Source organism: Lemur catta, chromosome 3, assembly GCF_020740605.2.
Source record: "Lemur catta isolate mLemCat1 chromosome 3, mLemCat1.pri, whole genome shotgun sequence".
Lineage (NCBI taxonomy): Eukaryota > Metazoa > Chordata > Mammalia > Primates > Lemuridae > Lemur > Lemur catta.
In genome coordinates, this window is record NC_059130.1 from 103,010,568 (window position 1) to 103,153,556 (window position 142,989).

Below are 142,989 nucleotides of genomic sequence, written 5' to 3' on the forward strand. Positions count from 1 at the left end.
ACATGTGATCATGCAGTCTCCCAGGGCTCTTGCAGAGATAAGGCTTCCTTTTGCATGGGAAGTACTCAGTAGTTTGCTTGTGCTAGTGAGGGTGTAGTCAGAAGACCTGACTCCTGCCACTTACTCTGTGTCACTGCTGGGGACAACTACTGCTTGGTCTACTCAGCACCAATCTCATCCCTACCATCTTTCTGAAAATTCTTTTTTCCCATAGTCCCATTCTAGTCATACAGGTTGTTTTTTTTTCTTATTTTCTTTTTTTTTTTTTTTTTTATTTCAGCTCATCATGGAGGTACATAAGTTTAGGTCATATACATTGTCCATGTCCTGCCCATCCCCCTGAGTCAGAGTCCCAAGCGCGTCTGTTCTCATTCTCCAGACAGTGCACCTGGCACTCATCATGTAGTCATGCCTCCCTCCCCCCCACCTCCCCGGGTCTGCACCTTCAAGCATGACCATTCCCCAGAGGGTGCGCAACGCACTCGTCATGTAGGCATACACCCATCCCCTCCCCGCACCCCCCATCCCAGTCTGATATCCAATTGGTATCCTTCCCTTTTTTTCTTATTTTCCAGTTGTGCCTTTGAGTTATCATTCATAGTATAGCTTTACACACTAGGCTTAAAAGACTCATGCTTTTGTTTTAGTATTGCACTTCTTAAACCCAGCTATCACAACACATCATAAACCAACCATCCTCTTTGGTGAGATATTTTCATGTCTGCTTATGAAACTGCACAGCTATCAGCTTGCTGAGTGTAATAAAAATTTGAAAATGGACAGAAAATTGATGTCAGCACTGAGCTAACACTGGAGAATTCTTGCCTCTGGATGACTTCTTATGTGCGATAACAAGTGTCTTTATTCTGTAAGTCACTTGTAGTTAGGTTTTCTATAATTTGCAACTGAAAGCATTCATATTTAAACACATGTCAGTATCTATCCATCTATCCCACCTATTTCCAGAGAAAATTAGTCTTACTTTATAATAAAAGACAAGGGAAAAACCAATACAAGGGTAAACAAGTAATGAAGGAACACTTATGTTTCTGGCACCATGGCATGCTAAATATCCTGAATGACCCTCCTGATAAAAAGAGCTGGAATTATTTTAAATCCATATTTTTAAATGAATCAGTTGAATATATCAGCTTACATTTAAGTCAAAAGAAACCAACAAAAAAGTATAAATAAGTAAAATATATAGTATCCCAGAAGATAATACTGTATAAAGAAAAATAATTCAGGGAAGAGGGAGGGAGGAGGAGTGCCAGATGGAGTAAATGGTCAAGGTGAGCCTCATTGAAATGGTGACATTTGAGAAAAGACTTGAAGGTGATGAGAGCAAAAGCCATAAGAATATCTGAGGGAAGAATGAATCAGGTAGAGGAAACAGCCAGTGCAAACAGCCTACAGTGTGAACATGTTAAGAAAGCACAAGGAATAACAAAGACAGTATGACTGGAATTGAATGAGTGAAGAGGAGAAGAGAAGAAGATGAGGTCATAGTAGTAATGGATATAGAATTCAAGTATTTTCTTTCAGCAATTTGAGGGTATCATTCATTCCATTGTCTTCTGGCTTCCATGGTTTCTGTGGAGAAGTCTGTTGCCAGTCTTATTGTAGATTATTTGAAGATAATATATTAATATCTCTTTTTCCACTGGCTACTTTTAAGATTTTCTCTTTGTCTTTGGTTTTCAAAGTTTTACTATTATGTACCTGAGTATGGTTTTCTTTGCATTCATTCTGTCTAGCATTCATGCATGCATCTTATGTCTTTATGTCTTTATTCAGTTTTGGAAATTCCCAACTATCATCTCTTTAAATATTGCATCTGCCCTATTTGCTGTTTCCTTTCACTCTGAGATTCCAATTACACATAATTTAGACATTTCCACTGTGTTTCATATGTCTCTTACATTGTTTTTGTATTTTCGCACCCGTTAGGCTCTCCCTACTTAGGTCTAGACATTTTCTTTTGGCCTATTTCCAGCCAATTAATTTTCTCTCCAGTAGTGTCCAATCTTCTGTCAAACCATTTATTGAGTTCTTAATTTCAATTGTTATATTTTTAGTTCTAGAATTTATTTTTGATAATTTTCATAGTTTCCAATTCTATGCTGAAATTTTCCATCTTTTCATTTAATTTTATCATATTAATTATTGCTATTTAAAATTCTGATAATGTCAATATCTAGATCTCCTGTGGATCTGTTTCTGTTATATATTTTTTCTGTTGATATTTTGGTCAGTTGATATCTCTTTGCATATTTGGTAAATTTTGATTAAATTTTGACATTGTGTATGAAAAATGTGGAGATAGTTTGAAACTCTGGGTCAAGAGAGGATATAACTTTTACTTTTGACAGGTAGTAAAGGCAGATCACCTTAATGCAATCAGAGACTGAGCTGATCCAAAGCTGGTCTTTAGTTTTTGTGATGGTTAGTCTATTTCTGATTCACCCAAAATTACAAACTGAAAAGTGCTATGAAGGAGGCAAACAGGTGATAGAACAGGGGTAATTTGCAAAGGGAGTGAGAAGTGGATGCTGCTAGGGTACTCAAGGAAGGCCTCTATAAAAGGTGCCCCTTGAGGCCCAACCTGGATGATGATAAGAAAACAGCCATGTGAAGATGTAGATTCTTCTAAACAGGATAAGCAGCAAATACAAGTACCCTGAAGCAGAAATGAGCTTGGCAGCTTTATGGAATAGAAAGAAGGTGGGATGACATTACAGGGTAGAGAAGAGCTACCTATTAGAAGCCCTGACAAAGAGAATGGATTTCATTTCAAGTGTGGTGGGAAATTACTGAAGAATTTTACATAAGAGAGTGACATAATCTGGTTAATGTTTTTGGAAGGTCACTTTGGCTGCTATGTGGAGAAATACTTATGGAGAAACAAAACTTGAAGGAGCAAGACCAGTGATAAGGCTATTTGCAGTAATCCAGATGAGAGGTGATGGTGGCCTGGATTAGGGTGCAGTGCAAATGAAGAAAGATAGATGGAGATGAGATATATTTTGGATCCTCTGCAGGATTCACAGAGCTTGTTGCTAGGTTAGATATGGGGTTGGTGTGGAGACAAAAGGACTTGAGCAATTGGGTGGATGGTGGAGCCACATATGAAGATGAAGAAGTACAGGGAAAGCATAGGTTTTTGAGATAAAAGTCAAGAGTTCCATTTTGAAGCCATTTAAATGCTATACAAGCAGCATTAATTTGGTGTCTTTGGTTGCAAGTGTCAAATTGGCTTAAGCAAAAATGGGAAATTTTGGGCTGACACTCTTGGGAAATACAAGCTCATGGAAAGCTGGATCCAGGCACTGTAACTGGGTCATCAGAACACAGGCACTATCTTGCTCTTCTTTCTGTCTCCCCCTCCCTCTCCTCCTCCTCCCTCTTTTTTGTTCCTCTTCCTTCTTTGCTGGGACGATTTGATCCTGAAGTGACTACAGCCATACGCCACACGTGGAGAAAACTGTCTATAGTAGGAGAAATGGCAGCCTTCCCACAGCCTATCCACTGAATCCACTGTCTCACCATTCATGCTGTGTGAGATTATCTATCTGTCTATCCCCCTAGAAACAGAGTGGACACCTTAAAGTTAACGCCCAGGTCTTAGTCCCTCTGAACTTAGTCCCTCTGAGCTTAGTGAAATGAAAAGTAAATTAGCTTTGGAATTAGCCAGTACCTGGCTCTGAAATTTAGTGGCTGCCTGGGCTTGGATAAGTTACTTAACCTCTCTGAGACTTATGCTACTCATCTATAAACTAGCGATTAAAAATATATAATTGGATGGGTTATGAGAATTTAATTATAAGATCTTGATGAGAAATGCCTGGTACAGTTTAGGTGCTCTATGCTTACATAAGTGAAGACATAACGAAGGCTGGAGCAGCCTGGAGGGTGTGATCTTGGAGAAATGGGCAGGGAGGTGAGAAGCTGGGCTGGAGCCTGGCGGCTGGGAGGAAAAGCCAGTTTGGGGCAGCGGCAGGGGTGCCTGACAGTCGCTGTGCAGGCCCTTGGCCTCAGCCCAACCTGCCTGGTGGGGGCTCTCCCCAGGACCCCACCCACAGCCAGGACAGGTCCTGGCCCGCACCTCACTCCTCCGCCAAGCCTCACACATTCCAGCGGGATTGATAAGATTCCGGGTGCCACACCCGCCCCACCGCCCACTGCCTACCTCAGGCTGGATAGGAGGGGTGGCTTCTCCTTCCACACGGCGGCCCCTAGCCCACTCCCCCACCCCCCCAGCCCCCCCTACCCCCCAGCACCACTCCTCTGTTCCTGTTTCACAGAACAGCATAGCTCTCGGGAAACCCAAAGAGCCTTGTCACCCTCCTGCTGACCTTTGCCTTGTCAGCCCCCCCACCATATTCCCCACCAAGCACCAACCAGTTTCATTCCTTTCCTCCCCATGAAGCCCACAATCTAAAAAGAACTTGCTCAGAATTCACAGCAATTACAAAACCAAGGCTGGGGTGACCTAATGATGGGTGAATGTACTCTCCTCTGGGCTCCTCCACCTTGCTTATTACTCCAGGGACACTGGGTGCCTGGGACCCCACACTGGAAACTGCTAATCTTGCTGGACAGAGGAGGAAATCCAGGACCAGAGAGCAAAAGGGACTTGCCCGAGCCATAGTCAGGCCTGGCTGAGCAGTGGAAGGTGCTGCGGGCCAGACTCCTAAGGCCTGGCCTCCCACCTGTCCGGAACCTGCCTTGAGGACAAGTCTGCTCCAGGTGGCACCTCCACACCCACAGGGGCACCTTCTGGTCAGTGCAGGACACAGCCCACCATGACAGTGGAGGTGAAGAGACAAGGAGGGATGTCCTCAGCCTCTGGGGCCAGCAGGATCCACCCTGACTCCCTGACTCCTCTGTGTGACCTGCGGCAAGTGGCTTAACCTCTCTGAGCTTCTGTGTCCTCATCTTAAAATAGAGATCAATCATAAGGTGAGTGAGGGTCAGATGAAATAATGCTTTAAGAGACCTTAGCAGAAGGCAGCATATAGTAAGCAATCTACAAACAGAGCTGTTATTGCCATCATTATTAATATAAACAAAGGAATAAAAGTCTATAATCCTGCCTTAGCCCTGGGACCAGGTTGGAGATTGAGGGAAACTCAGGAACAGCCCCCATATCATTGAGTCCTCAGGCCTCACCACCTCTTCCCTGCCCACCTCTCCTCCCTGCAAAGCCTGGGCCCAGCCCCCCTTTCCCGCTCCCCTGCTCTCTCCCTCTGCTGACTCTGATGAGTCACCCACCCCCAGGGCATAGTTGTGCCCATCAGAAACCCATTTTTCCAGTTTCCCTTCCTGAGCCAGGGGCCCCCTGGGTCATGCCTTGCTCCCAGAATGAGGGAGAGGTGGGGGGCCTTGAGCTGGACGAGGGGAACTAGGGGGAGTTGGAGGAGCAAGGAAGAAGATGGGAGAGGAATTAAGGAAGAGGCAGCCCCCTCCCTTGGCCCGAATTAGTCTAGAGCAGCTCTGATCCCTGGGCGGGGATGGGCCCAGGTTTTGCGGGGGTGAGGGGTGGGGAAGAGGAGAGAGGTCACGCTAGAGCCATGATTTCCCATTGCTGGGAAGTCCCTCCAGGCCCCGAGACTCAGCACAAGGCAAGCAGAACTCATCTCTGCGGCTCCCCTGGCCGTCCACCCAGTCCTTCCGGTAGAAAACCTGGGAGTGCCCACCCCCTTCCCCCACTTCTGCCCGGCACGTCTCCTCCATCGCCAGGTCTGGCCTTTTCTGCCTGGGAACGGCATCTCTCCCACTGGTCCCTGCTGTCCCCGCTGTCCTGGTTTAGGTCCTCATCAGCCCTCCCCCTCCTCGCTGGTTTCTTTCCCAGCAGGCTCCTTCCCTACAAACCCAAAGGGAATCTTCCTTACACAAGGAACTAATCAAACAAGGGGGTGGCCTTGGGAGGGGGCAACCCCAGCTGCGACAGCAGTAACTGTCTTCTCTCTGCTCAGCCAACGAGCGAATGGGGAGCGGAGGTTGGGGAGTGGGCTGGGGGGCCCCAGCGCGGGGCTAACACGCTCTGAACAACTACCACATTCCTCAGTGCACTTTACCTTTACCACCTGGCGAAGGTGGCTACCCCTGGACCCATTTTGCAGAAGGACAAAGCAAGGGGTGGGGAGGTCATGAAGGCCACACCCAACCTACAGCCAAGAGGTGGCAGAGTTGGATTCTGACTCCAGTCTGGCTTTAGAGCCTGATTTGTCCTCACTGTCCGGAGATATCTCTGGAGATTGAGCGGAACTAATCTGTGTGGTGGGCCCTTAAAGGTCAGGGGACTAAGTGGTTTCCTGAGAAGCTCTCTGGAAGGAAGCCGTGTGTGCGTGTGCGTGTGCGTGTGTGTGTGTGTCCAGCTCCTGGACAGTCCTGAGCATCCGGCCTGAAAGCGAATCTTGCCCACTGCTGCCCTCCGCTGACCAGAGGGAGAACTGCTCCAGTCTCTTGGGAATCCGACCTCACAGGGGACCACATTGCCCAACTTCAGGGACCCTGAGAATCCAGATGGTCTAAGGTCAGATCCCTAATATACAAAGAGCTCTTAAAAAACAATAAGAAACAAACAAAGGTAGCCAATAGAAAAATAGGCAAAGGACACAAATAGGCCATTTCACAAAAGAAAGCATCCAACAGTCAATAAGCAGATGATCAATTTCACTAATAAACAAAAAAAGGACAATAAAAATAATGAGAGGACATGTTCACATATTAGATTACAAATTGATAATGTCTTCTTTCACAAAGTGTGTTGAGAAATAGGCACTCCTGTATCGTTGGTAGAAGTGAGAATTGGTTATTCACCTGTCCTAGCCCTGGAGCCTTTCTGGATGGCAATATCAAAAATTTTAATATTCACGTTTTTGACCCAACAATTCCACATCTGGAAATTTATCCTGAAAATGCAAAAGGATATATATTTAAAGATGTTCATTGCAGCAGTGCTTGTGGTCCATCTATTTACAGAGAAAAATAGGGGGTCACTAAAAATAAAGGGGTGACTGGAGTCTGCCCATGTTCATGCTGATGACATGGACACATTTATGTAAATCGTATTGTTGTATGTGACTATGTCATTGAAATAAATTTTTGAAAATAACAAGATAAATATATTTTTTACATAGATGCCCACGACATACTGAGTGAAAACCTTGGATTGCACCATGGTTAAAATACTACGATCCAGTTTACTCCAATTGTGTGTGTGTGTGTGTGTGTGTGTGTGTGTGTGTGTGTGTGTGTGTATGAACATAAGGAGTTATCTGCAAGACTGTTACCAAAATTGTAATGGCCTTTGTATAATGGGATTTCACTTGAATTTGACTTTCTCCTCTATACTTTTAAATTTTTAACAATGAGCCCATATTTTTATAATGACAACAATAAAGCTATTATCATTTTGAGAAAAGAAAGCAAGCAGAGGGTCTTGCTTCCCCAGGTGGTGGAGCCCAGCGGTGGGTGGGATAGGAGGTGGCCGTGCTAGGAGGGTGTGCTGGTAGGTTGGGACACTAAGGTGGGGTGTGGAGACCTGGGGCTGGATCTGCTGACCCAGTGTGACATTGTCTGGAGAGAGTCCTGGGTGGTCAGAGAGGAAAGGGCCTAATGGTCTAGTGCCTTCCCTTTGAGGCAGGAGTGATAGATTAGATGACCCAGAAAGGGCAAGGGACTTGTCCAAGGTTGCACAGCAAGCTAGCGCTAAATTGGGCACCAGAATCCAGGCCTTCAGACCCCAAGCCAGGGCTCTTTCCTCACTGCTCTCACGTCATAGGGTGGATCTGAAAGTCAGAATTAGGTCCCTGTTAAACAGCACATTTCCACTGACATGGTGCTGCCACCGATTGCTGTGAGAACAGTTCCCTCCAGCTCAGTCTCCTCGTCTCTGAGCCAGGAAGTCACAGCTCCCTGGAAACATCTTTGTACCACACGGCCTGTCCTGACACTGAGCAGGAAGCTGGGTTGTAGAGGGATGGATGGTGGCCTCCTCTCTCCTTCCCCATGGCCTTCCCTCTGCCTTCCTCACCCATCTCCCAGCCCCAAACCACATTCCCGCCAACAGCGTTCTCTCTTCTCCATTCCCTCACCAGCACTTGCTATCTCTTGTCTTTTTGATAATAGCCGTCCTAACAGCTGTGAAGTGATATCTCATTGTGGTTTTGATTGCATTTCCCCGATGACTAGTGATGTTGAATACCTTTTCATATACCTGTTGGCCATTTTAATGTCTTATTTGAAGAGATGTCTATTCAGTCCTTTGCCCATTTTTAAATTAGATTATTTGTTTTCTTTCTGTTGAGTTGTTTGAGTTGTCTCTATTCAGTTGTCTGCACGCCCAGGTTCATTGCAGCATTATTCACAATAGCCAAGATATGAAAACAACTGAAATGTCCACTAATGGATGAATAGATAAAGATACTGTGCTACATATATACGATGGAATATTATTCAGGCTTTCTTTAAAAAAAAAAACAAAAATGAGATGCTGACATCTACCGGAATATGGAAGAACCTGGAGGACATTGTGCTGAGTGAAATAAGCCAGGCACAGAAAGAAAAATACTGTATAATCTCACTTATATGTAGAATCTGTAAAAAAAAAAAAAAGTGGGAAGGAGTCAAACACACAGAGATAGAGAATAAAACAGTAGCTGGGAAGAAGGAGTAAATGGGGACATGTATGTCAAAGGATACGTCGCAGATGTGTAGGATGAACAAGTCTTGGGATGTAGGATCTAATGTACAACATTAGGACTATTGTTAATAATATTGGATTGTATTTGGAATTTTTGTTATAAGAGTAGATTTTATGTGCTCTTGCCACAAAAGGGGAGGGTAGCTGTGAGATGACGACTGTGTTAATTTGCTTGACTGTAGTAACTATTGCACTATGTGTACATATATCAAAACAGCATGTTATACACCTTAAATATATAGATAAAATTTTTTAAAAATAAATTACCTTTATAAGGTTGGGGGACGTCCATATTATTCCTAGCACACTGAGAGTGTTAATCAGGATTGGAAGTTGGCTTTTTTGAAATGTTTTCTTCCCTGTCTATTAAGACAATCATATGGCTTTTCTTTCTCAGTCTGTTAATACAGTGAATTACATTGATTGCTTTTGGATGCTTATACCAACCTTACATTCCTGGGGTGTGTTATCCTTTTGGCCATGATGTAGCATCTTCTTTATGTATTGTTGAATTTAATTTGCTAACCTTATAGAAGGAATTGGGAAGCATTCCTTCCTCTTCAATTTTATGGAAGATTTTATATGGAATGATATTACTTCCTTCTTACATGTTTGGAATAATTCCTCAGTGAAGCCTTCTAGACCTGGAGTTTTCTCTGTGGAAAGGATTTTAAATACAATTCAATGTATGTAACATTTGTAGGGCTATTCAGGTTATCTGTTTCTTCTTGAATGAACTTTGGCAGTTTATATATTTTAAGGAACTTGTCCATTTCATTTAAGTTATCAAACTTAGTGGCACAAAGTTGCTCATACCACTACTTTATTATCCTTTTTTTTTTTTTTTTTTTTGAGACAGAGTCTCACTCTGTTGCCCTGTCTAGAGTAGTGCCGTGGTGTCAGCCTAGCTCACAGCAACCTCAAACTCCTGGGCTTAAGCGATCCTACTGCCTCAGCCTCCCGAGTAGCTGGGACTACAGGCATGCGCCACCATGCCCGGCTAATTTTTTCTATATATATGTTTAGTCGTCCAGATAATTTTTTTATTTCTATTTTTAGTAGAGACGGGGTCTCACTCAGGCTGGTCTCAAACTCCTGACCTCGAGCGATCCACTCGCCTCGGCCTCCCAGAGGGCTAGGATTACAGGCGTGGGCCACTGCGCCTGGCCTATCCTTTTGATATATATAGAATCTGTAGTGATGTCACCTCTTTCATTCCTGGTATTGATAATTTGTATATTCTCTCTTTCTTCCCTGATCAGTCTAGACAGGGATTTGTCAATTTTATTGGTCTTCTCTGTTAACCAGCTTTTGTTGTCATTGATTTTACATGTTACTTTTGTTTTCTATTTCACTGAATTTTGCTTTCATCTTTATTATTTCTTTTTACTGATTACATTTAATTTTCTCTTTTTTCTTGTTTCTTAAGGGGAAAGCTGAGGCCCTTGGTTGACATCTTTCTTCTTTTCTAACCTAAGTATTTAGTGCTCTGACTTTCTCTCTATGTACTATGTTAGCAGCATCCTACAAATTTTAATATGTGTGTTACCATTTTAATTCCATTCAAAATACTTTTAATTTGTAGGCCAGGCATGGTGGCTCACGCCTGTAATCCTAGCACTCTGGGAGGCCAAGGCGGGCGGATTGTTTGAGCTCAGGAGTTCGAGACCAGCCTGAGCAAGAGTGAGACCCCGTCTCTACTAAAAATAGAAAGAAATTATATGGACAGCTAAAAATATATATAGAGAAAAAATTAGCCGGGCATGGTGGCACATGCCTGTAGTCCCAGCTACTCGGGAGGCTGAGGCAGAAGGATTGCTTGAGCCCAGGAGTTTGAGGTTGCTGTGAGCTAGGCTGACGCCACGGCACTCACTCTAGCCGGGCAACAGAGTGAGACTCTGTCTCAAAAAAAAAAAAAAATACTTTTAATTTGTGTCTTTTGATTTGTTCTTTAGCCCATGGGTTGTTTAGAGGTATGTTATTTAGTTTCCAATTATTTGGAGATCTTCCAGAGATCTTTCTGTTATTGACTTTTAATTTCATTTCATTTTTGTCAGAAAATATTTATTGTATAGGAATTGAGTGTGTTTAAATTTACTGATGCTTATTTCATGGCCCAGAATATGACCTGTCTTGGTAAATATTCTGTGTTCGCTGTAGTTAATGTATATTGTGCTGATGTTGGATGAAGTGTTCTATAAATGTCTATCAGGTCAAGTTGGCTATCAGATCAATTATTCAAGTCTTTTATATCTTTACTGATTTGTGCCTGCTTTTTCTATCTACTTTTGATAGAAGAGTGTTGAAATCTCCTACTAAAATTGTGAATTTGTCTCTTTCTTCTTGCAGTTCTATCAATTTGTGCTTCATGCATGTATTAGTTTGCTAGGACTGCCATAACAAAGTATGGCTTAAACAACAGAAATTAATTTCCTTGCAGTTCTGGAGGCTAGGAATCCAAGATGAAGGTATCAGCAGGATTGGTTTCTTCTGAGGCCTCTCTCCTTGGCTTATAGATGGCCTTCCTCATCCTGTGTCATCACATGATCTTCCTTCTGTACACTTTCCATGTCCAAATTTTCTCTTATAAGGACACAGTCATTAGATTAGGGCCCACCCTAATTTAACCTAATTATCTCTTTAAAGACCTTATCTCCAAATACAGTCAAGTCATATTTTGAGGTACCAGGGTTAGGACTTTATCATATGAATTTTGACAGGACACAGTTCAGCCCAAAACAATGTATTTCAAAGCTCTCTTATGAGTTGTAGAAATGTTTTGGATTTCTATGTCCTCCCAATTAATTGACCCCTTTATCATTATGAAGTAATTCTTTATCCCTAATAATATTCTTTGCTCCAAAATCTACTTTATTTTGATTGGCTATAATATGATATATATTTTTCCATCCCTTTATTTTTAACCTATTTGTGTCTTAATAAAGTGTGTTTTTTTAATAAATGGCATATAGCTGTGCCTTGCATTTTTATTCAATCTGAAAATCTCTGCTTTTTAATTGGGGTATTTAAACCTTTTACATTTAATGTGATCATTGGTATTGTTGGGTTTAAATTTTGCTATTTGATTTCTACTTGTCCTATTTTGTTTTTATTCCCTTCTTTTTTCTCTTTTTCTGCCTTCTTTGGATTATTTTCTATGATATTTTATCTCTTTTGTTGACTTATTGGCTAACAATTTGTTGTATTATTCTAGTAGTTGCTTTAGCATTCATAGTTTACATCTTTAACTTATTACAGCTGCTGTAGTTTCAATGTTTGTGTCCCCTCCAACATTCATGTTGAAGCTTCATCTCCAGTGGAACAGTATTAAAGAGTGGGGCCTTTGGGGGTGATTAGGCCATGATGACTCCACCCTCAAGGATGGAATACATGCCTTATAAAAGGAATTGAAGGGAGACAGTTAGCCCTTCCACCTAGTCTGCATTTGTCCCCTCTGGAGGATGTAGCAATAAGTCACCATCTTGGAAGTAGAGAGTGAGCTTTCACTAGACATTGAATCTGCCAGTGCCTTGATCTTGGACTTTCTGGCCTCGAGAACTGTGACAAATAAATTTCTTTTGTTTAGAAATTGCCCAATGGCCGGGCGCGGTGGCTCACACTTGTAATCCTAGCACTCTGGGAAGCCGAGGCGGGCGGATCGTTTGAGCTCAGGAGTTCGAGACCAGCCTGAGCAGGAGCGAGACCCCGTCTCTACTAAAAATAGAAAGAAATTATCTGTCCAACTAAAATATATATAGAAAAAATTAGCTGGGCATGGTGCCACATGCTTGTAGTCCCAGCTACCCGGGAGGCTGAGGCAGTAGGATCGCTTAAGCCCAGGAGTTTGAGGTTGCTGTGAGCTAGGCTGATGCCACGGCACTCACTCTAGCCCGGGCAACAAAGCGAGACTCTGTCTCAAAAAAAAAAAAAAGAAAAGAAAAGAAATTGCCCGATCTAAGGTAATTTTCATAGCAGCAGGAATGGACTAAGACAACAGCCTACCTGCAAGTAATAGTATACCACTTCTCATACAGTATAAGAACCTTATAACAGCACAGCTCCACTTAGCCCTTCCTGGCCTTTGTGTTATTGTTGTCAGATATTATGCTTCTACTTATGTTACAACCCTACATTAACAATACATTGTTAGTGTTTTTTCTTCAGTTTATTATTGTTTTTAAGGATTTAAATAATTAGAAAAAGAATCATTATTTTTACCCATATATTTGTCATTTCCAGTGCTTTTCATTTCTTTGTGTAGGTCCAGATTTCCATTTGGTACAATTTTCTTTCTGTTTGAATAAATTCCTTTAATCTTTCTTGTAAATATGAGTCTTCTGCCAATGAAATCTTTCAGCTTTCATATGTCTGGAAAAGTCTTTGTTTCACCTTCATTTTTGAAATATATTTTCAATGGGTATAGAATTCTAGGTTGACAGATTTTTTTTTTCTTTCCGTGCTTTAAAGATGTTCCACTGTCTTCTAGCTTGCATTGTTTATAATAAAAAAAATCTGCTGTCATTTTTTGTTCCTCTGTATGTAATGTGTCTTATTCCTCTGGCTGCTTTTAAAATGTTCTCATTATCACTTGTTTTAAGCAATTTGATTGTGATGTGCCTTGGTGTATTTTTCTTTATGGTTCTTGTGTTTGTAGTTTGTTGAGTTTCTTGGATCTGTGAGTTTATATTTTTATCAGATTTGGAAAATTTTCAGACATTTCTTCGAATTTTTTTTCTGTTCTTCCCCCTCTTCTCTCCTTTAGGGACTCCAAATACACATACATTAGGCTGCTTTAATTATCCCATGACTCATTAATGTTCTTCTTGTTTTAGTCTTTTTTTCTGTGTTTTATTTTAGATAGTTTCTATTGCTAGTATCTCTTAAGTTCACAAATCTATTCTTCTACAGTGTCAAAACTGCCATTTTTCACCTTAAATATTGTGATTTTCATTTCTAAATATTTGATTTAGGTCTTTTTTATACCTTCCATACTTTATTTAACGTGTTTATTCTTTCTTCTAGCTTCTTGAAAATGTGAAATTTAGTTATAATAGGTGTTTTAATGTTTTTTCCTCCTAATTCTATCATGTGCCATTTCTGTCAGTTTTGATTGATTGATTTTTCTCTTCCTTATAAATAGGTTTTTTTTTTTTTTTTTTTTTTTTTTTGCTTCTTTACTTGCCTGGTGATTTTTTACTGGATGCCAGACATTGTAAATTTTACCTTTTAAGTCCTAGATATTTTTTGTATTTCTATGAATATTCTTCAGCTTTGTTTTGAATGCAATTAAGTTACTTGGAAATAATTTGATCTTTCTAGGTCTTATTTTAAGATCTTTGGCAGGACAAGAGTGGCATTTAGTCTAGAGTTAGTGTTCCCTATTATTGAGGCAAAGCCCTTCTGAATGCTCTACCCAATATCCCAAGAATTCTGAAATTTTTCCACGGTGGCTGGTGGTAAGGGCATTATTCTTGGCTATGTGTGAACTCTGAGAATTTTTTTCTCTAATGTTTTTGGGAGGTTCTTTCCTCAGGCTTGGGTCATTTCCTCATGTTGATCAGCACTCAGTACTATGAAGCTCTCCACCCCTCTGGCACTCGGCCCTGCAAACTGTAGCTTCCTTGGCCTTCTTGGACTTCCAGCTCTGTCTCCTCATATCAGAAAAACCTCTAGGCTCTGTCTGTATTCCCCCTCTCTGCACTGTGGCCCAGAAATTTTCTCTAGGCAGTAAGCCAGGGCAATTACAGAGCTCACCTTGCTTGTTTCCCATCTCTCAGAGATCACTACCCTTTGTTGCGTGATGTCCAGTACCATGGGAACCATTGTTTCATATACAGTCATGCACTGTATAATGACGTTTCAGTCAATGATGGACTACATATGTGACAGTGGTCCCATAAGATTATAATGGAACTGAAAATTCCTATCCCCTAGTGGTATTATAGTCATCATAACATCACAGTGCAACACATTACTCATATATTTGTAGTGATGCTAGGGTAAACAAACCTATTACTACTATGCTGCCAGTTGTATAAAATCATAGCACACACAATTATGTACAGTACATAATAATTGAAATGATAATAAACAACTATGTTACTGGTTTATGTATTTAGTATACTATAACTTTTGTCATTATTTTAGGGTATATTCCTTCTACTTATAAAAATAAGTTAATTATAAAACAGCCTCATGTAGGTATTCCAGAGAAGGCATTGTTATCATAGGAGATGACAGCTTCAGGCATGTTCTTGCCCCTGAGGATCTTCCAGGGGCACAAGATGTGGAGGTGGAACACAGTGATATTGATGATCCTGATCCTGTGTAAGCCTAGGCTATCCTGTGTGTTTGTACTTTAGTTTGTACTAAAAAAAAAAGTTTAAAAAGTAAAAAAATAATAATTAGTTACAGTAAGCTAAAGTTAATTTATTATTAAGGAAAGAAAAATATTTTTAATAAATTTAGTGTAGCCTAGGTGCATAGTGTTTATAAAGTCCACAGTAGTGTACAGTAATGTCCTAGGTCTTCACATTCTCTCACCACTCACTCACTGACTCTCCCAGAGCCACTTTCAGTCCTGCAAGCTCTATTCATGGGAAGTGCCCTCTAAAGGTGTACTACTTTTTATCTTTTATGCCATATTTTTACTAGACCTTTTCTATGTTTGGATATCTTTAGATACACAAATACATACCATTGTGTTACAATTTCCCACAGTATTCAGTATACTAACATGCTGTATAGCTTTGTAGTCTAGGGGCAATAGAATATTACCATTTAGCCTAGGTGTATAGTAGGCTATACCATCTAGGTTTGTGTAAGTACAATCGATGACAGTCTCACAATGACGAATCACCTGACAATGTGTTTCTCGGGATGCATCCTTATTGTTCAAAATAATACATAAGGGCTGTATTTTGTTCAGTTTTGTTGTTGTTGTTGTTTTTGCTCCAGGTGGGAGGGTAAATCTGGTTCTCATTATTCCACTTTGACTGGGAGAGAATTTCTTTCCTTCTGTGTTTAATTTTCTTCTTGCTAAAGTTGATCCTTCATAAATCTTTGAACAAAAATCTGAAATTAGTAAAATCTCTGTCAGAGTATATCCGAAAATATCTCTATTTTACATTCATCCTTAAATGCTGGTTAGCTGAATGTAGAATTCTATTAATAATTGTTTTTATGATTACTTTGAAGTTATTAGTCCATTGGCATCTATTGTTGCCGATGAGAAATTGGCTTCAGGCAGAATACCATTCATTTGTGGATAATGTTTTATTTTTGACAGCTTTTCAGATTTTTTAAAATCTTAATTGTCTTTCAATTTCTCTTAAAGATGTCTAGGAATAGAATTTTTTATCCTACTCAGACCTCAGTATGCCTTTTCATTTTAGGAACTCATTTTTCTTCACTTACAGAAAATTCTCCACCATAATTTCTTCAAAGGATGCCTCTGTTTTCTCCTTGTGAAACTACTAATCTACTACTAAACTACTAATCTAATATAAATGTAACTTCTCATTTTCTCTTCCATGATTTTTAATTTCTTTTTCATATTTTCCATTCTTCTATAATATTAACTATAACACTAAATCCTGAGCACTTACTATATGCCAAGAACTATACACTCATTAAATCCTCATAGCAACACCATGAGGTAGGTACTAATATATCTCCATTTTATAGGTGAGAACATTGAGATACAGGTTTAAAAACATGCTGAATCCTTACTGCTAGTAAGTAGCGGAGTTGAGATTTAATGTCAGGTGTGTGGCTTCAGAGCCCTTTCACTACACTAATATTCTACACTGTCTATCATAATTTCATCTTTGTGCTGCATTCTGGGTGATTTCCTCAGATTCATTTCAGTATACTAATTCTCTCTCCAGCTGTGTCTAATCTACTCTTTGAAATATCTACTGAGGGGTTTTATTTTGGTTTTGTGGGGTTTTTTTGTTTGTTTGGTTTTTGGTTTTTGAGACAGGGTCTCCCTCTGCCACCCAGGCTGGAGTACAGTGGCTGGATCATAGCTCATTGTAACCTCGACCTCCTAGGATTCTCCTGCTTCAGCTTCCCCAGTAGCTGGGACTATAGGCGTTCACCACTATGCCTAGTTAATTTATTTATTTGTTTATTTATTTATTTATTTATTTATTTATTTATTTATTTATTTATTTATTTATTTATTTATTTATTTATTTATTTATTTATTTATTGGTAGAGACAGTGTCTGCCTATGTTGCTCAGGCTGGTTGTGAACTCCTGAACTCAAGGAATCCTCCCACCTCAACCTCCCAATGTGCTTGCTGTAAGCCACTGCATCCCACCGTATTGAGTTTTTAATAGTTTTTAGAGTTTTCATTTCTACTGTTTCTATTTGGTTCTTTTTTCGTAAGCTCTTCTTCCTGCCTTATGTCTTCTACTCCCAATTTTATCTCTTTTAAACATACTTACATTAATGTCTTTCAGAATATACTATAATCCTAATTTTTTGGCATGTGCACCACCCAGATCTCCCTTCAAGAAGGAGCTTCCTATTCAGCTACAAGGAGTGCAGTTAGCTGACAACCTCAAGCTGTTAGTTCCTTTAGGATCTGCCTCAGCTTTTGAATTAAGGCCACACCTTTTCTTGGGAGTCCCTAAGCGATAACGGAATATGGCAAGAGTACTAGCATCTTACCATTTCTGCACAACATGGGACTCCTCTAACAAGCAGTATTTGTCCTATAGTTCCCCTTTGGGTTGGCCAAGACTCTGTCAGAGCTGCATCCTGTCTGAGGCTCTCCCTGTCCAAACTTGCTTCTTCTCCATTTTATCTTTTACAGACATTACACCTCAATAAACACCTTGCACTCCTAATTCCATCTCTGCATTTACTTTCTGGAAGACTCAACTAACACAGCATGTGAATTATCCAAGTTGTTTCATCTTGTGACTTTCTCTCTTAGCAATTGTTCTCCTCTCGCACTTTGCTGTATTTTTACTATGAGATTGTCTTCAGCTGGAGTTGTTTTCTATAGACTTCCCTCATGCCCTGCATTGCAGAGGAGTACCATGGGTAGTGTCATAAGATGCTCCATTAGTTTAACCAGTTCCAAGACAAATTTTATGTCAATTTCTTGACTAGGGTCCCCCCTCCCAACCACTACTACCACCATTTCACAGTTAATGCAAACTTAATCCTCACACCCACACGAATGCAGGCTGTGATTACAATCGCTCCCAGGTAACTGTCTACAGCTTTTGAGCTCAGCTACATATTTTTAAATATATTTGTTATATTTTCTCTAGCATTTTTATTTATTTAGAGAAGAGAAGAGACTTCTGTTCTTCTTATAGTACCTCATACTCACTGAAAGTAAACCCAGAAAACTGTATTAAATTTGTATATTCATTTTTTTTGTTAACTGCATTTACACATAATTTGTTTCCTTGGTCATCCCACCTATTTTTAACTTTTTATTTTGAAATAATTATAAATTTGTAGGAAGTTGCAGAAAAGTCCCTTATATGCTTCACACAGTTTCCCCACTCAGGAATCTGCATTTTAAACAAGTAAGCAGATGACGCAGATGTAGATGCAGGTTGTTACAGATGCTATCAATTTCCCATCCACAGCTCTTGGACCTTTCTTGTCCACTGTTAGCATCCACCCTGAACCAAGGACTCTCAGTGTTGGTACATAAATATCCCAGTTCCCTCGCCCCACAGATGAGTTGTTTCTGAGGCATGTTTTGCAGCATTTCCCAGAGTTCCCTGCTGAATCAAGCTTTAATAACCAACTGTGCTACCTGGCTATATAGGACACTTTTATTGGTTGCCTTCTTTTCCTATATCAATTCCTACTTCCCTTATCACTTCCTACTTCCCTACCAATGATCACTTCCCAAGTAAGCTCATTTAACTGAAATCTTTGTCTTGGGATCTGCTTCTGGACTCCTAAGCTAAGACCAGAAGTGGTCTTAGAAAGCAGATCCTTAGGGTGGATTCTAGATTTAGATAACTTGCCAGCCAATGGCAACAGGATCCCATTGTCGGTGGCCCTTACCATGTTGTAGAAGCCTCATGATAAGGACTCTTATCTATGGTGAATCGGGGGCTAGGATACAGGTATAGGGGGATACAACCATTTCTGAAGTCTACCCAGCATCTGAGAGACATGGAGGAAATGGTAGTTAAAGAACTGGTGGGATCTGTTGGCCATGGTGAAGAAGCGTTGTTAGGGTGAGGCTCACAGGAGCAGGAGCCCGACAGGAAGTCAATAGGAGGAAGTGAGTCCCCCGTTCCTGTCTCAGCCTGGGCGACTCCCCCCGCACTCCTCAGTGGCAGCGGGTAACAGGCAGCATTTGGCAGTGCTGGAATGTGAATCTCTGAGCCCCAGCTCCAGCACTACACAACGTGGTGTAGAAGGGTGGGTGTGATGCTAAGATGCCTTAAACGGCAACAGTTTAATGAATGACAGGAAAAACAGCTAACAATAAACTATGTAGAAATGCATAAACTGCTAGAACTGGCGAAGGCAGTCAAAGGTTCAAAGAAGAAATTTATTGCCTAAAACCGAAAGGCCACCAGCTGAGTGTGTCTCCAGTATGCTCCCTTCACGGGAGCAATAGGGAATGAGCTCATGAGGGGGGCACTGGTGTCACTGAGCACCTCAGTGGTGGCTGTCCTTTCTAAGCTATGTCATAGGCGAAGCTGCTATGGAACGGGACTCCCTAGTGTGTGTTAATGGTGACAATAAGATTCCAGAACAGCAGAGGCCAGGTAGCAGCACTTCATCATCAGAGGCAAGGTGGATGGAATTACCACGGTGGGCAACAAGTCAACCAACGGCCCTTACCCAAAGGGATCTGTGGGGTGGCCACTAGACCCCGGAGTTCCTAAGGGCGAGATCAGTGGGCAACCAACAAGGGTATTGTTGACAAACATAATCAAAACAGATCAAGAGTATGTGATCCGAAGACCGCTGTGAGCCTTCACAATGAAAAATCACTATCCTTTACCCATCTTCCATGCTTAAGCTGGTCCTCAGACCCAGGGGCCATTGTTTAAAGGAAAGACTGGGTTCTTTGAGGAAGGGGCCCACAATGCCGCAGATGTATATACAGAATTAATTCCCCCAATCTTACCCCAAAGGGACCTATAGCCATTTAACCAGAGTAACTGTACACTAGAGAATGAAAATATCCAGATATTTCTATGGTTTGGGGTTACAGGATCTGGACTGACACCAGTACCAGGGAATCCAAAATGCCACTATGACCCTCCAGTTAAAGTAGGGGATACAGAGGCAAGATGACAAATGGAGGCTTTGCAGTGGGTCCCCCATTTCACAGTGGGTCTCAGGGGTCTGCATACCCACCTGTGACCATGTCTCTATCCCTGAGTACTTAATTGGGATTAATATACTCAGCAGGTGGTAGAAACCTCACGGTAGTTTCTTAATCTTTAAAGAAAGATCCATAATGATAGGAATGCCAAGTGGAATGGTCTCAAATTGCACATACACCGCCAAACAAGAGAGTAAATTAGAAGAAATTCTGCACTCTGTGGTGAATGTCAGAGATTAGCACCACCCTCAAAGATTTAAAGAATGCAGGGGTGGTGGTCCCCATGGTATCCCTATTTTATTCACCACACTGGCCAATGCAAAAATTAAAATAAAAAAAAAGATAGATCATGGTGTGTGATTGTATACTACCATAAACCTAACCAAGTGATAGCTTCAGTTGCAACTTCCGTGCCCGATGTGGTATCTTTACTAAAATTCACCAAAATAACCTCTGGCACTTGGTATGCAACACTTGTCTGACAAATACATTTTCTTTTTTCCCCAGTCATTTTCAGGAGGGATGTTCGGAGCAGTTTGCATTTACTTGGAACAGATAGCAGTATACACTTGTGGTCTTGCCTCAGGGCTGCTACCTTTCCTACTCTGTCGCAGGGTAGTTCCTGCCATTCCTCAGAACATCATACTGGTTGTGTATGTAGATGATATGTTAATCAGACCTGAGGAAGAAGAAGGGGCAGGTGACCTGGACGCCCCTAAGACAGATGGGTGACAGGGTGAGAGATGAACAGATTCAGGTGTCTGACCCAACAGTTAAGGTTTTAGGGTTCAGGGACCTAGGACATGCAAAGACATACCCCCCAAAGTAATGGACAAAGTAATTGTGCCTTGCAGCTCTTACTACCACAGAAGAGCCGCTCAGTAGACCTCTTTGGATTTTGGAGACGGCATACCTCTCATGTGAGAATACTCCTCCAATGCATTGATTCTGGGGATGCTGCTCCAAGCTATTATATTTATCAGATGCCATGTGATAGAAGTGTTCATAGTAGATGAAGACGCAGATGGAAACTTTGGCAGGCCCCAGTAGGAGCGTTTAGTGCAGACTCCTAGGATTCTGGAGTAAGGGCATGTGCAGCAAGGAACTACTCAATATGTGACAACCAATGCCTGGCATGCTACTGGGTTCTAATAGATACTGAGCAATTGACCACGGGATATCAACTGACCATGTGGCCAGAGCCATGTAAGTTATGTACTATCAGATCTACCAAGCTATAAAGTAGGGCAGGTGCAACAGCAATCCATTGCAGATTGGAAATAGAACATTCAGGATTAGAGCTGAGCAGGACCAGAGGTCGCAGATAAATTACAGAAGCAAGCCCAGACCCCCCGGGTTGGCACCTCTGTTTGCACTGGAGCCTCTCCCTCAGCTCGCACCTTTGAACTCGGGGGTCCTTGTGACCAGATGACAGAGGAGGAAAGAACTTGGGTCTGGTGTGTGGACAGGTTGACACAATAGGTTGGTAGAAAACAAAATCCACTCCTGCTGCAGTGCAGCCGCACTCAGGGGCTCCTGAAGGGTAGTGGTAAGGGGACTTTTTCCCAGGGCCAGAACTTCAAGCAGTATGTTGAGTCATCAACTTGGTGCAGAAAGAGAGGCGACCGAGGTTAGGACTCCAGGGCAGTGGTGAACGGTTTGGCTAATTGCTCAGGGACCTGCAAAGAATAAGACGAAAATATTGCAGTAGATAAGATCTGGGGAAGAAGCATGTGGATTGATCTTTGACAGAAGACACAAAATATGTGGATCTCTGTCTTGCTTCATTGTCTACCAGACAGTGCCCCTTGCAGAGGAGGCACTGAACAACCAGGGTAACTACCAGTGGAAATGAGTTTACCTCGCTCCTCAGCCACCCCACGGCACACACAGTGGACCTGCGAATGGAGTAGCCATGGTGGCACGGATGGAACCATGCATGCCCCAACAGCATGGGCTCCCTCTCACCAAGGCTGACCTAGGGATTACTACTACAAGTGTCCAATCCGTCAGAGCAGAGACTGAGGCTGAACTCTTAATATCATATCATCCCTCAAGGAGAGCACCCAGCCACATGGCGCCAGGTTGATTACATTGGCCACAACCACCCTGGAGGGTCCATGATTCCTCCATAACTTCATGGGACTGATAACAGCTTTTCCTTTTCTGTCCACAGTGTCCTAGCTAGCACCAGTATCGAAGAGTTCCCAGAGTGTATGATTTGTCCTTTTGAGATCCCCCATAACGTGACCATGGAGGAAGTGCACACAGGACCATGCTATTCACTGGTTCTGCTATGTGCCATATCGCCCAGAAAGTACCATCCTGAGAAAATGTTGGAATAACCACTTGAAGGCATAGTTACAGCATCAGCTTGAAGACGGGGTTGAGATGCCGTCCTTAAATGTATTTATATACCTTGAGCCACTAGCCATTATTATGTGCTGTGTGCCTGATAGGCAGGATATGCAGGTCTGGGCACCAGGAAGTGAGTGGCCACTCTCCCCTTCATTCCTGCTGGCCCGCTCGGTAGATGCATGCTTCCTTCCCCCAGCTTCATGCTCTGTAGACTGGAGATCCTAGTTCCCAGGGGTTAGGGGGAGAACATTCTTACCAGAGGGCATAATAATGGTTTTACTAAACCTAACATTATATCTTCCCCCTGGCAATGCTGGGCTCCTCATGCCAGTAGAGCAGCAGGCAAAGAAAAGGATTCCTGGACTGGCAGGAGTAAGTGGCCCCTGCCAGCCCAGGCGAGGGGTGTCTAGAGTGGGTGGCAGAGAGGGAAGATGACGAGATTCAGTTACTGCTCAGGACCACCTACAGCAGGGGGGCCTGAGGCTCGTTCCTCGACTCCTCTTATCTTCTCCTTCCTCCTCCCCCTCCTCTTTCTCTTCTATTAATAAATTGTGGCTTTCTACCAACTGAAGAAGCAATGACAGAACATGAAACTTAATGCAGGTGCAAGTTTGTCTGAGCAGGTACGAGGGCTGGTGTGTCTTGCAGGGAAACTGCGCAGTATCCCTGCAGTCAGATATAACAGATGCTGCCAGTGCCCTGCCTGTGTCCCTCGAAACTGTCAGTGTGTTCCCAAGACTTCTGACTACCAGCATCTGTATCGTGCTTGAGGGATCATTTCCCCAGAAATATAGACATTGACTGCACACATGCATTCACAAGTGCCAGGGAATTAAACACCACTGGGGAGCAGCCTCAGCACTCAAAGCTGGAGTACACATACCCCAGCTCCCCTGCCCTGTGGGCAGGATACTTCTGAGGCACGTGCTTTGTACCATTTCTCAGAGTTTCTGTGCAAGATAAATGTTCGATTGCCCCTGTAATAATCACGCACACTTACGGGGCTGCCTTTTCTTCTCTATGTCACTTTCTCACTTCCCTGTTAGTGTCACTTGTACTCCCCAAATAAACTATTTTTTCGCTCCATTCCTTATCTCAAAGTCAGCTCTCAAAGTTAGCACCCATGCTAAGACACATGTGGTTCAAGACTGTGCTTTGAGAAGCACTGATTTAGAGAACGAACTCATTTCTATTTTTGAAAAATCTCTCTCTCTCTGTCTCCCCACTCCTCCTTTCTTCCCCTTCCTTCCTCCTCTCCCCACCAACTCTGAGTGTTCATGTGTGTGCGTGCATGCGCATATATAATATGTGAAAAACATCTTTAAGGATATAATCCAAGTATTAGTGACATTTCTTTCTGGGTGGTAGAATCATGAATATTTCAAATTTCTTCTTAGTTTTCTCCTCTCCTTTGTTTTTCTACAGCAGCAACTGTGTATCAGAAACTATTTTTAATTGGCAATTAGGAGATTATTAGTGAGCTCAGTGGAGTGATCGGGGCCAGAGCCAGGCTGCGGTGGGTTGACGATGGCAGGGGACGCTGTGCAGACGCCTCTCTAGAGAAGCTGGGCCAGAGAAAGGCAAGAAATGTGGTGGCAGCTGAAGGTGGGAACTGTAGAGCATCATGCTGAAAGAAACTTGAACATGTTTATAGGCCACGGAAAAGCAGCCAACGACGAAGAAGGAGACAAAAACCCAGAGTCAAGAGGGGGATAATTGAAGGTGTCAGGGCCTAGAGGAGGCCCAAGGGGATTAGACCTGGGCCCAGGTGGAGGAATCAGTTTCGAGCAGAAGGCAGGCTTCATCCTCTGGGACCAGGGGGCAGGGGGTGAGGATGAAGAAAGTTAGAAATGCGTTTACTCCATCCATGTGTTTATTTTACACTCTGCCTCATTTCTCAGAGGACTCAAGGCTTTTCTCTACATAAATTGACAGGTTGAAGGGACTGGAGGTTGAGAAGTCCCCTGGAGAGGCTCTGCTTTCTCCATGGAGGGAGGCAAGGTCCCTCCCTCCAGATGGAGCAGGAGTGCCTCTGGGGGGTTAGAGGAGTCAGGCAGGGATTTGGAATGGCGGGAAGCTCCGAGAGGGGGAGCCCAGCTGGACCATTTAGAAAGTCTCCTGAATGGGGCCGACCACCCAAATATGGCCCAGCTCCAGGCTGCACAACTGTGGGAGCTTCTCCAGCAGCTGGAGGTGGAGAAGCCGGTGTTGCTACTTGCTCTGGCTTTAGGTAAGTCACTTCCCCACTCTGAGCTGCAGATTCCTCATCTGCCAATGGGGAGAGAAATGTCAAGTCTGGGGGCTGTTGTGAGGATCAAATAAAATAATGAACATGAAGCACCCAGCACAGGGGAGCTCCCTAAACAATGTTTGTTCCCCTGCCCTCTGCCTTCAAGTGGGCTTGAGTGAATATAACCTAGATGGAAAGGGATGTGGGTGTTGGTACTTTGTATCGGCCAATACTGGTACAACTGGGTTTTTTTTGGTTTTTTTTTTTGAGACAGGGTCTTGCTTTGTCACCGCAGCTGGTGTGCAGTTACACAATCATAGCTCCCTGCAGCCTTGAACTTCTGGGATCAGGTGATCTTCTTGCCTCAGCCTCCTGAGTAGCTGGGTCTACAAGTATGTGCCAGCATGCCTGGCTAATTTTTAAGTTTTTTGTAGAGACACAGTCTCACTATGTTGCCTAGGCTGGTCTTAAACTCCTGGCCTCAGGCAATCCTCCTGACTTAGCCTCCCAAAGTGCTGGTATTACAAGTGTGAGCCACTGCACCTGGCCTGTTACAACAATTCTAAATATGGTTGACTATGATTATTCAGAGTAGTTATTATGTCCTATAAAGTCACTGCAAAAACTGAATTAGCAAATACTGAATCATTGCCTCTAGAGAAAATACAACGTCAGGTTCCTGTGAGTCTCTGGACACATTTTCAACAATTGATCAATATACAACCTTGTTTTATATGTGTTTCTGTGTAAAGACACCTAACTATACACACATACACACACACACACACACACACACGTAGTTGATTCATTAACATTGAATCATGGCCAATGGTACAGTAACTCACGTGTGAACGAAACTTATCTAACACACATATTTTCTCCCTAAGGCACATTATAGCCTCCTTGCACTTAGGAACACTAGATAGCACTTCAGCACAATGCTTGGGGGTCTTTTTAAATAGCAAAATCACCAACAGAAAGCACAAAAGTAAGAAAAATGTGGCCCTAAATAGGTCACTAAAAGGATACTTGTTTACACTATTAGAGCTGAAACAGGAAGGCAGAGTGTCACCTTGTTCAACCTCAGCTGGGAACATACATGTGGGCAACTCAAAATCTTCACCTCTCTGTGTAAACATATGTCCACAATAACTGCAGACGTACCTCAAGTATTGCTTTGAGGGTTACAAATAAATTTTAGAAGGAGGTAAATTTGCAAATATGGAATCCAGGAATAATGAGGATCGACTGTATCTTTATTTTTTCTGATTGCAAAATTAATATAATAAACACAGCTATCTGAAGTAAAAGTTAATGTCCCCCCATAATCCCACCCCATAGATGAACACAGTTGGAATTGCTACCTAGTTCTACAGAACTTATGTTATACAAATGATGCCTACGTACATGTGGAAGTCTGTGCGTGCCTGTGTCTGTGTGTGTTTGGGTCTTTCTTTCTTTCTCTTTCACTCAACAATAGTTCTTGGATAGCTTTCCAAAAAAAATTCCTAAATGTTATTTTTTAGAATATGAATGGAAGCAGGTGGCATACACTGCAGTCAGAATCTCTAAGTCTCAGTTTACACCCCTCAACTGCATCAGGTGGGAAAACAGATGCAGAGAGAACAATGACTTACCAAACTTAAATATAACCAACAGTTTTTTTTTTTTTTGAGACAGAGTCTCACTTTGTTGCCCGGGCTAGAGTGAGTGCCGTGGCGTCAGCCTAGCTCACAGCAACCTCAAACTCCTGGGCTTAAGTGATCCTACTGCCTCAGCCTCCCGAGTAGCTGGGACTACAGGCATGCGCCACCATGCCCGGCTAATTTTTTCTATATATATTTTTAGTTGTCCAGATAATTTTTTTTTATTTCTATTTTTAGTAGAGACGGGGTCTCGCTCAGGCTGGTCTCGAATTCCTGACCTCGAGCGATTCACCCGCCTCGGCCTCCCAGAGGGCTAGGATTACAGGCGTGAGCCACCATGCCCGGCCTAACCAACAGTTTTTGTGTTCTGTATCTTAACTGAGATGCAGTAAGGTCAGGGGAAGAACAGCTCTAAGGGTGAAAAAACTAAAAAGTGGAAAATATTGTGAAAGATAAAAGAGACCGTGACTTTCAGCCAGAGAAAACCATATTCAATACCCTTTGGAGGTGATTGGAGCTAGATATTGAGAGGAATTTATCTACTGAAAGGATTTAGACAATAGCATAAAAGTACCAGAACCTCTTCCAAAAACAACTGTTAAATAGCATGAGGAAGACTAAGCTGCTGCAACAAAGAGACCAAAATTACAATGGTTTATAGAAAGTAAGTTTATTTCTCATTCTCTAGACCACGCTGGTGGGTGGCTCTACTCCGTGTGTCATTCAGGAACCCAGGTTCCTTCCATATCTTTGCTCTGTCAGCCCTTCTGAAGCATTATTAAAGCTGGGTCCCTGGCACACCTGTGTTCCAACTCAAGGAAAGAGGAAATGGAGCATGGAAGAGCAAAAGCCCAATGCCTTAAGGTCTATTTCTATTTTCTTACTATGGAAAGAACTTAGTCACAGAGCCTCACTCAGCTGCAAGAGCACCTGGGATGTGCAGTCTCTAGTGACCAGCCATTCTTCCAACTGCTATTCTATTACTATAGAACAGGAGGATGGATTTTGGTGGACATCTAGCAATTTCCACCACATCTCCTTTTTCTGAGCTTCAATATGTTCCTCTATAACATAATATATACTAGTTAAGATTGCTTTGAGATTCATATCCAATAATACACATGAGAGTGCTTAGTAAACCCTACTGTGCCAGTAGGACGTTCTCATTGTGTTTTCCTCCAGACCACCAGCTCCTGGGGAGCAAGCAGCATAGTTTATTCCATCCCTTCACACAGGCCTGCCCAGAGTCAATATCAGCAAATACATGTTGAATAATAAAGCCACTGTTTCATTTGTCATCAAGCCTTCTTTTGTTTCATTTCAAATGCTTCAATAATTTACACTCTGCCCTGTTTTTGCCTCCAAAATTGGGGTGCATGTCAATGTATCAGCTGGGATTCTTTGGGTTGTCAGGCGACAGTACACTACTCTTATATTAAACTTGCTTAGGCAGTAGGATGAACCATCTCACGTGTCCTAAAGCCCAGGCTGTTTGTCAGAGTAAAAGCTGCTCTTCCCTAGGACTCTCTTGATCCCTCCCTACCTCATGTATTGGCAGTATCTTCAGACTGGGAGCAAGATGGCTACTGCAATTTCAAGCATTGCCACCAAACATATCCCAGAAAAAGGAGCAAACTATTTATGAAAGTAAAGAGATGGTTCCAGAAGACCCCTCTCTGCCATAGGCTTCCCTCTGGTTTTTCAAGCCAGAGGTTCCCCAAATCATCATTGGCAAGAGGAATTCAACCACTGGGATAGATATAGACCAAACAGGACTTACTCCTGGAGGTGGGCTGGGGTCACCCTTTCCATGGTCACACAGGGAAGGGAGACACATAAACAAAATCAGGGCTCTGATCACAAGGGCAAGTCGAGGAATGGCTGTTGCATGAGCAACCAATATTTTTCTGGCAGTGATGCACACACTGGGCCAGGTGAGGGTGTGATAGAGGACACATTAAAAGCAAAGAACTAAACTTAGAGCTGTTTCTTAAATTGTATGTCAGTAAAGTTTAACTCCAGTGAAAACATTTCTGGAGGGTGCAAAAACTGGGGAGCCACCCTCAAAGCCTCCTCTCCCTCACCCCCATATCCATCACCAAATTTCATAATGTCTGTGCTTGTAATACCCTGGCCTTCTCTCCTTACCCACTGTCATTGCCTCAGTTCAGGTCTTGCCTCCTGCAGGCACAATGGCAACAGCCACCTCATTGGTGCCCAGTCTTTCCTTCCTCCTGCAATCCACATCTTTGCTGCTATCACTCAGCTACACACCTTTATTGTGTACTGAGCACCGTGCTTATGCAGAAGTCCCCTCCTGGACATTGGAAAGGGTTCTTCACCTTGCTGATGGTATAACATAACAAGCATCTCTGAGACTTACTGAAAACCAAATCGGACCAGCTCATTCCCCTGCTTGAAAGCCCAACACCTTCAAGAAATTCTTTACTATGACGCTCATCCCCCTCCACCTCATCCAAGCCCCTTCCGCACCATGCCCACAACCGTACAGAATTACTTGCACTCCCCTCAATGTGCCCAGCCCTTTCACGCCTCTGTGCTTTTGCACATGCTCCCCCCTCTGCCTAGAAATCCCTTATCCCCTCTCCATCTGGCACACAAGGCAAGGTCTCTTATTACCTTCTCTCTCCCTCCCTCTCCTGCTCTACGCCCCCCTTACACATGCACACACACAAATACAGCACTCCAGAAATATGTGCCGAATGGAGGGAACCCCCTGGGTCATACTTCTCCCCCAAGCTCTCCTTAAGTAAGGGACGAGGAAATGGGACCCTAGGGTTTAGGAGCGCGAGGTCCTTGAACGTGCTCTAAGCAAGCAGGGCATTTCTCTGTGCAATAATTGTATTCTATGCCGATTACACGACATATTCTTATTTGTTTTAATACAAAATATTATTTTTCCTAAACCTTCAAATTGATGATCCAGATAGATGGTCCTAGTTTATTCGTTGTCCTTTCAAATTATCTGCTGTTCCCTCTCTGTCCCGCCGCGGGGATCCTAAGCAAGACCTGGATGCTGTTCGGAGACCGGGAGAAACAGCTGGGTTTCGCTTCCCCGGGAGCAGGAGAACGGTGGGGGCGGGGCGGGGGTCAATAGGCTGGAGGCCCCGCCCCACCCCCCGCCCGCTGCGGGGGCGGAGTCGCTTGGGTCCCGCCTAGGGGGCGGGGAGGGACCCACAGCCGCCGGCAGCTCGGATTCGGCTGGTTCCGGGTTGAGAGGCTGAGCTGGACCCGAGCTGTGGCTGCTGAACCCGCCAGGGTAAGGGGCCGCGCCGGGCCAGGGTTGGAGCGGGGATCGGCAGCTGAGCGCGCTGGCACCCCGCCTCTTCTCTGCCGGGCACAGCTGCGGTGCGGCTTGGCCTGGCTTCGCCCTCCCCCAGAATTCCCCATCCCAGCTTCTCCCCCTCCCCCCCACCGCCCCCATCCCGGGATTTCGACCCCCTCAGGGCCTCCGGCCCCTCTGGATCCCCCTCTCCCAGCTCCCATCCCTTCGGACTGTCCCGCCCCCTAGAACCTCCTAGCCTGGAGCCCCTAGCCTCCGGCACCCATCGCTCTGGGTTACCCGTCACCTCGAGACTGCCCTCCTGAGCTCTCATCCCGGGTAACTGCTATCCTGCGCCCCTTCCTCTCATTACCTTTCCTCTCATTACCCTCCTCCCTGCAGCACCCCATTCCTTCTCCGCTAGCTCCGATCCTGCCTGTGCGGGCCTCGTCCCCTCGCCCGTGGCTCGGTGCTGCCCCCGACAGCGCCGCGCTCTCAGCCGCCCCTGCCTCGCAGGCCCCCTCTCCGCCGCCCCTGGCGCCATGGCGTGCAGCCTCAAGGACGAGCTGCTCTGCTCCATCTGCCTGAGCATCTACCAGGACCCCGTGAGCCTGGGTTGCGAGCACTACTTCTGCCGCCGCTGCATCACCGAGCACTGGGTGCGGCAGGAGGCTCAGGGCGCCCGCGACTGCCCCGAGTGCCGGCGCACGTTCGCCGAGCCCGCGCTCGCGCCCAGCCTCAAGCTGGCCAACATCGTGGAGCGCTACAGCGCCTTCCCGCTGGACGCCATCCTCAGCGCGCGCCGCGCCGCGCGACCCTGCCAGGCGCACGACAAGGTCAAGCTCTTCTGCCTCACGGACCGCGCGCTGCTCTGCTTCTTCTGCGACGAGCCCGCGCTGCACGAGCAGCACCAGGTCACCGGCATCGACGATGCCTTCGAGGAGCTGCAGGTGTGCTGCCGGGCCGGCCCGGGGCGGGGGCGGGGACGGCGGGGGGTGGGGTCAGGGCTGGACCGCGGGCAGGGCCCAGTCAGAACCGGCACGGGGCGGGGCGCCGGCAGGGTCAGGGCCCTATCAGAATTAATATGGGGCGGGGACGGGGCGGGGCCGCGCCGAGGGGCGGGGTCTTGGGCGGGGCCTCGGGCGGTGCGTACCCGGCGGTGTCTGAGATAGACCTGGCGCGGGGGCCGCTCTGTGGCTGGGGAGAGGGCGAGGGTGGGGCTGGGACGGCAGGGACTAGGGAGAGCAGAACCGGACCAGGTACTGGGCTGGGGCAGGGTTGTGAATGGAGCCCAGTCAGAGGTGGGCAAAGGCCGGGCCACTGTCAGGGGGCGGCGCCGCCAGGATGGGTTTGTGCTGAACCGAGTAGCTGAGCTCCAGCCGGCTGGGGGACCCCCGATGGGGCGGGGCCTCGATCAGCTATGCTTCAGGACCTAGGGGGAGTACGGGGCTAGACTGTGCTGGGCAGATGAAAATTAAGGGAAGAGTCTAAATTAGGGTAGCAAACTGCTGAGAGGGCCTGTTAGGATGCCAAGGGTTAGGCCAAGGTGTATGAGGGGTTGAGGCTGGGACCAAGTCCGGATACTGTAAAGACCATTTTGGATTTAAACCAGAGTAGGGGCCAGGTTGAGAGTGGCGCCAGGAGTTGAAGATTCAAGATTTGGAGAATAAGTCCCAGAAGTGAGGTGATTCAAGAAGGGGGGGGTAGACCTCTAGGAGTCTCCAGGGGCTTTTGATGACCTCCTTGGCTCTGTCACCCACGTCAGGACCTTTGAAGACTAAGTGAAACAATACACGTAAAGAAACCTGAGCATGGTTGCTCTAATTGGTCTCCCTTAAACCGTCTCCTCTTCACTGACAAACTCCTACTCAACTCACAAAGCCCTGCTCAAATGCCTCTCTGAAGACTTCCCCAAGTTCCACTGGCCAAAAAAATAGCATTAGAGCTTCAATTCCCCAAATGCCCTGTATTAATAAGTATGATGTTTTAAAAAGTGTTCGAAGAGTAGCTATATTTAGGAAATTTAGGAAATATGGTATATTTCCTACATGGGCCCCTTTGGAGGATTTTCCGTGTGCGTTTGCATATTAAAGCCTTGGAGAAATTTTATAGCAAAGAAATCCATTTAACTGTGTTTAATAATATGGTTCCCAAGATTATTTAGGTCTAGAATCCTTTTCTTAAGCTAAACCATTTAAATCCAGCAGCCCCACATTCCTGGCCTTGGGATACCAGCCTAGCACACACTTCTCCAAGGCCAGGGATAGTCTCTTATTTCTCTTATCTATGGCCCCAAAGCCTGGCAGAAGGCCTGGCCCACAGTACACACCAGTAAAGGCTGAATGAATGAAAGACTAACTCAAGCCTAAGCTGGCCCAGACTGTGGAGGGTTCAGAAGCAGAAGGTTTTGGGCTAAACATTTTATGAAAATGGAGTGGGATAACTTGGGAGATAATGAGTCCTCTGGCCCTCAAAATATTTAAGCAGGAGCTAAATAACTACTTCTACCTGTATTGGGGGGGTCCCAACCCCTCCATATGTGAGCCCCTGTGAGTTGACCTGCACCCAGCAGTTGCCCATGGGCCCCAGGAGAAATAGCCCATGTTCACCATTGCCCCCTCCCCATCTCTTTCATCCTGAAAACATGACTGACCCTCTTCCTGTCCAGCTGTCTGAGGATGGAGGCCCCATCAGAGGGTGAGTAAGGCCCTGGGCCTCTGGGAGCTTGCATGTGGCCGGCATTGGCCCTCCACCCCCAGAGCCCTCTGTGCTAGGCACTGCTGGTGTCCCCATCTCCCCGTCTGTGAAGTCACATGAACAGGGAGGAGGAGCGAACCTTTGACAGGACTGGGTACCAGTTGTGAGAGTTTGAAGGGACTGTCGGAAAGCATCTATCCAACTTCTTCATTAGATAGATGTGGAAACTGAGGTCTGGAGAGGTGATGTGACTTACCCAAAGCCACACTGGCAGACAGTGAGAGGGCCACAGCTGGAAGGCACAGCCTGAGCCAGATCCCTCCCTGTCACTCACCCTCTCTCCACCCTGACTTTCTAGCCTCGGCTTCAGAGCCTTTGTTCTTCCTGCAAACCAGGAAATCTGAATTATTGTACTTTGAGCTTTTACACTCCATTCTGTGACCAGGGGAATGTAGGAGAAATTCAACATATATTTTCCACAAACATTATTGAACCACTTTCATTTTTGGGTGAAAAGAAAAACAGGACTGCCACTTGTTTACTCTGTAGCATACTGTCCTGGGTCAGACCCACTTGGGTTCCAAACCTGTGTTAGGCACTATCTGTGTACCTTGGCGAGTCACTTCATATAAACTTTGATGCTCAGTCTGTGAAATGGGGTCAGGATGCTTCCTTCCTACCAGGAATTGCATGAGGCTAACCTGGGATGAACCTGCTATTTGAGGTCCTGGACACACAGTAAGGGCTGAAACCGTATGCATTCCCATCCTTTCTCCTACTTGTCAGAGCTCATGTGCCCAGATGGGTGAATGCCCAGCCTCGCCTCTCTGTCCTGAGAAGGAAGGCCTTGCTTTGGTGTTACCCATGGGCTTGGCAAGGTGGTGGCAGAGAAACCCGCCACCCACCTGGAGAGGATGTGCTCCTGGGTGAGGTTCAAGCCACCTTCCATCCCCCCCTGCCTCTCCCTCCTTGTGGGAAAGTGGGCTCGTTAGCTATTTATGCCCTGGGCACGAGGCTGAGCCCACCCCTCACAGCCCCTCCTCCCCCAGCAGCTGGTGGCTGCTGGACCTCCCCTGGGGAATTACTGACTCAGAGCTGGCAGGGCCTTGGAGATCATCTGGTGTAGCGTTCACTTGACAGATGGGGAAATAGTGGAGGGGAGGGAGGGAGGGGACTTGCCTAAGGCCTCAAAGCCAGAGGAGGCCGGGCCTGCGCTCAGCCTGAGTCCCCTGACACCCTACCTAGCAGTTGGCCTGGAGCTTTTACATTTATTATAAATCCCTGAGGCAGAGAGCAGAAAGATCAAAAGCTCTGGCTCTGTACTCAGGTAGCTCCAATCCTGGCTCTACCATTTACTGGACATGTGACCTTAGGAAAGTTACTTACTTACCATCTCTGAGCCTTGGGTCTTTCATTGATAGCGTGGAAGTAATGAGTTTAGGATTAAACAAGATGTTGTTTACGAGAATGTAGTACTGCACTTGGCACATAGGAACACTCAACAACAAATGACAGCTATAGTGTGTTACATCATGCTCGGCACTGTTGACATTTGGTGCTGGATAATTGTTTGTTGTGCAGGGCTGGCCTATGCACTGTAGGAAGTTTAGCAGCATCCCTGGCCTCTACCTACTAAATACCAGTAGCAAACACCACCGCCCCCCTCCCCCAGTTATGACAACCAAAAATGTCTCTAAACATTGACAAATGCCTCCGGGGGTGAAAATCACCGATGACTGAGAACCCTTACCTAGAGAAATCCTACCAACTTTCAAATCCTATTCAACTCCTCTGTGAAGCCTTCCCCAACCTGCCAAGCAGAATTGCTTTGTACTCCAGATTCCATTTCAGAGGTCAGATTTGTGTCCTTGGTCATGTCATTTCACGTCTCTAAGCTTCCAAGTGCTCTTCTATAACATGGGATAATAGGACATTCCTGGGAAGATGTTGTAAGGGTTAGGGATACTCTATCAGATGCACCTACCACTGTGCCTGGCACAATAGGCACGAAATGTTTAGGTATATTTATTTATTCGGGTTACAAAATTAACACAAGAAGCAGACCTGTATAACGTAAAAGCTAAATCCCCCCATAATCCTACCCCATGGATAAACATGGCTGGAATCACTATATACTTCTAAAGAATTTTTACGTAAGGTGCATATGCGCATGACTGTGTGTGTGTGTGTGTGTGTGTGTGTGTGTGTTGGTGTCTTCCTCCCCCAACCCCCACTGCTGAGTGCCTGGACCACTGAGCAAAGGGGAGCGAGGGGACCCCATCTCCAAAGAGTTTGGGGCTTCTCAGCCAAAACTCATTGATCCTTAGCTCAATGCCTGGGTCTATGCTAAGAGCTTTTCTTGTATTACCTCGTTCAGTTTTTGTAGCATCCTGTCAGGCAGGTACTATTATTTATTCCATTTACAGATGAAGAAACAGAGGCTGGAGGAATTAAGTGACTTGTTTAGTCACCAAGCTGGTAAATGGCAGGGCCTGATTTTGAAGCCAGTCTGACTGGACCACATGCAGCCCCTGAGCACTGGGTAACTGTCTCCCGCCCACCCTGCCTGTCTTTGTTTTGAGAGCACTGGGCACAGGGCTAGGCTTGGGACGAGGTCTGTCCATGCCAGCTGACACCCTGAGGGCAGGTGGCTGGCCTGTCATCGTGGTCAGGCGTGTCATCCGGCTCTCTGGCCATCTCAGGATCCTAACCCCCAGAGAGGGGATCCAGTTCAGTCTCAGCCACCCCCTCCGTGACTCCTGGGAGCGTTGGAGCCTTTCCCAAGGCCTCCTTCACACCAGCAAAGACAGCAGTGGATCAGCCTTGGACGGGAGCCCTGGCAAGCGGGGTGTGGGGATCCAGAGACGCCACCTAAGGAGAGAGCAGGGATAGGGGACTGGGTTCAAATCTTGGCTCTGGCTTCTTCCAGCAGAGGGGAAGGCATTGCCTTCTCTGTGCCCTGGTACCCAGTCTGGGAAGTGGAAGAGCGAGCAGGGCTGCCCACCTCATGTGTAAGGAGGGAGAGAGTCACTGCCTATCTGAGGAAATGGCAGATGTGAAGGCACTTTATGTCGAACCGTGGACAGCAGGGTTATCTGTGGCCTGGGGAAGCAGCCTCTGCTGTTACTTTTCCCAGGAGAGGGCAGGATTTATGTGCAAATAGCAGCCTCTGCGGGGGCGAGGCTGGCTGCGGGTCAAACCCGGGGCTGGCTGCTGGCATGTCCACTTCCCTTGTCATAGGGGCACTGGGACACTTTGGTGTAGCACAGGCCACAGTGTAGAAACTCAGGACTGAGGTTGGGAGCCCCAAGATGTTTATTTTATAGAAAAAAAAAAGATCTGGTAGGGACTGCTGACGACAGAATGATGACTCTAAAAATAATAGCCAAAGTTTGGGGGCACAAAGTAAGTTATTGGGCACTTACCACATGCCAGGTGCTGTATTATGGGCATTTAACCCTCACAGGAGCCCTTTCTCTTTTCCGTACTCCCTGGATGGAACTGGGATCAGCACCATTCCACAGATGAAGACATTGTAGCTGAGAGATTCAGGAACTTTCCCAAGGTCACACTGCAAGTAGGAAGAAGAGCTGGGATCCAAACTGGTCTTTCTGACTCAGAATTCACCCTCCTTTCCATGCTCTAACTGTCTCAGGTCCATCCAAATGCGGAGGGACCTCAGAAACCATCTGGCCAACCCTCTCCTCACATTACGGTTGGGAAACCGGCTTGCCAAAAGTTAGACCAGAGCTCAGCCCTCCTGACTCAGTCCAGTGGTGTTTTCACAGCATCATTTACCTTCCCGTCCTTGACCTCTGCTTGGACACTCAGGGTGGATATGGAGGGTTTGGGGGTGGGTTCCTTCCTGGATTCAGAGATTCATTCAGTCATTTCTTTGGTCTATACTCCTGCTGTGGCTACCGAGGGCCAGCCCCGTGTGAGCCCAGGAAAGACCCACATGAGACCTGGCCCTGCCATGGTCCTGGGAAACAGGCCGTACACTGGCAGGTTGCTGTCACTGAGGCTTGCCCTGTTGAGCTGAGTCCTGAAGGACGTGCTGAGTGCTTCAGGCCAGGGAGCAGAGGAGAAGACATGGTTATGAGCAGTGGGAATAAAAACGTGTGCAGCCTCCATGGCCTGGTGCAGACTATGCCAGGAACAGGGTTCAGTGCTTGGGTAGGCAGGCACTCGCTCTCTCTTGCTCTCTCTCTCTCATTTATTCCTGCTAGCATCCCTATGAGGTGGGTCTTATTGCCCCATTTTACCAACAAGGAAACTGAGGTTCAGAATCTATGCCTAAGATCACAGAGCCACTAAGCATCAGTGAAGCTGGAACTTGAACTCAGGTTATCTGAGTCTGACCGGGGACAGGCATGGGCGTGAATACACATTCAGGTGGTTTGTTGTGGCTGGAGGGGAGGGTAAGGGGCTGGGAGGTAACAGTGGGAAAGTGAGGCTGGGCCAGCTCAGGAAGGGCCTCGAACGCTCATGCATGCACACACACACACACACACACACACACACGCATGCACGCACGTGTGCACCCTGGGAGCTTGGGCTTGATCCTGAAGATGCTGGGAGTCCAGAAGGGTTTGAGCAGACGAGTGGTCAGATCTGCTGAGTCAGATGGACCGGGCACCCCGGGGCAGTGTGAAGGGTGGGCTGTTGGGAGAGGCTGGAGGCAGGGAGTAGCCAGGGGTTGCCAGAGACTGTGGGGCTCAGAAGTGCACAGTGAGGGTTGGGGCTCAAAGATACAGAAGAATTTGGGGCTGTCGGGAGGAGGAGGAGCATCTGGGTTCTAAGCATAGACGCAGGATTGAGGGAAGGGCAAGTTCAGTTTGCCATGCCAAGATTTTGGGCATCCTTGGGCCAGAGGGGGAAAGAGAGGGCAGTACTGGGTGTGGAGAAGAGGAGAGGCTTGAGCACCTACTGGGTGCCAGCAGCACACTGGGCCCTGGCCTAGGTGCCATCTCATTTAGCCCTCACCACAACCCTGTGAAGGGGCTCTTATCCCCCTTTTACGATAAAGCTCATGGAGGGGGCCCTAAGAGGGGAAGAAGTGATTTGCCCAAGGTCATGGAGTCAGAATTTGAACTCAGGCTTCTCTGACTCCAGAGTTTGTCTCCATCAGGATAAGAAGGGTCCCTGAAGCCAGAATGAAGGTGGCTTTCCACAGCAGCGTTGTCCCCTGGGCTGGGAAGAGGGGTAACCTCGAAGGAGGGGAAGTCTGGCCTTGGGGTCCTGGCCTCTTCAAGGCAACAGGAACCCCAGAGCCTGGCAGCTGATGTATCTGCATCCTTGTATGCTCAGGGCCGCACCAGCCCTGACTCCTTTCAGCAGTAGGGGCAGAGGGTTGTGGCTCTGCCCTCTGAGGTGTGTCCTCCCCAGTCCCGTCATCCTGCCTTGCCCCGGCTCTGATGGGGCCCTGCAGAGTTCAGTTCTCCCATGCTGACATTCAAGGCCTCCTCCGACACCCACCCCTGCCCCAGCTAGCCCCGACTGGCCTTTCCAGCTTGTGACCCCACCCACCTGTCACATGCCTGGCTGCGGCCATCCCCGACTGCCCCCACTTCCTGCACACACCAGGTGTGCCTCTGCCTGACTAGTTCTCCCCACCTGCAATGCCCTGGCCGCCCCTGGAGACTCGCAGGAGCCCTGCCCATCCTCTTCCCTGGCGCTTCCGTCAGAAATAAACTCTGTCCTTGAAGCTGCCCGGTTCTGAGTCCCTATTTCACGAATAATTACTATGGTGATAATGACAACAACTAAGGTGGATTGAGCTCACCCTGTGCATCATGTCAGGTCATGAATAAAGTCATTTAATCCTCACAGCAGCCCTATGGGGCAAGTGCTGTTGTAGCCTCACTTTACAGATTGGAAACTGAGGCAGAGAGAGGGTGTCACAAACACAGCCAGGTGGTGACAGCGGCACTGGATCCTAGGCAGGCCCTCCATGTTTATCCTGTTCTCCCTTGTATTCTGCCTATTTGAGTCTCTGCCCCTTTGACTAACTGCAAACTCTTCGAGGGCAAGGACTGTGTCTACAGCCCCGGAGTGGCCAGCACAAGGCCTGACCCTCAGGGAGTGCTCAGAAATCATTGCTGTGTTGAACTGAACAGGAGGCAGAGAGGTGTTTGGAGTCACTGAGAGCCTCACCTCCGCCGCTTACTAGCTGTGTGACCTTAGGCAAGCTGCCTAACCTCTCTGAGCCTCAGTCTCTCCCTGTGAGATGGAGGCAATAAAGACACTATCTTGTGGATTGCTGTGAGAATGAGGTGACCAGATGCCTGGGACATTCAAACCCAAACCACACCCAGCCCCTCTGGTCCTGAGCCTCTGCCGTCATCAGTGTCCTTCCTCGGGGTTAGCTCTGTTACTTGGGAGTTTATCAACGGGTTCCTGTTTCCTGTCTGACCTCTCTCTGCTGGGAATAAAATTTCCAGTTTGTTCTCCTCCGTCAAGCGGTGTGGCTGTGGGCCAGCAGGTCCCTTTCCTTGGGCCTGTGTTCCCTATTCTGGCAATTCAAGGGCTTGGACCAGATGGTCCCTCTGGCCCTGTCTTGCTCTGGCCATCTGAGGAGGTGGAGGCAGGGGACACCTGGACATAGTGAGGGGTGAGGACCTGAAGAAGTGACTAGGGAGCCTCACATAGGACGTGGTGACCACTCCATCTCCCAAGCACCCAGTGTGTGCCAGGCTCTGTGCCCTGCGAGGCCAAACCTAACCCTGGGAGGGACGATTACCCCCACTCACAGACGAGAGACTGGGCATGGAGAGGCTAGGTGACATCACAGGGTCACACAGCTAGTGGGTGGCAGAGCCAGCCTGTCTGACCCCAGGCCTGGAAGGAGACAAGTGTGGAGGGGGAATGACACAGAGCTCAGGCCGCCTCCCAAGTCCTGCCTTGTGAGTTCTAGGGTTTGGTTTGCCTAAGTTAGCTGTTCCCTCGGACTCTGCACCTAGCCCACCTAGGGGGAGCTGCGTGCCCGGGGCCCTGTCTCCCCTCCACCCTTTCAGAGGTGAGCTCTGACACAGCCCAGCCTCTTCTCTGGGCACGGTCATCCCACAAACTCTTACAGAGGCTGCTGTGCCCGGCCCTGCCCTCAGTACTGAGAGTGTGAAACTCTCCCTCACTGTCCCTGCCCTCAAGGGCCCACAGTCTAGCAGGGGAGACTGACAGATAAACCTTGCAATTAAAATGCAGTGTGTGTCACCAGGGTGCAAGTGTGGGGCACTGTGCACACAGAGGAGTATCTGATGACAGCGTGGGGAGTTTGGGATATGGATTCCCAGTGGAGGTGACATTCGATCTGGGTCTTAAGAGATGCGTAGGAGTCCAACAAGTGGGGAAGAACGTGTGGGTGAGCATTCTGGCCAGAGGGCACAGCACAAGCAGAGGCCCGGAGGAGAGCGCTGCAAGATGCTTAGAGCAGTGCCGTCCACCAGAACTCTCTGGGGTAATGCAGAGTTCTGCATCTGCCCTGTCCGACACAGTAGCCACTAGGCGCATGTGGCTATCAAGCACTTGAAATGTGGCCAGTGCAACCAAGGAGCTGAATTTTCAATTTTATTTAATTTTAATTAATTGTAATTTAAATATCCATATGTGACTGATGGCTCCCGTATTAGTACAAGTCTGGACACAGAGCCTGGCACACACTGGATGCTCGGGAGATGGAGCGGTCACCGTGTCCCATGTGAGGCTCCCCAGTCACTTCTTTAGGTCCTCACCCCTCACTATGTCCAGGCATCCCCCACCCTGGCCTCCTCAGGCAGGACTGGAGGGGAAGCTTGGGGCCAGTGGTGAAGAGCCTTGAATGCCGCCCTAAGGTTGTGTGCCTTTCTTCCTGGACAACGTGGAAATCCTGCAGGCAGGGTGTGAGGGGCGGAGCCTTTGCTCTTTAGAATGCTCACTGCAGCTGCCATGTGGGGCACTAGGAGCAGCAGGAGAGCACAGAGGCTTGCGGGGAGGAGGGAGCCTGGGGCCGCAGTCCAGAAAAGAAGTGATGAACCAGGGGCAGTGGGTGTAGAGAGGAGAGAAAAAATTCCAGAGCAAACCTGATGACTGGGCGGGCTGGTTTGGGGGCAGTGGGCGTCCAGGATGACTCCCAGGTTTCTGGCTTGGATGGCAGTGGGGGGTTGGGGGTGCACTTCACCAAGACGGGAAACATGGGAGGAGAAGCAGATTTGGGGTCCCCTAACACTACCCCAGTATTCACTGTGATATAAGTGTCTGTGTCTCTGTCTCCCCAACTCATGTGCACCTTGTGGCATCACGGGTTGGAACTTGTCCCTCATCCCTCTCCCCATGCCTGACAGCACACCACGCAGGGCCCAGCACATGTTTGTGGAATGGGCCAGTAAGTGTTCCGTTGCTCCCAGGGTCCAGGAGGAAGGAGCAAGCTAGCTGTTCTTGTTCTCTGACTCCAAAATCAGAGAGGAATTTTTCCAAGTCCCTTGGGTGCCCTGAGCAATGTGAGGAACGTGGCCTCCAGGGCAATTTCTCAGAAGCGCTGAAGAGCTGCCTGGGTGGCTGGGTCCTATGTAGAGCCACAGGGACCACCAAGGGGGAGAATTCTAGCACTGGCCCATCTCCTCAAACATCTGCATCTCAGCCACACTGTGTCCCAAGCTGCACGGCCCCAGGCCTGTCGGGAGGACGTGAGGAGTGATTCTTCTGCACTTGTAGGCAAAGAGATTCATCTGCTGCAAGGACTCAGCGGCACGTGAATCCATTAGGAATGACTTTCAGCTGTCAGTAACATCTGACTAAAGTAGCTGAAATTAGATGGGGGTGCGTTTCTCTCCCATGTAAAGCAAGTCTATAGGAAAGGACGCCAGGCGGGATGCGCTAGAGCCGGCGGCACCAGCTCAGAGAGCTGACTGCGCACATTTCTTCCCAACTCTGTGTCCGGTTACCTTATAGTAAGAGCTTGAAATCTACCTTGCATTTACACCACGTAAATTGGCAATTGACACTTATAGGGGCTTTTTTCCCCTCCAGAGAGCCATCTTCCTAGCATGTCACTGAGTCTAGTGAAGGTGTGGCAGCCCCACAGTCATCTGGGACCCAGGTTCCTCTGCCTTCTGCTCTTCTGGTTTCAGCTTGTGCCTTCCGTCTTCACAGTTGTTTCATGGCCTGAGGTGGCTGCTGGAGTTCCAGCCATTGTGTCTGTGCAACTCTCTACTCGCAAAACAAGCTGCTCCCATTTTTCTATCTTCCGCTGTTTTCATGGCTGGCTCTTCTCATCCTTCAGCTGTCATCTCTGGTGTCACCTCCTCAGAGAAGCCTTCCCTGACCACCCTACTGAAAGCCCCTACCCCCCCCAATCCCACACTGCTTTATTTTCTCTAGGGCACACACCATATTGGTAATTATCTCACTCTTTTATTATTTTCCTTGTTTGTTGTCTGTTTTCCCCACTAGACTAGTCCCTATGGGCAGGGACTGTGTCCATCTTGGTCTCTGCTGTATCCCAGTGCCTCAATAATGCCCGTACGTAGTAACTGCTCAATAAATATTTGTTCACTGACTAAGCAATAGTAAGCCAAGATAATTTTGTTTTCTGCATTCTTCCCTTAGCATGTCATCATGCCTATTTTCCCATGTTGTTACCTGGTCTGTCAAATTAATTGAACTAGACATTTTCTGAGGACCCTCCCTGGTCTGACCAGCTGAGTGAGTGGGAGGAAGGGGAATGTGAACAGGTAAGTCAGCCTCCCGGGCACCACTCACAGCCCTGGCTGACTGAGGAACTCAGAGGCTATTTCCAGGAAATTAATGCACATGGCAGGCTTCTTGCTTCCTTGAGCCCCGTCTCAGTGCCAGGCTGGGTGCCAGGCATAAGAGAGGGAGCAGTGAGGGCTGCCCTGGAAGACTCATAGGCTAATATGGGGATGGAAGAGGGACAGACAGGAGAACTAGCTGTGATCCCATGGGCTAGATTCCCCGTAAGTGCCGGCAGTTGGGCCCTGTGCTGGGAGCACCCACCTCCACCTCCCATTGGTCATCTGCCGGGGCCCTGTTCTAGACACTGGGGATACAGCCGGGAACACGCCAGACAAGATTCCTGCCCTCGTGAAACTCACATGCTAGGGAGGGAGACTCGCCATAACTACAGGCCCGTAAGCGAGTCAGGTCATTTCCGACAGCGGAAGGTGCTATGAAGATCATGAACCACGGTGTGTGACAGGGTGTAAGGAGGTGCCGCTGTACCTGGGGTGCTCAGGCAAGACTCTTCAGGGAAGTGGCATCTGAGCTGATGAGCTAATGATACAAAGGCGTCGCTGTGAGAAACTCTTGAGAGTGGAGGGTGCCAGCCGGAGGAGATGGCAAGTGCAAAGTCTTAAGGCTGGAACAAGCTCAGCATGGTGGAGGGACAGGGAGAAGGCCACTCCGGCTGGGTGGGAGTGAGGGGGGAGGATGCAGGAGACAGAGGTGGGCCTAGGGTGAGGGAGGCCGAGATTGAAGCAGGTGCCGAAAACTCAGTAGTAGAGATGAGTAGTATTTGATGCAATATTTCTTAAATCAAAATTAATGCAAAAAATCCGTGATGAATAAAATATGAAAATTTTATCAAGATCACTAGCGGTGCCCTGCGAAACCATACTGGAACCTGAGACAAAGGGAAAAACCAATCAGTATACTGATCCTGCTTTTATGTAAAATGTTGTTCACCAGGGCTGTCACCGTCGTATCGCCTGGCGTCATGATGGTCTCCAGAGCCAGGCTTTACCCTTCCGTGCATAGCTGTGTGCTTTGGGGCCAGTTCCTTGACCTCCCTGTACCTTTCTCTCCATCGGAAAGTGGGGATAATAATAGTGCCTCCCTTAGGGTGACTAAGAGGCTCCAATTAATTCACGCGAGCAGAGCGCTCCAGCACGTTGGCGGTTATCTGCAGCGATGGACTGGGTACAGTCTCAGATGGCATCGGAGGATTCTAAGCAGGGAGCCAGCGGCCAAGTGGGGGCCGGTAGGGGGTGTATGTGGAGGGTGATGGTGACAGGGAGACCGGAAGCTCCTGGGATGACCAGAGAGGAGGCTGTTGCGAAGATCCAGATGAAAGATGGGCACCGGCCCTGGGGGTACTTAGGAGACAGACCCTACAGGACTCGGTGGTGGCTGCAGTGTGACGGGAGGCAAGCGCTGGGGGGCGGGGGACAGAGGCAGGATAACCCCCGCCCCCCGCAGCAGTCAGGGCCAGGCTCCTCGTCACCACGGGATGCCTGGGCCAGGTGTGGCCCGCGCCCCATCCCGGCGCCGTGTGTGTTTCAGAGGGAGCTGAAGGAGCAGCTTCAGGCCCTTCAGGACAGCGAGCGGGAGCACACGGAGGCGCTGCAGCTGCTCAAGCGACAGCTGGCGGAGACCAAGGTGAGGCTGGCCCGGGCGCGGGGGCGGGGCCGGCACGGATGGGGCGGGGCTTCGAGGGACCAGACCTGGCATGAGGGCGCAGGGCGGGGCCCAGGGTGGGGCTTCCGTGAAGGTAAACAGGCCGGGATCCACCCCAAGGGGACTGAAGGCAAGGATTTGGGTGGTGCCTGGGTTCAGGATGGGGCCATTTCTCCCTTCCCACTTTGTGTGGAAGTTAGGGTGGGACCAGAGACTCTCCAAAAACCCCTGGCGTCCTAAAGGGCTGGGAGAATGTACCCCGTCTCTTTTTCCCTAACGCCCCTTGTCAGAGGAGCCAACCCTGAGCATGTCCCATCGAAGCCCTTCTGACAGTTTGTGGCCCAGCCCTGGTATCATCACCACTTAGGCCTAGGCCATGACAATAGGGCCAGACCCTGCCATCGTTGACCTGAGAGGAAGGAAGGAGTGGCTTCTGTCGCCGCTAACCCACTGTGTGACTTTGGGTAAACTGCACACTTTCCTGGGCCCCTAGTCTTCCCGTCTTTACAGTGGGGACTGCCAGGCCCCACCCGGAACTTCAGGGCTGGCAGGAGTGTGCAGAGTCCACGCTGCACAGAGCAACTCTGTGCACGGCAAAGTCCAGGGCGACTCCACGCTGGCTCCACTGTCCGCAGGAGCTGGAGCAGAGCCTTAGGAATGCTCGGGGCTCCGGAGGTCATGCTGGGGCCTGGAGAGGCCACTGGAAACCCAGATCTGTGCCCCAGCTTGGCCACCAACCCGCTGTGGGGTCTCAGGAAGGTCATGACAAACATTTCTTCATAGAACATTCCAGAGTGCCTCTGGGCAGGACCCTCAGTGGGCGGCAAATGAGAAACAGTCACAGGACTCTGGCTTAATTGCTTCCCACAGCCTCAGTTTCCCCCTCCGCCTGGTGACTCTGTACCTCTCGGGTGATCAGAAGCAAATGGAAGCCTCTGTGTGGATGACAGGGGAATATTAGGGTCTGTTTCTCCTCCCCAGAAGCATTCTCTTCTCTCTCCACCCCCCATTGTTTTTCTCCACTGACCTCTTCCTCCCCCGCTTTCCTGTCCATCTGTCTGCCTCTGGGGGGTCCTGTGGGGCCACTTCCCCCTCCAGTTCCCCCAGCCCGGCTTCCTGTCTGGACTGGGGTGTTTATACAAGAAATGCCTATGGATGCTTTGGAGGTCATATTTCACCTGGTGCCTGACTCGGCTTTCTTGCGGCGCCTGCCCCTCCGATGGCCCGGCCTGAGGGCATTTCTGATCTCCCTCCTCGGGCCCTGTGTTTTCCTTGGTCAGCCCTGGTGAGGCATTCTTGGCAGGGTCTTTTTCTGAAAGGGCCCCAGCTCCTCCAGGCCCCAGGGTGTTCCAAGAGATGCGGTGGGCTGGGATGGGGGCTGCTTCCCCAGCCACGGCACCGAAGGGAGGTGGGCTCTGCCCTAGAAAGAACTAGAATAAACGGGCCACAGCAGTGGAGCAGAACCTTTCTTTGTGCCGAGGGCTGTGTTTCCCCATCATTGTCTAGCCGAACCCTACAGAATGTCACCTCCACGACAGCAGGACTCCCCAAAACCTGGCACAGTGTATGGTACACAATAAGTGCTTGTAGAACAAATGAATGAAAAGAAAAAAAAATCCTTTGGGAAAGGAAGTGTTGTTATCCCAATTTTATCAGCATGGAAACTGAGGCACCGAGAGGTCGAAGGACCAGCCTGAAGCCCCACAGCTAGTAAGTGGCAAATTGGGAGCTTAATATTCAGTTCTGTCAGAGCCCAGTGCATGTTTCAGCCTCGTGCTGGGATGTCCCCTGGAATATTCTCAGCAAGACAATGGCTTTGTGGTCAGCAAGCCAGGTAGGTCAGCAGGGCCCATTGGGAGTGTGCTTTGAGGCTCCTGGGATGGCTGTCCCTCTGATGTTCCACTTCTGAGCTGCCCTCTCCTGCCTCTCCCTCGTTCCCTACCCATCCTCTCTTGTCCTGGAGACACCGGACCCCCAGCCTGGACAGACGATGGAGCCTGCCCTCAGCTCTGTGCAGCAATCTTGGGCCAGGCCCTGGGACAGGCATCAGGGTGCAGGGCTGCGGAAGATGTCATTCCTACTCATCAGGCAGGGAAACATAAAATGTGGGAGAGTGTATTAAGAGTGTTTACAAAAGGCTCTGGGAACATCTAACTGCCCGGAAAAGTTAAAGAAGGAATCTCAGAAGAGGTGTTAATGGCTTTCAAGCTAGGTCTTGCAGGATGAGTAGGAGTTTGCGAGTTGAATAAAGGGTTTGGGTGAGGGGTCATTCTAGGCAGGTGGAATTGTGATGCAGTGGCACTAGGGAGGTAAGTTAGAATCATATTGAAAAAGGCTTTGAATGCCCAGCTGAGGCATTATCGTTTTACAGTCATCAAGGAGCCGAGGAAGGTTCCTAAACACGGATTGGCGGTGATCCAGCTTGCACTTTAGAAGGGTCACTCTGGCGGTGAGTTTGTTGGCAAAGACAGTTGATTTGTGGACTGAGTTGGAGGGACCTGTGGGACCCTAGGGGGACATGTTGGGGAGACAGTTGGAAAAATGGGTGTGGCGCTCAGGAGTCATGCAAGGCCCTCTGTGCAGCCTTGGCAGCCATCCTCAAGCAGTGGGAGTTGAAGATGGGGGAAGTGTGAAGGGTAAGAATAGGAGGAGCTGGCCTGGATGAGCCCCGAGGGACATGGGTGGCAGCGAGGCGGCAGGTGCAGAGATGGGACAAAAAGCAGAACTTTCAGTGAGTAGAGGGTGGCCAGTGGGCCATGCTGCTGCAGAGTGGTCTGGCTGGAACCAGAGGGGTGGCCATGGGGCCTGGGGGCCTTTGTAGGGCAGCTCCAGGTGGCGTGGGGAGGACAGACCCGTCTTCCCCATCAACAATGTGCCATTGCAGGAACCTCAGCCCTCCCCAGCTGAGGGGCTCGGGGAGGCCACCACAGCCTCTCCTCCACCCCCTCTTTGTCTGCCTGGCGTCCTGGGTGGGCATGCGCAGGGAGGCTGGCCCGCTGCCAGCAGTTCTTCCTGCAGGCCAGCAGCCGTGTCGGGGAGGGAACAGGCCCTAATTGAGCCTTTGTCAAGCCTCCCACAGAGCCCTGGGCACTGAACACAGTGGGGTTTCTGACTCCATGAACTCCCAGCCAGAATCCCACAAAGTGAAATTGCAGAGGCCGGCCCCACACGCTGCTGCAGCCTGGCCATGCTGCTGCACCCGGTGTCATCCTGACTGTCATCTTTACTGACACTGTTCCCTCTGCCTGTTCCCCCACCCCCAACTGACATCCTGCCCATCCCTCAGGCCCCAGCTCAGGAGCTATCTCTCAACAACTTCTAGAACATGCCTGCTAGAGTCGAACTCTTCAATCACCAGGCTCTTTCTCTGCCCTTCCGACTGTGTCACACATTTTATGAACATCGCCTATTTCGTCTTCACCACAATCCTGCAATGTCATCTTTGTTACCCCTTTCACAGATAAGAAAACTAAGGTTCATGGCTCTTACGCAAGTGAGTTTCCACAGCTAGAGACCCACAGCTAGAGTCTTTCCCCAGGCTGAGGGGCACCCAACCTGTGCCCTTCCCCACTCCACCCCTTCTAGGGCCTCACAGTCCATTGGGGACAAAGAGAATCATACAAGTCCACACTGACCTCCTCTGATCATGGCCCTAACACCATGTTCCTTAACCAGAGAGTCTTAGGGGTGACAGGACAGGGTAAGCGACCACCAAGTTTTGCCTAGCACGTTGCAGTTCATAAAGGTTTTTGACATCTGTGATCTCCTTGTCATCTTCCCTGGAGCCTCATGAATGATTTTTTTTAAATAAAGACTGAATTCAGCATCTTCTCCTGCCCCTACCCCTCACCCCAGCTTCCCCATCCCTCCTACCCCTGAGCCAGAAATCTGGGCATCCTCCTCAGCTCTTTTCTCCCTGCACCTCTGTAGCCAGTCAGCTGCCAGGCCAAAGAGGCTGCCCTCTAGATGTCTTTCAAACCGTGTCGCTCCCCATCGCGGCTGCTCCTCTGATTCAAGCCTCACCAGTCTCTCCTGGACCGTTTGTTCAGCCTGCTAAGAGACCTCATAGAACTATGTGCTGTCCCTGGCTGTGCCAGTCCCTCCAGACCCCCCGGTGCCTGTGCACGTGCCATTCCCCCACCATGTGTGCCCTTTCCCACCCTTTCCCCTCTGCGTGTCAAGGCTCTCAGTGTCCTCCTCTCACCCAGGGAGCACCCCATCAGCACCTTCCCCCCATAACCCCTGACGACTGTCCCCCCACAGTCTTCCACCAAGAGCCTGCGGACCACCATTGGCGAGGCCTTCGAGCGGCTGCACCGGCTGCTGCGCGAGCGGCAGAAGGCCATGCTGGAGGAGCTGGAGGCGGACACAGCCCGCACGCTGACCGACATCGAGCAGAAAGTCCAGCGCTACAGCCAGCAGCTGCGCAAGGTGCAGGAGGGGGCCCAGATCCTGCAGGAGCGGCTGGCTGAAACCGACCGGCACACCTTCCTGGCGGGGGTGGCCTCACTGTCCGAGCGGTGAGTGCTACCTGCCGGGGATCTTCCCCGGGTGGGTGTCCCCTCCCTGACCTTGCGGGGTGGTGGGAGCGGAGGCAGGTGGAGTCATTAGCAGAGAAGCCATTGGTTCAAACCTTCATCAAACATTTATGGGATGTCTGCTGTGTGCCAGAGCCTGGGCTAACGGCTTCGTGTATTTATATGTCATATATCATGTATATTACAGATCGTAAGTAATATTTAATAATATTTACAATCATGTAATATATTGTATATATTATAAATGTACGGTATATATTATTTATAATGTTGATATCACATGTTATTATATATATAAAAGCTTTATGTCACTGTAACCCTCTCAGTCCCTTGAGGGTAGTGACCACTGTCATCCCCATTTCACACATGCAGAAACTGAGACTCAGAAATGCTAGATCAGTTGGCCAAGGCCCCTCATCTGGTAAGTGGCGGGGCCAGGATTCAAGCCCAGGCTCTGTGGCCCCAAGGCCTCCCTTAGTAAGAATAACACTCAGTCATTGGTTTGTTGGTGATCCACGCTGACTGCTAACATCGTGAGTTTGGTGTTGACCTTAAGCCAAGCACTGTGCCAAGCTCTCTCTGTACATTATGCCACGTAATCCTCACAAGAAGCCCAGAAAGCTGGAGCTAGCGTAGCATTCGAAAGACGAGAAAACCGAGGGTCATGGCTAGAGAGGTCAGAGGTGGTGCAAGCAGGCACTTGAATCTGAGTCCCGCAGACTTCTCACTCATAACCTTGCCCTGTGTCAGCTGCCCTGAAGGTGACTCAAGGCCCAGGGCATGGGGCAGGAATCCAGTCCCCGGTGCAGCCCCCTCTCCTGCTCTCCTTCCAGGCTCAAGGGGAAAATCCATGAGACCAACCTCACCTACGAAGACTTCCCGACTTCCAAGTACACAGGCCCCCTGCAGTACACCATCTGGAAGTCCCTGTTCCAGGACATCCACCCAGGTAAGGCATGGATGGCCACGGGCCAGAGCTACGTGAGGCATGGCCCGGCCCAGCCCGGCCCCCTGCCCTAAACACAGCAGGGGCAGCGCGGGGAAGTGAGCAGAGTGCCTTGCTGAGCACCTGCTGTGTTCTGGGGTCTGTGCTGGGCACCTGCCCTGTCACTCAGCTCAGTGCATCCTCATAAAACTCCATGAGGTAAGTTCCATTACTATACCCACTCTTCAGATGAGGAGACTGAGGCCCAGGTGCTCCACGGACTCATTCTCCATATACAGTATATATAAGCACCTACCTTACACCAGGCACTATTCTGGGTGCTGGAGATACAGCAGGGAGCAAAACAGACAAAAAATCCCTGCCCTCATGGATCTTACATCCTCGGGTGTGAGAAAGAAAGTAAATAAAAGTAAACAAGTAAAGTCCATAGTGTATTAGATACTGAGACAGGATAAGGAAGGCAGCCAGGGGAGGTTGAGGTAGGACAGAGATTGAGATGGGGATCCAGTACGAAGGCCTCACTGAGAAGGAGGGTGCACCAGGTAGGTACCTGAGGTAAGAGTGTCCTGGCATGGCAACAGCATGTGCAAAGGCCCTGAGGCAGGAGCGTGTCTGGCATGTTTAAGGACCAGCAGGGAGGCCAGCGTGCCTGGAGTGGAAGGAGTGAGAAGGAAAGTGAGGGGAGGAGGTCAGAGGGGCAGCAGTGGCCAGACCGTAAGGGCCTGTAGGCTGTTGTGGGAACTTTGGATTTTATGCTGAGCGAGATGAGAGCCATTGGAGGGCTGGGGCAGTGAAATCACAGGAGCCGGCTTGGGTTTTTAGGGGCTCCCTCAGGCTAGTGGGCTGAGAATAGACTGAAGCGGGTGAAGGACGGAGTCTGGGAAACTGACTAGGAGACTACTGCGTTATCCAGGGAGAAGTGACAGGGGGCGGGGGGGGGGGCGGTGTGGAGCCAGAGGGTGGGCGTGGAGGAGGTGAGAAGGGGTCAGATTTAGGAGATGTTTTGAAGGGGTAGCCAATAGGATTTGCTAATGGCTTGGATCTCAGGTGTGAGAGAAAGAAGACAAGGAACGGGTACAAGAACACTGTCTGGGTGATGGGCACACTGATAGCCCTGACTCAAACGTTACAAAAGAGATCTGTATAACCAAAAATATTTGTACCCACGTAATATTTTGAAATAAAAATAATAATAATAATAATAATAAATATTTTTATAAAGAAGGAAGACATGAAAGATAGCAAGGATTTTGGCAGGGGTGACTAGAAGCCTGTAAGGTTTGTGATGCTGATTAGATATCTCAGTGCTGGTGTTTGACAAGTCAGCCGTGCAGGAGAAAGGTCAGGGCTGGTGTCCTTAGCATGTGGACAGTATTTAGTGAGCCTGGATGAGGTCGCCTAGGAAGGAGGGTAGATGGAAAAGAGAGAAAGCCACTCTTAACATGTGGAGCCTGGGGGCGCTCCCAGAAGTCAGGGACAGGAGGGGAACCTAGCCCAGGAGACTGAGAGGGAGCAATCAGGGCGGTAGGATGGCAACCTGGCCATGTCCTGGAAGCCACGTGGTGGACACGTGGAGGAGAGAGTGGTCATTGGTGGCAAAGGCTGCGCAGCCAGGCATGGGAGAGCTCAGAATGGGGCGTTCTCCGGGCGTAGCAATGTGGATGTCATTGGTAACCTTGAGAAGGGCTGTTTTGGTGGAGTCGTGGGATAAAAGCCTAGTTGGAGCCCTTTAGAGAGAGAGTGGAGATAGTGGGTAGAGGCTGCGCTTTCAAGGAATTTCATTTAAAGGGAAGGAGAGGGAATGTGGCAGCGGCTGTTTTTTTAAGATAGAAAAACATTTGTGGGATGATGGAAAGATCCAGTGGAGGGGCAGAGTTGGGGATGAAGGAGTGACAGCGTTGACTGCCGCCCACTGGTGGGACCTGCTACGCAGCTGAGGGCCAGCCTCTGCCGGGAACCCAGACAGGTGGAACAAGTAGGCGCCGTGGTGCGAACTTGGAATTCTCTTCTGACGGCTGCACCCTTCCCAGGGAGGTAGGAAGCGAGGTGATCAGCTGAGAAGGGGAGGAGGTGATGGGAGGTCTGCAGAGAGGAGAAGGTCCGAAACAGGTTTTTGGCAGAGTTAGCAGACCCTGGGACTGGGAGATCAATGCCTTCCCGAAATCACACAGCCCACAGGGCGGATTCAGGCTGACTGCAGCAGGGAACCTTGTGTGTTCCCGATGTGCTTTAGAGGAGAGACATGGATATAGAAGGGAATTCTCCCTGGGAGGTAGGCACTATTATTATAATCATTGTTTCTGATGAAGAAATTTGAGGTATAGAGCTGTTAGGAACTTGTCCGTGGTCACAGCCTGTAAATGGTACAGCCAGAATTTAAACCCCAATGTCAGATGACAGAGCCTGTGTCCTTACCTACTGAGCTAACTGGCCATTCTCTGGCCTTACACACACCAGGAAGGCAGCTGGGGAGAGCGGCTCAGAGAGGGTCACTGACGTCCTAAGGTCACACAGGAGCCAGTTCTTTCCACCTGTCTGGATTCATTCTTCTGCCCTACAAACATAAACAGTCCCTCGAGGCTCTTTCAGGAGTCAGGGGAGACAGACAGGCCACCAGATCCTGACAGTCTAGTGGGACAAGGGCTGTGACAAGGGACTTCCACGGTATATGGGAGCCCAGAGCGGGCAGGAGACGGGCCAGAGAAAGCACAGAGCAGACCATGTTTGAACTGAGCGCCAGGGTGGGAGATGAGGGATCCAGACAGTCCCCTGGGAACAGGATGATCCCGGCAGGTGGGGGGATTGTGCCCTCGGGGTAGGGATGGAGAGGGGCTGGGACAGCCACAGAGCTGGGGCTCCCCTGTGGGTGCCATCAGTTGTTACTGATTTCACAGAAGTGAAAGGACACCTCCTACTTCCCTTAAGCTTGGTCCTGTGCCCTCGTTGACAGAGGGGGCCGGAGTGGGGAGAAGGGCCCACTTTCCAGCAGACTGGGTGGTGGCTCTGGGCTGTCCTCCTGGGGTGGGGGTCTCTGTGTGCTCTCAGCCTTAGAGGGACTTCCGCACTGGGGCCCAGCAAGGTGAGGGCCATAATTCCAGGAGGCGAGAAGCACATCCGAGGCTCCTCTTCCCTGCCCAGCCACTGACCCAGGGGAGCCCCTTGAGCAGGGGTCTTCTCTGCCCCAGCTGCCACCTGCTCCATCCCTGTCACAGCTCAGACCAGACACCTGAGCCTGACATCCAAGGCCCTAGAAGATCTGGGCCTTGCCAACTTCTCATTTTCCCCTCAGTATCATACTCCGCTACAAAGAACCATCTTTAGGTCTTAAATGAGCCATATTCTCCCTCCTGCACACTTTTGCACATGCCTTTCCCTTTGCCTTGATCCCCATTACACAATCTTCAGCCTTTGATGGACAACTCTTACTCTCTTTCACTTAGTGTATAAACACCTCCTCTGAGAAGCCTTCCTGGGTTTCTCCAGGCAGCCCTGGGCTTTCCTGGTCTCACTGTTTTGTCATTGTCTGTGTGGCTGTCACTCTCACTGGCCTGCGAGCTTGGCGGGGTCAGGGGCCAGCTCTGATTCATCCCCAGCAGCCAGCATAGTAAATGTTGTTGATGAATGAAGAAAGAAATGAATGAGTCCCAGTTCTGCTGCTAGAATAGTGCCTAGCATAAAGCAGGCACTCAATAAATACTTGCTGAATGAAGGAACCTGCTGCACAGCCTTGGACAAGTCACTTCTTCCTCTGAGCCTCAGTTTCCTCCTCTGTAAAACAGGGATGCTGGGATCCCCTTCTCGACCCCCTCACAGGTGAGCAGATGGATGTGGGGACTTGCTACTTGCCCCAGAGTGGGGCTTCTCACCCTCAGCACTGTTGACACCAGAGGCTGGAAGATTCCTTGCCGTAGGCACCGTCCTGTGCGTTGTAGGATGTTAGCAGCATCCCTGGCCTCCATCTGCTAGATGCTAGTAGCCACCCCTCTCAGTTGTAACAAACAAAAATGTCTCTGGATGTTGCCAAATATTCCCTGAGGGGCAAAATGGTCCCAGTTGAAAACCACTGCCCCAGAGAAAGCTGCCTGCAGGAGAAGGGCTGAGAGAGTGGCAGCTAGTAGCACATGCCCTGAACATCCTGCCGAGAGCAGAGGCCCCTGGGGAGTTCAGAGAACAGTGACCTGGTTGGCTGGGCCCCTTCCTTTGTCTGTGGGGCCTGTGAAGTCACTCTGGCTCCTCTGCCAGCACCAAAGCCCTTTATGTCCAGATGGGAGTGGTGCCCCCAGAGACCTAGCCCACAGATTCTAGCAGCTTCCTGTCTGCCTCTCCCCTCCGGCTCAGGCTTCCTATTGGGTCACCTGAGAACCCCATCTAGCACCTGTCACTCCCCTGCTCTGGAACTTCTACTCTAAACCACCTCCCCACCCCCAGCCTAGCATCAGAAAGCCTTCCTCCCGTGCACCCTTCCTGCCTACCTGGTCTGGATTCCCCAGCTCCCGGCACAGACTGCCTCCCCAGCCAGGCCAGGCAGCCCATTGTCCCAAGGACATCAGACACTGCCCTCCTCACTCCCGCCAGCTCCCTGACTGGGCCAAGCTCCCCCCTCCCCCACTTAGCTGAATCTAATCATTTTGAGTCCCAGCACAGTCACTGCCGGGCTGTGTGACCCAGGGCAAAGCACTCCCGTCTCTGAGCCTTCATTTCCTCATCTATAAAACAGGTATAGTCACATTTATCTCCCAGGGCAGGTATGAAAATTAAAGTGTTTATTCATGATAATAAGCCTATGACTTGGTAGGTACTTGATACCTGTTTGTTATCCTTATGCTCGTGAACCATCTATGGTTCCTCCGTCTTGCCAAACAGGCTTTCTGGGGCCACATAAGAACATGATGTGAAAAGACCTCAGCTCAAGCTCCAACTCTGCTTCCACCTCAAGCAGCAACTTGAGCAAGATACTTAACTCACAGAGGTCTCCTTGGAGCCTCAGTCTCCTCTTCTGAAAAATGGTTACAGTAGTTTGTGCCCCTGGGACTGCTGTGGTGTTCCCATGAGCTAGTGGGTGTGAGGACGTTTTGTGAACGCCTGCCCTGTACGGCTGAGGGCCTGAGAAGTGGAGGGCCTGAGGGACCAGTTTTTCAAAGGTCTGGCCAGAGGAAACAGCCGCAGGCTTTTCCTGTCCTGTCAGGCTTGAATCCGAGTCTCTGAGAACAAAGAAACACGAGCTGCTGGCTGCCACGCCAAGGTGCTGGGCTGTGTCCTGGGCGGGTTTTCTCTGCTGCTTGGGCCGCTGCGGAGTGGCTGACCGGCTGACCCGTGCCCGGGAAACGTTTCCTGAGGCCTCCACAGTCCATGATTTCCTGAGTGCCTTTGACCTTGAGGTCTCAGAAAGGCTTAAAGGGGTGGGGAACACACCTGGAGACCAGACGGACTGCCTCAGTGCCTGGCTTTGTGTTTTTATGCAACTCGGTGTCCTGGGACCTAGAAATGAGCTCTGACCTATAAAACAGTGAGCCCCAGGGGACTGCTTTTGTTGTGCTGGGTCTGTCACCTCTCCTGAGGATAAAGGATGGGTGGAGGGATTGCCAGTGCTACACAGGGACCAACTTCTCAGAGGGGGAGAGGGTGTTGCCACGCCCCCTTTACCCTGCACAGGCTTACGAGGCTGAGGCTGAGCCCCCGACCCCTGCCCTGAGCCTCAGTTTCTACCTATTGCTGGTCTCAAATCATCCTAGGCACCTTGGCTACAAGGCCCAGGTCTCCCCTGGCACTCAGAACTGCTGCCAATCTCGCCTGGACACTGGCCTGCTCTGCCCCTCGCCCCCCTGCTGTAGACACCTGAGTGTGACCCATGCCCCTGCCACAGGGGCTGCCCCGTCTGTATCTGATTAGGTTCTTCTCTCCCCAGCTCTTCTGCCACAGCACACCTCACACCCCCATCCCCTCCTACCGCCACCCCACTGTGGGAATTCCCCGCATTCCGGGGGACAGGAGCCTGCTGGCTCTGACATGCCCCTGTGACCAGTCAGCCTGCAGGGCGAGGCGTCCACCCACGGACTCCGTGTCTGTCTTCTCACGGCCCCCCTCTTTCATGTCCCTGGACAGAGGGCTGTGTTTCCAGTGACCCCTCTCTTCACAGAGCTAATTGTTTCCATACAGCACTCTGAGTTCTAAGGAGAGGAAAGAAAAGTGTAAAATGCAAAACTAAATTTACTCCTGACAGATCTTGGAAGGAGCAGTGAGCTTTGTCAGGGGCGTATGAACAGAAGCACTGCTCAGGGACTGGCTGTCGCTCCCTGATGGGGACAGTCACCACCATTGAGGCATCTTGTTTCTGTGCGTGCACGCAGCCAACAGAGGTGATGGAAGCAGGGGGAATGCTCCGGCCAAACATAGTCATGTCCCCGCCCCACCAGAGATGGAAAGAGCTGGATAGTGGACGCAGAAGTCCTTCGCTCCGAGGAACGGAGGCCGGCTTCCTTCTTCCCGCTTTTCCTCACTGTCTCGCTCTGGCCTGGAAATGGTTGTCCAGGCTAAGGAGAGCCAGTCCTAGGTTCCCCTCCTCCTTTGGCTGGTCACCAGGTCCCTCGGGGAGGAAGAGTGAGCAGAGCTCTTGACAAGAGGTCATGAGATTTTTAGAGCCAGACCTGCTAAGCCGGTGTGGCCAGCCCAGAGCCGGGTGACCCAGCCTGTGCCACCTGTCCAACATGAATGAGCCAAGTTAACTTGCTTAGTCTTTCTGGATACCGGCCTCGTGCCGGGCCCTGTGCTGGGCCCTAGACACGCAGGAGAGAGCCTCGTTAGAGGGTACACAGTCCCTGCACTCCTGGTGCAAATGGGACAAGATGTGATGTGAGCACAGAAGACTATATACCCCATGCCGGTGACAGGGCACAAACAAGGTTAAGGAATTTCGTAGGTAAGAGTGAGCAAACATGCTGGATGACCAGGAAGGCTTTCCAAGGATGGGCCCCTTGAATTGAGCCTCGTGGCTGTGGTTGCAACAAGCAGAAAGGGGCGGGGACAGCATGAGCAGGGGCTTTTGTTGTGGGCCTGAGTGGGCTGGGGAGTGGCAGTGAAAGGTGGGCTGGGGCCAGATTGCAGATGGCCTCGGTTAGTCCTCGTTCAGCCAGTTATTTGCTGGGTGACCTGAGACGAGTCATGTCTTCTCTCTGGGTCTCAGTTTCCCCATCTGTCAAATGGAAGAATTGGCCTAGAATTAGTGTTTTTCAACCTTGCAGACCCTTGTCTACTTTTTGTAGCAAATAATTTGGGATATCTCAAAGATAATACAACCTTTCTACAATTTCAAGTATAACCTTTTCTCAATCTCAGGTGCCATGTGTGTATATGTGTGTGTGTATACATACTCTGGCTATACTATAAAGGGAAAGTAGAAGGAAATTATTTGTAGTAAGAAATTTCATATGTCAATATGTAGATGTCCACTCTCAGCCATGCCAGAAAACGTAATGGTAGTCAGGAGCTCTTGTTAAAGGTCAACGCCGCTCTCCCTCACGTACAGTCCTAAACAGATAGGTTGTATCGATCGGTCAGTGCTGTTGCCCTTAGAGATGTATTTTCCCAAAAAGCCAACAATTCTTAGTGAAATTCCAAACAAAACAAATCCAGCCTTCCCTCAGGTTACATGGTAGCATTCCAAAATATTCAGTATACATTAAAACTGCAAAAATTATTTCATGTTCATACATAAAATGGAGTTAGGTTATAGTTTCAGGTCATTATAAAAAAATATTTTTCATCCACGTAAATGTCTGGTGGGATGTGTAGAAATCCCTGGGGGTGGGGGACGGTGTGAGGCAGAAATTCCCTGTGTAAGACTGTCCTGTGCACTTCCTCCAGGGTCTTTAGCATGCCTGAGTCCCATCTATCATTGAGGGACACCCCCACAAATTTCCAAATCATCCCCAACCAGGCAGCAGCACCTATGTGATCTTTAAGCTCCTTCCCAGCTTGAAAAGTCCCTAATTCTGGACCTCGTTCTGGTTAACTGAGTGTACATTTGTGAGTGCCCACTATGTGTCTTGCCCCGGGCATCAAACAGTGAACAAGCAGCCATAGCCCGTGCTCCCCTGCAGCCAAGTTTACATCTGGAAGGACCTTAGCCATCACCCTCACAGAGGAAGAAGAGGAGGCCCAGAGAGGGTGAGCTTATATTCAGGGTCACACAGCAGGCAGTGGCCTCCTGGGTACCAACCAGAACCCTGCCGTCGGGGAGGCACTGCATAGAGGGTGCACAGGCTTCTCTCTGTTTATCTTCTGTCCCTCCTCTGCCCCCGCAGTGCCAGCCGCTCTGACCCTGGACCCCGGCACTGCCCACCAGCGCCTGATCCTGTCTGACGACTGCACCATTGTGGCCTATGGCAACCTGCACCCACAGCCACTGCAGGACTCACCGAAGCGCTTCGACGTGGAGGTGTCTGTGCTGGGCTCTGAAGCCTTCAGTGGCGGCGTCCACTACTGGGAAGTGGTGGTGGCAGAGAAGACCCAGTGGGTGATTGGCCTGGCACATGAAGCCGCGAGCCGCAAGGGCAGCATCCAGATCCAGCCCAGCCGTGGCTTCTACTGCATCGTCATGCACGACGGCAACCAGTACAGCGCCTGCACGGAGCCCTGGACGCGGCTCAACGTCCGGGACAAGCTCGACAAGGTGGGTGTCTTCCTGGACTATGACCAAGGCTTGCTCATCTTCTACAACGCCGATGACATGTCCTGGCTCTACACCTTCCGCGAGAAGTTCCCCGGCAAGCTCTGCTCCTACTTCAGCCCTGGCCAGAGCCACGCCAATGGCAAGAACGTCCAGCCGTTGCGGATCAACACCGTCCGGATCTAGTCCAGGCGCCGGAGACCACAGCCTTCTGGGGCCACTGCCACAGCAAGAGCCCTGCCCAGGAGATGGGAACCCTGGACTCTGGCCCACCTTGGCCACTCTGAGACCTCAGGCCAGTTGTTTACCCATCAGCCTCCATTTCTCTGTCTGTAAAATGGAATTTGTGCCCCATGATTCCTGAACTGTCTTCCAGCATTGGTGTTCTGTAGCTCTGACCTTGATGGGGATACAGCTTTGGTCCAAGGATGTGACTTGGCTTCTCCTCAGGGCAACCCCTGCCCAACCCTCATCCCCATCCTCTCAGGGGCAGGGGACTACCTCCCTATGTCTCCCTCCTGCCCAGCTGCCCTGGCCTCAGGAAGTGTCGGAGTGTGGCCAGTGGTTGGCAACCCAAAGGATACACAGAGCCCTCTTACGCTCCGTGGCCTAAGACCTGTACCTGACCGAGCTAGTGACGGGCCACTTTACCCTTGACCCCGGCCCACAGTGGACACAGGCAGTAGCTGGTCCTAGGCTTGTCTGAGAACCACCCTCTCCTGTCACCCCCATCCCAAGAACTATAAGGTTCCTGCTTTTCCCATGGATCTGCAGGTGAGCAGTGGTGCTGGGGGGTGTGGAAGGTACCCGGTAGTTTGGCCCAGATGTTGCAGTCACTGTGCCACCACCTTCCACCCACAGGCCTAAGGGCAGGATGAGGACACACCCCAGGCTGATACAGAGTCCATCAGCCTAAAGCCACCTGCAGAGCAAGCCTCACCCGCAAATCGAGGTCCGCAGCAGCTCTGGACAAGGGTCCAGCCAGCCCTCATCAGCCAGACCCCGTGACCTTCTAGGGTGTGGGGCGACTGCTGGGAATAGTTGTTACAATTAGGACCCAAGCGCTGGGAGGAGCTGTTGGCTGGGACCCCTCGCCAGACTTGGCATCTATCTCAGTTAGGATCCTGTTGCAGAAAACAAGAGCCACTTTAGCTGGCTTAATTAGACAAGGATTTATTACCCGGTCCCTGGTGGCTTGCAAAATCCATGGAAGGGCTGGAGGAGCAGACTCGACTGAATTTCCAAGAACAGCTCCCAGCCACCAAATTCATCATGTCTGTTGTGACCGGGAAGGCTGCTCCTGTCTGCAGGAAGCCACTGCATCAGAAAGCTGCTGACGGCGGAACTGTGCTCCCTCTGCCACCAGCCGTGCCAGCAAACGGATGTCCTGAGGCCTGCCGCTCTCCCACTTAACCCAGTTTCCAAACCCAGATCTCTACGAGGGATTCTTTCTGGGGACACTTAAGTCAGACCCAGAACCTTGGCTACAAGAGAGTCCGGGAAACGTGATTTTCACCTTCCCAGTGTCAGCCACACAAAAGGCTCTGTAGGAGGCAGCTAGGAGGGGTGTTCAGCAAGCCTATCTGCATTTGTTGCCACGGCACTCGTGAAGAACTCAGGAGAGACTGGAGCCCACCTCTAGGCCTTGTCCTGCCCTGTGGCTCTGTCCCTGCCCAGAGGCGGGCACCCGCGGAGTGGGCTGCAAGACTGAGCCGAAACATCTCCCGGCCTCAGCTTTTCCTCCTAGTCGTGGGGCCTTGACTCTGTACTTGGGGTTTCTGAGCACACCACCCCAAAGGAGCCAGAAGGGCTGGACTTGGGGGGCTCTTACTCAACAACTGCTGCCCACTGGGGCCTCCCTGAGCAAGAATAATCCTCAGCCCCACCCCACCCCTTCCACTACCAGAATCTGGGCCACCCCAGCAGTATTTTTATTTAAAATGTTGCCCATTTTGTGAGTTATGATTGATTTGTATTAAAGTTACAGGATGTCAGTCGTCATTTCCGTTCATTTTGACAAACACAAAGGCCCACCTGTTCTGTCCCAGGCGGTGTAAGTACACAGGCATGGCTAATCCACAAAGCAGCCCTCCTGGGTGAATATTAGTAGTATTATGCTCATCTTACGGGGGAGGAAAAATGAGGTTTAGAGAGAGGACGTGACTGGCCTGGAGTCCCATGTCCCACACCACGACCCTGTCCAGATACTTTCCAGCCAGGGAAGACTGTCGGTCTTTGCCTTGGGAGCAGGCAGAGGGGTGCCCGAGGGACAGTGGCAAGAGCCTGGTCTCTGGAACCACACAGACCTGAACTTGAATCCACACTCCGTCACTGGGTGACTAGAAATGTGGCTTCACCTCTCTGGGCCTCAGTTTTTCCACATGGAAAATGGGGATAATAACACCAATTTCACATGATTTATTGGAAAGCTGTAAAGTGCAGTGCACTTGGGGAGGCCCTGCCTCTCCCTCCAGCAGCCTCCCAGAGTCAGTGCTGGGAGCCCTGTGGGTCCCCTGAGCCTCTGACTCTGATCTTAAGGAGTCTCTCTTCCTCCTTGTGCCCTGGGAGGGGTATGGGATCACCCAGGCCAGGAAAGTCCCCAGGTCTGCCATGTCGAAGGAGGTCCATCCATCCCACTCTGCCTGACAGGGAAGCAGCCAGGCCAGGAGCCGGCAGGCCCTGCATGTGGACACACTGAAGGGGGAGGCCCAAGGGCCTCTGCAGTCGTGCAGTGCAGCAGCCTTGGAGGCAGGAGTCCTGGGCCTTGTCTTGGCTTTTCGTTGACTCCTTTTCACCCTGAAGGTCCATTCCTCAGTCTCCTCACCTGCAGAACGAAGGAGACTAGACTGGATGCTCTCCAAGGCACCAGGTGGGTCTTCGTCTCTAGCCTGGAGGTGGGGAGAAAGGAGCAGGAACGCGCTCGCTGACTTGCTTGGGTTTCTAGGAAGAGGGATGTAAACAGGGGGAGGGCAGGGGGGTGTCTGATGGGTGGAGAACAGCCCAGTTTACAACTAAGTTATGGGGATGGATTCTGAAGCTAGAGCACCCCCAAACTCCCCATTCTCTCAGATCCTATGACTCCCCCAAAACCGTGCCCTCCCGTTTTTGCTCGGTGGTTCTGTGTTCACTCTGCCCTCTCCTTCTGGAGGAGGAGCAGCCCCCCCCCCCCGTAGCCCTCCCGCCCTGTTCCCCACTCAACCTGGCCCAGCTCCAAGAAGTGCTGGCACTTCCCAGGCTTCCCTCTCGTTCCCAAGTGTCTGGGAGTACCTGGAGGGGCCTAATTCGCATACCAACTGGGGACTCCAGGAAATTAGGGTGCCTCTGAGAGGTATATTTGCATATATTTGCATGCGTGTCCAGAGAATTCCTGAATGAAGAAGCTGGGTTGTCAGGCTGATGCCAGGAACCCCCCCCCCACTTAACACGGTTTAGTGAAGAGCAGAGAGGAAGGCAGCCCAACCTCGGGCCCCTGGGCTAGAAAAAATCGATTGAATGGCCACCACCCCACTTGGAGTCCCCATTTGCAGACAGCAAGCAAAGTGATGGTATTTTTTTACCCCTTACCTAACCATCGAGACACGCCCATGAGGTTGCTATCACTGTGCCATCGTTGGAGCAGGGAAACTACATCCCAGAGGATCCGTGGCCAGTGCTCAGCAGAACTGAAAATCAGACCAGGGCGATTCAAAGCTAAAGCGAAACCACTTGCTGGATCTCTCTGGAAACACTTCTCACTCTGAGGGCTGCTTTCGTGACAGGCAGCAGCCACCAGAACTGTGATGCCCTGGGATTCAAAGTGGGAGCATAAACCACACTCCATCCACTGTGGAACTGTGCAACTGTGAGTCAGGTCTCAACTGCGGGTCAAGCCTCATGTGTCTCCTGGGGCCAAGGGTGCCTTTTGAAGGCCCCATGTGACCTTGAGCAGGACTCTCTCCTTCTCTGGTCCTCAGTTTTCCCGACTCTACTGGGGAGGGGTTAGGGATCTAGTTGACTCCCCGGGCCCCAGCTCTGACGGCACAGGATTCTGTAAGTCCAATGTTGGGTCCCACGGCTTGCCCTGATCAGCACCTAATAAGGCCATTAGCTCTGGATCCTTCTCTCTGGGGTGGCAGCAGGGACAGAAAACAACAGAGATAAGGTCTCTTGGCAACACAGAGCTTGGCTCAGGGGCCCTGGGGACAGGCCATCCCTGGAGGCTGACTGCTCACAAAAGGGCAGTACTGCCTGCTTGGGTCCCAGCTCTGTTCTCCACCCGCAAGCACACCGTCAGGAGGTCAGTTACAGAGACCCGTGTCACAGGCTTAAACGCAGGGCGGGGGGGTGGGAGGTGGGAGAGGGAGGTGGAGTACTAACCAGGGTGCTGAATCATCATTCCCACCAGGACACGGTAATTTCTCCTTACTCTGGGGCACCAATGATTCCACCCAATATCCCTGGAATCTTTTTTTTTTTTTTTTTTTAAGACAGAGTCTCGCTGTGTTGCCCAGGCTAGAGTGAGTGCCGTGGCGTCAGCCTAGCTCACAGCAACCTCAAACTCCTGGGCTTAAGCGATCCTCCTGCCTCAGCCTCCCAATCCCTGGAATCTTGAACCACAAAAGGGAGGAGGAGATGATGGGAAGCAGAGCAGGAACCCAGAGAGAGAGGGAGGGAGAAGGAGGGAGGGGGACAAAGAGAGGGAAAGAGGGGAAAGGGAGACAGGGAGCGGGAGAGGGAGAGAGATGCAGTCAAGAGGCACAGCCTCCAAAAAAATAGGGACTCTTTTTTTGGGGGGGAAATACTTTTATTTTGAAATATGTCCATTTTTCTTTGTTTTTCTTTTCTATCGTGATGAAAATGATGTGTTTTTTTAACCCCAGATACAGATTAGAACAAATAGCCTTCTATCGGCTTTCAAAATTTTGGCAGTTTTATCGTATTTCTGACTGTTACAAAATGCTCCCTGCTCACCCTAGGAATTGGGTGAAGTAGGGGAAGGTTGATGCTTTGGACTAGAGGCCCAGGGGCTTCCTACCCTGATGTCAGGACCAGGGAGGGCTTTTGGGAAGGCTGGAGTCAGAGACACAAAGCCCCAGGTCCTGCTGAGCTTCCCAAAACTGTGGGACTAGATGTGATCAAGTCCCAATGCTGGAAGGGTCTGGGTGATCCTCAGCCCAACCCAAAGCCCAGAGAGGGTTAGTTTCTAGCTCCAGGCCACACAGCACACTGCAGAGCTGAGCCCAGAACTCAGGTGTCCTGGTTCCCAGTCACATGCAGGGGAGGGAGACTGACGAGTTGAGCACACCGAGGCAGGATGGAAGGGGCAGGGGCAGGCTGAGGAGGGTGGTGCTCACAGGGAAAGGGCCTCACATCTAGGAAGGTCTAGGAAGGGGTGTAGGGGGTGCCTATTAGAGTTGGGGACTGCAGCTCCTCAGAGAGGGGAAGGAGGGGACAAAGTGGTGCCAGAATCAAGAAGTTCTGTCTGGGGTGGAGACAGCCTAGCTGAGCAGGCTGGACAGCATCACAGACCCCAGCACGGCTGCTAAGAGACCACTGACCTCAACCCCACCACTGACACAGAAGAAAACTGAGACCCAGATGCGAAGACACCAGGCTGCAGGGCCCAGTAAAGCCCAGGCCCAGGTCTCCAGCCACTGGCTCTTCTCATGCAACCTGCAACCCCCCTTGTGGGTTCTGGTGCCTCCTCCTTCCCCTGGGACTCTAGCGCCTGAGCAGAAGGAGAAGAGGAGTGAGCAGGGCCCTGACAGCCCCAAGCACCAAGAGCTGGGAGCCTTCTTCTGTCCTCCTCCCCAGGGACTGGGGAGAGCTGGTCTGGACCCCAGCTGCCCTTCCTGCAGGACACAGCCAGCTCGTGCCTGCCCACACCTGCCCCCTCCCTGGCTGGCAGCAGAGTCCACAGCCAGCACCAGCCCCAGCAGGGACACAGCCCAGCCCAGGCAGCTGCCGGAGCTGCAGGGATTCCCAGGTAAGCAAGGGTGTTGGGACTGATGGCCCAAGGGATGCCCTGATTTCACGGCACTAGGGTCAGCCGTGGGACTGCAGGTGGTTTGGAGGTTTCAGAGTCTTTTTTGCCAGAAAAGGGACTTTTGCCCTCTTCGTTCCCTGCAGGCTGAGACCTGGGCCTGCTTTTCCTGCCGACTGCATACCCCAGGCCAAGCCCCTCCCTGACCAAGCTGCCAGGGGCGAGGTCCTGGGGCCCAGCAGCTCTTTTCCTGCCAGTGGGACAAAGGAGAAGCAGATAAGGGCCCCAGCGGCCCCAGAAAAATCCCAGACAGGCTGAAGGTGTGTGCATCTCACCCATGTGGGGCTGCAGGTAGAGACGTGGGGGTACCTTGCTAAACCTGGAGTGGGCCCTGGCTGCGTCCCTCACTCACCAATGACCTGGAGAGCTCCCTTCATGGCCACTTTGAGGGTCTCTGTTCCTCATTGTCTCAGCAAGAGCAAGGGGCTAAGGTTCTAGCCTGAGGCAGGTTCCTGGAGTTTGCCCAATAGTACCCCCCTCACCCTCCTCTTCCTCTTCGGGGAGCTCCCTCCACCACACTCCTGGAAAGCCCTTCCCCAATTCCTTCATTCCTCCATCAAAATTGACCCTCCCGTGTTCCTCAGGGTAATGGGCTTATGGTTTGGGATGCTTCTCCATCCCTGACCTATGCACATTTATAACAGGAACTGCTCCCTAAAGAGTAGCCAATGGTGGCATTTCAGGCACCCTGACAAGCAGTGGGGGAAAGACTATGCAGGTGATAGGAAGGGAGAGGGGACTTCTCATGACACCATGTGGGCAGCACTACAGCTGTGACTGTGGGCACAGACCAGACCAGACGTGGTGGTGGCTCCTGTTTACTGAGAGGGTTCTGTCCTACGCTTGGCCACCAGCACCCTGACACAGGCTCATAATGGCCACACACCACAGCCTTTCGGTCTGCAGGGCTTCCTCTGCAGGAGGGAAAACACAGTGCACAGAATGTTAAAATCAGAGCACTTGGACTGCTGGACTCCCAAGCAGAGAATGGTAAGCATGGTTTTGGGCCTTAACACATCTGCTTTGGGAATACTCTTCCCCTGCCTCGTGCCCTCCTCTCCCTTCCTGTTGAAATCTTACCCATCCGTCATGACCCACTCAAGGCAGGCTGTGCCAGTCACTAGGTCCAGCAGAATTCATTGCTCCTGTGCTTTCAAAGGAGGACTTTTGGTCTCCCACCATCACTGGACCCTAAGCATCTTGAGGTGGGCATCGTGTCCTACTGTTCTTCCCACGGGGTGCAGAGAGGGCCTCAGAAAACATTTGCAGACTGAAACCGGCTAATGGCAAGCTAGAATCATGGAACGACCTCATCTCCAAGTTGGGAGGAATCTTACAGACCAGAGATAACCCCTCCCTAAAGATGTTCCAATGGAAGCTGAGCCCCCAGGACAAGCCTCACTGACCACCCCCCAGCCAGATTTTGTGCAGGGAGAACCAGGGAGAACCAACAGAGACCAGGAGTCAGCAGCTGTTAACAGCTGGTGCAAGTCCCTTCAGGCATTTTTGCTTACGCATAAACAAAATGTCATTTTCTTTTACAAAAATATGATTTTCCTTCACATACTATTCTTCATCTTTCTATGCATTCTATGGAGTAAATTCCTACAAATGGAATTATTGGTCAAAAGCTTTGCTCATTTGAAATGTGTTGCTTTCCTATGTAATTTTTTTCTTCTAACATGCTCATTGTAGAAAATTTGTAAAATACAGTCGCAATATACAAAGTAAAAATCAGCCATCAGCCACTGTCCAGAGATCACTACTACTAGCATTTTGGTGATTAATTTATAGTCTTTTTTCTGTGTGAGTATATTTTTTAAAAAAACTGAAACACTCTACCTATTATCATTCCGTAGCCTGTTGTTCCTCCCCCACCACTTAATAAAAGACTGTGAGCATTTTCCCACATCGTTAGATAATCTTCTACAGCATCAGTTTAATATGGTGTTTGACCTCGGGGCCCCCCAGATGCCTACTTTTCCTGACCCCCATTCTGAGTCAGGAGCCCGCTGCAGCAGGTGGCTGGAACCCTGTTACTCCAGGGTGCAACCTCTGCCTGCCGCTTCCTTTCAGGAATAAGATGCCTTGGGAAGGCCTTGAGCACCCGCCACCTCCTCCCTCCTGAGCTGAAGTCCCAGCACCTCATGAAGAGTATGCAGCCCCCCTGCAACTTCTCCAGTGCTGCCCACCGGTGCAGTAAGTAGATGCCCACTCCTCTCCTCTGCCACTTCCCTGGACCCCTGAGTGGGGACGGAGGTGGTAGGGATCTTGGGTGGTCCCGATTGTGAGGAGGGGAGGGCCTCTAGACTCAGGCTGGGCAGAGGGTAGTGCTACTTGCCCTTGTATCTGGGCCAACTTTCCCTCAGTCTGGTGGGACTGGGGAGGGGGCAAGGGCAGGTGGGTACCAGGGGTGGGATGGGAAGGGGCTGAGCCACTTGAACATTTTCTGATTCCCAGGCAAATACACAAGGTCCTGACCCAAGCCATGCTCTGCCCAAGGAACTTACTAGCCAAATAGTGTGGAATTAAGTATGATCTTGGGCAAGATCCCTCCTTGTCTGGGGATCTCAGTCTCCTCGCCAATTATATAAGGGGAAATATGGACCACGTGGTTCCTAAGGCACCTCCCCAGCTCTGGACTCTGTAACCCAATTAGAACCCACGTCTTCAAATGCCCTCTTTTCTCTCAAAGTCCCTGCACACCTGGCCATTTGTTGGATCCAGTTATGCACCAGGTCTTGAGACATCATTACCATAATAGTTATTACTGGCTGTCATCTCATTTAACCCTCACAGCAAGTCTAAAAGAAGATGCCATTTTTTATCCCCATTTCACAGATGAGAACACAAAGTCCAGAGAGTTAAGATGGTTTTTCCAATTAAGTGGTAGAGCTCGAATTTGAACCCAGGGCTGTGTGACACCCAAACCTATGCTCCTATTATCCTCCAAGCCCCATGCTACTCTGTGATGGACGTAGGGATACTTTTTCCCTTGCTAAGGGAAACTAAAGCCAGAGAGGAGAGGTGACTTCCTCCAGGTCACACAGCGAGTTCACGGCACAGCTGGGTGAATCCAGGCTTTGTGCTCCCAGCACTGGCTAGTTTTCAAGGAGGGATGCGGGTGAACCAGAAACAGCACCTGGGCTGCAGTCAAACGCCCAGAACTGGATGGGGTTGGGGCAGTCAGGTGGACAAGGCCATGTTTGTGCGGCCCAGCCTGGGGCTACCTTCCCCGAACTCAGTCCAGAGAAGCGCTAGCTTTGGGCAAGTCCCCAAGAAAGAAAAGGTAACATTACCTGTGGGGTGGGGGCGGGGTGGGGGCGGGGTGGGCCCCCTTCTTCCCCACCCTCCTCTAAGACAACCCCACTGTGCTCTTCACACCCTCACTCCCTCATGTAATCACTTACCCAATAAACCCCAGTGAGTGCCTCCTGCATGCTAGCCCCTGGGGTAAGCAACAACAGACGTCTTTGTCAAAGAGTGAATGGTGACCAGGCAATCACAGCACATGGGCTGAACACACAGGTAGGAGAAGAGGGGGAGGGACCACAGAGGAGGGGCCTCCTGGAGGAAATACTGCCGAAGCTGAGACCTGCAGGCTAAGTGATGGGCAAGGTGTTCCAGGAAAGGGGAACAGCCTGTGTGAGGGACAGGAGGCTAGAAATGAGACCACGTGGCTCAGGGTTGAATGTGAGGAAAGGGCAGAGTGATGGAGCTGGAGAGGAAAGCAGACCGGGGTCAGGCCATGCGTGAGCCACCCTGGGGGCAATGGGGAGCCATGGCAGGTTCTCAGCAGAAAGCAGCACGGTCACATCTGTGCAGGGTGCAGTGAAGCTGGAGGCAGGGAGCCCAGAGAGAAAGCTGCAGGGCTAGCAGGGCTGGAGCCTGGGGGGAGGGGGGTTGGAGGAAGGGAAAGATGGAAGGGGTGAGGAGCTGGGAATTTCTCCTGGGAGCACTGGGGGCTGTTTCAAGGCTTGATGACTCCTCCTCACACCCTTATGTCATAGAGCCCCAGAGAGGACAGGCACAGCAAACTGGCAGCTGCTGTGGGACAAGAACCCAGAGCACCCACAGGTGCTCCTGGAATCTGATTCATGCAGTCTCCCACACCACAGAATGCTTCCAGTGACAGGGAGCTCACTACCAGTGCAGCAGCCCATCCTGCTACTTGACAATCATTATCAGGATGTCTTTCCTTACATGGGTCCCTATGTGTCTTTACTGGTCCTAGCTCTGTCTTCGGAGCCCCCCAGATAAGACTGGTCTCCATTCTGGAGAACAGCCCTTTAAAGGTCCTGTTTACTCCTTTTCCAAGGATACCTTCCCATTCTTCAGCTGAATAAACGGAGGCAGTATTATTAGACGCCTCTATTACCTAAGCACCTTCACTGGCATGGAAAAAGGGAGTCGGCCTGTGTTTGCATCTTGGCCTTGCCACTTACCAGCCATGTGACCTTAGGCAAGACACTTCACCTCACTAGCCTCAGTCTTCCCATCTGGAAAATAGGAATAAAAATATCTACCCTTGCTGGGTTGCCGTGAGGACCAAATGAGTCAAACAGTAGTAATACCGAGTGACAGCTAGAATTTACTGAAGGCCTCCCATGTGCCAGGTGTTGTCTTACTGGGTTGGGCCACATGCCTGGCTCATGGTAAATGTTCAGGACATGGGTGAAGGGAAACCCATGGACAGCACGAAGCCCTGGCAGTTTGCAGACCCACGGTCAAATCCTGCCTCTGCCCCTTATAAACGTAACTTCAGAGAAGACAGCCTCTGCGTCACAGCTTCTCCAGCTGGTAAGTGGTAACAGCAGAGGCAGCTTGCCAGGATGAGTAAGATATGGCATGTGATGTACCTGTTGTCATCAGTATCACATGTCTCCCTTTTGGTCCCCAAACATGTACCAAGCACCTTCCAAGTTCCAAAAACTAAAGGAAAGGACAACTGGCCACTTGTCCAAGGTCCCTCATTCTTTGCCCCCAGCCTATTCTCACCTGTGCCATCCCTCTTCTATGTGTGGCAGCCCAATGTCGTGTGGGCCACAGCTGCTGAGGGCAGCCTCCCTTGCCCTTGGCCAGGTTCTGTCAGACATTACCCACCAACCCCTCGGGTCAAGGAAATTCATTCTGCCACCCCGAAGCTATGGCCCTGCGTGAGTGTGGGCAAAGGCTGCCCTTGACCACACACTGCTTCCCCTTGCCTCCCTGGGGCCCCCTGGGGCTGTGGGGCTCCCACAGGGAAACTGTCCAAGGGGCAGAAAGTCTCCTCCTGGCACTGGATGGGCACACTCCTCGTTTCACCCCAGGCTTCTCACATTTTCCAGGGCTTGCGGTCCCTAGAATTTTCCACTTCTTTCTTAAAGCATTCACATTATCTGTGATTTTCTGAGGTAAGAGAGTTTCAGGAGGAGGCTCTCACATAGCCAATTAAAAAAAAAAGTCTACAATTCTCACCACTGCCCAAGATCTCGGGATGTTAGTTCCGACTGTCTGCCAGCCACAAGGTTCATGGCTTCTTCCACTCATCCAGTGATACTCAAGTGTCTACCGTGTGCCAGGCATGCCAGGGGCTGAGTTTATAACAAATGAGACCCAGAACTAGGAAGCTAATGGTTAGAACCTAACAATGACATCAGAGTATGAGAAGTGATGGGGTGCTGGGGTCTGTGGGAGCACAGAGAAGGGACAACTAACTGGTCACTAGAGGAGGGTTAGGGGAAGGTTCCAAGAACTACACCGAGACCTAAAGGATGACTAGGAGCCTGCTGGAAGGAAGGAGCAAAAGGATAGTCCAGGAACAGAGGAAACAAAGTGCAGGTAGGGGTTAGTTAGTAAACTGGCCCACTGCCTGGTTCTATAAATAAAGTTTTATTGAAACACCGTCAAATCCAATCATTTATGTATTGTCTCTGGCTGCTTTTGCTCTGCACAGCAGAATACAGTAGTTGCAAGCGAAACGCTATGGATTACAAAGCAAAAAAAATATATTGACTATCTGGCCCTTGACAGAAAACGTCTGCTGACCCCTAGAGGTTAGAGAGCTCATGCTGCCTTTTAGGAAATCTGCAGGGCAGGAGTGGGAAATAAGCAGTAGGCAACTTGCAGCGAGCTTTTCCTGTAGCCACAGAGGACTGATCCAGAGAGGTACCTGATTTAAACTGAGCTAATCAGATTCTCTCTTTCTAGGAATTTGGAATGTGGGACATCAGACCCAGAAATGGAGCTGAGTCAAATTAATGTCTGTGAACCTCTGCTGCTCAGGCCTCTCGAGCTGCCCTGCTCCTTCCCCAGACTGGTCAATCAACAATTCCTTTGACTCAGAAGGCCCTTGCAACCAATTCCCCTAATTTTTAATATTCAATTCCCCTCAAAGTCATTTTCTGTTACTTTCAATGAAAAAAAACTTTCCATTAACTAAAAATAAAGGAATGAAGAGAGATGAAGCTAGGCTTAGTCAGCAAGGTCCAATATAAATGTAATGTGAGATGTATATATATCAAATTTTAAACTTCCTAATAACCACATTTAAAAAGTAAAAATAAATGAGTGAAATTAATTCTTAACCCAATTTATGCAAAATTTAACCCAATATATTCAAAATATAATTTTTTCAGTATGTAGTATTTGTAAAAATTATTAATAAGATCTTTTATAATATTTTCTTGTGGACTACATCTTTGAAGTCTGGGGTGTATTTTCACTTTTAGCACATCTCAATTTGAACTAGCCACATTTCAAGTGCCTCACAGCCACAGGAACCTGGTGGCTAACTTAATGGACACACAGATTTAGACCCTCAGAGCTGTGCAGGACTGACTTAAAAGTCCTAGCTTCATGTAGAGAGCATGATTCAAGCCAGAAACATGATCAAATTTTCATTTTATGGAGATTACTGTGACTTCCACTTAAAGAATGGACAGGAGAGGAGTTGAGGCTGTAGTTGGGGAGATGGATTCAGGGGCCGCTGAAGACAATGTGAGAGATAGGAGGTGATGGTAACTTGGACCCTTGGCTGTAGCAGCAGGATACTGAGAAGTAACTGAATTCAAGACATGTTTAGGAGGCTGAGGCTATGTGCCTCATCATCATTGTTGCCCACACACTAAAGCCATCACCTGCGTACCTTTGTACATCTCCTCCCCACCATCCAAATATCTTCCCTTTGTCTCTCTGGCAAACAAAAAAGCAAATCTTCTCGAATCTTTGAGGCATAGTCCATGGTAGTTACACTCACAAAGGGGTTCACAGTAGGGGATCAATAAATAAATGTTTCTTTCTTCCTCAAGAAAGTCTTATCTTAAAGCTTAAAATGTAAGCCACTAAAATTTTGGGATTATTTGTTGCCACAGCACCACTTAGCTTATTCTGACTTATATAGTTGGAAGAAAGGACATTAACAGGGACAGACATAATGCAAAATGTAGGATTGATAGGTTGCATATCCTGATGTTGAAGGATTGTTAGAGTCAGAATATGAGAAAGAATAACTGCAAATACAACAAGTGATGCTGATAGAATTCGCTTCATGGCATGGTCTAGGGTGTGACCATGGGAGTGAGTGGCTGAGGACAGAGCTTTGAAGGAAGCCAAGAAACTGAGAGGACAGAGTGTTGGAAGGATCTACTCTCTGTGTGTATTGAAATTCTCAAAGATTAAGACAGTTAAGCAATGTTAGAGATAGTGACATCCAGAAGCTAAAAATCTTGATTCTTCCCTGCAACCAAATTATGAACACCATGAAGACAGGGACTTTTGTGTTCACTTTTGTGCTCCCAGTGCCTGAAACAATGCCTGACACAGAGAAGGCACTTAGTAAATATTTGCTAAATGAATGCCTGGATGAATAGAGTGGTACACTATATGCTTTGACAAGTAAATCTAACTCAGGGAAGAAAGTTCCTTCCAGCCCTTGCTCAATTCTATTTTTCTGCATTATTTCTTTCACAGTGACTATTTTCTCTTTGTCCAACCTTGAGCCTATTTTGTTGATCTATCTTGTTGTTGCCAGAAATCTCAAGGAGCTACTTTTTAAACTCATCCCCTGTGACCTGCCTGCTGGCAGCTCTAGCAAATACCAATCCCCATGTTACCAAACACTGGTGCTGCTCTCTCCTCTGCCTTCTCCCTTGCTCCCACACCCAACTCCATTGCCAAACGTCTTCCATTCTTTATCCAGACGTTATCTCAGATTCATCCCCGACTCTTCACCCCCACATCCACTGCCCAATTCAGGTTCTCATCATCAGACAGATGGCCTACAGCAACAATCTCCTCCTAATTTCCTTGCTTTCTCTCACTGCTTCTAATCCCTCTGTGTTAGTTATCTATTGTTGCACCAAAAATTACTTTAAAATTAGGTAAAACTTAAACCCACTAACATTTATTACCTCAGTCTGGGTGTGGCTCAGCTCGGTCCTCTGGCTCAGGGCCTCTCACATAGCTGCAGTCAGGGCTGCAGTCATTCCAAAGCTTGCCTGCGGTAGGATCCAATTCCAAGCTTACTCACACAGCTGTTAGAAGGCCTCAAGTCCTTGCTGGCCATTGATCAGAGTCATCAGTTCTTTGACACACAGGCCTATCCACAGAGAAGCTCACAGATGACTGTTTTCCCTAAGAGCAAGTGAGCAAGAGAGGGTGCCAAAACAGAAGCCACAGCCTTTTTGTAATCTAGTCTCATAAATGACAACCCATCACTTCTAACATATTTTATCCATTAGAATGGAATCAATAAACCCAGTCCATGCTCAAGGGGAGAGAATTATCCATGGTATGAATACTGAGGTGTGGGATCACTGGGACGTCTTAGAGACTGCCTACCACACCCTCTTCATTGCCTCCTCGTGTGCCATCTAAAGTGCAAAGCTGACCTCTCTCGCCTGCTCAGAAATTCTGATGACCTACTGATACCTCCACGACATAACCTTCATATGTCCTCAAACTCCATTCCATTCTCATTCCATTCTCATCTTCCACCCTGTACTCTAGTTCCCAAGAAAGGACTGTGAATCATCACACCACTATTGCCCTGTACATGCCATTCCCCTGGTCTGGAAGGCTCCCCTCAACCTCCCCATTTCTACCTGGCCAGCTTCTACTCATCAAGACCCGCTGCTTCTGCCAAGTCTGTCCTAACCCTAGCAGGCAGTTCTGTGTATCTGTAATCAAACTGCCCTTGGTGCCCTGTGCTTTCCACTAACACAGTTCTTACCACATCAGATCACAATTATCTCCACTTGGATATCTCACAGGATCTTGAATTTATAATAACATGTTCAGAAGCTGAGTTTCTATCAATGAACTTAGCAGGAGATGGATCTTGGAGCCATCCATCCTGACTTCTCCCAGAAGCCTTGCCCCTGGTGTGAGGAACAAGTTATAGAATCTCATCAACTTCATTAGAGTTATTAAAACGCCCAGAGAGCAGCCATTTGGTAATAGGGTGCTGCTAAATACACACAGTGCTATGAAGACAATTACAGTCTTCACAGACTTCCTTTAAACACAGGAAGAGGGCTGGGAGGGTATAGTGATTGAGAGGTCCCCCAGTTTAGGCAGAGACGCTTCCCAATCTGCCTCCACTAGCTGCTATCTGTTCTAGGTAAGTTACTTCATACCTAAGTCTCAATTTCCTAATTTGTAAATGGAAATAACTTACGTGGTTACTATGGTTACCATGTACCAGGTGATGTTCTGTTTTTTAAATGTTAATTATTTAATCTTTAGAACAATGGTATAAGGTAGGTACTATTATCCCATTATTTTACAGACGCAGAAACTGGGCACAGAGAGGAACTTGGGCCAGGATACGCAGAACCAGGATCCCAGCACAGACAATGAGGGGTCGGAGTCCCTGTGATAACATTCACCCCACAGGCTTGGGTGGATTAAATGAATAATGCGTGAGAGCAAAGGCAGGACCTGGCGGACGGCAGGTGCTCTTGATTTTAAAATGTAAAACTCCTTGGCTTGGAAACCAATAATTCGTACAAGGCCCCTCATTTTCTGCGTGAACTCAGCAGGTGTCTTCTCTCGGCTAGGAAATGAATGGTTGAGGAGAACACCGGAGACAAGTCTCCCTACAACCACACAGCTTTCTAGTTCTTTGACTAGGATCCTCCCTCAGTGGAAGCGGAAGTAGTTGATGCGCAAAGGCACCCACTTCCGGCGTTACGCTGGGCCCTTCTAGCCCGGCGGAGAGCAGATCGCCCCCTTCCAAAGCCGCCTCCGTCCCGGGTTGACCCCTTTCCCGTGGGAGCCCCGCCCTCGGCAAAGAATCGGTTTTCCATTGGTGAAGGCTGGGGAGGCGGAGCTGCGTCTTTCCGTCTTTCAGCCAATGGACTACGCCTAGTTTCTTATCACTGTGTGGTAAAGTCGGTCCCTCCTCCGAGACGGCAGAGGGCGCGAGAGTGCGTGGCTCGAAGCCTAGGAGGCGCTTGGATATGGAAGTGACTTCATGCCACCGGAAGTCCACTGCCTAAAAGACAAGCGGCTGTGGTGAGGGATTCCGGAGGCTGGAAGCTGGGATGTTGCAGTTCCGCCAAGCGGCGTTTAGGAGTGTGGTTTCCACCTCTGACGGATGAGGAAACCGAGGCCCCCAGAGGAAGGGGCTTCTCGTATTCACTGAGCGAGAAACAACCCCAGACCAGCGCGCTTCTCACATGACTCCTCAAAGCGGAAGAACGACCCTTTGGTGGGGGTTGCTCTGCCTGAGGAATCCCTGAGGCAAGTCTCACAGAAATACCCCCATTCCTGGGAAAAATGAAACCCAGAGAGGGACGTCCAGCGTACAGGGACTTGCCAGAATAGGGTTGCTGGATTTAGCAAATATAAATGCAGGATGCCCAGCTAAAGTTGAATTTCAGATAAATAATGAGTAACGTTTGAGTATAAGAATATCCGAAATATTGCATGGGACATACGTATGCTAAAAAATTATCATCCGTTTGTCTGAATTCAAATTTAACAGGGTGCCCTGTATTTTATCTAGCGATCCGACTCCAAAGTCACCTAGCTGAGTGGAAGAGCAGAAAGAGCTATTGAGGCGTCCTGTGTGCCTATATGCCTCCCCGCCTAGGACTCACTAGTGTTTCCCAAGTGCAACCCTGAGGTTATTTTCAAGGCCCCCAGCTCGTTCCAATGAGCGTTTTCCGTACTGCAGGATCTAGGCCTATTCAGGAGGAGAGAAGGGGCCAAATGGCTCCCCACCCCCCACCTTCAAAGCCTAGTTTATGCAAAAGACACTAAGTACCTACTCTGTGCCAAGCACAGACCCAGGCTCTAGATCACACTAGCGAGTAGGAAAAACACTCGTGTCTTTGTAGAATTAACAAGATTAGATAGGCAGAAAGACAAGTTTGTAGAGAGAAAAATTTGCAAAATATACAATACAATATACAAAAAAATTACTGTATATTGTAATCAGTAATTTTTTAATAGGGGTAAATACAAGATGCATGAAAGCACAGAGGAGGATGGACGAAATCCCAGAGGAGCAATACCTAACCAAGTCATAAAGGCATAGAAAGTAAGAGAAAAGGAAGAGACGCCCAAGCTGAGCCTGAAAGATTCATTCCTGTACTCACAATCTTTTTTTTTTTTTTTTTTTTGAGGCTGGTCCCTGCTCTTTTGCCCAGGCTGGAGTGCAGTGGCACAATCATTGCTCACTGCAGCCTAAAACTTCTGGGTTCAAGTGATCCTCCTGCCTCAGCCTCTTGAGTATCTGGGACTACAGGCACATGGCACAACGCCCAGCTGATTTTTCTATTTTTAGTAGAGATGGTGTCTCACTCTTGCTCAGGCTGGTCTCAAACTCCTGACCTCAAGCGATCATCCTGCCTCAGCCTCCCAGAGCACTAGGATTAAAGAAAACATTTGAGCAGAATCTGAATGAAGTGAGCAAGCCCCACAGATAACCCAGGAAGATCATTCTAGAGTGAGGGAATGGTAAATGTAGGTCCAGCAGTGGAGTGTCTGAGGAACAGAGAGGAGGCCACCGTGGCCAGCATCCACACTGAGTGAGAGGGGGGAGTGGGAGGCAGAGAGGTAGTTGGGTAAGGACTTTCAGTTTCATTTTTGCTGCAGTGGAATCACAAGAGTGACAGCATCTGGCTGCTGAGTGGAGGGTGCACTGTGGAGGGGAAGGGGAAAGATGGGGGGGTGGCCCTGCGTGGGAGAGAATGGACACTCAGTCTGGGGCAGTGGCAGGCTTGTTAACCTCCAGGAAGGAGTGAATGAGCACACAAGAGGAGTTTTGGGAGGTACAGGTGTGTTGGGGGGCTGGAGGTTGGGAGGAGGATGTCTCTCAGGTGAGGTTCCAGGGCAGGATGGGTCTGTGAGAGGCCAGCAAAGCATGAGGGGCCGGTGCCAGTGGATTGCTTAGGGAGGAGCTCGGAGGAGGCTGTGCCTGTGCAGCCAGGGTTGATTCCCCTGTAGAGACCTAAACCTCCTTAACATTCACCACATTTAATGCTTTTCTTCTTCTTTCTCTTTAGAAAAAGATGGAAATAAGAAACAAAAACAAAAACTGAAAAGAGAAGACTGTTAACTATTATTCTCAAGTAAGTGACATCTAGTTCTGTGTATATCTTTCTGTGAAATTTCACATTCTCACCACAAATGGAACATGAAACTCTGGAAAGGCTCCAGTGAGAAATTTGTTCAGACTTCATGCCAGCTACTGTCACTTCCAAAGCAGTAAAAATCACTGTTGTTTCCCCCGCCATCTCCCCCACCGTGAACCTGCCTCAGATGAGGGAATGAGTTACACCTGGGTCTCAGTGTGGCCAGCTGTGCCTACCCAGGGCTCCCACACCTTTGGCAGCAGATGCCCAACTCCATCAAAAAAGCCTGTTTGTCCCCCCTCCTCAAAAAAAAAAAAAAAACATGTGAGCGAGTCCAGATCTGCTTGGAGATCTGAAATGGAAGTAATCTCAGAAATAGTCTGATAGACAGAGAGCTGAGACCACATGGCAGTAACTGTAAAACATGGCTTTGGTTGCAGTAGAGCAACCCTTTCTGATTGCTCTGAGTCTCGATGTCTTGAGCTTTCAGCCTATTTATTGTCAAAGTGTCAGAAACTAGGCCCAGCCTCGAAAAGGGAGACACCCCAACATTGGGCACACACCAAGTTCACTCCTAAACACATGACATGTTGCTCATTGGATGACCTCAAAGCCACGAGCAGGTCCCAGGCCTGGCTGAGATACTGAAGCAGGATGTCCAGGTTGGCCCAGAGAGAAGCCCAAGTGAAGATATAAAAGCCATCACAATGAAATATTCGGAATAAGCACATCCATAGAGATGGAAAATAGATTAGTGTTGCCAGGGGCTGGGGGAAAAGCAAAATGGAAAGTAACTGCCAACAGGTATAGGGTTTCTTTCTGGGGTGGTGAATATGTTCTAGAATTGATGGTTGCACAGCTCTATGAATATACTAAAGGCCATTGACCTCTATACTTTAAAAGTGCGAATTTTATAGTGTGTGAATTATATCTCAAATTTTTTAATTGCAGAAGAAAGATCTTTAGGGTCCCCTGCAGCAGCTGGGGGAACTCTAAAATCTGAACTCCTTTGCTCAGCAGCTCACACACTGCAGGTGCATAGCTGGGCAGTGTGAAGGAGCCTTTGTCCTGATAAGCACTGCCATCTGAGGGGACATCAGGGTTGTCAGCACTGGACCCAGCAGTACTGTGTGGCCAACCCTGTTCTAATGGTTACTGCCCATGGAAGCAAAACAGATGACCACATGTTCATGTTACTCTTACTGCCTGGCCAACCTGCAAGGACAGCAAGGGCGCAGGGTCTACTCAAAGCCTGGACAACCCTCTCTTGGCTCTTTCTCTTTGGTATGAATTTCCACACCTGTATCAAGTATTCAGTTGCCTCTCCTTTGGGCCAGGCCTTAGGCTGGGTGTTGGGTTCACACAGAGGCCACTCACAGTCATGAGCTGCATGAAGGGAGGCAACTCTGACTGCCCACCTCAACCCCGACAGATCCCCTTTCCTTGTGGCGCCAGGCCTGGGGGCCCATGAGGAGGAGAGATGGGTCTGAGAAGGTGGGTGCTGGTGGAGGAGGCCCACACTGCAGCTGGACTTGGGAGCACAGTTAGGACTGAGGTGGAGGGCGTGGGCTCATCTGTGCAGCATGGGGAAGTCTCACCCCAGGCCTAGCCCAGGCTGCTTTGTGAATGGAACTGCTGGATTCCGCTGGAGTATTAAAAAACCTAAATATTTATTTGCTTCATATTTACAAACATGGGAAGGAGACAGAGGGAGACCCCAAGAACACCCCCACACCTGGCTGGCCAGGCCCCTTGCGCTGCAGAGGAGGCAGACACGGCTGGAAGGGACAGGATTTATGTTGCATACTTGAACTACAGCGAGTGTAAGACTGGTCCTATTTACAGGGCAGAAACACTACAGGTGGAGCGTGGGAGCGGCAGAGCAGGCACCAGAGTCCTGGCCAGAGGGTGCCCTTGCCACCGTCTTCCCCACCTCTCCCGGAGGCATCTGTGCGGCCCCGCTGGGGTTCTCCGTGGGGGGACGGGGCCCGCTCACATGATGCTCGCCGGGGTGAAGACAGGGCCCACGCACAGGGTGTCCGTGATCTCCCAGCCACAGGACAGAGGCTTGCACACACCCTCGCCGTCCTCGTCCTGTTCTGCAGGCAGCAGCTGCCCTCGCAGCGCGTCCCTGGAGGTGAGAGAGGGGTGCTGGAGATGGCCGGCACGGGTCCCACAGGCTGAGGTTCCTGATGGCCCCTGGACTGGCCCCATCAGGCACAGGGCTCTCACCTGAGCCTGAGCCCAGCTGAGGCAGGGGCAGGGGCAGGGGCAGGCCTGCTGACCCCCTCCCCCACGGCTCCCTCCTCCCTTGTGGTCCCCATCCCCCAACAAGGAAAAGGAACCCACATTTATTGAGCACTTACTATGTGGCAGACATCCTACTAGGCACTTTGCTTACATTATCTAATCGTATCCTCCCAACAACCCTATGAGGGAGGCATTATCAGCCCCATTTCACCGATGAGCAAACTGAGACTCAGAAGTGTTCCACCCATGATCACACCCCTAGTGGTGGTAGAACTAGGATAGAACCCAACTCTCATTCCAAAGCCCACATTCTTCATACTCCAGGCCTAGTACTTCAAAAAAATCATGTTCTGCCCCCTCAAACAGTCCCACAAACTGTTTCTCCTCCTACTCACCAATGTTGATAAATGGCCACACCATCAGAGCAGCTGCTCTCACCACCGCTGGGAATCTCGTTCCCGCACCCAGTCAAGCCCTGCCGAGCCCAGCTTCTAACAGTACCCATTTGCCTCCATTCCCACAGACGACACCATCTCTAGCCACGACCGCTCGGTCTCCCCGATACACTCTTGCCCCTTCCAGACAGTTCTCAGCACTGGCCCAGGTTCATCTTTCCAAAAGGCAAATCCCTGCTCTTGAGCCGCCGGCAGCTTTGCTCCTCTTTCAGGCCCTGCGAGACCCAGCCCTGCCCGTCTCTCCCACCACGCTCTCAGCCGCACTCACCTGCACCACGCCATACCAGCTGGGTGCCATCCACAACGGCTGTCTCCCAGGCTCACACACATCCCATCCCAGGCCTGTGCCTGTGCTTGTCTCTCTGCCCGTGTCATCAACTCTCACCTGCCTAATTCTTCCTCAGTCTTCAGGCCTCAGCTTAAGTGATAATCTCAGGGAAGTCAGGACACAGGAGAGTCAAATGCACAATGTACCTCTCCTTGGTAACGATAATGATTCAGTATCTGCACCCTGAAGTTCCTTCAGCCACAACAGGGCAGGGAATACATCTGAGGTGCTCACTGCTGGTGCCCCGCAGCAGGCCAGCTCCTGGACTCGGTGGGAAGGGGGGACACTGGGTGAGACATTGGGGAAGAGCACTGGGTCCAGTGTCCAGAGGCCTCGAGGGGCCATGCCAGCATGTCCTTTACTTTTGCAGGGATCTGTTTCACCTCAGGACGCTCCCTCTTCTATCCAGCTGCTCCTTCCACTCCCTCCATCACTCCAGTGCATTCCAGTCCCCCCACCCCCGCCTGCAGGAAGGTCCCCCTCTTTGCTGCTGTGAACAAGTCAACAGTAAATCAGTAGTCGGATCTTTATACAGAGCCCAGCCAGGCTGGTCTCTTCCTGTGGGAGGCTCTGTCTCCTTATCCTTAAAAATGGGTTGATCCAGTTTCTTAAAACACCTCAATGCCTCCCACCTGCCTCAACTTCATGTCCAATCTGGACCTCCAATATCCTTCTGAAGCCAGTCTTCCCCACATGCCACTCCTTGCACACAGAGCTATTTGCAGTTCTTTGAACCAACCGACTCTCCTCTCGGCCAGACCACTGTCCTCTCAGCTTGCTTGGCCCTCCTATGCCTGGCTGACTCCCTGCTGGTGAGGCGGTACTTCTGAGAAGCTGCCCTGCCTGTCCCTCCCCAGTCCACTGTCCCTCCCTCCCCAGTTCACTATCCCTCCCTCCCCAGTGGCCTTTTCACTCTGCTGGTGTCTGTGTGCAAGTCTGCACCTGGCCTACCATGCTGTCTCCGATGCTCCTGTACCCATCAGGACCTTGCACAGAGCCAGGCACTAAAGCAGAACATTTTCATGAGGCATCTTTGACATGGGAAATTTCTTGACATGTCCATTTCTACGCATCAGAATTTTTTGTGCCTAGGAGTGAGTGCAGCTGTGCTTGCTGATGACAGAGCCAGGGATGGGATAAGAAGTCTGCATGGATATTGATTTTTAAGTTTGTTTTTCAGGCCTTGTCAAAACACCCCGATGGCAAAATGGCTATATCAGCCTACCTGATGCCCCGTCAAGTCTGGGGCTTGGTGACATTGTTCCTGGGGGCCCTCAAGCACCCAGCATGTCCCTCGGGACACGGGCTAACTCACTCCTCAGGGCCCAGCATAACATCCTTGCTTTCTGCAGCCCTCTCCTCTCCTCCAAAGGGGGCCCTTCACCACTGACCAGCTGTGTGACCTCAGAAGAGTGGCCTCTTTGTTGGTGATAATACTGATCCCCACAGAGTTTTTGTGTGAGTGAAAGGAAATAATCCCAAGATGCCTAGTGTAAAGTCTGATGTCAGGGTTCAACAAGCGTGACTCTCTCCCTATCTTGCACATCTCTTGCCTAACTGGGTGCCAGCCCTAGCCTGCTGAGGCAGGCAGGGCTGCTGTTATGCCCATATTCTAGATGAGGAGACCGAGGCTCAGCAAGCAGGCAGACCAAGTCTTTCCCAGAGCAGCCACCTGACCGGTCAGCTCTCTCTGCATCTGTGTCTTCCCTTAATCCACACAGTAGCTAGGATGGTCTTTCCAAAGTGCAAATCAGACCATGTTACTCCCCTGCTCCAAACTGGTGCATGCTTCCCTCTGCTCTCTAAGTCCTTCACTTGGCCTTCAAGGCCTTCACAGATCTAGCCCTGCCTCCCTCTCCAGTCACGACCAACCTCCACGAGTGCCTTGAACACAATCCATTGCTCTCTGTTCCTTCTGCCGGGAAGCCCCTGCCCACCCCTTCCTACCTCCTGTGTGCTGTCTCCCGCTTCCTCAAGAGCTGCTTATCAAATTGGATTACGTGGAGGCAGAGTCTCAAACCTCAGGTTTCCCTTGTTGCTTCCGCCCAGCTCCCCCCACCCCCACATTTCCCTGCAAAGTCCCCTTACCAGGCCACCCGGGACATAGCATAGGTGATGCGGCAGGCCCGGGTCCCCCCGAGGAGGGAACCTGTGCCCACCGTGTAGGCGCCCATGTTGTCAAAGACCAGCCAGTCCCCTACTTGTAGTTGCGGCAGCCGCAGGCCCTCAGCCACACAGTCACAGCCATCAGCCACCGGGCCCCACAGGCTGCTGCTGTATAGTGGCTGCTCTGTGGATGATTTCTGTAGGAAAAAGGAGTGGCCACGTTAGCTCTCCTGGACATAACACAGCCTTAGCACTCCCTCCCTCAAAAGCCTTCCATGACTCCCATAGCCAATAGGATGAAAACTGATGGCCTCCTAGCCTGGCATTTAAGGCCCTCCTCACTTTTCTGCATTTGTTGCCTCTTACGCTCTGAAGCCACAGAGGTCTTAAATCCAGGCTCCAACACTTGCTAGCTGTGTGACCTTGGGCAAGATACCTAAACTCGCCGTGCTTCCACTTGTTCACACGTAAAGTGGGAGTAATAATAGTACCTACTTCATAGGGGTACTGAGAAAACAAATGAGTATATGTAGAGCATTTTTTTTTTTTTTTTTTTTTGAGACAGAGTCTCGCTGAGTTACCCGGGCTAGAGTGAGTGCCGTGACGTCAGCCTAGCTCACAGCAACCTCAGACTCCTGGGCTTAAGCGATCCTACTGCCTCAGCCTCCCCAGTAGCTGGGACTACAGGCATGCGCCACCATGCCCGGCTAATTTTTTTTCTATATATATTTTTTAGTTGTCCAGATAATTTCTTTCTATTTTTAGTAGAGACTGGGTCTCGCTCTTGCTGAGGCTGGTCTTGAACTCCTGACCTCGAGCAATCCACCCGCCTCAGCCTCCCAGAGTGCTAGGATTACAGGCGTGAGCCACCGCGCCCGGCCCATGTAGAGCATTTAGAACAATGCCTGGCACATGGCAAGGGTTCAGTAAGTTAGCATCATTATTACTGTTATTATTGTGATTATTGTTGTTACCATCTCTGTGCTTCAGTCTTCACTGGCCTCTTTCCAGACCTCAGTGTGCCTGCACCTCCACAGGCCGTCCCCCAACCTCAAATCCAGCCTGTCTTCTGGGCCCAGCCCTTGGGTTCCCCCTTCTATGACGGCCTCCCGGATGCCCTCATTCCATGTCAGGCCCAGTAACAGGAGCCAAAAGTACACAGGTGGGTTAGACTCACCCTCACTTGGGCTCTCAGTCTGGTGAGGAAGACAGGCCTCCAACGAACAGTCACTGGGTGGTCTGTCAGAGGTCACAGAGGACCCCATGGAGTAAACATGATTCTTCCCATTTCAAAGAAACTGAGGCTCTGAGAGGTTAAGTGACTTGCCCAAAGATACAACTGCCAATGGCACAAATTTTTAAATTGTTTTCTTAAATAACTGCAAATCCAGGAAAGAAATCTGTAACAGACCATTTGTGGACAACAAGGCAGGTCCTGGAGGAGGAGTCATGACTGAAAGATGGATCCTGACTCTGCCCTTCGCGGCCCCTGGTTCCACCTTCCACTGAGCTCGCTGTGTTCCAGTTACTCCGGTTGCTCTAGGCTCCCCCAGGTAAATCCTACTTCTCTCCCCAACCTCCGGTCTTCCCCCACACTGTTCCCTGAGGCCCCAAGTCTGCCAGCTCCTATTTTTCCTTTGATCCCAGCTGAAATGGCCTCAGGGAAGCCTTTTCTAAAGCTCCATGCTCCCCAGCTTTTGCCTGCATAGCATTTGCTATAATTCATAATCAAATATGTGTGAACTACCTTCTCAGGCCTGTCTTCCCTGTCATACTATAAATTCCATGAGCCCAGGGGCCCTGTAGTCTTATTCATCGCCATCTCCTCCTCCTAGTAGTCTGGCATATAGTAGGTTCTTATTTGAATAATATTTTTTAAAAGAAATGAATTAATGAATGGGGTATACATGAGTGATGAGAAAGAGTAAGAAAGAAAGAAAGAAAAGAATATGACTAAAAAGCCATCCAGTGAGCATAGAAGGAGGCCGAGAAGAAGACCAATGAATACAAAAGGGAAGGCATTTCAATACCTTAGAGGGGCAGGAATGAGTAAAATTGAGAAAGAAAAGTCACAGTTTCATAAGCAGAAACAGTATTCATATATTTGACAAAATGTTAATTAATAAGCTATTAGTCCCATTAATAAAGAACATATGCACAGGTTATTTAAATAAAGATTGAGAACTATGCTATATTTATGAATTCATTCATTCAATAGGTACTTATTGAGCACCGACTATGTGCCAGGCTCTTATCTAGGAGCTGGAGATGCCACAGTGAACCACAAAAACTACAAAGTTCCTGTGCTTATAATGCTCCTGTTCTCAGGAAGGGGAGACAAATAAATATGTACTTGTTCATATAACTTAACATTCTTGTTCACAAGCTTTTTGTTAATGAGTACAATTAATTTCAATCACTATGACTTATTTCTCTTAACTCCAGTCATTTAAAAAGCTAACTTTTTAAGATGGGGTGGGGGAGGTGCTCTATAAATGTAGCCACAGGGATCTTTGATAAAATAAGTTGTAAAGTTCATCCATAGTAAAGAGAAAAGGTACCCTTGGGTTATAAAAAGTTAGCATTCTCTCCCTTCTTATTAGTGGTATAAATAAAAAATAGATGGAAAAAAGATTTTAAAACTTCACAGGAAATAATGCAAAGCTACTCTTTTACTTAAAAAAAAGGAATCTGTAAAATATTCCCAAAGCACGTGGCAACAAGCTTGTAAATCTCAATTCTGTTTACAAGCCTAACTGAGTAGAAATGGACAAGCATCTGTAAAAATCTCAGACGCTCAGTCTGCCAGCCACTAGACCCCTCTGTGAGAGACGGCAGGAGGTTCCTATTTTACAAAGCATTCCATCACTACTTCACATCTCATCTGGGAGGCAGGTGGCACAGCTGGAATTCCCATTTTACAGATGAGAAAACTCAGAGAAGGGAGGGGACCTGCCCCAGGTTCTAGAGGAAGTTAGTAGTTGAACTCTGAGCAGTTCCAGACCAGGGGCCTCTCGGCTACACCCGGCTGCCTTCCCCAAAGAGGCCCAATATGTGAGCAGATGCACAAGAGAAATAAGATCAGACAATGAAAAAGTCACATGGCCCTGGTGAAGTTCCTAAATAATTCCCTAACTTTTAAAGAATAAATTCCTGTACTACATAAACTGTACAAAAATATTTTAAAAGAAAAAATTAAATGAACAAGGGCAATACTCAAAAAGGGGGGAAAAGCCACTCAAAATCTCACTTATAAACATATAGCAAAAATCTGACATGAAATCTTAGCTAAACAAATCCATACTTATATTCAAAGAATCATCTTCAGTGGTTAATTTATCTCTAAAATGAAAGGCGGAGATAACAGGAACAAAGTCAATCACTGGCTTCATAGTATAGAAAATATAGATCTATAATTCAAATTTAATTTCCCCAATATATGTCAACATGGCATTCAATAGCCTGTAGCACCTACTCTTGATTAAAACTACTGACAAAACAAAACTCTGCAATGGAGAGAGACTTTTAAATAAGGAGCCAACTCTAACTTCATGGCAATACACTAAAATGGCCTCATTTCAGAACCAGAGCAACCTTAGTTATAAAAGTCCCCTCATTTTCCAAATGAAGAAACTAGAGAAACAAGGCTCAGAGAGATTAAGGAAATTGCCTGAGGTTACTTAGCTACTATATGGCAGAGCCAGGGCTCAAACCCATGTCTTCTGACTCCAAGTATGAAGCTTTGTGTCATCGTTCCTATTTTATATATTATGAGAAATGTTAGCAATAGCTACCAGAAAAAAAGAAACAAAAGATATAATATTTAGAAAATGAAGAAATAAAATATTATATTGCAGATAACATTTGCCCACCTGGAAAATCCAAAGGGATAGACATACTTAATAGAGGAAATTAATGAGTTTTAGCATGAAAGGCAGTGTCTCAGCTCAAAAAGAAAGGGAAAAATTTCTACTCACAATAGCAATAAAAGCGTTAAGTTAAATTCTTGGGGGTGCTTGGGTCACAATAATACTTACTCAAAGAAAATAACAAAACCTTAATGAGGGAAATAAAATAAATGAGCTCTGTCTTCTCCTGGCTGGCAAATCTTAGTAAATCAAAAGAGAGAGTTCTCTGTAATTTAATAAACAGATTAAATATCTGTGTACCTACCACCCAGCTAAAGAAATATAAAATTTCTACTATCTTTGAAACCCCCTGTATGGCCCACCCCAAGACATTCCCGACCCCTAACCTCTTCAGAAGTAACCACTATTTTCAATTTTGTGTTCATCATTCTCTTAACCTTTGTTTTCCTTGAGTGTAACTAACCCTAAATAATACATTGTTTAGTTTGACACATTTTTAAAATTATATAAATGAAATCATAGAGTATGTGATCTCTGCAACTTTCTTTTTTGTTGTTGAATCTTACATTCCCAAGATTAATCCAATTAAAGCACATAGCCATAGTTCACAGTAGGCTGTATAGAATTCATTGTATGTAATACACTGTAATTTATTTATCTATATTACCTTGCCAACAAACATTAAGGTGTTTCCAGTGTTTTATATTATAAAGATTGCTCCTGTGAATGTTCTGATATACTCCTCAAACACATGTGCCAAGAGTTTCTTTACAAGATAGACTAAGGAACTTGCTAGAATGTAGGGCATACATTATGTTTAAATTTATCTAAATAATGCCTACTTGTTTCCCAAAGTAGATATACCAGATCCAGGCACATCATATCCTTACCAACACTTGGCATTGTCATCCTTTTAATTTTTTTCTAATCTAGTTGGTATAAAATAGTATCTTGTTTTCATTTTTTTTAATTTGCATTTCCTTGATTACCAGTGAGCACCTTCTCATTTTCTATTTGGCTTTCCTCTTCTGTGAACTGCCTGGTAAAGTCTTTTGCCCATATTTCTTTTGAGTTGCTTTTTCCCTTATTTTCTTAAGATTCTTATTTGTGTTTATTTTTTATTTAAGAATTCTTCATATATTCTGTATACTAATCCCTTATCAATTATATATGTGTTTCAATATTTCTCCCAGTTCATGACTGCCTCAACTATGTTTCACTGATCTATTTTTTTATACTGGCGTCAAAACTAAACTATTTTTGCACTTTGCCTGCACTTTCTAGCAAGTTTCTCCTCCACTCAGCAGGAGGCTGCTCCTGTGATTCAGTCATACTAGGCACACTCTGACAAGTTTCTTTACCACTGGTAGGCTGACACCACAGCCTCTCCCCAAAGGTTTCAATATCAGCCTTGGAGGGAGGAAACGCCTATAAGTTTCTAAGTTCTTTCTTTGTTCCCTCTCCCAACCAGAGGCGGTAGCTGCTTTTACCCCCTTTAGTAATTAACTACCTTTAAAGTTAACAATTCTTTATATTAAGATTTCTCTGTTCAAATTACTGGTGTGGTTTCTGTATCCTGATGTGATCTCTTCCTGAGACTATGATTGGACAGTATGCTTTCTCACTCTATCCACCACTTTCTTAGCTTTCCTATTTTGTATCTTTTTGTTTCCTTGTTCTATATTTGGATACTTTCTTCAGCTCTATCTTCCCATTCTCTAATTCTCTCTTCTGTTGTTTCTAATATGCTGCTTACTCTGTCCATAATTTCAATTTTCATATTTTTCATTTCTGGAAGATCTATTTAGTCTTTTTTTATTATATTATTATTATTAGAGATGGGGTCTTGTTACATTGCCCAGGCTGATCTTGAACTCCTGGCCTCAAATGATCCTCCTGCCTCAGCCTCCTGACTTCCTGTGATTATAGGTGTGACACATTGCACCTGGCCAATTTAGTCCTTTTTAAAATCTTCCAGATTATATTTTTACGTTCACTTTCTCTTTGGTCATATTTTCAATCTCTTATTTCTTTAAACAGTACAAAAAAATTCTTAAGCATCTGATAAGTCCAATACATAAAGTAATGGCTGGTCTGATTCTGCTGTCCATTGCTTCTGTGGTTCTCCCTCATGATAATTTGTTTCTTTGTGTTTTGTGATTTTTGACTGTGAGCTCATAGACCTTGACATCTTATCTGTGAGAATTCTTAAAAGCCTAGGTTGAAGATTCCTCCTCCAGAAGAATCTGTTTGTTTTGCCAGATGAAATTAATTCTAGGCTTGAGGTTTTTCAGACTACATAGTTAGTGTGAATTTGGGCCACAAATCCAGGAGAAGGCTAGCTTGTGGTTGCAGAATCTCAATTTTTGCTCTCTTCCAACTACTACCAAGGTCAAAACAGACAGGTTTTCTTGCTGTCCTCTGTAGGATGGGAATTTTTTTTCTATTAAATAGTTGACCCTTACACTAAGGATGCACTTTTGGGGGGGTTTCCAGCTTTATGTGAGGTTATCCTATTGGATTCTCCATCTTGACTAGGCCCTGGGAACCCACACTGATATCAAAACTGAAGATCAATACTACAGGAATTCAGCATACACCCCCAAAAAGAGGCCCAGTTTCAAAGTTAGATTGTCACTTAACACATATTTGAATAGTCACTGCTTTATGTGCTTGAGATACACTAGTGAACAAAATAGACAAAGATCCTTGTCCTTGTGGGGTTTACAGTCTAGCAGGGGGAAGGCAAACAACAAAATAATGAAGTAAATTATACACTATGTCAAAAGTTAATAAATTGTACCGAAAAAGAAAAAACATACAACACCAAAGGCAAGATCCATAAAAGAAAGAGTTGATGAGCTGGACTTCATTAAAATTAAAAACTTCTGCTCTGCAAAAGACAATATCAAGAGAATAAGACAAGCCACAGACTGGGAGAAAAATATTTGCAAAAGATACGTCTGACAAAGAACTGTTACCAAAATATACAAAGAACTCTTAAAACTCAGCAATAAGAAAACAACCCAAATTATAAATAGGCCAAAGAACAGACACTTTGCCCAAAGATATATACAAATGGTAAATAAGAGTATGAAAAGATGTTCCACATCGTATGTCATCAGGGACCTGTAAATTAAAGCAACAATCAAATGGTACTACACATCTGTTAGAATGGCCCAAATCCAGAACACTGATAACACCAAATGCTGGTGAAGATGTGGAGCAACAAGAACTCCCATTCATTGTTGGTGGGAATGCAGAATTGTAGAGCCACTTTAAAGGGAAGACAGTTTACAAGTTGTTTTTAAAACTAATCATACTCTTATCATATGGCCCAGCAATTCTACTCCTTGGTATTTATCCAAAGGAGTAAAAACTTACATCACACAAAAACCTGCACATGGATGTATGTGGCTTTATTCATAATTGCCAAAACTTGGAAGCAACCAAGATGTCCTTCAGGTGAATGGACAAAGTATTGTACATCCAGATGATGGAATATTAGCACTAAAATGAAATGAGCTATCAAGTCATGAAAAGACATGGAGGAAACTTAAATGCATATTACCAAATGAAAGAAGCCAATCTGAAAAGGCTACATATTGTATGATTCCAACTATATAACATTTTAGAAAAGGCAAAACTATGGAGATAGCAAAAAGATTAGTGGTTTCCAGAGATGGGGATAGCGGTGAGGGAAAGGATGAATAGGCAGAGCACAGAGGATTTTTAGGGCAGTGAAACTACTTTGTATGATGCTATAATGGTGAATATGTGTCATTATACATGTGTCCAAACCCATAGAATGTACACCACCAAGAGTGAACCCTACTGTAAACTGTGGACTTTGGGTGATTATGATGTATCAATACAGGTTCATCAGTGGCAACACATGAACCACTCTGGTGGGGGATGTTCAGAATGGGGGAGGCTACGCGTATGGAGGGTCTGGGGGCATATGGGAAATCTCTATACCTTCCTTTCAATTTTGCTGTGAACCTAACTAAAACTGCTCTAAAAAAAATTAGGTCTTTAAAAAATAAAAATTTTAAAAAGAAAAAATAGCAAGGGGAGGGACTGGTTGTAGTATTAAATAAAATGTAAGGTGTCAGGGTAGGCCTCATTGAAAAGATAACCTTTGAGCAAAATCCTAAAGAGGGCAAAGGAATGAGTCAGTGTGGTACCTGGAAAAATGATCCAGGCGAAGGAAAAGCCAGTGCAAAGGTGCTAAGGCAGGAACTTGCCTGAGTGAGTTCAAAGAACAGCAATGAGGCCAGTGTGGCTGAAGTGGGTAAGCAAAGGGGCTGGGACGGTAGTGAGGAATAAGGTCAAAGAAGAAGTAGGGACAGATCACATAGGACCGTGGAAGCCACTCTAAGGACTTTGGCTTTAATTTGGAGTAAGACTGGAAGAAGCCAGAGCAGAGTCCAGGGTAAAGAAAAGACATGATTTGACTTATATTTTAAAAGGATCCCTCTAGCTGTTGAGTTGAAAATAGACTGACTTCTACTCTAAGTGAAGTGAAGATTCCTGCTTTCACTTAATTTTTTGTCCCTGAAGATTCTTTGCTCTCTTGTAAGTTTGGGATATGTTTTTCTTTGTTTTTAGTGGGGAGGCTGCTAGGAGTATCTAGTCTACCACATTGCTGGAAATGGAAGTCACTAACAGCTTTCTAAGCACAGCACAAAGCTGTTGTCAGAATAGTGTGGAACAGCTGAATAAGGTGTGGGGGAATAAAAAAAACAGAATAAGACTAGAAAGAGTTGGAAAAAATAAAACTAATGTATAGTATGACAAAGGAAGAATAAAAAAGGATTAGAAATCATTATTTAAGAATTTTTAAGACAAGAACTAACCAGATCCATATTTTGGAGGATGATCATGTTGCCTGATTTTTCTCCCAGCTTTATTAAGATATAATTGACAAATAAAAATTATATATATTTATACTGTACAATGTAATGTTTATATATTATATAGAGAGAAATTATTAAATCAAGCTAATTAACATTTATCATCTCATATCATTTTTATGGAGAGAACATTTAAAAATACTCTCTTTTAGCAGTTTTCAAGTATATAATACATTATGATTAACTATAGCCACCATGCTGTACAATAGATCTCCAGAACTTATTCATCCTAACTGAAACTTTTTACCCTTTGACTAGCATCTCCCCATGCCCCTTCTCCACCTCCAGCCATCATTCTACTCTCTGCTTCTATGAGTTTGACTTTTTTACATTCCACATATAAGTGAGATCGTGCAGTATTTGTCTTTCTGTGCCTGGCTTATTTCACTTAGCATAATGTCCTCCAGGTTCATCCTGTTATTGCAAATGATAGGATTTCCTCTTTTTAAAGGATGAATAGTATTCCACTGTGTATTCCATATATATATGTATGTATATAAAAAGAAAATCTATATACATATAACATAGTGTGTATGTGTGTGTGTATATGTATATCTATACCACATTTTCTTTACCATATATCTATTGATGGCCACTTAGATTGTTTCCATATCTTGCCCATTGTGAATAAAGCTGCAGTAAACATGGGAGTGCAGATATCTCTTCAATATACTGATTCCAGTTCCTCTGGATGTATACCCAGAAGTGGGATTACTGATCATATTGTAGTGCAATATTTAATTTTTTGAGGAACCTCCATACTGTTTTCCATAACGGCTTCACCAATTTACATTCCCACTAACAGTGTACAAGGTTTCTCTTTTCTCCACATCCTCACCAACTTGTTACCTTTTCTCTTTTTGATAATGGCCATTCTAACAGGTGTGAGGTGATATCTCACTGTGGTTTTAATTTTCATTTCCCTGATGATTAGTGATATTATGCATTTTTTCATATACCTGTTGGCTATTTGTGTGTCTTCTTTGGAGAAATGTCTATTCAGGGTCCTTTGCCCATTTTTAATTGGATTATTTGTTTGCTTGCTATTGAGTTGTTTGAGTTCCTTATATATTTTGGATGTTAACACCTTATCATATGTATTGTTTGCAAATATTTTCTCCCATTCCATAGGTTGTCTCTTCATTCTGTTGATTGTTTCCTTTGCTATATAGAAGCTTTTTAGTTTAATGCAATTCCACTTGTCTATTTTTGTTTGCTATATGTGCTTTCCCCTGCCCCCCCAGAGACAGGGTCTTGCTCTGTTACCCAGGCTGGAATACAGTGGCATGATCATAGCTCATTGCAGCCTTCAACTCCTGAGCTCAGATAATCCTCCTGCCTCAGCCTCCCAAATAGCCACCATCCCTGGCTAATTTTTTTATTATTATTTTTTGTGAAGATAGAATCTTGCGGCTGGGCACGGTGGCTCATGCCTGTAATCCTAGCACTCTGGGAGGCCGAGGCAGGAGGATCGCTTGAGGTTAGGAGTTCAAGACTAGCCTGAGCAAAAGCAAGACCCTGTCTCTACTAGAAATAGAAAGAAATGATCTGGACAGCTAAAAAAATTAGCTGGACATGGTGGCACATGCCTGTCGTCCCAACTAATCGGGAGACTGAGGCAGAATTGCTTAAGCCCAGGACTTTGAGGTTGCTGTGAGCTTGACACCACGGCACTCTAGCCCAGGCAACAGAGCGAAACTCTGTCTCAAAAAAAAAATAAATTAAAATAAAATAAAAGATAGAATCTTGCTATGTCGCCCAGGATGGTCTCAAACTCCTGCCCTCAAGCAGTCGTCCCACTTTGGCCTCCCAAAGTGCTAGGATTATAGGCAAGTAGTTTTACAGTTTCAGGTCTTATTATTATGTCTTTAATCCATTTGAATTCATTTCTGTATATGGTATGAGATAAGGGTCCAATTTATTCTTCTGTACATGGATACTGAGTTTTCCCAGCCCAATTTATTGAGAGATTATCCTTTCCTTATTGTGTGTTCTTGGCACCTTTGTTGAAGATCAATTGATCACACATGGATTTATTTCTGGGTTCTCTATTCTGTTCCATTGGTCTATATATCTGTTTTTATGCCAGTACCATGCTGTTTTGATTACTATAGCTTTGTAGTATATATTTTGAAATCAGATAGTATGATTCCTCCAGCTTTCTTCTTTTTGCCCAAGATTCCTTTAGTTATTTGGGGTCTTTTGTGGTTCTATACAAATTTTAGGATTGTTTTTTATATTTCTGTGAAAATTATCATTGGAATTTTGTTTTTTGTTTTTTTTTTTTTTTTTTTGAGACAGAGTGTCACTTTGTTGCCCAGGCTAGAGTGAGTGCCGTGGCGTCAGCCTCGCTCACAGCAACCTCAAACTCCTGGGCTTAAGCAATCCTCCTGCCTCAGCCTCCCGAGTAGCTGGGACTACAGGCATGTGCCACCATGCCCAGCTAATTTTTTCTATATATATTTTTAGTTGTCCAGATAGTTTATTTCTATTTTTTTTTTTAGTAGAGACGGGGTCTCACTCAGGCTGGTCTCGAACTCCTGACCTCGAGCGATCCACCCGCCTCGGCCTCCCAGAGGGCTAGGATTACAGGCGTGAGCCACCGCGCCCAGCCTATCATTGGAATTTTGATAGGGACTACATTAACTCTATAGATTTCTTTGGGTAGTATGGACATTTTAACAATATTAACTCTTCTAATCTATAAATATAGGCTATCTTTCCATTTATTTTATTTCTTTCATCTATATTTTATAGTTTTCAGCATATAGATCTTTCACCTCCTTAGTTAAATTTCCTAAGTACTTTAATTTTTTGATGCCATTGTAAATGAGATTTTTTTCTTGATCTCTTTTTCAGATAGTGTACAGAAGCATTGTATGTTAATTTTATGTTTTCCAATTTTGCTGAATTCATTTATTAATTCTAATAATGGACTCTTTAGGGTTTCCTATATATAAGATAATGTCATCTGCAAACAGAGACAATTTTATGTCTTTTCCAATTTGGATGCCTTTTGTATCCTTTTTTGGCCAAACTTCTCTGGGTAGGACTTTCAGTACTAATTAAGTACATGTGGTGAGAGTGAGCATCTTTGTCTTGTTCCTGATCTTAGGATACTTGTTGAGTATGATGTTAGCTATGGGCTTGTCATATGTGGCCTTTATTGTATTGAGGCACATTCCTTCCATTCCTAATTTGTTGAGGGTTTTTATCATGAAAGGATGCTGAATTTTGTCAAATGCTTTTTCTGCATCTGTTGAGATGATCATATGATTTTTTTTCTTCATTCTGTTAATGCAGTATATCACATTTATTGATTTGCATATGTTGAAATACCCTTGCATCCCAGGGATAAATCCCACTTGATCATGGTGTATGATTCTTTTTTTTTTTTTTTTTTGAGACAGAGTCTCACTTTGTTGCCCGGGCTAGAGTGAGTGCCGTGGCGTCAGCTTAGCTCACAGCAACCTCAAACTCCTGGGCTTAAGCGATCCTACTGCCTCAGCCTCCCAAGTAGCTGGGACTACAGGCATGTGCCACCATGCCCGGCTAATTTTTTCTATACATATTTTTAGCTGTCCAGATAATTTTTATTTCTATTTTTAGTAGAGACGGGGTCTCGCTCAGGCTGGTCTCGAACTCCTGACCTCCAGCGGTCCACCCACCTCGGCCTCCCAGAGGGCTAGGATTACAGACGTGAGCCACCGCGCCCGGCCGGTGTATGGTTCTTTTAATGTGCTGTTACATTTGGTTTGCTAGTATTGTGTTGAAGATTTTTATATCTGTGTTCATCAGGGATATTGGCCTGTAATTTTCCTTTTTTGTGGTGTCCTTGTCTGTCTTTGGGATCAAGGTAAAGCTGGCCTAGTAAAATGAATATGGAAGTGTTCTCTTCAGTTATTTGGAAGAGTTTGAGAAGAACTGACATCAGTTTTTCTTTATAAGTTTGTTAGAATTCTCCAATGATGCCATCAGGTCCTGGGCTTTTTGTTAGAAGGATTTGTTTTGCTCTGTTTTGTTTTTTGTTGAGACAGGGTCTCGTTCTTTTGCCCAGGCTGGAGTGCCGTGTTAGCATCATAGATCATTGCAACCCCAAACTCCTGAGCTCAAGTGATCCTCCTGCCTCAGCCTCCTGAGTAGCTTGAACTACAGGCACATGCCCCTCACCTGGCTAATTTTTTATTTTTTTGTAGAGACAGGGTCTAACTGTGTTGCCCAGGCTGGTCTTGAACTCCTGGCCTTAAGCAATCCTCCCACCTGGCCTCCCAACGTGCTAGGATTACAGGCATGAGCCACCACACCTGGCCCATTTGGGAGGATTTGATTATGATTCAATCTCCTTATTCATTACTGGTCTCTTCAGATTTTGTGCTTCATTATGATTTAGTCTTGAGAGCTAACTTCAGTCTTGGTATGTCTCTAGGAATTTATCCATTTTGTCTAGGTTATCCAATTTGTTGGTGTATAATTGTTCATAGTAATCTCTTATGACCCTTTCTATTTCTGTGATAACAGCTGCAATTTCTCCTTTTTCATTTATAACTTTATTTATTAGAGTCTTCTCTCTTCTAAATCTATATCCACACTTGATAAGTGTTATTGCAATATATTTCAGATAGAGTCACACTTTTTAAAGTATAAACAACTAGAATAAAATGGAATGGCAAGGAAGAAAGCCCAGTTCTGGCAATAGAAGGTCTCTCCATGTGGAGTGGGGTGACTAGAAATTATACTCTGAATTTTGCCCCCTAAGATTCTCATAAAACTCCCATGCTAGTTGTTCTCTCTGGGTCCTTCCCTACTCCCAACCATACCTTGCATTTATGAAGTGCTGATACACATTTGTTGAATTCCATCTTTACACTCTAAATATATGTGGTTTTAGAAAACTGAATGAACATTTAAAATGTTTATATATAAAAAGTCTACCTGACATACCAGTATGTAAAGAAAACCATATGCTTACAATAAGTGTTTATTAAAAAGTTTTCATGGCGGGGTGAGGGGGTAAGGGCAATATACGTAACCTAAACTTTTGTATGCCCACAATATGCTGAAATAATAATAAAAAAAATAAAATAAATAAAAAGTTATTATAAAAATAAAGTACACTATGACACTTTTTAAAAAAGCAGACATCAACATAAATTTTAACAATTGTCATTATCTCTGAATGGTTGGATGAGTGACTTATTTTACTGTTTGTGCTAAATTTTCTATAATAAACTTTTGATTTCTATAAGAGAAAAAGCTTAATATATAAAATAAAGGTGGGCCAGGAGCAGTGGCTCACATCTGTATTCCTAGCATTTTGGGAAACCAAGGCAGAAAAATCGCATAAGGCCCGGAGTTTGAGACCAGCCTGAACAACACAGTAAGACCCCGTCTCCATTAAAAAAATTAAAAAATAAAAAATTAACCAGGTGTGGCGGCACGCACCTGTCGTTCCAGCTACTTGGGAGGCTGAGGCAGGAGGATTGCTTGAACCCGGGAGTTTGAGGTTGCAGTGAGCTATGATGACGCCACTGCACTCTAGCCTAGGCAACAGAGCAAGACCTATCTCAAAAATAAATAAATAAAATAAGATAAGATAAAATAAAATAAAGGTAATCTATAACTCCCAGAGCCCAAAAGAAAGAGACAGATTTCATTATTATTAATTATAGCACACTTAGTTAAGGCACATGATACTGTGTTGAAAATTCTATGAAGAATAACAAAGAATCACAAAACTGGAATAATAAATCAACAGATTGAAAAAATATTTGTATCAAATATCACATTAAATACATGCAAACATGCTCATGCAAGGTCATCTTTATTTGTAAGAAAAAGCTTCAGGAGCTCCCAAATTAGGTGAACAGAGGATATAAAAAGGCATTGACAACAAAGGAAATAATAAACAAAACCAAAATGGTTCATCCTTGTCAAAGACATAGTAATGAAAGAAATACTGATGTATACCATTTCAGATAAATTAGTCAACAAGAAAAAGGTCATAGTAGGCAATGCCTGTAAGCTTATTGTGAAATGGGCACACTGGTAACAGTAATTATCAGTCCAAGCTTTTGGGAAATAATCTGGCTATATGTCTCAAGAGACCTAAAAATGCTCATGTCTTTTTGTCTGGTAATCCTATTCCAGGGACTTAGCATAAGAAAATAGTTTTTAAAAGTGAATACACTTTAAGTGTGTAAATCAAGCCAGCCATCAGAGAGTTTAGCAAAGGGCATTCTAGGCAGAGGGTATATTCATGAAAGCATGAGTAAGAATAATAAAAAATTAGCAATGCCTAAATGCCCAATGATAGAGCAAATTTATAGGAAAGTAGTAATTTTATAGAAAAGTAGTTAAGAGCTTTTCCTCTGGCAGTGGACAGATAATCAAAGATGAATAAGGCATGAGCCCTATCCCCATGGGGCTCACAGTCTATAGTTAGTAAGCATTATTCCTTATTAACTATGTGGTTTAAAGCAAGATACTTTACCTTCCTAAGCCTCAGTTTTCTCCGTAAAATGGGAAATTGATAATGGAGATCATGTGCCACATAAAGACATTTCAGTCAACAATGAACTGCATATACAACAGTGGTCCCATACGACCTCACTCACTGACTCACCCAGAGCAACTTCCAGGCCCACAAACTCCATTCATGCTAAATGCCCTATACAGGTGTACCATTTTTTGTCTTTGATGCCATATTTTTACTATATCTTTTCTGCATTTAAATGCACAAATACTTAGGTTTTTGTTACAATTGCCTACAGTATTCAGTACAGTAACATGCTGTACAGGTTTGTAACCTAGAAGCAATAGGCTATACCATACAGCCTAGGTGTGTAGTAGGCTAGACCATCTAGGTTGTGTAAGTACACGCTGTGATGTTCACACAAAGATGAAATCACCTAAGGACGCATTTGTCAGAGTGTATCCCCATCATTAAGCGACCCATGACTATATCTACCCTATAGGATTATTATAAAAATTAATAGAGTAATGCTATTACTCTATTATAAAAATTAATAGAGTAAAATGCTTAGTACAGCATCTGCTACCAAAAGTGCACAATGACTTTAGCCACCACCAATATATACATGAGGTTTGCAACCACACAACACTGTGTGTATGGTGAAAGAAGAGATATTGTTAGAGACAAATGAACAGGGTTGCTTTAGGGTAGAAGATTGCAGAGTTAAAAGTTCCTTTATATTTTAAGTTGCTTATATATTTTTTAAAAATCCATTCTATTCCTGGCTGGGCACAGTGGTTCACCCCTGTAACCCTAGCACTTTGGGAAGCCAAGGCAAGAGGGTCGGTTGAGGCCAGGAGTTTGAGACCAGCCTGGGCAACATAGCAAGACTCCTATCTCTACAAAAAAATTTTAAAATTAGCCAAGCATGGTGGCACAAGCCTGTAATCCAAACACTTTGGGAGGCTGAGGCAGGAGGATCGCTTGAGCCCAGGAGTTGGAGACTAGCCTTAGCAAGAGTGAGACCTGGTGTCTATAAAAAAACAGAAAAATTAGCTGGGCGTGGTGGTGCACCTGTAGCTCCAGCTACTCAGGAGGCTGAGGCAGGAGGATCGCTTGAGCCCAGGAGTTTGAGGTTGCAGTGAGCTATAATGACATCACTGCACTCCAGCCCAGGTGACAGAGTGAGACCCTGTCTCAAGAAAAAAAAGAAAAAAGAAAGAAAAGAATTTCAGGAGGGCTGCATGTGGGAAGAGAGGGAAAGCAAGAATCAAGAATAATGCCAACTTTTTTAGCTTAAACAGTTGGCTAGTGGTGGTGCTATTTACTGAGAGAAGAAGTTTTGGGTTGGAAACCAAGAGTTCAGTTCTAAACAAGTTAAATTTGAGTTGCCTGTGAGATTCCAGCAGAAATGTCAAGTGGGTAGTTGGATATACAAGTCTGGAGCGCAGGGGTGCAATCCAGGATAGAGATACAAATTTGGAAGTGATGAGAGTAAGGAAGATATTGAAAGCCTCAGTCTGGAAGCCTTCACCTAGGAAGTGCATGTAGCCCGAGCAGAAAATCAAGGACTGAGGCCTGAGACAGTCAACACTTGGAGGGTGAGAGGTAGAAGACGTGCCAGAAAGACAAGGTGGGCACAGCAGAGGAGTAGGCAAAACCTGGGATGTTGCCACGGAAGCCAAGAGAAGCGAGTGTGAAGATGGAGGAGGACTGGCTGCTGAGGACAGAAGAGCCACATGGAAGAGCCAGCAATATGGAAGTGACTTTCAAGAGCACCTTCCATGGAGTCACGGGACAGATACCAGATTGGAGAAGTCGGAAGGGCAAATAGAGCCGTGTGAGTGGGAACAGTGAGTGCAGACACTCAGTGGAGAAGTCTGGATGTGAAGGGCATGGCCAACTTACAAAGTCCCTGAAAGAAGAGAAAATGTGTATGGCAGTAACTATACAAAGAGGTGTCCTACTTTGCTAGTGATCAGGGAAATGCAAACCAAGACACAATGAGATACCACTTTAGATTCATTCAATTGGGAAAATGTTTTTAGTCTGACATACCAAGTGCTGGGGAAAATGTAGATCCACCAGGTCTCTTATACACTTCTGGGGGGATTATCAATTAGTACAACCACTTCGGAAAACTGTTTGGCACTGTCTCATGAAGCTGGACGTTCCATGCCCTATGCCCAGCCATTCCTCTCCTTGCTCAGTGTCACAGAGGTGGGAACAAGAATTCACAGTGGCAGTATTCACAATAGCAAAAACTCAGAGACAATCCAAATGCCTTGAGAGCAGGATGGACAAATAAACTGTGACATACTCACCAAAAGAGTGTTACACAGCAATGAAATGAATGGACTCTAGAGACATGCAGCAGTATTGATGAACCTTAGACTGTGATATTAAGGGAGAAAAAGCCCAAAATGGTTACATACATCAAAATGTCTTTTTCATAAAGTAAAAAAACAAGTACAATGAATTACAAATACATTTTGGGAATAGACTTGGATGTGATAAATCTGTATTTAAAAAAGAAAGCAAGAGAACGATAATGCACGGGTCAAGAGAGAGGTCTCTGCATGGGAGGTAATAGATGGGGCGGTAAAATGATGAGGATGCTCATTATACTAAAGAGAAAAAAACGACAGCACCTCCCATGGGGTGCTTTTATTCTGAAACTGAAAATCTATTCAAACTGCTAAATCTGCCTAATTTCAAAAAAATACTGGGCACAGAGAAGCACATTCAAGAGTTCCAAAAGGAAATCCAGGAAATTCACCAATCAGAAAAATCTAGAATGCAGGAAACTCCACAGGACAAATAACTCAGTTTCATCAACAAATAAGTTGCCAAAAAAAAATAACAATTTAAAAATAGTGTGGGGAAACCAGTAGGTTGAGAGGAACATGCCAACCAAGTGCATTTTGTGGACCTTCTTTGGCTCCTGATTTCAGCAAATCAACTATAAAAACCTCTCATGAGACAACTGGGGATATCTGAACACAGATAATGGAGGATTCCATGGAATTGTTACTTTTTTAATTTGATAATAGAATTGTGAATTTTTTTCAAAGTCTTTATCTTTTAGAAATACATGCAGTACTAAAATATTCTTGAAAAAAATTCCAGTAATTTTTGTTCTGTATTTTTCTCATGACATGGTTGTAGTTTGTGTACTAATCACACACACACACACACACACACACACGCGCGCGCGCGCGCACACACACACGCGCGCACGCACACACACACACACACATACGTTTCTGTCCACCAGTAATGTATTTCCAAAGCACAGATAATTCTTACTCACCTACTATCCTCTGCAGGCCTCAGCATGGTGCTTTCTGTATTGAGGGTACTCAAATACTTGTTGAATTAAAAAAAATACGAACAAGAAAGGGCCAAGTGTGGTGCAATGATAAGCAGTGTATCTTGAGCCAAGGATTATGTTCAGTACAATTTGTGATAGCTGAGGTCTAAAAACAAAGTCCCTGGGAGGGAAGAGTAGGGATGCAAAGCTACCATAACCACTTGTGAGGGGGACCTTCCTTGGGGAAGAAGGTGCAGATACCCCCAGCCATGCCTCACACCCCCAGCACAACTGGAAGTAACTTATTATGTTCGTTGTCATCTATGCAATGTCTGTGTCCACCACCAGACTGTGGGCCCCACCCCGGACTCGCTTATGTGGCCAGACTCGGAAAGTGATGGACAGCCTAAAGGAAGAAACCACGGCATCATCCAAAGGAGGAGCAGCACAGACCACAAAAAGAGCCCATAACATGCTGGTGCCCGAGTCAGGAATGCCAACTAGAGATAAGTCAAAGTAGAGATCCTGGGGGTGGGGGATATGGTAATGGGCTGGGCCCAGAGCCCTTCTCTGCTGAGGAGCCACAAAGGAATGGAGAGTGGACGAGACCTGGCATGCAAAAGGAAGAGACGGAGGAACTGGGAAGCAGCTGCCACCTGCTGTGTAACCTGGGCTTGGCTGGCACAGGCTGGCCTGGTCCCTTCTCTGTGTAGTAGGATGTGGGCTACCACAAGAATGCGGGCAACGCTGTGTGTCAGAGTAGAAAACTCTGAATTCCTCAGCACATGAGGGAAGTTTACTCAGCCCAGCGGAGGTAATCATACTTCACTATGGAATGAGGCCTTCACACATGTCCACCATGTTTGGGCACCTGGGCAGGGGGAGGGTTCCCTCTGCCTGGAGTGGGATAAGGGGCAGGGAGAGCCACAAAGAGGAGCTGATTCTCCAGACCCATCTGATCTGCTCTTGGACACTAGGTGGGATGAGAAGGGAGGGCAAAAAACATACTGAGCTCTCACAAGGGTCTAGGTGCTGGCTAGGCACTTTCCAGAAAGTTTCCTTCCAGGAAGAAGAGCCACACAAAGGTCTAGAGATGGGAAAATATAATGGTGTGTCTGGTTTTCTTTCTCCTCTTAAAGATGCCCTTTAAAGCTACTGGAGGCACTGGGCCAGGCACCACCAGCTAGGAGGAACGTTTTGTCCATTCCTACTCCCCTGTTAATGTAGAAAAGCCCATTACATATGAACCATTTATTTTTATTTCTAAGAATTTACCCCAGAGCAGTAATCAGAGATGTATGTCAATATATATTCACAGTGCTCAAAAACAGGAAACCAAATGGTCAACCACGAAAGTTTGGTTAAAATACTATGTAGTCATCAAAAAGCATGTTTCAAAAAATTAGTTCATGGCATGGAAATAGCTACACCCCATATAAATGAAAAAAAAACAGGTTATAAAAGAATATGATTCCAACTTTGAAAAAAAGTATAATACACTTTTAAAAGAATGAAAGTAAATATAATGTTCACAGAGTCTGTCTCTGTGTGGTGGGATTATAGGAGGTAACCTTCATCCTTGTCTATTTTCTTCTACAATAAATGTGTTTTGCTGTTTAAAAATTTAATAAAAACACAATAACTGTTATTAAAAAAAAACATACACAATTGAAAACAGGCCCACAGGGGGTAGGCTCACCTTCTGCAGGATGGGGCTAGGGCAGATGTTGTCAAACAGGACTGAGTTGAAGATCCCATACACGCCCTCATCAAGGTGGTACACGACGGTCTTGGGGGCGGAACCGTTTTCCTCTGCAGGGAGGGGAGGGGTCAGGGCAGCACAAGCAGCAGTGTGAGGGGGTGATAGTGGGGAGCTGGCACGAATGGATGACAGGTCTATGAAGCAAAAGGGCTGGCCCTTCCTCAGCCATGGGATGGGCCCTGCAACAGGTGCCACCAACAGCCATCCTCCTGGTGACATGGGTTCACTGTCGTGTTGGGAACACTCACCCTTGCAACTGAACAACCCTGCCCAGAACACACTCTCCTGCCTGCCGCTGAGCCCCTAGATGACCTGGCAAAGGCAGAAGAGCAGCCCACCCAAACTTGGGACCCCAAGAGGTTAAGCCACTCGCTCAGGGGCACACGATAGGGCAGTAGATAAGCTGGAATGAGAAGCCAGGTCTCCTGGTTGGACTAGATGAGACAATCCCCAGGTCTATAAAGGAAGCCAGAAGAATGCCATTTCCTACACACACACACACACACACACACACACACACAGAGGACATTCTTCCTGGAGCCCACCACCCTTCCATATGGATTCTCTGAAGAGGGGCACACAGTCCTGAGGCCCTCCTGTCTGAGGGTCCCAGGGCAGAGAGCAAAGTCAGAGTCCCTCACCCCTCTCGTTCACAGGAACGCTGGGAGGACTGATCTATCTGGAAGGGCAGGGAAGAGCTTTGATGTTAGCATCGTGGGCCCAGGAGCTCTGAACCAAGTGAGCCCGACATGAACTTGAATCCCAGCACTGCCTTTTATCAGCTGTGTGACCCTGAGCTAGTGACTCAACCTCTCCCTGCCTATGTTCTGTCATCTATAGAGTAGACTTAAACAACCATAAGTTGTCATTAATTATTTTCATTACATTATGAGAAGCAGTAAGGTTGAGTAAGAGCCTGTATTTTGGAGACAGACATGGGGTCAAATGCAGGCTTTACCTCTTGCTAGCTATTAAGCAATTTGCTTGTATTCTCTTTGGCTCTCAGTTTCTTCATCTGTAAAATGGGGTCAATAAAGTATCTATTCTCCCTAAGGTTGTTTTGATCTCAATCATCACAAAATATGAACACACCTAGGAAAAAATATTCTAAATAAATGTCTTGGAGTGAGGGGATTTGATTGTAAGTTTCCCTAAAGCAAAGACCCATTCTCTAGATTCCCTCACCCCCTGCCACTGAGTCTAAAACCAGACCCGGCTTGGCCAGCAACTGTCCCCAGCTTCAGGGGAGAATGGGGCTCTGCTGCCGATCTGGCACCTACCCTCGCTGCCGGGCTGGTGCAGAAGAATCTCCTTCTTGGCAATAATGCTGACTGCGACAGTGAAAGCTGAGGTCACGTAGTAGCGCCCCAGCTCAGCAAGGATGTCCACGCCACAGCCCTCTGGGAAGTACAGGTCCAAGGCTGAGTTGATCACAGAAGCAATCTGGTGGGAGTCGAGTGGGGGACAATCACGTGTTTGAAATGTGGGGGTTATGCTGAAGACTTGCTACAGCTCCAAATCTATCTTGAAAGCTTCTTTGATTTCAGGAAGAAGGACTTGGCAGCTGCTAAGTTAACTGCAGGCAGCTGACCAAGAAGGTAGGAGGGAGGTAGAGCTGGGTCGAGACCCTCATGCTTGTGTACATCGCCCTCCTCAATGCCCCCACAATGGGAAGGGGCACACTTCTTATCACATTTGGTACTCAGATTCCAGAAGCCCTGATATGGATCTTTCTTTCATAAATAACCAATTTGCTAAATACAACTGACCCTTGAACAACACAAGCTTGAACTGTGTGGGTCCACTTATACACAGATTTTCTTCCACTTCTGCCACCCCTCAGACAGCAAGATCAACCCCTCCTCCTGCTCCTCCTCCTCAGCCTACTCAACGTTAAGACGATGAGGATGAAGACCTTTATGATGATCCACTTCCACTAAATGAACTGTAAATATACTTTCTTATGATTTTCTTAATATTAATATTGTCTTTTCTCTAGTTTATCGTGAGAATACAGTATATAATACAAATAACATCAAAATATGTGTTAGTCATCTGTTTATGTTGTCAGTAAGGCTTCGGTCAACAGTGGGCTAATAATAGTCAAGTCTTGGGGGAGTCAAAAGTTATACGCAGATTTTTGATGTCACTAGGGGTGGGTACCCCTAAACTCCACATTGTTCAAGAGTCAACTAATATATTTGGTTACAGAAACTTCAGAAAATACAGAAAACGAAAATAAGATAAAGGTGACTCCTAATTTTATCACCCAGATGAACCTAATCATTGTTAACTCTTTGGAGTAGCTCCTTTAATTATTTTTTATACAAACAAACGCTATTTTTTATTATAAACACAATAAGGTCTCTATGTATGTTTTTATAACCTGTTTTAATCAATAGATTGTGAATGACTTCCCCACGTGAGTAAATATTTCCATCACAAGAATGTATCGTAATTTAACCAATCCTGAGTATTATGTGGACCAGGGAAGTCGCTGGACTTCTGTTATGAACAAAATCACAACAGTTATCTTTGAGGCGAATTCTTTCTGTCCATCCAAATTTCCTTAGGGTCAATTCCTAGATGTGAATATTCCAGGAGGTTCTTTCTAAGGCGAAGCGACCTCTAGTGGTTTGAATAGAAATTGCTGGGGCAAATTTTTCTTGACTTCAACTCTCAGGTGGGAAGGAGACAGAATGGAAGAGAATGAACTGAACTGGGAGGGGACCAAAGTTCGTTTTTCCTTCCCGTGCCTTCTCACCTGATTTTCTGTATGGGAATAGACATACCCAGACCCTTAAAGGGCTTTATGACTTATGCAAATATATCCTCAAATAGCCTCAAATAGAGCCGGTGTGCGGCCAGCTGTGCTGTGGACTCAGAAATGCTGTGACCTCTGTGAGCCTCAGCCTGCTCAGCACAGGGAAAGCACCCAGCACAGCATGTGGCACATAGGATCCACTGCTGGTGGGCTTCCTAGGAGCATCACACCCCTACCCCCACTCCCCACCCCCACAGAGCACCATACTCCTGGCTCCAGGGTTACCTCTTCGAATCTCACTTTGTCCCCCTCCATGCCAGGGAAGCCGCCACCAAGGTCCAGGATGTGCATCCTGTGGCCCAGCTCGGTGCCCATTTCAAACACAAGCCGGGCATCTGCGATGGACCGAGCGTACGCTTGAGGGTCGGGACAGCCACTGCCAATGTGAAAACTGGGAAGGGAGGAAGAGCCTTAGCTTACATGCAGGGCCCTGGGTACCACCCCCTCAGCCACAGCCAGGAGTGACCTTGGGCAGGCACATGGGACACTGTGCCCATTTTACAGATGCAGTAAGGGAAGGCATGAAACATTAAATGGGTTTTCAGGGGCCACATGGCAAGTGAGGAGTGGACAGGAGGCTAGATACAAGGTCTCTTGGCACTAGGTGCTCCTCTCATCCCTCCACGCTGCCCCTGGAAATGAACCTTCTGGAATGAGAGCCAGAGCCGGAAAGTTGGCCAGATGTGGATATGCCTGTCAGCAGTGTGGCCTTAGCAAAGTACTCAGCCTGCCTTGTTTTAGTTTCCCCACCTACAATGTGAGGATAAGACCCAGGCCACTCTAGGCAGTGAGGTAATGTACATGAAGCACTTAGCACAGCGCCTGACCCATCCTGAATACAGAAGAAATGAAGCTCTCTATATTAGGTCATTATTATTACTTCTTCCATGTCCCTGTAAGAAAAGAGGCACATCAGGGATGTGGCTGCACAGCCCTTGTCCTACAGGCTGGGAAAACTCCCTCAAAGCGAGGTCCCTGGGTAGAACTTGCTGGGACAAGACCTGCTGGAGACTAGGGGTGGGAGCCATTCTGAACCTTCTTTCCAAATAGGAAATTCTGAAATGGCAGAATTCCAGGCCCAAGGACAGGCCCTGGTTGGAGGCCCTGGGGAAGGTCTCATCCAGAAGTGATTCATTCCCGGGAAAGAGGCAGTGGGCTGCCGTGGGTGGGAATGGCAGGGGTTCCCAGTGCTCACCTCACACCCACCACCTCTACGTGGCTCCTCTTGGCATTTTCAAGCAGGTGTCTGCACGATTTCAGCGACGCTCCAAACTTGAGGCTCAGGCGGCTCAGGGAGTGGGAGTCATCAGTGGCAATGCACAGAACCATCCTGATGAGACATGCAGTGCACCTCTGCTGGGTAAACCTGCCTCCCCACGCCAACCAGCCCTCTCTGAATCAAGGGCTATGAACTGCGTGGCTCAGAGCTCCCAACTCCATAGGCTCCCTGACCCCCTCCTCTCCCTGCACAGCCAGTCAACCTCCCTGTCCAATCCATTCCCTAAACGTCCCTGAGCCCATCCCTGCAGCCCCTGCCCTGGTCCAGACCTCACTGACTCTCCCCTGGGCAGCTCCAATCCCTCCAAGTCAGCCTCTACACCAGAGTTTGTAACTTTTCACTTATGAGAGGAGCCATTTTAAACCAAGTCTTAAGGTAGAACCCCAATATCATGATGGAGGCTGCTTTGGGTGAACCAGAGTGATCCACCACATGGCCTCCCTTTCACCCCAAGGCCCCTCCCTGAAATCCTCAAGGTATCCAGTAACCATGTAAAAGCCAAGCCAGCCCTGACCCCTTCCAAAGTCCCTGCCCTGTGACCAGTGTCGTTCACTGTCTCCTTCACTCCTTTCACATGGCATGTTCCAGCCACACCAAACTTCTGCTTGTCCCTCGAACACCCCATGCTATTAGGGTTTGCGTTTACTTATGCAGGTCACTATTGATGCCCACCCCCCAAATTCTATTCTTTCCTCAAAGACCACTTCAAATGCAACCTCCTCCATGCAGCTTTCCTGACCACTTCCCTCTGGCTCTCTCAAGCCTGTGTCTTTGACCTCCATAATACCATGGGCCTAGTCCAGAAGGACCTGCCCCAACCTCCTAAGACTGGGGCCAGGGCCAGGGCAGGGTCCTCTGCCCCAGTCCCACTCATCCACTCATCCACCCCCTCCACCCTCACTCGCCAGCCTGGCCTCCCCACACGAGTGGTTCCCAGCTTACTGGGCATTGGGGTGGCTCTTTACCACCTTTGCCAGCTCCATCTCGTTGTCAAAGCTCAGCAGCCGGATCCCATGCTTGGCAGCATACTTGATCTGTGCGATTTGCTTACAGGGGTTGGTGTAGATGACCTTACTGGCAGGGACACCAATACGCTGGACCAACTCCATCTCTGCCTGTGGGTCCCAAAGGTGGTGGTAAGGAGGTACCAGGGCCTCTGCTGGGTAAACTCTGCCTCCCTCATTCTAACAAAATCAGTATATTTATTACAACAATTAAGTGTCAGAAGGATGGGGTACACTTTTTAATTCACACAAAGGTACCCATGGACTCATGGTAGTCCTTACAACAGGCTTCTGAAACATTTTCCTTGCAGATTCAAATGTTTAAAAGAATATTACTTGGAAAACAGTATGGAGGTTCCTCAAAAAACTAAAAATAGAACTACCATATGATCCAGCAATCCCATACTGGGTATATGTCCAAAGGAAACGAAATCGGTGTGTAGAGGAGATTGCACTGCCGTGTTCACTGCAGTGTTATTCACAGTAGCCACAATGAGTAGAAAAAGAAAATTCAGTGTACGTATACAATGGAATATTATTCCACCTTTAAAAAAAGGAAACCCTGTCATTTGTGAAAACATGGATGACCCTGGAGGACATGATGTTAAGTGAAATGAGCCAGGCACAGAAAGACACATATGGAATGGAAACAAGTCAGACTTAGAGAAACAGAGAGTAGAACCAGGGGCTGGGGGAGGGGGAGAGTGGGAAGATGTTGGTCGAAGGATACAAAGTTTTAGTGAGGAAGGATTAAGTTCAAGAGATCTACTGTACATCATAGTGACCATAGTTAATAACAATGTATATTGTACACCTAGAAATTGCTAAGAGAGTAGATTTTAGGTGTTCTCCCCACAAAAAAATGATATGTGAATTAATGTGTAACCATTCCAAAATGTATGCATATACCAAAACAGCATGTTGCACACCATAAATATATACAATTTTTATTTGCCAACTTAACAAATAAGTAAATAAGAATACTGCCAGTATATTAGAAAGTCCACCAGACCAAGGGTCTTTTTGGCAGGGATCACCTGACTCCAAAGGCCTACTCTGTGGTGGCCCAGTGCTGGGTGTGCTGGCTCAGCCTTCTCCCCGCAGGGCCCCTTCCTGCTCACCTTTACAGAACATGGCTCCACCTGATTGCTGCATTCATGATATAGACTAATTTTTTAACTTTTTGTACAGATGGGGTCTCCCTATGTTGCTAAGGCTGGTCTTGAAGTCCTGACCTCAAGTGATCCTCCCACTTCAGCCTCCCACAGTGCTAGGATTACAGGCGTGAGCCACTGTGCCCAGCCTGCCAACATAATTTAGATTCACTATTTTATTTAATCCTTACAATAACCCATTCAGATGGCTATTAGCTCTATACTACAGAGAAGGAAACTGATGCTCTAAGAGACTACATAGCAAGTGGATGGCAGAACCAACTTTCAAACTCAAGTCTGACTTTCCACGAATAAAGGAAAAAAGTCACGAGAGAGCCAGTTTTGGAAGATGGTAGGAGACTTAAGAGCCATTTTTAGCCATCCTGAGTTTGCAGTAAGACTCTAATTTTAATTTAGCAACTTTTCAGCATTAGGTATTTATATGCATTATTTCATATAATCCCTATAACTATGCTGTGAAATATGTATTGGCCACATTGTACAAAGGGCAAAATTGAGTTCAGAGGGATCCACCCATCTGTGGTGACACAGCCACACAGAGTGGGACACAGAGGTCCAGCTCCGGAGCTGGAGTTGCTGCCATCACAGCTGGCTTCCCAGAGGCAGATGAGCCCCATCCCAAATGTGAATGGATGTGAAAATGTGTTTTTGCTCCCTGCCCCATCGTGTGAGGTGAGAGGAAGAGGCAATGGTAGCACTTTGGAGACCTGTGATTTAGCTTTCATTATAAATATTTAAACTAGTCATTCACTGAAGGTTTATCCTATGCCAGCCACTGCATTAAATATTTTATGTACACTTAATCTTCATAACCATCTTATGAAGTAGGAAACATAAATTCAGAGAGGTTAAGTGACTTATCCAAAGTCACACAGCTTGTAAGTGGCACAGCTGGGATTCCATCAAGCCTGCGCACACCGGCTCTTAACCACAGTGCTCTAACATGGAATACGACCTCAATGCTGCACTGACAGGTATCTATTGAGCATCTGTTGAGTTGCCAGGCTCTGTAATAGGTGCTAGCTAGTGAAAACAAGTGTGAACAAAGCAGACAGGGTCTCTGACCCCATAGAGCTTTCAGGCTGGTAGGGAAGACAGGCAGTCCCAAATGAACACTGAATTACGGTGGACTTACAAATGGTCAAGAGCCATGAAGAAAAAATACAGGCTGCAAGAGGATGTGGGACAGGGAGACCTGGGTGTGAGGGGCGAAGGACCCTTTCTGAGGGTCAGAAATTTAAGCTGAGCCCCTCAGGGCCAAGGGGGAAGGAAAGAATGTAAGAATGTTCCCAGTAGAGGAAGTGGCCTATGCAGAGGACCTGAGGCAAGAAGGTGCTCAGCCTGACCAAGGAACAGAGAATGCTGGGGTGGCTCGAGCAGGGTAAGTGCAGTGGGGAAGATGAGGCCAGAGGGCAGTGGGCAGAGCCGCCCAGGAAACCAGGAAGGCTGTGTATGGATTTGTGTTTCACCAGGCATGTGATGGGAAAGAGTTTGAAGGGTTTCAGCAAGGGAAATGATGTGGTCAGATTTACATTTTAAATACAAGGTCTAAATGCCTGTCACTCTGGCTATCCAAAAGAGGATCCAAGGGGATTCTGGTCACTGGTTAGTGGCTGTCATAATCGTCCTGGGAGAGATGACAGAGCCAGCTCTAGAAAGGTAGGGAGACGAGTTCTGGGGGCAGGGCTGGCAACCTGGGTGATGGGTTGCACCCGGGATGAGGGGAGAGGATGTCTGAGGGGATCCCCACACCCAGCAGATGGAGGCAGGGGGGAGATCAGGTGTGCATTTGAACACGCTGGGTTCCAAGCGTCTTCTGGTAGCACATCAGCTGGATATACAGGTCTGAGCTGGAGACTAAATCGTGGGAGGTGGTGGCATATTGATGGCATTTAAAGCCATGGGAGGAGAAGAAATGCCCTAACAAGAAAGAGATTTACAAGAGAGGGAGGACTGAGACAGACTCCAGAGGAATGCTACCATTTAGAGAGCAGTAGAAGACAGGAAGAGCCAGCTCCCAGGACCTGCAGAGGTGAGGAGGGAGAACGTGCCCAGTAGAGGGAGAACAGGCAGATTACAATGCCATCCCTGTAAAAGCAAACCTTGTCTTACAGCTTGCATCGGGATGAAAAGAGCTGCCTCAACTGTCACGAGTGCCCGATGGGGGCGCAGCAGGTAGAGCAGCATTTGCTTTCATCTTATATACTTCTGAAGTCTTTTCAAGTAGGAGTGTATGTTATTGTTGAGTATTTTTTAAAAGGAATGTGTTGCTGTGCTGAATGTTGTTGAGAGGTCAGATAATAAGAGGTAGTAAGTGTCCCCCAGACTGGATTTAAATGCATCAACACGGACAGATCTTCAGAACCTGCTCAGTTTAAAGCTGTTGTGGAACAGTACCTGCCACATAAACACCTTTTATATTTTGTTACAAAAAAAATCACCAAATATTTTATATATTTTTGGTGGATCATTTATGTAGGTATTTTTTAAATACTATATGTCTACAAAACCCCTAATAGCTATTATCTATGGAGACATAAAGCTGATGTCCTACTTTCTTTTTGGGTGAATGAATCAATGTATTATTTGAATAATTCCACAATTTATGTTTAAAGTAAAGTGCTTATTGGATTCTGAAGATAACTGGGGACCTTGGTAAGAGGAAATTCTCTGGAGCGGAGAGTGGAGGCCAGGAAGCAACGGCTTCAGGAACGGGTGCTGTGGGAAAGAAACAACGAGGGCAGACGCACAAGTGTAGACGACTCTGTTGAGTTTAGCCATGAAGAGGGAGAGAGAGGGACTGGGCTGGAAGAGGATGTGGTGTCCAGGGAGGCCTTTTAAGATGGGAGGATGCTGAGAGAGACAAAGAGAGGGGAAGGGAGGGGACAGGAGGAATGACACCAGGTCCTTGGGAAGGTGGCTGGGTGGCTTGTGCCCCTGGCCCTGGCGCCTGTCCAATGTGCATCTGTCATACATCGAGCCCTAGCTCGTGCTGGGCCCTCGGTCAGTGTCTACTAAGGCACGGTGCTGTTGGACATGGCCGCCCACTAGAGCTGACCAGGAGAGGGCAGCCTCCACCTTCTGAGAAGAGCTGTAAGTGCCGGTTGCCACCTCTCAGTAAGTACACGGGAGAGTCTGCATGATCCCCCGCTGGGAGGGGGCTTAGGCCTCTCTGCCCTTGCAGTTACCGGAGGGCATTCATCACCTCCAAGTCCCAGCTCAGCCATCCCTCTGTGAGGAATGGAAACAATGGTAGCAATAGAGGCTGAGACCGGGTTGCTACTAGACTCAAGCTGCCACCTCCCAGCAAGTGACCCTGGTGCACAACCTCTGTGCTTCATTTCTTTATCTGTTAAATGTGTCCTCACCAAGCTATCATCAGAATTCTAATAAAAAATAATTACCTTACAGGGTTTTTATGAGAGTGAAATGAGATCATGTATGGAACACACTTGGCAAAGCACCTGGCACGACAGACGCACTCAGACAATGGTAGATGTCTCCCCAGTCCCCGTCTTCAAGGTCTTCCTAAGCCCTAACACCCACAACTCTGCCCTTGGGAGGCCAGCCCCCGAGGCTAGGGGACCCAGTGCCTCCCCCTGGGTTTCCTGAAGCAGAGGACTCTCATGGAGGGGGGGGGGTTGGTCCTATTCTTCACCCCTAGACCCAGGCCACCAAGAAGGATCCTGTTCCTTTTCACCCACATGGAGCCCTGACCCGCTGCAGGAGGGAGCAGGGAGAGTCCTGGCTCTGCCACTCACAGCCATGTGCAGCTGGACCCTCAGGATGCTCTACTGTAAAGTAGCAATGTCTCCCCCTGTGTACCTCACAGGACTTTATGTAAAACATGCACAAAACAAGGTGTGCAAAGCAAGAATAAACGCAAAGACAAGAATCAAAGCAAAGACAAGACAGAGCACCTCATCTACTATAGCGCTGACATTCGGTGCCCTGTGCAGGTTAATATGCTAGTTCTGACCATCCTGCCCTGGCGCATGCCTCTCCCCAACCTGGAATTGCTCCAGCCTTGTCACATGCCCAGGCTAGCTCTCCTCCTTTCTCTTCCAGAAGCCCTTTCTAGAACTCTCCTCACAACATCCAGCCATATTGCTGACCAGAATTTAAAAGGGGTTCCCTTGAAAACACCCGTTAGTAAGTATCAAGAAAATGATGGTAATGACAATATCACAAACAAATGCGGACCAGGCTTGCCCCCACCTCAAGGCCTTTGCACTTGCTGTTCCTTCCCTCTGCCTGGAATGTTCTTCCCCTGGTTATCAGCCTGGCTTGATCTCTTAGCTCTTCAGGTCCATATTCAAATCTCAGTGAAGCATTCCCTGGCCAAACTATTTAAAAGTGCGATCCTGTCTCCCAACATTCCCTACTTCCGTTTCCTGCTTTTTCTCCACAGCACTTACCATCTAAAATACTATACATTTTCATTGTTTAATTTGTTTATTTTTTTGAAAGCAACCTCCATGAAGGAAGAGCTTTTGTTGTTTTGTGTTGTTCATTGCTAAATCCCCACCTAGAATAATACTTGGCCCCAGAGGGGGTGCTTAATAAATATTTGCTGAGTGAATAAATGAGATAGTTTCAAAGCTCCACTCTGAGGAAACTTTATAGCTTAAAGGCTTTTACCTAATAAGAACAATGAAAATAGATGAGCTAAGCATTCAACTCAAGGACAACAGTCTGCCTTGCCCAGTGCTGTGTTGCCAGCTCCACCTAGCACAGTGACACTGTAGGAGTTCAGTGAATACTGAAGGACAGTATATAAGCAAAGTTAACCTAAAGAGAGCAGGAGGGAATTGAGACAGCAGAAATCAGCTTCGAAAGACAATAGAATTGGCAGCAACAACAACAAAACTCTAAAAGGATTAGTTAGGAAAATGCATGGCCATACATTATTAAGATTATAAAATAAATAAGAATATAAACCCAACAATATGGAGGTGTTTTTGTTTTGTTTTAATTAGAAGGATAGCACATATAGCTCTATGCAAAAAAAAGTTGAGAATCACCATTAAAGAGGTGACCCATCTACCCAGTAACACATAAAGTTCCAATCTGGAACTTGAAGGCTGACAAATTCTACGCTGGTTTTTCCCTCCCTCATCCCTTGAGCCCCCTCTTGCATAGGTGGCCCTCCCAGAGTGGGCCAACTGCAGGTCACTCTTGCTCCCGGAGCCCACCCATACCAGCCCTGCCATGTGTGTGTTCAGTAGGCATCGAGGGTCAGTGCACGGTAGGAGCGGGGGCTCACCTTGTTGGCACAGCTGAAGCCCAGCCCCAGCTCGGCCAGGACCTTCAGCACACCTGGACTGCTGTTGCACTTGACAGTGTAAAAGGGCCGGACTCGCGGAAGGCACTTCAGAAAGCTGAAGTGCCTCCTCATGACGGCACCCAGGTCCGCCACGAAGAAAGCAGCAACCTCACCCTGCATGACAAGAGGTAGATAAATGTGAGACCCCACTCGGCTCCCTTGCTGTGCATGCAGTCCCTGGTCCTTCCAAGTACCTGCCCCAGCTCAGCTGTGGTCACAAAGCTACCCTGCTGTCAAGTTGCTGAGGCCCCCCAAACCCATAGGACAGAAGGCAAATTCCTCAGCCTGGCATCCAGGGCTCTGGGATCCTGCTCCAGTCCCTCCGCTCAGTGCAGCTAAGACTCCAGAGTAGGCTGAATCATTTGCCACCTCCAAGCTTTTGTTCCCACCATGCCCTCTATGTAGGATACGCTTCCCCCACTGTGTCTGGTAAAATCCTAAATCCACCTTCAAACTTCAGCTCAAATGCCACCTTCCCTTAGGAAGCATTTTACACATGCTTCCAAAGTATCAGAACTGTATATACATCTGTCCAGTCCAGAAAAGGGCGAATTCCTTGAAGGCAGAAGCTATGGCCTACAGCCCACTGTAGGTGCTCAGTGAAGCCTTTCACATACAGGTGCTCAATGAAACCCAGGAAGTCCCGCTGCCGCTGCCGCTGCCACCTATGCCTATGGTCAACTGGTCATCAGATTTGCTGAAAGCGGAACATGTATAAGGCTGTGGGTGAGAACACATTGCTTAAACCTTCCCTGGGACTCAGTTTCCCTTCTATGCACCATTTTTTACTGACACCCACTTGGTGCCAAACATTATGCTAAGGAACAGAGATGACCAAACAGGACTCTAGCCCTGCAGGGGTTTGGGTATGGAAGAGAATGAACTCCTTAAGTAATTACAAGTCCGTGCAATAAATGCTAGATGGGAGTTTCTATAAAGTACAGTTGGTGGCCCAGGAGAAAGAAAATACAAAATCTGCCTGGGGCAATCAGGAAAAGGCAACACTGAAGTAAGGAATGACTAGAAATGGGTAAAGGGGAGAGAGGCTGAGAGAATAATGTTCCAGGCAGAGGGAACAGCATGGACAAAGGCATGGCAATAGAGCGTATGGCATTGGTATCACCGGGAAATTCGAAGAGCAGTTCAGCTCTGATGGAGCATAATATATACTGTGGGAAAAGCTGAAATTGGGACTATGGAGGCAGGGAAGTTCTGACTTGATCCTGTAGGCAACTGAGAATTGCCAAAGAATTCTGATTTTGAGCTGGACTGTGACAGAGTTGGAGGGGGTGGGATGAGACAAGGAGGAGGTCAGGGGGCCTTTAGAGAGGTGAGGACTGAACTACAAAGTGAGGCTCTACATGAGCACAATGGAGGGTTATTTATGGAGGCAGAATTCACAGAGTGTGGTGATGCCTAGATATGGGAGGTGAGGGAGAGGGAGTGGGAGGAGAGGACTCCCAGGCTTCTGGCCTGGAAGCCTCGGTAGATGATGGTGGTGCTGTTCATCAAGGCAGAGAACACAGGATGGGCAGGTTTGGGGGGCAAGGACCAGGAATTCGGGATAAAATGAGCCTGTCTGGTGCAAATAGCAAGGACTGCATACCAAGTAACTGCGAGCATAAGATGAGGGCCTTCGTTCGGGGCAACTTCCAGAGGAGGCAGCTGACCTGCACAGGGGACAAAGGACCCAACCACACTCCCAGCCCCTCACCGTGGTGGCCTGTGAGGCCCCCAGAGTGAGCTTCTCCAGCAGGTCTCGGGTGCTGAAGCCCTCCTCCACCATCACAAAGTCCGATTCGCTCAGGTAGCCAGCCATGCTTTGGAGGAGCTGACGGGCTGGGTGGAGCCGCTGCTGCAGCCGCCGCTTAGAAAGTATGCAACACACTGCGGGGGGAGATGAAGGGGACAGCTGGTGGGCCAGATCTGCTGCACCCCTCACCTCCCCAGGCCAGGTCTCCCAGTCCGGTCCCCCAGCACAAGCCTAGGAGCTTAGGTTCCCTGGGAAGGGTGGAGAATCCTGGATTCTAAACTAGGACAAGGATGCCCAGATGTCACCACCTCTCCGAGCCTCACTCAATTGTCCCATCTGTAAAATGGATGGGTTGTTTTGGAGATCTTTTCCAGTCCTGAAATTCTGAGTTTTAGGAAAGAGGGAAAGGATGAGAGAGGGGGAGCAGGAAATCTGAGAAGCTTAGGTGGGGAAGTTTGCAGGGCGCCCCCAGTCCTGACCACGCCCACCTAGAGAGGTTGCCAGTGGCCACGCCAAGGGGTTTCAGCCCGAGAACAGGAACTAAAGTTTGCGTCTGCTCTCAGCTGCGCGACCTTGGATACACACACTCCAACCCCTCTCCGAGCCTCAGTTTCCCCGTTTGTAAATGGGAGCCGGACTGACCCTGATGTGCTAGAATTCTAAGCGTGCACGGGGGCTCCACACGATGGGTGGTGGCTGCGGGCTCCCCGGAGAGCACAGATGACTGAGGTTCCTTCTGTCCAGTGACCCCTCCCGAGTGCAGGGCCAACGTCCTGCACCCCCCCCCCAGGTCCCCTTACCAAGCCCCGTCCTCCTTCGCGGGGGCCAGAGCCAGGCGTGCTGCTAGGGGGGGTCGCCGGTGACCTCGAAACTTGTGCAACACCCCGAGGAGTGGCAGTTGCGGAGCCGAGGCCCCTGCTGAGAGGAGGGAAGAGGGGCCAGGGGATAGGTCAGCACCGGAGCCGAGGGCGACCGCTCGCCGAGGGTCCCCAGGCCACTCCCCGCACTCGCCTTAAAACGCATTTACACGGCTTCGGCCCATAGATCTCCCAAGCGAGTGAATCGGATCCTCGGCGCCTCCGCTCGCTCGCTCCCCCCGGCTCGGGCCCCGCGGCCTGCGCCCCGCCCGCCCAGCAGCCACCGACCCCACGCCCCGCCTTCTGCCCGCTGGCCGCTTATATAAGCCCCGCCCAGGCCCCGCCCCCGGCGCCCAAGCCCCGCCTCCTCTGGGTAGCACGCTCGGTAACCCTGACAACCGAGTGCCGCCATCTCATTGGTCGATTCCGGCATAAAGCATTCAGCACAGCCGGCAGGCTCCGCAAACCTGCGCCGCAGTCCTCTCGGTGGGGAAGTCTCTGTGTCTGCCACAGCCTGGGAAACCGGCACCGCAGGGCAGCCATCTCGAATACCGAGAGTCCCCGCGGGTGGGACCCTTGGATCCTGCATCTTAGGTCTTAGAGAGTGGGCATTTGCTCCGGGACGCCTTTTCTGTCACTGCCTCAACTTGGTGGTGCCTCTCCTCTTCTCTGCCTGGTTAACTGCTCCCTCATTCCTGGAATCCCAGGTCAAATGTCATCTCCTCGTATTAACGTTTTTAATAAAATCCTTTATATTTAATTGCCTCTTTCAGGCATCTTCTCTGATTCCTCCAACTCAAACGGCAGCTAAAATGTCTTCAGCCCTTTCTTAACTTTTCCAGCTCAGGCAACCCCTCCCTTTATCCTGTCCGCTGAACCCAGCCAACTCTTACCTCTCAAGCTTCTCCAAGAAGCTTTCTTTGACTTCCTCAACTCAAAACGTTTCTTCTCTTCTACACCAGCAAGCTTCTGCTCATCCATCAAAGTCCAGGATAATGTCACCTCCTCTGTTGAGCCTCCCCTGACTTTCGCAGTCCCAGGGAACGATGGAAGTCACAGCACTTAACGTCAATCTGAACTCCTCACTCCTTTGGTTCTTGTCACCCATAGCAAGAGATTCCTGTTGATGCTGTGTGCTTCCTGTTTGGTTACCCTTAGAATCTAGTTTGTGAGCTCCCAAGGGCAAGGACTGAGTGCCTGGCTCCTCAGACTGCCCAGCGCCTGGTGTGAACAAGAGTGCGCAAGAAGATTCAGTAGCTGTGTTACTTACTCACAAGCTAATTCAAAAATTCATCTGGAACAGACATTCTTGAAAAAGAAGAGGACTTCCTCTACCAGATATCAAAAGGGTTTTTGTTTGTTTGTTTGTTTTTTGTATTTTTTTATTTGTTTTGTTTTGTTCAAGACAGGGTCTTGCTCTGTTGCCTGGCCTTCAATGCAGTGGTGTCATCATAGCTCACTGCAACTCCAAACTCCTGGGCTCAAGGGATTCTCCTGCTTCAGCCTCCCAAGTAGCTGGGACTACAGGTATGTGCCACCACTCCTAATTTTTTTTTTTTTAAAGATGGGTTCTTTCTATGTTGCCCAGGCTGGTCTTGAACTCCTGGCCTCAAGCGATCCTCCCACCTTGGACTGCCAAACTCCTAGGATTACAGCTGTGAGCCACTGTGCCCAGCCAAAATTTTTTAATATAGTTTTAAATCACGGTGCTGGAGCAGGAAGAGACAGTAGTGGTAGAACAGAACGGAGTCTAGAACAGTCTTGTACACATTGGAGAATTTAGTACACAATGAAGACAGCATTTCAAATCAGTGAGGCCTGAGGTCTTTTGGTCTACCACATGTCTTCGTGACCCATGCCAGGCTGTATAGGCTTTTTGAAAGCCAGAGGCACTTCTTGTCCTGCCTCAGTATCTCCCTAGGACACTCTGCACAACCTAGGTAGAACATGCTGAGTACACAGAGGGTGCAGAGCAGTGACCATGGAGTCAGGAAGAGCCATTTTCTGCTCCCCACCCAGCTGGGCCTCATGACTGCTGGGTGTCCTTGGCTAGACCTAGGTCACTTCTGCCTAGCTTGATTTCTCCCTGTGAACTGAGAAGCGTCAGACTGAATTCTCTGGGCCCTTCTGCCTGGAACCTTCTTGCTTTCTATGCATATGAACAGCCTTTCAGGAAGCAACTTTACAGGCACATCATGTGCAGGTCCATGCTTTGAGAGATTAGTAGTCATTTGCACCATAGTATAAGAACAAGAATCCTTATCCACTCATAAGGAATGAGATCACAAGATCCTCCTGAGAATAGGCATCTGCTGACTGGGAGAAAGATGAGGACAGCCTTGGCAGAAACCTCAAAAGGTGAAACTAACAGGAGGGGAGGGGCACCCAAATAATTTTGGCTCAACTTTTTGGCTTATTCTTTGATCTGGCTGCATGTGGATGCCATGGTCTGGGTCTGCCTCACCAGCTTTTTCATCACCTAGTTAGTACACAGTAGGCACATAATAGGTACATTCAGTGTGCTTACTGAAGGAATCAATAGAGGTAAAGAAGGACCTAGCAGGAATCTGGTCTGTCCCTTTGTAATCTGTTAAGGGTAAGTAATCAGAGCAGAAAAATCTGCATCCTGGACTGAGTACAGATAGGCTGTAGCTTTATCTTTTTCCTTATTGGGTATGTGATGTCATTGAATCTCCATGACAACACTATGGCATAGGAGCTATAACCTGTTCCCATTTTACAAATGAGGAATCCGAAAGTCAGAGAAGTTCAGTAACTTGCCAAGGATCACACAGCAAGTAAGCGTGGAGCCCAGATTTAAACCCAAGTCTGTCCTGACCCTTAACCTCTGTGCTTGACTGACTGCCATCCAGTAGCTGAGAATTCTGGCCCCAGCTCAGCAAAAGTTACCCAGTCAGCTTGCTGGCATCCAACCCAAAGGCTGATGGCGCCTCTTCTGCTGGTCTCTCGTGTGACTGTCACCTTAGCGTCCATGGTTGCTGTGCCACACCCTCAAGAACACGGAGCTGAAGTGAGATAAAGAGGCTCTGATCTCTGGTCAGGATCATGTCAGCCAGTTTCAAGTTATTCTTCCTAAACCATATCATATAGTCACAAACATTGCAATAATAAAAATGCCTTATGTGTGCTTAGAACTGGAGAGTTTATGAAATACTTCCCCATTCATCAATTTATTCAGGCTTTCCAAAATTCTACCTGTGTTAATTTCTTACAGCTGCTCTAACTAAGTACCAAAAACTAGTGGTTCAAAACGATGAAAATGTATTGTCTCACACTTCTGAAGGCTAGAAGCCTGAATTCAAGGTGTTGGTAGGGCTTACTTTCTCCGATAGTTCTAGGAGAGAATCTTTCTTTGCTTCTTGCAGCCTCTGGTGTTTGCCAGCACTCTTCAGCATTCCTCGGCTTGGAGATGCATCACTCCAGTCACAGGCTATCTTCTCCCTGTCTCTTCACATTACCATCTCTCTATGATTACGTCTGTCTCTGTGTCCAAATTTTCCCCAAGGAAAAAGGAGACTAGCCATATAGGATGAGGGCCTACCCTAATGACCTCTGCAAAGTCCCTGTTTCCAAATAACATCACATTCTGTGGTACTAAGGGTTAGGACTTTAACATAACTTTTTGGGGAGACACAATTCAACCCATACTACCACCAAAGACTTCTTTTCAATCATTGGCCAAAACATATATCGGTGGTGACACTTATTTGGGTACGTTGCTTTTCCTCCCAACCCCAAATAAAGTCGACATACTACAGAAGACAAGATGGCCAGGTGCGGTGGCTCATGCCTGTAATCCTAGCACTCTGGGAGGCCGAGGCGGGAGGAACGCTCGAGGTCAGGAGTTTGAGACCAGCCTGAGCAAGAGCGAGACCCCGTCTCTACTAAAAATAGAAAGAAATTAGCTGCACAGCTAAAATTATATATATAGAAAAAAATTAGCCAGGCATGGTGGCACATGCCTATAGTCCCAGCTACTAGGGAGGCTGAGGCAGAAGGATCGCTTGAGCCCAGGAGTTTGAGGTTGCTGTGAGCTTGATGCCACGGCACTCTAGCCAGGGGAACAGAGCGAAACTCTGTCTCAAAAAAAAAAAGAAGAAGAAGAAGAAGAAGAAGACAAGAGAGTGGATATTGTGGGACAACTGGTGGTCTCTGCCATATGTAGGGAAGATGACTTCCCCCCCTTTTAAGGTCAGTACACCAGTTGCTATGATTTGAATGTATCCCCCAAAAAGCATGTGTTGGAAACTCAATCCCCAATGAAACAGTATTAGGAGATAGGGCCTAATGGGAGGTGTTTAGGTCGTGAGGGCTCCACTCTCACGGAAGGTTAGTGCTGATTATAAAAGGACTTGAGGCTGTGCGTTCAATTTCTTTCTCTCCCTTGCCCTCTCTTCCACCATGGGCTGATGTACCAAGAAGGCCCTCACCAGAAGTGGCCCCTTGATCTTGGACTTCCCAGCCTCCAGAACTTTAAGCCAAATATATTTCTGTTCATTATAAATTACCCAGTCTCAGATATTCTGTTATGGCAGCACAAAATGAATGGAGACACCAGTTCAGAATGATTGTGGGATTTACTCCATGGGGAGAGGTAGAGACGAAAATAAACAGTTTTTGAGCATCTATTGTGTAACAGGCACCTTGCTGAATGTTTACAAACACGTGATTGTTTAATCTTTAGACAGTCCTGCAAGTCAGGCATTTTTAGCCCCACTTTGCAGGTGAGAAAATTGGAATTAAGTCCTTTGTCTAAGGTTACACAGCTAGTGAATAAGAGAGCAGGAACTTAACTCTGGTCTGTCTGACTTTTTGTCAGTGAGATGGGCCCCGGGGGCAGGGCGTGAAGCCAGAACAAAGAATGCTGAGACCAGGCCTAGAGCAAGTAGCAGGAGACCGAGCAGTGGCTGGAACACACGGTCAGACACCATTCGAACTGGAAGAAAGGGCACCAACCCAAAGTCAGCGTGCAAACCCCTTGAAGGCATCATTCAGATGGAGACCCTGAAGTAACTAGAAACCAGAAACAGAAAAACAGCCTTAGGGCTTTGTAAGGTTGGAGCTGTCTGCAGGTTAAGGATGGAAACTAATGACAACAGTAGCCACCAATTACTGAGCATCAGCTCTGCTCCAGGCACTGTACCATGTGCCTAATAACAAGAGCGGCTAACATTCCTAGAGTCCTTACTATCACGCAGCCTTGGTTTAAGATTTATATAACCTTTAACTCTCAACAACCTTATCAGGTATGTGCTATCAGCAACCCCATGTTACAAGAGAGGAAACCTGCATAACTAACTTGCTCAAGGTCACACAGCTAATAAGCTACACTCATTTTCTCCATCTTCACAACAAGCCTGCAAGGTGGAAATTATTACTCTTATTCCACAGTGAGGCATCTGAGGCCCAGAGAGGCCAAGTAACTTGCCCAGGATCACACAGCAAGTAAGTGGCAGAGCCTGAACTCAAACTCAGAGCTGTGCACTGGTGAGGAATTTGAATTGGTGAGTCCCAGGGTTACATATTGGAGCAAAGCCTTGGGCCCCAACCCTTAAGAGCCTGAATTCTAAGTATTAGAGGTGTTTGTGTCCCCCAACACAGGGACAGGCAGGCAGAGGCCCTGTCTGCGCCTCAGAACCCAGCCCAGGACCCGGCACTAAGAAGGCAAAGCCTCAGCGTGTTGGCTGAATGGGGGGTTACAGTCACAACCCTCCCCTACACGGACAAGACGCTAAGATGCCGAATTCGGTAGTTTGGATTTCCTTGTGTTTATTTTCATTCTCTTCTAGGCTACACAGAAATGTGAAAAAATAATAATAGTGTGGGACAATTAAGGAATCACACACTTTCTCTCAAGCCAGACCTGAGTCATTTGTAACAGATGTGATGAGAAAACAACAACTATTTAAAAAAAATACTCAGCTGAAAACTCTCACTGTCTCCTGCTGCCGTAAGAGCCACCTGGGAGGGGAAAGGGACAGGCTGGTGCCTGCCGCTGTCTTCTGCATTCTCCTGTGGTTCTCAGGCTTGGGCATGCGTCAGAATCACCCGGAGGGCTTGTTAAAACACGCAGATTTCTGGGCCTCATCCCAGAGGTTCTGATTCAGTAGGTCTGGGGTGGCCCTGGGAATATGTGTTCCTGACAAGTTGCCAGGTGTTGCTAACTCTGCTGGTCCAGGGACCACATTTGACAAACTCGAAGCACAGCAGGCAAAGAGGTCAAAGCTGTGTGCCTTTGGAAGAAGGCATCGGGCTCTTTCCTCCAGCCCCGCTCAGGCAGGGAGGTAGGGTAGGTCAAAAACCAACCTGGGCTGGGAGGCTGCACTGTCTCTAGCCAATAGGAGCACAAACTTCGCGGTGTATTAGCTTCAATCCTGTCAGGAGAACCCTTACTGGCCGTGTGACCTTGGCAAAATTACTTACCTTCTGTGAGCCTCACATTATTCATCTGTCAAATGGGCATGATAAGAGTGCCTGCTTCCTAGGGTTGGTGTAAAGAGTTCATGAACATGTAACAACTCTTGCCTAGCGCCTGACACCTTCATTCGCAAATACGTTCTAAGCAGTAGCTATTAGTGTTATTACCCTGAGCCAGGGTGTGTGGGGCCAGAGGACAAAATCCCCAACTGTGTCAGAGGATGCAGCGGGGGCAGGATGGGAGAAGCATCCCCAGAGGGAGGTTTGGGGTCGAGGAACACCCAGCAGGGGTCGAATGCTCGGGAAGTGTGTCAGCGCTGTGTGAGCGGGCGGGTGGTGGAATGCCTTTCTCTCCCCCGTGGGACTTCACAGGGGCGGAGGTCGAGGTGCTGAGCACTGAGTCATGCAAGCCCGACTCAAGCTGGGCCTCTTTCTAAATTGCCGCAGTAGTCACGTCCCCTCAGAAAGCTGTTCACTCGCCCCGAGGAAGAGTGGGCCCCGGGCGGCCATGTCTGTACCTCAGGACTCTCTGCTCCTCTGCCCCACTGCTGACTGACCCACACTTGGGCACCTTCCCTGTGCCTCCAGTGAACTGACCAGTCAGGGACTCAGAGACTATAGTCAGGTGACAGGGTCAGACCTAGGGTCAGTGGAATCCACTCAAGAGGGAAGCAGAGAGTGTTTGCTTTGGTGTCTGAGGCTTCCAGCCTTGCCTGGTGTCCTCGAGAGACTCTGGGTCCTCTCAGTCCGCCCCCTTCACAGGGGCAGCACAGCGGGGTCCTCGATCACAAGGACACAGGCGTCGGACTTCCTGCCTTTGAATCCCGGCTGTGCCGTTTAGCCACTGGTATGACCCTGGGAAAGTTGCGCAGCCTCTCTGCGCCTCATTTTCCCCATCTGTGGAATGGCCATAATAAGACTACCTATTTGGTGGGGTTGCTGTGGTGGGCAAAGAGGTAACCATGCACTATGGCTGAATGTTGGTGTTGCCCCCTCCCCAGATGCATAGGTTGGAATCTAATATCTGCTGTGATAGTTTTAAAAGGTGGGGTTTTGGGGAAGTGATTAAATCGTAAGGGCTCTGCTCTGGGGAATGGGATTCTTGTCCTTATAAAAGAGGCTCGAGAGAGCTCCCTTGAGTCTTCCACCGTGTGAGGAGAAGGCACCATCTTTGAAGCAGAGAGCAGGCCCTCACCAGACACCGTATCTGAAGATACCCTGCAACATGATTAGAACAGGGATGCACATGATTAACACCCGGTATTACCATTGTTACCATCATTCATTTGCACTGGCTTGGTGGGGTTTTGTTCCTTATAATCAGTATTCCTGCTGGGACGCTAGCTCAGCGCACAGCCTGGCCAAGTCACTTCGCAGGGTTGTCGTGAATATTACATGGATGATCCCAGGCAGCTCAAACTAACATGCCCGAGATCTCACTTATCATCTTACTCTCCAACTTGCTCCCCTTCTCATTTCCCAGCTTGAGCTCAAAGCCAGAAGCTTGGCATCATCCCCTGACTCCTTTTTCCTCCATTCCCTGATCCTCCTGTATGCTGTTTGAATAGTTCTCACATCTGCCTCAGTTAGCTAGGGTTAGCTAGGGCTGTGTAACAAGTCACCCCAAACTCAATGGCTTGAAAAATACTACTGTTTTATGATCGCTCACAGTTCTATGGGTTGACCAGTCTGTGTTGAGAAGTTTTTCTGCTGATCTCATTTGGAGTCTGCTATAGTTTGGATATATGTGTCCCTCCAAAATTTATATTTTGGAACTTAATCCCCCAGGGTGATGGCTTTAAGAGGTGGGGCCCTGGGGAGGTGATTGGGCCATGAGGGCTCCACCCTCATGGATGGGATTAACACCCTTACTGAAGAGGCTTTGGAGAGCTGCCCTTCCCCTTCCACCCCCTCTACCATGTGAGGACACTAAATAGTGCCGTCTATGAGGAATATGCCTTCACCAGATACCAAACCTGCTGGTGCCTTGATCTTGGACTTCCCAGCCTCCGGAACTGTGAGAAATAAATTTCTGTTCTTTATAAGTCACCCAATCTCAGGTATTTTGTCATAGCAGCATAAATGGACTGAGATAGGGTCTTTTGTGTATTGTAATCAGAGGGCAGCTGGGAGTAGAGTCATCAGAGGTCCGACTGTGACCCTGGGGATAGCTCGGCCTCTCTTTCTCCACTTCTGTCAGGGCCTCACTACAGGGCTTCCACGTGGTCTCATGGCATGAGAGCTGGACCTCTGATCTGGTGGAGCTGGGCTCCTAAAAGCTCAGAGGCAGAGGTCGCCAGGTCTTCTTAAAGCTGAGGTTCAGAGCTGACATGTTATCACTTCTTCTGCATTCTATGGGTTAAGGTGGGTCACAGGGCCCCAGATTCAATGTGAGATGGGATTACCCAAGGCATGAACACTGGGAGGCATGGTTCACTGAGGGTTATCTTTAAAGACCAGCTGCCTTAAAATCCATCCAATTTCTATATGCCCACTGCCCCCAGTCTGCCTAAGTCATCATCATCTCCAGCCTGGAGGTCTGCAACAATTTCCTAAATAATCCCCCTGCACTACTCACAGCTCCTGCCAATCTGGTCCGCACGCTGCAGCCAGGATGTTCTTATTAAAATAATGTCAGAATGCAAATTAAGTAGAAGTTTTACCTATTTAAAACCCTGCAATGACCTCCCATTGCTCTTGGGACAAAGTCTCAGATCTTTAGCAAAGCCCAGGAGGCCCTCCACCAGGGACCCTACTCTAGCCTCCCTTCTGCCGTCTCCTTACTCTCCCGCCTCCCCCAGGTTCCTGACCCTGCCACGCTCCTGCCTTTCCTGGGGCCTTTGCATTTGCTGTTCCCTCTGTCTGGAACATTTTTTTCCTGCCTGTTCCCCTGGCCAACTGCTGCTCATTCTTTATTTTAGGTCTTTGCTTAAATGTCCGTACCTCAGAGAGGCTGAGAGGCTTTGTATCAGCAACATATTTTTTCATCGGGAGTAAGAGAAAACCCAACTCAAACTAGCTCAAGCAAAAGGGCATTTATTGCCTCGTGTAGCAAAGCCACCAAGGGACAGAGGTTAAGACAAAGCGTGAAGCCAAGAGCTCAGAAATGTCCTTGAGGATCTGTTTTGCTTCAAATCTCAGCACTGCCTTCCTCAGGGTTTGCTTCCTCCACAGGCAGGCTCTCACCCCCGTGCCCCCCAACCTGGACCCCACCCCACAGCCTCCTTGTCCCTGTTCCTCGATGTCCCTGTTCCTCGATGTCCCTGTTCCTCGATGTGGCTGCTCCCCTCCCCCAGCTGGAAGATGAAACCAGCCCCATCCTTCCTTTCTGGAATAAGAGTGGAGAAAGGATGCTTCTCCATAGGAAAAATGGGGTGCTGTTATCTGCAGAATGGGGGTGCATTCTGGGCAGGCAAAAAACACCAACGATTCCATCTATCTCTTTGCTGACACCCTGAGTGTCTCCTTCGCACACCCAGGCACTCTTTGGCCTCAGGATCTTTGCACAGGCTACTCCCTCTGCCTGGAATGCTTTTCAGGGTTTTTAAAAATAATATAAATCCTTTCTAAAAAAAGTTCTATTTTAAAATTCATATAGAAATTTTCCAAAAATAGTACATACTCTTCACCCAGATTCCCCAAATGTTAACATTTTAACACATTTTCTTTCTCATTCTTTTTCTCTCTGTATATACATATTTATGTATATGAGTGTATATACATAGATATTATATATCTACCAATAGATATAGATATCGATCGATAGATAGATATAGATCATTTGCTTCTCCTGAACTGTTGGAGAGTTGCAGACAGGACGCTGCTTCACCCTGTAGTATGCCACTGTGTATTTCGCCTGGAACGTGTTCCCTCCAGAAACTTACGTGGCTCACTCTGCACGCGGCACACCCGCACCTCCGTCAAGCCTTTGCTCAAATGTCACCTTCTCGAGGCAGCTTACCCCTACCTCCTTTTAAAAATTTCAACCCACCTCTCTATGCCCATTGTTGTCATTCTCGCTCCTTGTAACTCTCTTTTTTTCTTCTTCTACAGCATGTTTCATTTTCTAAGATACTTCAGAATTTATAGGTTATGCCTATATATTTTTTATGCTCCCTCAGGACAGGGATCTTTGATATTTGGTTCACTGATATATCCCAAGCTCCTAAAACAGCACTTGGCATGTAGTAGATGGTCCATAAACACTTATTGAATGAATGAACGAATGAATGGGGCACCCCAAGGGCATAGCAAGTGAGTGGCAAGGTGCTTTCTTCAGACCTTGCTGTGGGTCGGCCTCTGCTCTTGGAACTCTTCTGTGGCCTCCTCCAGGCCACCTAGGCTTTTGATGGGCCCATCTGTGATGCTGCTTTATGTAGCCTCTCACCATTGTGGGTTGACCCAAGAGAAAAATTATAAGATCTCAATTTTGTCATTGTTACCTTTGACTTCCCTTTTTCACTCCTTCCCCCATCCCCGAACCACTCTACCTTAATGTGCTTCTCCCACACAGCAACCATTCCTCCCTTGTGTGGCAAGAAGCAGGGCAAAGTGGTACAAAGCGCACTGGGCAGGGAGTCCTTAGAAAAGTCGCTTCCCTCTCTGGGTCCCAGTTCCCTCCTCTGTGACTCCCATGACCTTGAGACTCCTGGTGGCTCTGATACCATCTGCTGGTCTCTTTATAGTTGCCCTGGGGAATATGAGTTGACGTTAAGGCCTTTTCTCTGATAGCGGAATGTGTGGCTTGTTTTCCTCTGCAAAGAACCACAGGGAATAGATGAGAAAAGAGTTTTCAAGTCTATGGTTGCTGCTTCCCTGCCTCTCAGTTTGGGAACTACAACAATCTGAGTTCCCATCCAAAGCTGCCACCCCTGGTAGCTCTGTGACCCTGGCGATCTGCGTCAGCTCTCCGAGTCTTGGGTTTCCCCACTGTAAAATAGGTTTAGTAGCATCTTCAGAAGGCGGTTGGGAAGAGTAAATAAAAAGAGGCACGAAAAGCACTTTGCATATCACCTGGCACACAGAAAGTGTCCAAAAATAGCATCTGTTATTAGCATCTTAGTTTGTTTTCTGTTGCTTCTAGCAGAATACCTGAAACTGAGTCATTTATAAAGAAAAGGAATTTATTTCTTACAGTTATGGAGGCTGAGAGGTCCAAGTTAGAGAGGCTGCATCTGGTGAGGGACTTCTTGCTGGTGGGGACTCTCTGCAGAGTCCCGAGGAGGTGCAGGGCATCACAGGGTGAGGGTGCTGAGCGTGCTAGCTCAGGGCTCTCTTCCTCTTCTTATAAAGCCACTAGCCCCACTCTCATGATAACCCACTAACCCATTAATCCATTAATGGATCGGTCCATTCATGAGGGCAGAGGCCTCATGACCCGATCACCTCTCAAACGTCCTACCTCTCAACGCTGCCACATTGGGGATTAGACTTCAGCGTGAGCTTTGGAGACGACAAACATTTATTATCATTGCAGCTTCTGAGCCCTGAGTGGATTCCCAGTGCAGCTGTGGACACGTGGGCAGGGGCACTTATGGACTGCTCTCTGCACAGGTGTGGGCCTGAGCCCTGTTGGCAGTTATTGCTGGGCTGGTTTGGTGGGTGGCATCTGTGGCTATTTCCTGATGTCTAGACAGAGTTCTCCCCACCCCCTGGCTGTCATCTTCCTATTTGGGAGGCTGAGCCTAGAAGTCTGAGTCACCGAAAGCACTTGAATGTCCCTGAGAAAGCCATCTGGGCCAGGAGCACATAGGATGTTTTTCCCCTACATGGCTAGTCTATTGCAATATGACATCAGTCATTTATTGCTACATAACAAATAACCCCAAAACGTAGTGGCTTAAAACAAACATTTATTATCTCACACAGTTGCTGAGGGTCAGGAATCAGGAGGCAGTTAGGCTGGGCGCCCTGGCTCAGGGTCTCTCATGAGTTGTGGTCAAGCAGTCGGCTAGGGCTGCAGACATCTGAAGGCTTTAACTGGGACTGAAGGATCCACTTGTAAACTAAGCTCACTCACACGTCTGTTGGCCAGAGGCTTCGGTTCTTTGCCATATGGATTTTTCCAGAAGGATGTTCAATATATGGCCTCCTCTAGACTGAGTGATCCTAGAGAAAGAGAGACCAAGACAGGACTGCATTGTCTTTTATAACCTAATCTCGAAAAGGGACACCCCATCACTTCTCACCCCCTCAGCCATAGTCTATGGGCCAACACACCAACCCGATCCAGTGTGGGGTGTCACACAAGAGGGTGAGCACCAGGAGGCAGGGGTCTTCGAGGGCTATTTTGAATGCTGCCTGCCACTAGTGTAATTTACATATGATGAAATTGACAGATCTTGGGTGTACGGCTTGATCAGTTTTAACAATCAAATATTCTAATGTAACCAACACTCCCACCAAGGTTTAGGTTTGGAAGATTTCCGTCACGTCAGGACATTCTCTCATGCCCCTTCCCAGTCAATGCCCCTCACCCCAAGCAACTACTGACCATATTTCTCTCTCTCTCTTTCTCTCTCTCTCTCTCTCTCTATATATATATATAAAATCCACAGTTGAGAACAGAATGTGATAAAACTGGAATCATACAGTATGTGCTCTTTTTTTGTCCAGCTGCTTTTGTTCTGCATGATGATTTGAGATTTCACCATGTTGCTGTGTGTATCGACCATACATTCTATTTTATTGTTGAGTTATGCACTCTTGCCTTTGTGGGAGTCTTACCCTTATTAAATGTGCCCTGTAACATGACATCTGGCAGTTGACTCCTCATGTTTCCCCTTCTACTAGACGGTGACCTGCTCAAGCACAGAGGTTGTTTGTATCTCATTTATTTCTAGGTCCCCAACATGAGCTCAGTGCCTGGCAAGCAGTAGAGCTAGGAACTGTCCCACCCTGGGACCTGGCAGTGCTGCACAAAGGGCAGTAAGGGTCCCCAGGGAGTCAAGGGGCAGAGGGGTGCTGGCAGGAGACCTGGTCACTGGGGCTGGAAATCACTCCAACACACACAGCGGGGCTCAGCCTTCCAGCCACTGGGAAAGTCACTGCCTTGGGACAGGCCTGAAAAGAAAGTAACAATCGATTCTCCCTCTCTTGTTTCTCCTCTCTTGCACCCAAACAGTGCATGTGACAACTAGCCACACCCTCAGGCAGGAGTTGACCCCCTGCCCCCTCCAACCCTGCCCTCTCACACTGCTCACACTGGCCCCAGCCTCAGCAGGGCCCTGAGGAGACCAGGCCCGAGACTCTAACACCTGTAGACTTTCTGGACTCCCAGGGCCTGTGAAGCATGGACCTAGGGGTCAGAGCCAACACCGAATTCCTGCACCACCACCTCTGGCTGTGTGGCCTTGCTCAGATTACCTCCTCCTCTGCAAAATGGGGTCATTATTCCTAGCCAGCAGGGGTGGGGGGTGCAGGACTGTTGGAGGCAAAAGGCTAAGCATGGTGGATGGTAGAGAAAGGGTAGGGTGACTTGGTGGAGTGAGGTGCCAGGTCAGACCTTCCGTTTTTCCAGAAAGGTGGAATTAGCACCAGAGTCCACAGCTGAGGCAAGAGTTGACACGTGCCCCACCTTCCAAGCACAGAGGGTGGCAGGTGCCCTCAGGGCTCGATAGGCAGCGCCATTTCAGCAGAACTGGAGGTGTGTAGGGCTTGTGAAACAGCTTTCTCTCTCTCTCTCTCCCTCAGAGGCAGAGCGGGCGATTCCCCCAAGGCAGGGCAGGTGTGGCCCCCGTGATATCTCCCGTCCCACTTGCTACTCTGCAGTATGACCTAGCACTCCTCCATCAAGAGGACCAGTCAGTTTCCCCTCCACTTGAACACAGGCAGGCCTTCGAGACTCACTGTAATCAAAACAGCACACGTTACTTTGCATGGCGTCCGAGGCTAGGCCAAAAGAAAGCTTGCAACTTCTTCCTTGGTCTCTTGAAAAGCTCACTCCACAGACACTCCCTCTTGGAACCCAGCTGCTGTGCTGTGAGACGTCAAGCCACATGGGGAGGCCACGTGGAGGTTTTCCAGGTGATAGTCCCGGCTGAGGCACCAGACGTGCGAGCGACGCAGCCTCCAGGTGACTCCAGCCCTCAGCTAAGGCCCCCAGACATCATGGGACAGGGTAGTGGTGATCACCCCAGAATGAAACAGCTTAAAACAACGAACATTTATCATCTCACACAGTTTCTGACTGTCAGGAATCTGGGAGCAGCACAGCCAGGTGGTTCTGACTCAGGGTCTCTCATGAAGTTGCAGTCAAGCTGTCGGCCAGAGCTGTAGTCAGCTAAGACTTTCTCAGGGGCTCGAGGACCTATTTCCAAGCTCATTCATGTGGCCACTGGCAGATGGCCTCTGCTCCACTCCAGATGGGCCTCTCCATGTGTGTGTCCTCACAACACAGCACCTGGCTTCCCCCAGAGTGACTGATCCAAGACATAGAGAGGCAGAAGCCACACTATCTTTTTTTTTTTTTTGAGACACGGTCTCGCTCTGATGCCCAGGCTAGATGCAGTGGCACAATCACACTCACAGCAACCTCAAACTCCTGGGGTCAAGCGATCCTCCTGCCTCAGCCTCCCAGAGTGCTGGGATTACAGGTGTGAGCCACCACGCCCAGCCCACATTACCTTTTATAATCTAGACTCGAAAGTGACACCCCAGCACTTCTGCCGTACTGTATTGGTCACCCAGACCAACCTGAGGTGGGAGGGGCCTACACAAGAGCGTGGACACCTGCCGGGAGGGGTAATGAGAGTCATCTTGGAGGCCACCAACTGCAAGCAGAGACCAGCCAGTATTCCCACTACGCTGTGCCGAATTCCTGACCCACAGACGCCATGAGCATGACCGAATGGTGGTTGTGTTATGCCTCGAAGTTGGAGGTGGTCTGTCACACAGCAGTAGATACCTGGAACAGAGCCCAATTATTCATCCGGTTTGGGGTGCCACCAGAGGGCGTCTGGCTGCTCACTCCCCGTTGGTGTCTGCCCAGTGACGACGCTTGCCAGCCGCCCTTGGTGCTGCTGATATGGGGGAAAGGGCATCAGAGAGAGAAGGCCAAGGATGTGTCCAGGTGGCAAGTGGACAAGGAGAAATGGAAAGATGGATTCTGCCGGTGTCCACAGGCCCCGGGGGTGGCGCTACAGAGCGCAGATGTGATGGGGGCAGCAGGCCTGCTGGGGGCGGAGGTGAGCCGCAAAGGGTGAGCCAGAGGCCGCCAGCAGAGGAGAGCTGTTTGCCACCGACCCCTTTATCAGCATGGCCTTGTGGGGTACCCCGCCCCACCCGCCACACACCTTGTCTCTAGATAACGACCTGAGCAGCTGTGATGACCAGGAACACAGCCACCGGAGAAGCAGTGAGGAAGGGGTCAGCCAAAAGCCAGCTGGGGACACCTAGGAACAAGTCCTTTGTGTTCCTTCCTGTCCCGCCCCAGCGGAGAGAAGGGAGGAAAGAGCAGACCAAGCCCATCTCCTCTCCACGCCACAAGTCCTGCCTGCTGGACTTTGAATCCAACGGCAGATTAAGGGAAAGACCGAGTTAATACCTGAAACAAGAGACTGCGTTTATAACTGAAAACAACCGAGAAGTTTTGGAACCAGCTGGAGAAGTCATCAGGGGCCAAATGCCAAGAATGCGGCATGACAGATTACAGATTACAGTTGGTAAAAATTATTTGTGAAAATAACGACGTTTAAGATGTTGACATTTCTCAAACAAACTAGTTCCAGGCGTCATTGTCTTTATTGTCCTTGGCTCCTCCTTTCTTACCTCATTCATTCATTCATTCATTCACTCATAAGCACTTACTGTGTGCCAGGCACTGGCCCTAGGCTTCTGTGATGAGCAAAACAGCCTCAGTCCCTGTCCTCATGGAGCTTATAATCTACTTGGGGAGGGAGACATTAAACAGCTATTCACATGAGTACATACATAGTTTTGGATTATAAGTACAATTAATTATCATAGAAGTGTAGCCAATTGGTCTCCACAAGACTTCTGCCGCTTCTCCCCATCCCAGGTGTCTCTGCTTTGGCTCAGGCCTCAGTGTCTCTCATTTGGGTTATTTCCTTGGCTCTGATCTCTTACCACCTAGCCCATTCTCTACCCTTCCCTGGAGAGATCTTTCCAAAAGGAAAATAGGATTGTTCCTGTTATAGACACCTAGTTGTCCCCCAGCATCTGTTCTTCCTCTAGTAATAAAGCCTCTACCTGTTGGCTGAGCACATGTCTGTCTGGAATAAAAACTACATTTCCCAGCACCTGGGCCACTAGTCGTGGCCATGTGACCAAGTTCTGGCCGGTGCAGTGAAAATGAAAGTCATGTGTGCAATTCCAGGTCATGCCTTTAGAGGGGAGAAGTGTGTCTCCCACAGCCCCTGTACTCCACCCTGCAGGCTGAAACGCAGAAGTGATGGCAGTAGCTGGGGTCGCCCTCTTAGACCACAGGAAGGAAGCTGCAAGTCAGAGCAAGCAGGCAGAAGGAACCAGGGTCCCTGCTGGTAGAGCCACCATATCCACTCTTGCTTACCTACCAGGATTTTTACATAAGCGAGAAGTAAACCTCTATCTTGTCTAAGCCATTGTTATTTTCAAATCTCTGTTATAGTAGCTGAGCCTGTTTCCTAACTACAGTAGTCCCTCATTATCTGCAGTTTCACTTTCCACAGTCTCTGTTACCCATGGTCAGCTGCAGTCAGAAAATATTAAATAGAAAATTCCACAGAGAAACAATTCTTAAGTTTTTATTTTTATTTTCATTTTAACAGATTAATGGTGAAGTTTGGGCTTTTGGTGTACACATCACCCAAGTAGTGTATATTGTACCTCGTAGGTAATTTTTCATCCCTCACTCCCTCCCCTCTTGTGACTCTCCAGCATCCATTATACACACCCTGTATGCCCTTGTGTAACCATAGTTTGGCTCCCACTTTTAAGTGAGAACATGCAGCATTTATTTTTCTGTTCCCGAGTTACTTCACTTAGGATAATGGCATGCAGTTCCATCCAAGTTGCTGCAAAAGACATTATTTCATCCTTTCTTACCACTGAGTAGTACTCCATGGTGTATATATATGTACCACGTTTTCTTAATCCACTCATCAGTTGATGGACATTTAGGTTGATTCCAAATCTTTGTGATCGTGAATTGTGTTGTGATAAACATATGAGTGCAGGTATCTTTTTGATATAATGATTTCTTTTCCTCTGGGTAGATACCCAGTAGTGGGATTGCAGGATCAAATGGTAGATCTACCTTTAGTTCTTTGAGAAATCTCCGTACTGATTTCCATAGAGGTTGTACTAATTTATTAATATATTCCCATCAACAAAGTGTAAGTGTTCCCCTTTCACTGCATCCTCATACCAACATGTATTGTTTTTTGACTTTTTAATAATGGCCATTCTAATTGAAGTAAGATGGTATCTCATTGTGGTTTTAATTTGCATTTGTCTGATGATTAGTGATGTGAAACATTTTTTAATTGTTTGTGGACTGTTTGTATATCTTCTTTTGAAAAAATGCCTATTCATGTTCATTTGCCCACTTTTTAATGGAGAGGTTTGTTTTTTCTTGCTGAGTTGTTTGAGTTCCTTGTAGATTCCGGATATTGGTCGTTTGTAGGACACATAGCTAGTGAACATTTTCTCCCATTCTGTATGTGTCTATTTACTCTTTTGATTATTTCTTTTGCTGTGAAGAAGCCTTTTAGTTTTGGGACTGCAAACAAGTACAACCTCTGTGGAAAGTAATATGAAGATACCTCAAAGAGCTAAAAGTAGAACTACCATTTGATCCAGCAATCCCATTACTGAGCATCTATCCAAAGGAAAAAAAGACATTCTATAAAAAAGACATCTGCACTAGAATGTTTATAGCAGCACAATCCACAATTACAAAGATGTGGAAACAACCCTAGTGCCCATCAATACATGAGTGGATTAATAAAATGTGGTATATGTATACCATGGAGTTCTACTCAGCCACAAAAAACAATGGTGATCTAGCATCTCTTGTATTACCCTGAATAGAGCTGGAGCCCATTCTACTAAGTGAAGTATCACAAGAATGGAAAAACAAGCACCACATGTACTCACCATCAAATTGGTATTAATTGATCAACACTTATGTGCACATATAGTAGTAACACTCATCAGGTGTCAGGCAGGTGGGAGAGGGGAGGAGGGGATGGATATATTCACACCTAATGGGTGCAGTGTGCACCATCTGAGGGATGGACACCCTTGAAGCTCTGATTCAGGTGGGAAAAGACAATATATGCAACCTAAACATTTGTACCCCTGTAATATGCTAAAATAAAAAATAAAAAATTTAAAACTCAAAAAAAAAAGCCTTTCAGTTTAAGTGCCATTTGTCTATTTTTGTTTTTATTGCATTTGCTTTTGGAGTCTTAGTCATAAATTCTTTGCCTAGGCCAATGCCCAGAAGAGTTTTCCGAAGTTTTCTCCCAGGATTTTTATTGTTCCAGGTCTTAAATTTAAGTCTTTAATCCATCTTGAGTTAATTTTTGATTAATATATGGTGAGAGATAGGGATTTAGTTTTATTCCTCTGCATATGGCTATCCAATTTTCCCAGAACCATTTATGGAATAGCATGACTTTTTCCCAGTGTATGTTTTTTTGTCTGCTTTGTTGAAGATCAGTTGGTTGTAGGTATGTGGTTTTATTTTGGGGTTTTCTATTCTCTTCCATGGATCTATGTGTCTACTTTTATGCCAGTACCATGCTGTTTTGGTTACAATTGCCTTATAGTATAATTTGAAGTCAGGTAGTATGATGCTGCTTCCAGTTTTGTTCTTTTTGCTTAGGATTGCTTTGGCTTCCCAGGCTCTGTTTTGGTTCCATATGAAATTTAGAATTTTTTTCTAATTCTATGAAAAATGACATTGGCATTTTGATATGAAGTACATTGAATCTGTAGATTGCTTTGGGCAATATGGTCATTTTAACAATATTGATTCCTTCAATCCTTGAGCATGGGATGTTTTCCCATTTGTGTCATCTACAATTTCTTTCATCAGTGATTTGTGGTTCTCCTTGTAGAAATCTTTCACCTCCTTGGTTAAATTTATTCTTAAGTTTTTTTTGTTTGTTTGTTTTATTTTGTTTTTGCAGCTATTGTAAATGGGATTGAGTTCTTGATTTGGTTTTCAGCTCGGTCATTGTTGGTGTATAGAAATGCTATTGATTTTGTATGTTGATTTTATAACCTGAGACTTTGCTGAATTCATTTATCAAATCTAGAAGTCTTTTAGAGGAGTCTTTAGGGTTTTCTAGGTATAAGATCATATTACTAGCAAACAGAGATATTTTAACTTGCTCTTTTCCAATTTGGATACCTTTTATTTCTTTCTCTTGCCTGATTTCTCTGGCTAGGACTTCCAAAACTATGTTGAATAGAAGTGGTGAAAGTGGGCACCCTTGTCTTCTCCAGTTCTTAGGGGGAATGCTTTCAGCTTTGGTATGGGTTAGCCGTGAGTTTGCCACGCGTTATATAATGACCTTCTTTGCCTCCTTCTTTTTTTTTTACTCTTTTTAATTTAGAGTATGTTTTATTTGATGTAAATATAGCTACTCCTGCTCGCTTTTGGTTTCTGTTTGCATGGAGTATCTTCTTCCACCACTTTACTTTCAGTCTATACAATTCATAAGTTTTAAATTGCATGCCATTCTGAGTAGCATGATGAAATCTAGAGCCATCCTGCCCAGGATGTGAATCATCCCTTTGTCTAGCCTATCCATGTTTTATACACTACCCACCAGCTAGTCACTTAGTAGCTGTCTCAGTTATCAGATCAACAGATCACAAGAAGAAGGGTGAGTATAGTACAATAAGATATTTTGAGAGAGAGACTACATTAATATAACTTTTATTACAGTATATTATTATAATTATTCTAACTATTGGTTATTGTTAATCTCTTACTGTACCTAATTTATAAATGAGACTTTATCCTAGGCATGTACATATAGGGAAAAAACATAGTATATATAGAATTCAGTACTATCCAACGTTTCAGGCATCCACTGGGGATTTTGGAATGTATCCCCTGCAGATAAGGGGGGATTACTATAATCTAATAAAAACCCCAACTCAAAACCATTCCAGTGACTCCTATTGTCTTCAGGTTAAGCCAAAGCACCTAAACCCAGCACTCGGTGCTTCAAGATGTAGCCCCTGTCGCCCTAGTCTCTCATCTTATCTCTTGCCCCTCTTTAGTTTAAACACTATGCTTTAGTCATACCAGGCTACTTGCACTTGCCAAATGTGCTAACCTAACTCATGCCTCCAGGCCTTTGCTTAGGCTGTTCTCTCTGCCCACAATGCTTTCCCCCTAAATTCTTTGCCACCTACTTCCTGCTCATCCTTTTTGACTCAGCTCTGGAGTCAATGTCCTTTAAAAAGTTATCCCAGAACCCCACCCTCACCACTGACCCAGATTAGGTTATTTACCCCTGCTAAATGCCCCCTTAGCACTTAGTGCCTGCTTCTCCCATGTCTGTTAGACTGTAAACTTCAAGCGGACAGGATAGGCCCTTTCTTGTTTATATTAAATGCCCAGTCCACAGCATATCAATAAATATGTATCAGATGAATGAATGACCAAATTAACCAATGGACCTCATTTATTACACTTTCTTCTCACCTTCTGCTCACTTTCTTGCCTGTCTCCACCATGGGCTGTGTTCCCTGACACAAGGACCACAGACTTCTGACTGCCTGGCATAGTAGGAGCTCAAAAAATGTCTTCTAGGAGTCTAACCCATTGACCTCTGCTCTGCAACAGCATTTTCCAGTAGAACTTCTGGTTCATTCCACAAGGGTTTCTTCCCAGGCAGTGTCTGCCGTGCAGCATTTCCCAACTGAGCGTGTATTTGTTGCTGTTAAAGCCATGAGCCTTTTCTTGGAAGCCGGTGGCTTTTATGGAAATCAGTATTTGACCACAGTGTCCTGAAAACAGTAGCTGAAAGGCTTGCTTTATTCAGGTGGCTTGGGCTTAGCCAGTTCTTTAGAAAAACCACATCTCTTTGCTGTGGTTTGCGTGGCAAAAGGACAGGAAGCATGTTACAGAGATTGTGAAGAGGTGCCAGGTCAGGTGGGTTTGTGAAGCCCAGAAGAGGCACAGAGGAGGGGTGCACTCTGCCAAGCGGGAGGGACCTTGGTCTATGTAGGTAGCTGGAGCTTCACGTCCACATCCACAAAGTTCCTTGAACTCAAAGTCTCAAAGTCTGTATTTCTATTGACTAAGGTAAGAAGGTCTTGGCCCACTCAGCAAGAGCGTTCTGTTTAGCCTCTTTATTCTAACTCCAGTGAAGGGTAGATCAGTTAGGATGCACTAGATTTTGCTGTACTAAGAAACTGGGAAAAGTTTAAGCTATTTAAACTCAGTAGCTTAAAAACAACTAAATAAAATCCTTGCTCATACTATGAAATATATGCTCATTTGAAGCAACAGGGAGCTCCGCTTAAGGTGGTCTCTTGGGGACCCTGTCTGAGGAAGGTTCCTTCACAACAGTCTTCCATGACTGCAGAGGCCAAAAAGAACATATGACTCCTGCCCTGGCTCTCAAAAGTTTCCGTCCTGAAGAAATGTGCATGTCACCTCTGCTCACATTTCATTGGCCAGAGCAAGTCATATGCCCTCACCTAAGTTCAAAGGGCAGAGAGATATAATCCTTCCATAGGGAAGAACATCAAATATTTGTGAAAAACAGTACAGTCTGCCACAAAAGAAAGTGCTGTGTGGTGGGAGATTTCACCAGCTGTGTGACTTCAACAAGCCAATTAACCATGCTGAGCCTCCATTTTCCCATGCATAAAATGGGGATAATAACAGTTCTGACATAGCAAGAACATTGTGATGATTCAGTGAGATTGCATGTAGAGAGCTTATCACAGGGCCTGGTACAAATACTTGCTCAATACATGGTAACTTTTTTAAAATTAAGTTATGGAGAACTTTTGTTGCCACAAGGCAAGAGTAATGAAATTCCCACGGTCACTTCCTTCAACTGAAACTGCTCCGTTGTTAAAGGTCATGGACAAACTCCTTGAGGCCAGTTCCAAGGGGCTGTTCTCAGTCTTCACCTCTGACTCCTCCACAAAGGCAGACTGTGTTTCATGGTTCACGAATACTCACTGCCTCTCCTACTGAATCCCTCCCAGTGGCAGAAGTATATTCCTAGCCCCACTGATTGCAGGTTGGCTGTGAAACTCACTTTGGCAAGAAAAATGTGAGATCATGTGACCTGTGGCACTTCCATGACCTGTACCATTTCTAGGCTTTAAGGGGCACCACATGATCCTATCATTGTCCTTTTCCAGTGCTGTATTGGTAAATGTTCAACAACTGGCTCTCAAAGGGGAAAAGTATTTGCCAATTTCTATATAAACACTCCCACCATGACCAATTTCAAGCTACTAGTGTGACATCATTGAGCACAGAGTTGAGAAGAGACATACACTATCAGCTTTCTCTAACGCAAGCTGACTCCAGCATACCAGTGTATCTTTTCCCTCCCCCCTGAGAATGGCATTGTTCTAGATAGGAGCTGCTCCTCCAGCCTGCATCCCTGATGCACAGCAGAGCCATAGCTGACCCACAGCTGACATGTAACCCCCTCTGTAAGTTAATATTTTGGGGTTACTTGTCACTGCAGCAAAACTTAGCTGAAGCTGACTAATATGCTCCCTGATACTCTTTCTTTGGCTTTGGTAACACTCCTTCTTCATCATTTCAATCAACAAACATTTATGTTGTCCACTACATATGAGAAAACACAGCATAGTGGTTAACAGTGCAGAGTAGAGAGGCAGACCTGAGTTTGTAGCCTAGCTCTGCCATTTACTAGCCATAACCTTGGGCAATACTTGAACTTTCAGTTCTTAAATTTTTTCATCCATAAAATGGGATTAGTAATAGCATCTACCTCATCAAGTTGTCATGAGGATTAAATGATTTCCTAAATGTAAAGCATTTGGCACAGTGCCTGGTATCAAATGATAGCTTTTGTTATTATCACGTGCTTCCAGGCACCAAGTTAGGGGCAGGAGATCCAGTCAGGGAACCCCTGCTCTCAGTTCATTCATGGCCTGGGGCAGGAGACAGACACAAGCTGAAAATCACAATAAATCGTGACAAATACAAGTGAAGGAGGGTGAGCTTCAGGTGCCAAAGCCAAGTGTTAGGCTGTGGGCCAAGTACCCAGAAGGCTTCACAGAGAAGGGAATATTTAAACTAGACTTTAAGAAAGAGTAGGAGTTTTCTAGATGAAAAAGGGAGTGGTGGGTAGAATGAAATCTCAGGTTTTCCTCTTAAGTCTCTAATGATTTTCTGCCCCCTTTGCCGGCCACTTCTTTCCTCTCAAGTGTTGGCTCCCCAGATTTTAGTCTTCATTCTCCGTCTTCTCTCTACTCTCTCCCAGGACAAACTCATCTACTCTGTGGTTTTGCTGCAGGCAGTAATAGTTAACCTTTGCTGAGTGCTTATCATAAATAGGGCACTGTGCTAAATACTTTATAGCCATTATTTAATTTGATGTTCACTATGATTCTGTGAGGCAGGTTATCACCATCCTGATTTTGCAAGGAGAAACTGAGGCCCAGAAGGGTTAAGTGACTTGCAGCATCACAAGAGGCGCTTTCAGCAGCAGGTACCAGAATACCCAAATAAACGTGGCTTGAACATTAGGGGTTGAGCTCCGAACATGGGAAGTTTGGAGGAAGGTGATACCCGGGGGTTTGATTCCACAGCTTAGTGGTGTCAGACCCTGGGTCAGCTTCCCTCTGAGTCTCCTGGCTCTCCCCTCACGGTCCCATGATGGCTGTTTCACGTTAGGCATTGCATCTTCCCTCAGCATCCAAAGTTAGGCAGGCAGTTTTTCTTCCTGTGCATGTCCCTTTTAACTGGAAAGCAAGGCCTTTCCCCAGAGCCCCCAGGAGACTGTCCTGTAGGACTCTGCCTTCCTTCCCTTTTTTTCTTCCCTACCCTGTTGAGCTGTAACGCTAGTCAGACTGACCCACCTCTGTACCAATCAGGGTTCTTGGTGGTTAACCTAAGCACTGAAGGAATTTATTGAATAATACCAGGTTCTCAGGAACTCCAAACACGAGTAGGAACCAAAAGAAATTAGGCCAAGAACACAGCCAAAGACATGGACAGGAGATGCCTGGCTGGACAGCCACTGCTGGTCATCGTCCACCCACTGCTGCTGGACTCTCACCTCCCCACCAAGAACAGGCCCTGCCCCTTCTCTCTCCCTCAAGGGTCAAAGTCCTGGGCAGGAATGTCCCACTGGCCAAGCCTGGTCATGTGCTTACTCCCTTTTTGCCGGGAAGACAGGCAAGATTCTGCCCTTTCAGCTTCTGCAGGGTGGCTTTGTTGTCTCCGAAGTTCTTTGCAGTAGAGGATTTCCAGAACACAAGAGGGGTGCTCCTCTGATGAGTATCACAGCTCCCCCAACTTCCTGTAGCCTGTCTTGTCACCAGGCCTTTGCACGTGCTGTTCCCTTAGTCTACTTTCTCCTCTCTCTTTAGGCAAATCCCCTCATCCTTAAGGTTTCATCTCACTTAGGTGTCATTTCCCTTCAAACCTGAGCTGGGTGCCCCTCCATTGTGTTCCCACTGCAGCCTGTACTTTCCCCAGCTTAGCCTCTGCTGACGTCTTATTTGTGTTTTTCCCTACTTGGCTGCAAGTTCTATAAAGGTGGAGACGCTACCCTCCTTATTTGCCACTGCATCCTAGCACCAAGCACAACACTAAGCACATAATAAATGCTCGATGAATGTATGTTGAATGAATCAATTAATGAATGAGATGAGATGAATATTAACGGCACCACCAACCCCCCAGTCACCTGGCCCCAAGACTCGGACATTCTTATTCCCATCCGATCTGGTGCCAAGTCCCATTAATTCTACCTCCATAGTCCAGGCTCTCATTACCTTCCTCCTGAACCTTTGCAGTAGTTCCCTACAGAGGACATCTGTTGTTTCTGCCTGCCCAATAGCACTTCCCTCTTGTTTTGAAAAGTGCCGCCATTTGCTTCTGGGGAAGTACTTCTTCCATTCCTTGTGGTCTTGAGGGAACTGTCAATCAAGGCCCTCTTCACCTTTGCCAAGCCCAGAACATGAGATCTGACTAAGCTAGAAATTTGAATCTTGAGTGGAATGACACAGATAGAGAAAATGATCAGAAATAGGGTTTAGGAGTGGCCTTACTCAATTTTAGAACCAAATGATAGGCTAGCCACAGAAGTAAGGCAGAGGAAGATCAGAATATCAACTTTATCACTGATAAAGCTGTTTGAGATGTACCCTGATAGAAAAGTGGGCTAATATTGGACCCCAAAATTCAACTTCTCCACCCAGTCCCAGGAAGTGCCGGAAAATCAGAGTCTTCTCTATGAGGGCCAGACCTTGGGAAATTATAACATGGAGGAAGAGAGAAAAAAAAATCCTTTTTCTATGCAGGCAGATCTGAAAGAGAAAGAGTAAGGAAGAGCTGAGTTGAGCCCAGTTTAGTCTCTCCAAACTCACTAATAAGATACAGGCTGAGTAACCCTTATCTGAAATGCTCAAGGCCAGAGGTGTTTCAGATGTCAAGTTGTTTTGGATTTTGGGATATTTGCATATACTTAATGAGATATATTGGGGATGGGACCCAAGTCTAAACACAAAATTCATTTATATTTTACAAATACCTTATACGCATAGCCTGAAGGAAATTTTATGCAATATTTTAATAAGTTTGTGCATGAAGCAAAGTTTGTGTACATTGAACCATCAGAAAGCAAAAATGTCACTATCGCAGCCACCCACGTGGACAATCTGTGGTTGTTTGGCATCACCATCATTTCTGGCTCTGAATTCATATGCTACCAATCAGCAATCATTTCCCTACACTTATTCACACATAAGTATGTAACAGCAAAAATTATGACATGCCATTAATACAATGAAAAACTAATGTGTTCCGGGTAAGCAACATAGTAGTATTGCAAGAATTACCCAGGCATGCTGAATAAACTGTGTGTTGTACATCTGCACTTTGACTGCAACCTCTCACATGAGGTCAGGTGTGGAATTTTCTACTTGAATATTCAAGTAGAATGGAATCAGCACTCAAAAAGTTTCAGATTTTGGAGCATTTTGGATTTCAGATGCTCAACCTGTGTATCATTCCTTCTCCCCTGGGGTATAATAGGAGGTTGAAGGGAAGAGGCAAAAGTATCACTCTAAAGGAGGTCCCTCCACATGGAAAAAGCCGGGGTAGGGACTAATTGTTCCCCTCAGCATTGTTCACTTGCTCCTGATATCTAGACCACCCAAAGCATCCCTGGCTCCTATCACTTCTGAGGCCTGTGGTTGTACAACTGTACACTCCCAGTGAATTACTTTTTTGCTTAATGTCACGAGAGTCTGTTTCTATTTGTTTGCATCCAAAGAACATGAATTAGTTTCCT

At 47.4% G+C, this 142,989-nt stretch overlaps 2 protein-coding genes, 2 long non-coding RNA genes and 1 other non-coding gene across 12 annotated transcripts; 3 read left to right on the plus strand and 2 right to left on the minus strand.

Annotated features, from left to right (window-relative positions):
- Positions 1–573: 573 nt before the first annotated feature.
- Positions 574–755, minus strand: LOC123636293. The gene has a single exon (XR_006734484.1). It is a non-coding gene; the product is annotated as a small Cajal body-specific RNA 1 (non-coding RNA).
- A 28,750-nt stretch (positions 756–29,505) lies between these two features.
- Positions 29,506–59,785, plus strand: TRIM62 (tripartite motif containing 62). The gene is made up of 6 exons (XM_045548347.1): positions 29,506–29,554; positions 30,074–30,507; positions 43,529–43,624; positions 47,906–48,162; positions 49,014–49,129; positions 57,427–59,785. Exons 2-6 carry the CDS (start codon positions 30,100–30,102, stop codon positions 57,975–57,977), a joined length of 1,428 nt encoding a protein of 475 aa, XP_045404303.1. The 5' UTR covers positions 29,506–29,554; positions 30,074–30,099; the 3' UTR covers positions 57,978–59,785.
- Positions 59,786–76,305: 16,520 nt separating this feature from the next.
- LOC123635812 lies at positions 76,306–103,748 on the plus strand. 4 transcript variants are annotated; one of them, XR_006734213.1, is made up of 3 exons: positions 76,306–76,373; positions 82,907–83,068; positions 103,691–103,748. It is a non-coding gene; the product is annotated as an uncharacterized LOC123635812 (long non-coding RNA). The 4 variants fall into 4 exon arrangements; XR_006734215.1 differs by lacking the exon at positions 103,691–103,748 and adding an exon at positions 100,434–103,679; XR_006734216.1 differs by lacking the exon at positions 103,691–103,748 and adding an exon at positions 102,504–103,679.
- Positions 78,025–116,356, minus strand: AZIN2 (antizyme inhibitor 2). Of its 3 annotated transcripts, XM_045548349.1 has the most exons (10): positions 116,009–116,356; positions 115,170–115,342; positions 113,396–113,569; positions 106,893–107,065; positions 105,867–106,001; positions 104,897–105,062; positions 103,128–103,290; positions 101,785–101,897; positions 81,498–81,712; positions 78,025–78,507 (listed from the first exon to the last, which is right to left on the minus strand). In XM_045548349.1, exons 2-10 carry the CDS (start codon positions 115,272–115,274, stop codon positions 78,369–78,371), a joined length of 1,383 nt encoding a protein of 460 aa, XP_045404305.1. In that variant the 5' UTR covers positions 115,275–115,342; positions 116,009–116,356; the 3' UTR covers positions 78,025–78,368. The 3 variants fall into 3 exon arrangements, with proteins under 3 accessions (XP_045404305.1, XP_045404306.1, XP_045404307.1); XM_045548350.1 differs by lacking the exon at positions 116,009–116,356 and having other exon boundaries at positions 115,170–115,465; XM_045548351.1 differs by lacking the exon at positions 78,025–78,507 and having other exon boundaries at positions 81,494–81,712; positions 116,009–116,231.
- LOC123635813 lies at positions 103,775–113,064 on the plus strand. 3 transcript variants are annotated; one of them, XR_006734219.1, is made up of 4 exons: positions 108,906–110,161; positions 110,244–110,304; positions 111,541–111,621; positions 111,962–113,064. It is a non-coding gene; the product is annotated as an uncharacterized LOC123635813 (long non-coding RNA). The 3 variants fall into 3 exon arrangements; XR_006734218.1 differs by lacking the exon at positions 108,906–110,161 and adding an exon at positions 103,775–103,794 and having other exon boundaries at positions 111,541–113,064; XR_006734217.1 differs by having other exon boundaries at positions 111,541–113,064.
- Positions 116,357–142,989: the final 26,633 nt, after the last annotated feature.

Bases quoted from the DNA above. Each gene is read 5' to 3' on its own strand.
- TRIM62 (XM_045548347.1), top strand. From the start codon at position 30,100: ATGGCGTGCAGCCTCAAGGACGAGCTGCTCTGCTCCATCTGCCTGAGC. The intron at 30,508-43,528 runs GTGTGCTGCCGG...TGTGTGTTTCAG, and splicing joins ATGCCTTCGAGGAGCTGCAG to AGGGAGCTGAAGGAGCAGCT. The intron at 49,130-57,426 runs GTAAGGCATGGA...CTGCCCCCGCAG, and splicing joins GTTCCAGGACATCCACCCAG to TGCCAGCCGCTCTGACCCTG.
- AZIN2 (XM_045548349.1), bottom strand. From the start codon at position 115,274: ATGGCTGGCTACCTGAGCGAATCGGACTTTGTGATGGTGGAGGAGGGC. The intron at 107,066-113,395 runs GTGAGCCCCCGC...TGGGACCCACAG, and splicing joins GCTTCAGCTGTGCCAACAAG to GCAGAGATGGAGTTGGTCCA. The intron at 78,508-81,497 runs GTAAGGGGACTT...TCTCACCTCCAG, and splicing joins GCTATGTCCCGGGTGGCCTG to GGACGCGCTGCGAGGGCAGC.